General features: G+C 47.1%; 4 protein-coding genes and 2 long non-coding RNA genes across 14 annotated transcripts; 2 read left to right on the top strand and 4 right to left on the bottom strand.

Moving 5' to 3' along the window:
* The first annotated feature begins 22,028 nt into the window (after positions 1–22,028).
* On the top strand, positions 22,029–22,491 carry LOC125506374. The gene is made up of 2 exons (XR_007282645.1): positions 22,029–22,307; positions 22,419–22,491. It is a non-coding gene; the product is annotated as an uncharacterized LOC125506374 (long non-coding RNA).
* Positions 22,492–34,617: 12,126 nt separating this feature from the next.
* LOC125511395 lies at positions 34,618–38,025 on the bottom strand. 4 transcript variants are annotated; one of them, XR_007284983.1, is made up of 6 exons: positions 37,284–38,025; positions 36,961–37,029; positions 36,691–36,859; positions 36,525–36,604; positions 36,296–36,452; positions 34,618–35,571 (listed from the first exon to the last, which is right to left on the bottom strand). It is a non-coding gene; the product is annotated as an uncharacterized LOC125511395 (long non-coding RNA). The 4 variants fall into 4 exon arrangements; XR_007284982.1 differs by having other exon boundaries at positions 36,296–36,405; XR_007284981.1 differs by lacking the exons at positions 36,691–36,859; positions 36,961–37,029.
* Positions 38,026–41,527: 3,502 nt separating this feature from the next.
* Positions 41,528–47,012, bottom strand: LOC125506373. The gene is made up of 2 exons (XM_048671199.1): positions 46,339–47,012; positions 41,528–41,965 (listed from the first exon to the last, which is right to left on the bottom strand). Exon 1 carries the CDS (start codon positions 46,912–46,914, stop codon positions 46,414–46,416), a length of 501 nt encoding a protein of 166 aa, XP_048527156.1. The 5' UTR covers positions 46,915–47,012; the 3' UTR covers positions 41,528–41,965; positions 46,339–46,413.
* Positions 47,013–47,320: 308 nt separating this feature from the next.
* LOC125511393 lies at positions 47,321–53,136 on the top strand. Of its 3 annotated transcripts, XM_048676756.1 has the most exons (4): positions 47,321–48,692; positions 49,205–49,275; positions 51,024–52,685; positions 52,760–53,136. In XM_048676756.1, the coding sequence occupies exons 3-4, from the start codon at positions 51,078–51,080 to the stop codon at positions 52,919–52,921; spliced, it is 1,770 nt and encodes a 589-aa protein (XP_048532713.1). In that variant the 5' UTR covers positions 47,321–48,692; positions 49,205–49,275; positions 51,024–51,077; the 3' UTR covers positions 52,922–53,136. The 3 variants fall into 3 exon arrangements, with proteins under 3 accessions (XP_048532713.1, XP_048532712.1, XP_048532714.1); XM_048676755.1 differs by lacking the exon at positions 49,205–49,275 and having other exon boundaries at positions 47,323–48,692; XM_048676757.1 differs by lacking the exons at positions 47,321–48,692; positions 49,205–49,275 and adding an exon at positions 49,286–49,586.
* Positions 53,137–53,337: 201 nt separating this feature from the next.
* On the bottom strand, positions 53,338–62,349 carry LOC125511392 (thyroid adenoma-associated protein homolog). Of its 2 annotated transcripts, none has more exons than XM_048676754.1 (6): positions 62,149–62,349; positions 61,697–61,804; positions 58,310–61,557; positions 57,691–57,950; positions 56,468–57,061; positions 53,338–55,841 (listed from the first exon to the last, which is right to left on the bottom strand). In XM_048676754.1, exons 3-6 carry the CDS (start codon positions 61,529–61,531, stop codon positions 53,480–53,482), a joined length of 6,438 nt encoding a protein of 2,145 aa, XP_048532711.1. In that variant the 5' UTR covers positions 61,532–61,557; positions 61,697–61,804; positions 62,149–62,349; the 3' UTR covers positions 53,338–53,479. The 2 variants fall into 2 exon arrangements, with proteins under 2 accessions (XP_048532711.1, XP_048532710.1); XM_048676753.1 differs by having other exon boundaries at positions 61,719–61,804.
* A 5,838-nt stretch (positions 62,350–68,187) lies between these two features.
* On the bottom strand, positions 68,188–78,006 carry LOC125511391 (sugar transporter ERD6-like 4). Of its 3 annotated transcripts, none has more exons than XM_048676751.1 (17): positions 77,577–77,995; positions 77,377–77,466; positions 71,365–71,424; positions 71,217–71,282; positions 70,923–70,988; positions 70,770–70,845; positions 70,472–70,536; positions 70,301–70,393; positions 70,104–70,184; positions 69,936–70,020; positions 69,811–69,857; positions 69,674–69,736; positions 69,539–69,598; positions 69,159–69,224; positions 69,006–69,065; positions 68,777–68,891; positions 68,188–68,684 (listed from the first exon to the last, which is right to left on the bottom strand). In XM_048676751.1, the coding sequence occupies exons 1-17, from the start codon at positions 77,988–77,990 to the stop codon at positions 68,572–68,574; spliced, it is 1,620 nt and encodes a 539-aa protein (XP_048532708.1). In that variant the 5' UTR covers positions 77,991–77,995; the 3' UTR covers positions 68,188–68,571. The 3 variants fall into 3 exon arrangements, 2 of the variants coding, with proteins under 2 accessions (XP_048532708.1, XP_048532709.1); XR_007284979.1 differs by having other exon boundaries at positions 68,627–68,684; positions 69,539–69,617; positions 77,577–78,006; XM_048676752.1 differs by lacking the exon at positions 70,923–70,988 and having other exon boundaries at positions 77,577–77,996.
* Between the last annotated feature and the right edge of the window lie 66,173 nt (positions 78,007–144,179).

Genomic DNA, 144,179 nt, shown 5'->3' with positions numbered 1-144,179 from the left:
CCTCTTGATAGTCTCAACTATAAGGCTCATGACATTGAACTTCTGTGGCACATCAAATCTATGTAGCAAGTTAATTGCATGGCCTCTGATCATTCTGTGATCACCAGACTTGGGCAAGAGAGTGTGCCTAAGGATCCAATTGATTGTAGGTAGCCCTGACAGCAAGTGTTTTACTGACCCAAACTGGTGAGTCTCAAGATCATCTTCAGGAATCTCCTTGTACATGTTTTCCATAGAGTTGTGATCCATCTTCTTCTTGGCATAGACATCCAAGTCATCTTCTTCTTCCTTAAGAGCATTGATCAGATTTGCCCATTCCTCAATAGTTGAGTGGTACCTTGTACCTTCAGACATCCATACTATCCTGCCATCTGGATAGAAGTGTGCTGTGGAGTAGAATTGCATTATGAGCTCCTCATTCCACTTTGTGAGCTTCTGCCCAACAAAGTCTGCAACTCCACAAGCACTGAAGCTGTCAAACACACCAGGATAGTGTTTCTCATTTTCCTTGATACACTTCCAGTCGACCCACCTCATTTCACACACTATAGGCTTCTTGTCCAACAACACTGTCTCATAGAAGTCCTGTTGTTCCTTTGTGTGGAACCTGTAATCAACAGCAGTCCTTCTCCTGGTAGCATATGGATCTGTCTCTCTCCATAGCCTCAACCCTGAGTCTCTCCTGATCTTCATGTTCTCAGCCACAGGATGAGCATCATTGTGGTCTGGAATCTTGGGTTTGAGCTTTCTCAGGACTTGTCCTTCATCATCTTCATCAGCAGCAACTTCAGGCACTGGGGCCTTGTTCTTCTCAGCAGCTGGTATACTCCTGGTATTCCTCTTAGGTGCACTCTTGGGCTTGGAGGCTGCTTTGGGTGCTTCTTTGGGCTTTGATGAAGCAGCCCCTGTCCTAATAGCATCACCCATAAGCTTCTGGGCCTTAGGTGCTGGTGCAGCAACCTCTTCTTCCTCTTCCTCTTCAGAATCTCTCATGATTGAGGATCTCCCAAGCACTCTAGTAGTGGTATTTTTGATCCTCTCCTTCCTTTTCTTCCCTTCTGCAGCAGCCTCTTTGGGTTCAGATCCCAAAGGGACTTGAGTAGATGCTCTGGCCTTAGACATTGGAATTCTCTTTGTAGGAACCTTTTGCTTCATGCCTGGCTTGGTGGCAGCAGCAGTGCTATATTCCTTCTTAACCACTTTCTTCTTGGAAGTGGCCTCATCCTCAACTGCCACATAGTCTTCATCCTCAAACTCTGAAGTTTTCTTCTTCCTTGTTCTGGTGGCAGCTTTGGGCAAGTTGCTGGGAGTGCTCCTGCTACCATCATCTGAACTGCTAGAGGGACTAGTGCCCTCACTCAGGTGAACCTGCTCCTCTGACCTGTTCTGGCTATCACTCTAATTAGACATATTGCAAACACTGACAACATACCCTGTGAATAGATATAGATGAGATAGAGTGGATGAGCATCACAAAATGCAGACGTTTTTGCAAAAGAATGAGTCAAAAACTTAGTTTTAGTTTTCCACAGAAAGCAGTTCGGATCAACCGATTTGTAAACTCGGTGATACCGAAGCAGCTGTTGGAACCTAAACTAGTGAACTCGGTCAAACCGAGTCACAGTTCGGTGGCACCGAGACTGCTAGGGTTTCACAAAGTCCTGAACTCGGTCACACCGATTTGCAATTCTCGGTCAGACCGAAAATTACATGTGCAATGGCCTGAGCCAAATCGGTGGTACCGAGTTCCACAACTCGGTGGGTCCGAGATGGTTTCGGCGGAAATCTAACCCTAAATTTTCAATTCAACTCTAATCTACGGAGTGTTTTGACTGGATAGAAGTGTTTCAATCATGGTAAGAATCATAATGAACACAATGTGCTAGGAATCGGACGGGGATAACACTGTGATCGAGTCCATACCCTAGTTCGGCGATGAACTCGCTACGGCGGCAACGGCGGGGAAGATTTCCATTGACGGCGGCGGAGACCAGTGACAGGAGGCGGCTGGCGACGAGGACGACGATCCGGAGACCCAGGAGGCAGAGCGACCTATGCGCGGGCGAAGGGGTTTCGGAGAAATTTCCAAAAAAATTCCCGTGAGTATATATAGCCCGACCCTGTCGGTGTGACCGAGTGGAACAACTCGGTGGCACCGAGATTCATAACTGCAAGCAGTTACTGAAACCCGGTGTGACCGAAAGGTTCAAATCGGTTGCACCAAGATTGAAAACCTAGATCGACTTAGTGATCTCGGTATGGCCGAAATGGATGAATCGGTCAGACCGAAACGCACAAAAAAGTTTTGGAAGTTTAAGTCTATGACGAATCGGGGACTCCGAGTGCTCCTCACACAGAGTGGTTCGAATCTGACTTGATCAAATTTTGTGATGTAGTATGAATAGAGTTTGAGACGAGAAAATCATAGATAGCTAGAGAGGGTTCTTAGGCATTCTTGTCCATCCACTTGGCAAAAGAAAAGAAAAAACAATCAATCAAAACAACAAGTGATGTCCTCGAATGAGTAAAATATGCAATCAACATGCTCACACAATAAAATGGCAATTGAAATATGTGGCAAAGCATGCACAACCAATTCTAGCATCTATCAAACAATTTGCGATGACTAGGTCATCTATATATGAGTATATTGACTTAGGAGTCAACTGAGAACATTTGATCATAGGTCATACTCATCGTTTAAACACAAGTGGGGTTACCACTTTTACATAAAGCATTTGTTGTGTTCACATCATTAGAGTTGCTTTAGCTCAATTCTTAGAGTAAAGCTCCCCCTAGATGTGAGATCCCCCCTAAGAGGGATGAACTAACCTTGGGTTTTGTCGATGATGACTTCATGTAGATGTTGAAGATGTGGATGCTCAATGTTGATGTAGATCATTTGGAGCTATCCATTGGAGTGAGTTGCACTTTCAATACCTACACGGGTTAGTCCCACAAGGAACAAACAAGGATATCCATAGACATAAAGTGATGCACACACAAGATGATGTCTATGAAAGCTTTTAGGTTACCTTGTCCCTTGTCTTACCAACAAGAGGGTTTGTGACTCCTTGAACTAGTGCAAGATGTGGAAGTTGATTGCACTTGTTCTTGCCAAGATGATAAGAGTGAAGTATGTTGGCGGAGTCACCCTCAAGAACTCTCTAGTTCTTCTTCTTCGGGATCCACACCATCTTGATGGGAATCCTCGGTGTTGTAGTTGTACTTGATGAAGTGGAACTTGAAGTAGTCTTGGGAACCCACTTGACCAAGGCCTTAGGAGCTTCTTCAAATGCATCAATTTCCTCTTGAAGCTTGTCCTTGCCTTTTTGCTTGTGGTCTTGTGGTGGAAGATCATCTTGAGCTTGTGTCCCTTTGAGAGAAGTAGGATCATACTTCTCTTGTTGAGGAACAAACTTCGTCTTGGGGTATTGATCTTCTTCCACTCAACTCCATTGGCATTGAACTTTCGTTCAAAACCAACACCTTGATTCTTTCGGTGCCTTCCTTGCTTGCGTACAATTTCCTCGAATTGCTTACTTCCGGCAAGGCTCTTGTAAACACCTTTCTCTATAATTCCCTTCAATAAGCTATTTTCTTGCTCAAGTGTAACTTGGCTAAGAGAATCATTAGTGGAATCAAGAGAACTACTAGAAGCAACAATATTGGATTTAGCATGATTATTGTTACTACTAGAGGAAGAATCTTTCTTGTTCTTGTTTCTAGACTTGACTTGAGGCATGTAAGTGGATAAGAGTAAACGCTTGGCAATGTAAGAAGAACTTTTCTTGCGAAGATCATCATTGATTGCTTTTAAGAACTCATGCTCTTGCTCAAGTTTGAGCTTTTCAAAGCGCAATTTCTCATGAGTCCTTAAAAGTTCTCGATGATCTCCTAAGATAGTTTCATGAGCTAACTTAAGAGTGTTTAGTTCTTTAGTTAGAGACTCAATCTTCTCCTTATCATTGTCATTCGTTTTATCTTGATTAGCATGATTAATTGATGTTTCATCATAGTATTCATCACTAGAGTTGTCAACAAGTAAATCATCATCACCTAACAAGTCATCTTCATCACTATTGAAATCAACATACTCGGGGTGTGATACCTTTGGGCCTTTAGCCATGAAGCATGTTCCAACTCCTTCATTTGGTGAGTCAAATATGTCGTAGGAGTTGGTTGTCACAAGTGCTAGACCGGCAACACCTTCATCTTGAGTATATTCGGAGTCGGAGTGATAGCTTCTCTCGGAGTGGTTGTCGGAGTCGGAGCCGGATACCCATTCACCAACATGAGCTTGATGTCTTTGTTTTGTGTAGCTCCTTGATGACTTGTCCTTTCTTTCCGAATCCTTGCTTCTCCGTGAGGGTCTTTGTTCATAACGATCATCTCTAATCCTTATTTCTCTAGATGGTGATTCTTCTCTTCTACTTCTTCTCTTGGGAGAATCTACTCTTCTCTTGTAGGGGGGCGTACACTCATTGGAATAGTGTCCGGGCCTTCCACAATTGTAGCAATTTCGCTCTCGACTAGAAGATCTTTTGTCATTGTAGGACCTTGACTTGGAGCTTCTCTCTTTGCTTCTACTCTTGTAGAACTTGTTGAAGTTCTTCACCATTAAGCTCAATTCTTCATTGAAGGTTTGTTTCTCACTCGATGATGTGGGGGCTTCACATGAGGCTTTGTAAGCACCACTTGATTTGTTGTGAAGTTCCTCTTTATCCTTGAGTGACATCTCATGAGCAAAAATTCTTCCGATGACTTCCGTTGGCTTGAGATCTTTGTAATTGGGCATCATTTGGATCAATGTGCACACGGTATCATATTTTCCATCCAAGGCTCTTAGGATCTTCTTGATGATGAATCTATCGGTCATCTCTTCACTCCCTAAGCCGGCAATCTCATTTGTGATAAGAGCAAGCCTAGAGTACATTTCAGCGACACCTTCACCATCCTTCATTTTGAACTTGTCAAGTTGACTTTGAAGCACATCCAATTTGGATTCCTTGACGGAGTCGGTACCTTCGTGCATATCAATCAAAGTATCCCAAATTTCCTCTGCATTCTCAAGACGGCTGATTTTGTTGAATTCTTCGGGGCACAATCCGTTGAATAGAATATCACAAGCTTGAGCGTTGTATTGCAGCATTTTCAACTCTTCCGCGGTAGCTTCACGGTTCGGTTCTTTCCCATCAAAGAATTCACCTTGCAAGCCAATACACACATAGCCCAAACGGCGGAGTTATGTCCAAGAATATGCATTTTCATCTTATGCTTCCAACTAGCAAAATTAGTGCCATCAAAGTAAGGACCTCTACGGTGATAATTTCCCTCGCTAGACGCCATACTCTCCTAGGTTGTGAAACCAAGGCTATGACCACCAAAAGCTATGGAAATCAAAGTAAATGGAGACAAAGCTCTGATACCACTTGTAGGATCGAAAGTATGTCAAGAGGGGGGGGGTGATTAGACTACTTGACCAAATAAAAATCTAGCCTTTTCCCAATTTTAGTTCTTGGCATATTTTAGCCATCTTAACACAAGTCAAGCAATCTCCACACAATTCAAGCAAGCATGCAAAAGAGTATATGAGCAGCGGAAAGTAAAGCATGCAACTTGCAAGAATGTAAAGGGAAGGGTTTGGAGGATTCAAATGCAATTGGAGACACGGATGTTTTGTCGTGGTTCTGATAGGTGGTGCTATCGTACATCCACGTTGATGGAGACTTCAACCCACGGAGGGTAATGGTCGCGCGAGTCCACGGAGGGCTCCACCCACGAAGGGTCCACGAAGAAGCAACCTTGTCTATTCCATCACGGCCGACGCCCACGAAGGACTTGCCTCACTAGCGGTAGATCTTCATGAAGTAGGCGATCTCCTTGCCCTTACAAACTCCTTGGTTCAACTCCACAATCTTGTCGGAGGCTCCCAAGTGACACCTAGCCAATCTAGGAGACACCACTCTCCAAGAAGTAACAAATGGTGTGTTGATGATGAACTCCTTGCTCTTGTGCTTCAAATGATAGTCTCCCCAACACTCAACTCTCTCTCACAGGATTTGGATTTGGTGGAAAGAAGATTTGAGTGGAAAGCAACTTGGGGAAGGCTAGAGATCAAGATTCATATGGTTGGAATGGAATATCTTGACCTCAACACAAGTGTAGGTGGTTCTCTCTTAGAAAATGTGTATTGGAAGTGTAGGTATGTTCTGATGGCTTTCTCCATTGTTGGGTAACGTAGCAGAAATTCAAAATTTTCTTACGTGTCACCAAGATCTACCTATGGAGAAACCAGCAACGAGGGGAAGGAGAGTGCATCTACATACCCTTGTAGATCGCTAAGCGGAAGCATTCAAGAGAACGGGGTTGAAGGAGTCGTACTCGTCGTGATCCAAATCAGGAGATCCTAGTGCCGAACGGACGGCACCTCCGCGTTCAACACACGTACAGCCCGGTGACGTCTCCCATGCCTTGATCCAGCAAGGAGAGAGGGAGAGGTTGAGGAAGACTCCATCCAGCAGCAGCACAACGGCGTGGTGGTGGTGGAGGAGATGGTGATCCAGCAGGGCTTCGCCAAGCACCGCGAGATATGAGGAGAAAGAGAGGTAGGGCTGCGCCAGGGAGAGGTCAGAAACTCATGTGTTGGCAGCCCCAAAGACCTCAACTATATATAGGGGAGAGGGAGGGGGCTGCGCCACCTAGGGTTCCACCCTAGGGGCGGCGGCCAGCCCAGATCCCATCTGGTGGGGCGGCCAAGGGGAGGGGGAGAGGGAGGCGCACCAGGCATGGGCCCTAAGGCCCATCTGCCCTTAGGGTTTGCCCCCCTCCTCCCCTTAGGCGCCTTGGGCCCTTGTGGGGGGCGCACCAGCCCACCTGGGGCTGGTCCCCTCCCACACTTGGCCCATGCAGCCCTCCGGGGCTTGTGGCCCCACTTGGTGGACCCCCGGGACCCTCCCGGTGGTCCCGGTACGTTACCGATAAAACCCGAAACCTTTCCGATGACCAAAACAGGACTTCCCATATATAAATCTTTACCTCCGGACCATTCCGGAACTCCTCGTGACATCCGGGATCTCATCCGGGACTCCGAACAACATTCGGTAACCACGTATATCTATTCCTTATAACCCTAGCGTCATCGAACCTTAAGTGTGTAGACCCTACGGGTTCGGGAACCATGCAGACATGACCGAGACGTTCTCCGGTCAATAACCAACAGCGGGATCTGGATACCCATGTTGGCTCCCACATGTTCCACGATGATCTCATCGGATGAACCACGATGTCAAGGACTTAATCAATCCCGTATACAATTCACTTTGTCTATCGGTACGATACTTGCCCGAGATTCGATCGTCGGTATCCCGATACCTTGTTCAATCTCGTTACCGGCAAGTCTCTTTACTCGTTCCGTAACACATCATCTCGTGATCAACTCCTTGGTCACATTGCGCACATTATGATGATGTCCTACCGAGTGGGCCCAGAGATACCTCTCCGCTTACACGGAGTGACAAATCCCAGTCTCGATTCGTGCCAACCCAACAGACACTTTCGGAGATACCTGTAGTGCACCTTTATAGTCACCCAGTTATGTTGTGATGTTTGATACACCCAAAGCACTCCTACGGTATCCGGGAGTTGCACAATCTCATGGTCTAAGGAAATGATACTTGACATTAGAAAGCTTTAGCATACGAACTACACGATCTAGTGCTATGCTTAGGATTAGGTCTTGTCCATCACATCATTCTCCTAATGATGTGATCCCGTTATCAACGACATCCAATGTCCATGGTTAGGAAACCGTAACCATCTATTGATCAACGAGCTAGTCAACTAGAGGCTTACTAGGGACATGGTGTTGTCTATGTATCCACACATGTATCTGAGTTTCCTATCAATACAATTATAGCATGGATAATAAACGATTATCATGAACAAGGAAATATAATAATAACCAATTTATTATTGCCTCTAGGGCATATTTCCAACAGTCTCCCACTTGCACTAGAGTCAATAATCTAGTTCACATCGCCATGTGATTAACACTCACAGGTCACATCGCCATGTGACTAACACCCAAGAGTTTACTAGATTCAGTAGTCTAGTTCACATCACTATGTGATTAACACTCAATGAGTTTTAGGTTTGATCATGTTGCTTGTGAGAGAGGTTTTAGTCAACGGGTCTGAACCTTTCAGATCCGTGTGTGCTTTACAAATCTCTATGTCATCTCCTAGATGTAGCTACCACGTTCCATTTGGAGCTATTCCAAATAACTGTTCTACTTGGAGCTATTCTAAATTGTTGCTCCATTATATGCATCCGGTATCTCTACTTAGAGCTATCCGGATAGGTGTTAAGCTTGCATCGACATAACTCTTTACGACGAACTCTTTTTACCACCTCCACAACCGAGAAACTTCCTTAGTCCACTAGTTACTAAGGATAACTTTGACCGCTGTCCTGTGATCCATTCATGGATCACTCTTGTACCCCTTGACTGACTCATGGCAAGGCACACTTCAGGTGCGGTACACAGCATAGCATACTGTAGAGCCTACGTCTTAAGCATAGGGGACGACCTTCGTCTTTTCTCTCTATTCTGCCGTGGTCGAGCTTTAAGTCTTAACTTCATACCTTATTACTCAGGCAAGAACTCCTTCTTTGACTGATCCATCTTGAACACCTTCAAGATCACGTCAAGGCATGTGCTCATTTGAAAGTACTATTAAGCGTTTTGATCTATCCTTATAGATCTTGATGCTCAATGCTCAAGTAGCTTAATCCAGCCTTTCCATTGAAAAACACATTCCCAATAACCCTATATGCTTTCCAGAAACTCTACATCATTTCTGATCAACAACATATACTCATCAGAAATTCTATAGTGCTCCCACTCACTTCTTTGGAAATACCAGTTTCTCATAAACTTTGTATACACCCAAAATCTTTGATCATCTCATCAAAGCATACATTCCAACTCCGAGATGCTTACTCCAGTCCTCAGAAGGATTGCTGGAGCTTTGCATACTTATTAGCATCTTTCAGGATTGACAAAACCTTCCGGTTGTATCACATACAACCTTTCCTCAAAAACCGTCGAGGAAACAATGTTTTGACATCCTATCTGCAAGATTTCATAAATAATGCAGTAATCGCTAATATAATTCCAACAGACTCTTAGCATCGCTACGAGTGAGAAAGTCTCATCGTAGTCAACTCTTTGAACTTGTCGGAAAACATCTTAACGACAAGTCGAGCTTTCTTAATGGTGACATTTACCATCATTGTCCGTCTTCCTTTTAAAATCCATCTGTACTCAACAGCCTTATGACCATCAAGTAGTTCTTCCAAAGTCTACACTTTGTTTTCATGTATGGATCCTCTCTCGGATTATATGTCCTCGAGCCATTTATCAGAATCCGGGCCCACCATCGCTTCTCCATAGCTCATAGGTTCATTGTTGTCTAGCAACATGACTTCCAAGACAGGATTACGTACCACTCTGAAGCAGTACGCATCCTTGTCATCCTACGAGGTTTGGTAGTGACTTGATCTGAAGTTTCATGATCACTATCATAAGCTTCCACTTCAATTGGTGTAGGTGCCACAGGAACAACTCTTTTGCCCTGCTATACACTAGTTGAAGTGTCGGTTCAATAACCTCATCAAGTCTCCACCATCCTCCCACTCAATTCTTTCGAGAGAAACTTTTCCTCGAGAAAGGACCCGATTCTAGAAACAATCCCTTATTGCTTTCGGATCTGAGACAGGAGGTATACCCAACTGTTTTGGGTGTCCTATGAAGATGCATTTATCCGCTTTGGGTTCGAGCTTATCAGCCTGAATTTTTTTTTTCACATAAGCGTCGCAGCCCCAAACTTTTAAGAAATGACAGCTTAGGTTTCTCTAAACCATAGTTCATACGGTGTCATCTCATCGGAATTACGTGGTACCCTATTTAAAGTGAATGTGGTTGTCTCTAATGCGTAACCCATAAACTATTGTGGTAATTCGATAAGAGACATCATGGTATGCATCATATCCAATAGGGTGCAGTTATGATGTTCGGACACACCATCACACTATGGTGTTCCAGGCTGTATTAGTTGTGAAACAATTTCCACAATGTCTTAATTCTGTGCCAAACTCGTTATTCAGATATTCATCTCTATGATCATATCATAGATATTTTATCCTCTTGTCACGACGATCTTTCAACTTCACACTCAAATTACTTGAACCTTTCAATAATTCAGACTCGTGATTCATCAGGTAAATGTACTCAACATCTACTCAAATCATCTGTGAAGAAAGAACATAACGATATCCACTACTTGCCTCAGCACTCATTGGACTGCACACATCAAAATGTATTACTTCCAACAATTTGCTTTCTAGTTCCATTTTACTGAAACCGAGGTTTTCAGTCATCTTGTCCATGTGGTATGATTTGCATGCCTCAAGTGATTCAAAATCAAGTGAGTCTAAACGGTTCATTTGCATGGAGTTTCTTCATGCATACACACCAATAGACATGGTTCGCATGTCTCAAACTTTTCAAAAATGAGTGAGTCCAAAGATCCATCAACATGGAGCTTCTTCATGCGTTTTATACCGATATGACTTACGTGGCAGTGCCACAAGTGGGTGGTACTATCATTACTATCTTTTGGCATGAACATGTGTATCACTACGATCGAGATTCAATAAACCATTCATTTTAGGTGCAAGACCATTGAAGGTATTATTCAAATAAACAGAGTAACCATTATTCTCCTTAAATGAATAACCGTATTGCGATAGACATAATCCAATCACGTCTATGCTCAACGCAAACACCAAATAACAATTATTTAGGTTTTAATACCAATCTCGATGGTAGAGGGAGCGTGCAATGCTTGATCATATCAACCCTGGAAACACTTCCAACACATATCGTCAGCTCACCTTTAGCTAGTCCCCGTTTATTCCGTAGCTTTTATTTCGAGTTACTAACACTTAGCAACCGAACCGGTATCTAATACCCTGGTGCTACTAGGAGTACTAGTAAAGTACACATCAACACAATGTATATCCAATATACTTCTATCGACCTTGCCAGCCTTCTAATCTACCAAGTATCTAGGGTAATTATGCTCCAGTGGCTGTTCCCCTTATTACAGAAGCACTTAGTCTCGGGTTTGGGTTCAACCTTGGGTTTCTTCACTAGAGCAGCAGCTGAATTGCCGTTTCATGAAGTATCCCTTCTTGCCCTTGCCCTTCTTTGAAACTAGTGGTTTCACCAACCATCAACAATTGATGCTCCTTCTTGATTTCTACTTTCGCGGTGTCAAACATCGCGGATATCTCAAGGATCATCATATATGTCCCTGATATATCATAGTTCATCACGAAGCTCAAGCAGCTTGGTGGTAATGACTTCGGAGAAACATCACTATCTCATCTGGAAGATTAACTCCCACTTGATTCAAGCGATTGTTGTACTCAGACAATCTGAGCACAAGCTCAACAATTGAGCTTTTCTCCTTAGTTTGCAGGTTAAGAAAATTGTCGGAGGTCTTATACCTCTTGACGTGGGCACGAGCCTGAAATCCCAATTTCAGCCCTCAAAACATCTCATATGTTTCGTGACATTTCAAAAAACATCTTAGGTGCCTCAATTCTAAACCATTTAACTGAACTATCACGTAGTTATCAAAACGTGTATGTCAGATATTTGCAACATCCACAGACAACGTTCGAGGTTCAGCACACTGAGCGGTGCATTAAGGACATAAGCCTTCTAAGAAGCAATGAGGACAATCCTCAGTTTACGGACCTAGTCCGCATAATTGCTACTATCAACTTTCAACTAATTTTTCTCTAGGAACATAACTAAACAGTAGAACTATAGCGTGAGCTACGACATAATTTGCAAAATCCTTTTTGACTATGTTCAGGATAATTAAGTTCATCTTATGAACTCCCACTTAGATAGACATCCCTCTAGTCATCTAAGCGATTACATGATCCGAGTGAACTAGGCCGTGTCCGATTAACACGTGAGACGGACTAGTCAACGTCGGTGAACATCTTCATGTTGATCGTATCTTCTATACGACTCATGCTCGACCTTTCGGTCTCTGTGTTCCGAGGCCATGTCTTCACATGCTAGGCTCGTCAAGTTAACCCTAAGTGTTTTTTGCATGTGTAAATCTTGCTTACACCCGTTGTATGTGAACGAAAGGATCTATCACACCCGATTAACACGTGATGCTTCGAAGCGACGAACTGTAGCAACGGTGCACAGTTAGGGGAGAACACTTCTTGAAATTTTAATGAGGGATCATCTTATTTACTACCGTCGTACTAAGTAAACAAGATGCATAACATGATAAACATCATATGCAATCAAATAGTGACATGATATGGCCAATATCATGTAGCTCCTTTGATCTCCATCTTGGGGCTCCATGATCATCTATTACAAGAACATGATCAATCTCATACATTACATATATCATTCATCACGTCCTTTTGTCCATATCACATCACATAGCATACCCTGCAAAAACAAGTTAGACGTCCTCTAATTGTTGTTTGCATGTTTTACGTGGCTGCTATGGGTTTCTAGCAAGAACGTTTCTTACCTACGCAAAGACCACAACGTGATATGCCAATTGCTATTTACCCTTCATAAGGACCCTTTTCATCGAATCCGATCCGACTAAAGTAGGAGAGACAGACACCCGCCAGCCACCTTATGCATCTAGTGCATGTTTGTCGGTGGAACCGGTCTCACGTAAGAGTACGTGTAAGGTTGGTCCAGGCCGCTTCATCCCACGATGCCGCCGAATCAAGATAAGACTAGTAACGGCAAGCATATTGAACAAAATCAACGCCCACAACTACTTTGTGTTCTACTCGTGCATAGAATCTACGCAATAGACCTAGCTCATGATGCCACTGTTGGGGACTGTTGGGGAACGTAGCAGAAATTCAAAATTTTCTACGGTCACCAAGATCAATCTATGGAGAATCTAGCAACGAGGGGAAGGAGAGTGCATCTACATACCCTTGTAGATCGCTAAGCGGAAGCGTTCAAGAGACGGGGTTGATGGAGTCGTACTCGTCGTGATCCAAATCACCGATGATCCTAGCGCCGAACGGACGGCACCTCCGCGTTCAACACACGTACGGAAGCGACGACGTCTCTCCTTGATCCAGGAGGAGGGAGAGGTTGATGGAGATCCAGCAGCACGACGGCGTGGTGGAAGTAGCGGGATTCAGCGGGATTCCAACAGGGCTTCGCTAAGCGCTGCGGGAGGAGGGAGATGTGTCATGGGAGGGAGAGGGAGGCGCCAGGCCTTAGATTGGTTTGCTCCTCCTTTTTCCCCACTATATATAGGGCCAAGGGAGAGGGGGAGGCGCATCCCTTGCCCCTTCCTCCAAGGAAGGGTGCGGCCAAGGGTGGGGAGGAGTCCATCCTCCCCAAGGCACCTCGGAGGTGCCTTCCCCCTTTAGGACTCTCCTCTTTTTTTTCTCTCTCTTGGCGCATGGGCCTCTTGGGGCTGGTGCCCTTGGCCCATATAGGCCAAGGCACACCCCCTAAAGCCCATGTGGCCCCCCGGGGCAGGTGGCCCCACCTGGTGGACCCCCGGGATCCTTCCGGTGGTCCCGGTACAATACCGGTGACCCCGAAACTTGTCCCGATGGCCGAAATAGCACTTCCTATATATAATTCTTTACCTCCGGACCATTCCGGAACTCCTCGTGATGTCCGGGATCTCATCCGGGACTCCGAACAACTTTCGGGTTACCGCATACTAATATCTCTATAACCCTAGCGTCACCGAACCTTAAGTGTGTAGACCCTACGGGTTCGGGAGACATGCAGACATGACCGAGATGACTCTCCGGTCAATAACCAACAGCGGGATCTGGATACCCATGATGTCTCCCACATGTTCCACGATGATCTCATCGGATGAACCACGATGTCAAGGACTTAATCAATCCCGTATACAATTCCCTTTGTCTATCGGTATGTTACTTGCCCGAGATTCGATCGTCGGTATCCATATACCTTGTTCAATCTCGTTACCGGCAAGTCTCTTTACTCGTTCCGTAACACATCATCCCGTGATCAACTCTTTGGTCACATTGCGCATATGATGATGTCCTACCGAGTGGGCCCAGAGATACCTCTCCGCTTACACGGAGTGACAAATCCCAGTCTCGATTCGTGCCAACCCAACAGACACTTTCGGAGATACCTGTAATGCACCTTTATAGTCACCCAGTTACGTTGTGACGTTTGATACACCCAAAGCACTCCTACGGTATCCGGGAGTTGCACAATCTCATGGTCTAAGGAAATGATACTTGACATTAGAAAAGCTTTAGCATACGAACTATACGATCTTTGTGCTAGGCTTAGGATTAGGTCTTGTCCATCACATCATTCTCCTAATGATGTGATCCCGTTATCAACGACATCCAATGTCCATGGTTAGGAAACTGTAACCATCTATTGATCAACGAGCTAGTCAACTAGAGGCTTACTAGGGACATGGTGTTGTCTATGTATCCACACATGTATCTGAGTTTCCTATCAATACAATTATAGCATGGATAATAAACGATTATCATGAACAAGGAAATATAATAATAACCAATTTATTATTGCCTCTAGGGCATATTTCCAACAGTCTCCCACTTGCACTAGAGTCAATAATCTAGTTCACATCGCCATGTGATTAACACTCACAGGTCACATCGCCATGTGACTAACACCCAAGAGTTTACTAGATTCAGTAGTCTAGTTCACATCACTATGTGATTAACACTCAACTGGAGAAGCTTGTTGTTCGTGATCGTTACATCGGCATGGAACAAATCCACACGGCGAGTGGTCAAGGTATGGATGTTGCACATATTGGTCATTCAGTTCTTACTACCTGTCGGGGATATACCCCGCAGTATGACCCGGCTGGATGTATGACCCGGCCGGACTTGGCGACTCACTGGTGACCCGCCTGGATCTCTCCACTCACTGATGAGCCGGCCAAGCCAGGTGACTCATTGATGACCCGGCCAGCGGGTTAGAGGAGCAACAAGACCCAGAGGCCTAGTAGGCGGTTCAAGGAAGGCTGGCTTACGTTATGGTAGGCCGACTTAAGAGGAAAGCATAAGGAATATTCCCTTACAAAGGAAGCAAGATTAGGATTCCACTTGTAATAGAGTAATCCTAATCCTAATGGGACTAGTCATGTAAGCCTCCCCTTCAACATATATAAGGAGGGGCAGGGCACCCCAAGAGGGACAGGTTCCACAGGTGAGACAAGTTAGGTTTAGACAGACCACTCAAAGAGCTCTCGAGATAGAGCGCCTTTGTAATCATGATCATCAATATCAATGAAGCAGGATGTAGGCTTTTACCTCCACTGTGAGGGGCCGAACCTGGGTAAAACCTTGCGTCTCTTGATTCTGACCAACCCCTTCAAGCTACTGCATAGATGCGTTGGTCTCACGACTAAGTCCTCACACTAGGACATCTGCCATGACAATTCCATGACAGTTGGTGCCCACCGTGGGGCTCCAACATTCTTCATGCTCCACAAGCCGACCAGAATTTACTTTCCGCTCATCGTCTTATGAAAGACAATCATGCTTTTCTTGAGATTTACCCTGAAATTTTCTTTGTCAAGGATTGGGTCACTCGGAGCACCATTCTTCAAAACAAGAGTAGAGATGGCCTATTTCCCGTATCCGGTCGTCAGGGTGTACCTCATCGTCAAGTGCTAGGCGTTGCAAAACCATCCACTTCATGATGGCACAAACGCTTAGGGCATCCTTCGCTACCGGTGGTCCAAATTTTTTTGCGTGATTTTAGTCTTCCAGTGTCGAATAAACAAGATCATCATCTAGTTTGTGATGCATGTTAAATGACCAGGAGCCATCAACTTCCTTATTCTAGGTCTACTAGTGAGTCAAAAGCTCCTTTAGAGCTTGTTTTTTCAGATGTGTGGGGTCTTGGACCAATTTCTGTAGGCAGGCAAAAATATTATGTGAGCTTCATTGATGATTTCAGTAAATTTAGCTGGGTTTATTTACTCAAGAATAAGTCTGATGTGTTTGAGAAATTCCATCTCTTTCAAAAACATGTTGAACGACTCTTTGATCACAAAATTCTTGCTATGCAAACCGATTGGGGGTGAATACCAAACTTCACTCATTCTTTGAACACATTGGTATAACCCATCATGTCTCTTGCCCCCATGCCCATCAGCAGAATGGCTCTGCTGAGAGAAAGCACAGACACACTGTAGAGGTTGGCCTCTCCCTTCTTGCTCATGCCTTCATGCCTTTGAAGTTTTGGGATGAGGCCTTCCTCACTGCAGTTTACCTCATAAATCGTGTTCCTAGTAGAGTTATCTCCAACCAAACACCACTTGAGCGTCTCTTTGGCACCAAACCAAATTACTCATTCCTTCGTATTTTTGGTTGTGCGGTGTGGCCAAATCTATGTCCCTTCAACAAACACAAACTTGAATTTCGGTCCAAACAATGTGTGTTTTTTGGGGTACAGTAACCTTCACAAAGGGTACAAGTGCTTAGATGTCTCTACTGGATGGGTTTATGTGTCTCGTGATGTGGTGTTTGACGAGCATGTTTTTCCATTTGCACAACTTCATCCAAATGCCGGCGGACAACTTCGCAAGGAACTTGTCCTTCTTCCATCTCATCTTCTTCCTCTGTCAGCCTTTGTTCCCCGGGTTGTAGTAGGTCCTGATGATCATGTCAATGTCTAATACTCATGCACAAAACTCTGCTGAAAGCATGTAGGAAGCTGGCGAAGGAATAGGCGAAAATTCCTTTGATTTTATGCAGGAAATAGGTTACACGGACGAAACTGGCACAGATGATCCGTGCAGCGATCCCGACGCTGATCTTGGCGGGAGTATCGCCTCGGGATCGCGCGCCGCAGGCTCGACAGGCAGATCCCCGATGGGATCTACGCCAGCGTCAGGCGAATCAGGCGGGTCCCCACATGGGCCTGATCGCCCCCCTCAGCCCATCAGTGGGCGGAGCCAGGTGCGACACCCGCACGTGGGTCTGACACCGCGACAAGGCTGGACGGTGGTGCGCTGCAGCCCAGCCAGGACTTGCCACCTGGCGCCTCTGGAGAGGAGGTGGATCCTGCGCTCGATGGATCGCTGCATGCAGGATCGGATCCGCTACAAGAGTTGCATGGGTGATCCTCTGCGGCTGGTTCCTCCCCTGTGTCTTCTTCATCCAATCGTCTTCAGCAACACATGGCTCAGCCTCCTCCTATGCGAGCACACACCAAGTCACAGAGTGGTATTTCTCAACCTAAAAAGTATAGGGATGGTTGCATTCGTTGGGCATCCTTTTGTGCTACAGGTGAACCGAAAAATCTAGGAGAAGCACTCGATGACTCAAAGTGGAAGGATGCTATGGACGAAGAATATGCTGCTCCCATGAAAAACAAAACCTGGCACTTGGTTCCTCCTGCCAAGGGTAGGAATGTGATTGACTGCAAGTGGGTATTTAAGGTAAAAAGAAAGTCAGATGGCAGTATTGACAGGTATAAGGCGTGTCTGGTTGCCAAGGGATTTAAACAGAGGTATGGAATTGACTACGAGGACACTTTTAGTCCTGTAGTGAAAGCTGCCGCCATTAGATTAATTCTCTCAGTTGCAGTATCTCAAAATTGGTGTATGCGACAACTAGATGTAAAGAACGCGTTCTTGCATGGTGTTCTGGAAGAGGAAGTCTTTATGAAGCAACCTCCTGGGTATGAACATCCGCGGTTAAGGTAGCATGTTTGCAAACTTGACAAGGCTTTGTATGGGCTAAAGCAAGCACCTAGAGCTTGGTACTCTCGGCTATCCTCAAAGTTACAATCTCTTGGCTTTGTTCCTTCAAGGGGGGACACCTCATTGTTCTTTTATCATCACAATGGCATCACTATTTTTATACTTATCTATGTTGATGATATTGTTGTCACAAGTTCATCATCCACAGTAGTTGAAGCTCTTCTCAAGGTTCTGCGCATGGACTTTGCACTCAAGGATTTAGGCAACCTTCACTATTTCCTTGGGATTGAGGTAAAAAGTGTACCAAATGGAATTTTGTTGTCACGGGAAAAATATATTCAGGATATACTTCAGAGGGTAGGCATGAAAGGATGTAAGCCATCGTCTACACCTATATCTACCTCTGAAAAATTGTCTCTTCATGATGGAGAGGTGCTTGGCGCAGAGGACTGATACGTCCATTTTGCATCATGCTTTTATATCGATATTTATTGCATTATGGGCTGTTATTACACATTATGTCACAATACTTATGCCTATTCTCTCTTATTTTACAAGGTTTACATAAAGAGGGAGAATGCCGGTAGCTGGGATTCTGGACTGGAAAAGGAGCAAATATTAGAGACCTATTCTGCACAGCTCCAAAAGTCCTGAAACTTCACAAAAGTAATTTTCAGAATATATAATAAATAATGAGTGCAAGAAGTTCCAGAGGGGGTCCACACCCTGCCCACGAGGGTGGGGTCGCACCCTACCCCCTGGGCGCGCCCCCTACCTCATGGGTCCCCTGGTGGCCCTCTGATGCCCATCTTCTGCTATATGGAGTCTTTCGATGAGGAAAAATCATAAGCCATCTTTCCGAACGAGACTCCGCCGCCACGAGGCGGAACCAGTCTAGGGCTCCGGCGGAGCTGTTCTGCCAGGGAAACTTCCCTCTAGGAGGGGGAAATCATCGCCAACGTCATCACCAACGATCCTCTCATCGGGAGGGGGTCAATCTCCATCAACATCTTCACCAGCACCATCTCCTCTCAAACCCTAGTTCATCTCTAGTATCCAATTCTTGTCTCTAAGTCCGGGATTGGTACCTGTGGGCTGCTAGTAGTGTTGATTACTCTTTGTAGTTGATGCTAGGTGGTTTATTTGGTGGAAGATCATATGTTCAGATCCTACATGCACATTACTACCCCTCTGATTATGAACATGAATATGTTTTGTGAGTAGTTACGTTTGTTCCTGAGGACATAGGAGAAGTCTTGCTATTAGTAGTCATGTGAATTTGGTATTCGTTCGATATTTTGATGAGATGTATGTTGTCTCTCCTCTAGTGGTGTTATGTGAATGTCGACTACATGACACTTCACCATTATTTGGGCCTAGAGGAAGGCATTGGGAAGTAATAAGTAGATGATGGGTTGCTAGAGTGACAGAAACTTAAACCCTAGTTTATGCGTTGCTTCGTAAGGGGCTGATTTGGATCCATATGTTTCATGCTATGGTTAGGTTTACCTTAATACTTTTGTTGTAGTTGTGGATTCTTGCAATAGAGGTTAATCATAAGTGGGATGCTTGTCCAAGTAAGGACAGTACCCAAGCACCGGTCCACCCACATACCAAATTATCAAAGTACCGAACGTGAATCATATGATCGTGATGAAACCTAGCTTGACGATAATTCCCATGTGTCTTCGGGAGCGCTTTACATCATATAAGAGTTTGTCCAGGCTTGTCCTTTGCTACAAAAAGGATTGGGCCACCTTGCTGCACTTTATTTACTTTTGTTACTTGTTGCTCGTTACCAATTATCTTATCACAAAACTATTTGTTACCTATAATTTCAGTGCTTGCAGAGAATACCTTGCTGAAAACCGCTTATCATTTCCTTCTGCTCCTCGTTGGGTTCGACACTCTTACTTATCGAAAGGACTGCGATAGATCCCCTATACTTGTGGGTCATCAAGGACTCCACCGAGTACAGAAGCATTGTAGGGGCTTTGTAGTATTTGACACTGAGTAGGCCCGATGTTTCATACTCTGTTAACAAAGTTTGTCAGTTCTTGCATGCTCCTACTAGTGTGCACTTTACAGCGGTATAAAGAATACTTAGATATCTCCAAGCAACACGCAGTCATGGACCAAAACTTGGGAAGTCAGACTCCATGCTTGTAAGTGCTTTTTCAGATGCAGACTAGACAGGATGTCCTGATGATAGGAGATCAACATGAGGATTTGTAGTTTTTCTGGGTAGTAACTTAATCTCATGGAGTGCTCGCAAGAAAGCTACTGTGTCTAGATCCAGCACAGAAGCAGAATATAAAGCCCTAGCAAATGCTACTGCAGAAGTTATCTGGGTACAAAATATGCTTACTGAACTGGGTATTCAGCATCCTCAGGCAGCATAATTTTGGTGTGATAATCTTGGTGCTACGTACTTGTCAGCTAATCCTATCTTTCATGCAAGGACCAAGCATATCGAGATTGACTATCACTTTGTTCGAGAGAGGGTAGCCAACAAGCTGCTAAATATTAGGTTTATACCTACTGGTGATCAAGTTGCAGACGGTTTTACCAAGCCTCTTTCTTTGCGACAACTTGAATGCTTTAGACACAATCTCAACTTGGCTAGTTGTGATTGAGGAAGAGTGTTAAACATGTAAACATGCGGTGGTGTATAAACCGCATGATAGATTGTATAGGCTGTTAGTTAGGTTGTCGAGATTGAGCCTTGGAGATCAATCCACGCCGTCATGCAAATCTTCTCTTCTCTGTAACTACCAGGCTTCGGCCCTATATATCAACATGTAATGCGTCTCCGCTAGGTATGCGCTTAACCTACTTTCACATATAAGAGTGTTTACATTACTAAAATAGTAATCTAAACGCTCTTATATTTGTTTACGGAGAGAGTAGTAACTAAGTACGTCGAATGAAAAACAGACGCGGATGACAGTAGAATGAACCACCAAGCGCACTAGCAGCAGCAGCACCTGGTGAAAAAGACTTGATAACTCGCACCACCACCACAGCCGTATATCTGTATTTTATTACTCTCTCCGTTTTTATTTACTCCGCATATTAGAGTTGACTGAAGTCAAACTTCGTAAAGTTTGACCAAGTTTATAAAAAATGATATAAACATTTACCATAACAAATTTATACAATGTGAAAGTACATTCAATAATAAATCTAATGATGTTGGTTTGTTATCGTATATGTTAATATTTTTATTTATAAAATTGATCAAAATTTATAAAGCTTGACTTTGACCAAAGCTAATACGCGAACTAAATAAAAACAGAGGGAGTACGTCCTTTGGTGATGGTGGTAAAGTAAATACTAGTCGAAATCCCTGGTCGTATGTCACGTCGGGCCTCGGCTGCCACTCGGTGAAGAAGATGTGTCCGTCCGGCCGGGATTTCCCACTCAATTGACGGTGATCATCGGTTGCCATGCCACGGACTTCTTGACAGGTGGTCGACTTGGAGCGCAACTAATTACCGCGCTCTTGAAAAGGGGAAGACTTTGACCTTGGAGCTCATCGTCTCATCACATCCTTATCATCGTCCCATCCCGTCCCTACTAGTCCCTGCTATCAATCTGCCACCGCAAGGACGCACGCGCTGCCTGCCTTTGGTCACGCACGCACTGCAGCCCGTCAGTGAACGTTGGGACTTTTGAAGAATCAAGATAGACATCAAGAGAGCAATGGCATATCCCCTGTTTGACAAGGAGACGCACGATGAAAGGAAGGAAAATGGGATGATGCACTCCTCGCTGTTTTAGCTAGCTAGCCAGACTCCACTGCATGCGCTACGTTTTGACTTTTGAGGCAAACTTTGGCGCCTTTCGCCTTCACAATAAATCATAGGGAGCGCCTAGCTGAGTTATAGTATGGTCTCAATCCCCTGATGTTTTTTTTTTTGAGGTGCAATCACCTGATGTCAGATGATGTCATTGTGTAGTTGTCTCAGCCCGTTTTCTTTTCTCTATATGTGTGGCGGAAGCCCGTTTTGTTGTTTTGTCGGCCCGTTTCCTTTTTTTGACTTGAAGAAGCCTGGAGGCCCAAGTTGTTATCCCGGTTGGTTGTTCCAGGTGTGTTGATGGTTTTCTTCCGCTCAAAAAAAAAAGGTGTGTTGATGGTTTGCCTCCAGGGCACCTGAGGTCACGTGCCGTCGTGCCCCCACGGAAAAAGAATCCAACGCCCCCAGCTGTTTGCGCCCTTCTCCCCCATCCTCTGTTCTTCCCCCTGGCATCCACAACTCCCCACCCCATAACTCCGCCGCCAGCAAACCCCAGAACCCCTAGATCTATCCCCTTGAATCAACCAACAATGGAGAGGGAAAAAGTGAACCTGCTGTAGCAAAATTCAGAGTTTCAGACTTCTCCATAGAGCAGAGGAAGGGGAATCAGTTTTGTAAAAAGAAAAAAAGATGGATGCGGGTGCTGGTAAAGGGGCGCACAGGACTCACCACGGTATGTTTTTGATTGCCTATTTTTTGTTCTTTGAGTCCTTGTTCAATCAGTTGTAACCTTGACAGCAAAAAAGAGAAAATCTGTCAGGTTTCTTACTCCTCTCTTGGTCAGAGTGTTAGAAAACTGGAACAAAGAACCAAAAAGCTTGTCTGATCTTTATCGAGGAGCAGCTACATGGAATGCTCACGCCATCGCGAACGGGAATCTATGTTTCTTGGAAGGAGTGATATAAACAAGTGAAATCTGGGCGACCCATGTTCTTCCAGATTTGGATTTGGGCTAGATATGAGGGCTGCCGATTAGTTCAGACGTTTAAGGTTCGTTTAAGGAGCCAGTCTACGTCGATTTTTTGCAACTAATTACTGACTGAACCGTTCGCCCGGACGTTTGATACGGGTTTGAGATACTTGGTTGTAGATGTTATAAGTTACTCTTCACAATGGCTAGTCTAAGCCAGCGGTACGAAAATGCTGTTCGGACACCATCGGGAAACAACGCTTCACCGGCAAATTCAGGAACCCTATAGGATTATATTATATAAATAAAATAAGTCAGGCCGGCGCCAAGAGAAAGAAAAGATGATGATATGATGGATTACCGGCGTACTCTGTCTGACAAACCAAACGGAGATGCCCATCTACATATCCAGAGCATATATAACATGGATACGCTTGGTTGAATCTGCCCGCATACTCATACTCACTCCCTTGACAATTTCTCACGACAGTCTCTGCCGGGAATCACGGAATCACGCACGAGCTCGTTGACGGCCGAGCATGCGAAGCTTCTCCAGGCCGGCGCCGGTGCCTGGTTTGTTCACTTGCTTTGACCCCACCGGCCAGGAGATCGACGAGCTAGGGAAGCTAATAAGTGGGCATATTGATTAGGCCGAAAATGCTAAACCTACAAATAGCCTACGTAAGGTTTACGAAACTTGCCAAACTAATCTAAACATCCCCTAATTTTCAAGGATGGGCCCCATCCTCTCCTAAAAGCCAATCCTAATCGTCCACGTTAGCTATTACGCAAAAATACGTAGATTCCTTAAGTAAGTCTAGCATTGCTCCGATTAGGCGGGCGACCTGCCGAAGCTGCCACGAGTTTACTTAACTAGTACTAGGTCACGCACAGCACAGGACATCAATTGAGAACACAGACACGGCTGACACCAGAATTCCCATTTTTCAACGAGGAAGTGCATGCGATGCGATTAACCACCGACCACACCAGCACCCAGCACCCAGCACCAGCACCAGGTAAAAAGGACTCGGTAACTCGCAGCACCACCGCTGCACTTCTTCAATAGCTTGTTTATATGCATGTCTATACTCGTTTTCTATAACGTGAGCCCAAAATAAACATCCAACAGCTTATCTATATGGTCGTTCAAATATACACATCCTTTAAATCGATCTCGATAATGTCCACGCCTGAATAATGTGAAGGCGTTATCTAAACTCAGCTGTAGTCATGATTTCTTTTTTTCCCCAGCGACGGCTCAGATGTCATGGTTCTTATATATAGACGTTCTGATGCAAAACTGAACGTGTATATGAGAAAATCTTTTTAGACTATTGTCTATATAAATATATAAACATCCAAATATACACATGCTATTGAACATGCTTTTACACCTGTTCTTCTTGGTGGTGGTGCGGTGGTAAATAAAAGGAAATGGTCGAAATCCCTTGGTCGGCACGTCGGTAATGCATGTCACCTTCCTCGCGCTCTCCTAATATGATGGCGAACATGTGTCCGTGCGTCTGGGATAGTAGGATTTCCCACCCAGTCGATCGAACGTGGTTGCCGCAGTCATGGAGATTTCGGCGGTCAATTTGGAGCGTAATTAATTGATTAATTACCCCCGCCTTCTCCAATCGAAGGGGGGAAACACCTTGGACACCACCATCACATCCCCTTCATCCATGTCCATGCGATGCGATGCTAGTCCCTATCTATCTATCTATCTATCTATCTATCTATCGGCCACCACGAGGACGCGTTACCACCACCTTTCATCCCGCACACACCGCAGTCGAGTCAATCAGTGAACGTTGGGAGGGCCGGCCAACCAGAGCTTCTCCATTTCTGAATCTTAGGCCAACTTCACCGCGCGACCTCAAACGGACGTCCGGTTTGGCCGGATTTTGTCCCTTTAGGGCGGTGATGCGTTCGCCCATGTTCGTGTTTGTCCATTGGGTCATGGGTGCGCCCAGCGCACGGCCACACCCCAAATCATGTCCGGAGTGAACGTGATTAAAAAAACGAAAAACTTAAATAAAATGCCTAAAAAGTTAAATAAACGCACTTAAAAAAACTTAAAACATATATAAAGGAATAAACTGTAGAGGTCGACGTAGTCCGGCGGCGTCCAGAGATGGGCCGGCGGTCCATAGTGCACGGGGGCGGCGGGCTGGAAGGTGGTCGGTGCCTGCACCACCTCCTCCCGAGGCGAGGCGTCGCGCTCCGACGACCGCGGCGGCGTGGGGCACCAGTTACCCCCACGGCGGCCGCCATCTGCTCCGCTGTGCAGGACCAGCTCCACCCCTGGCCAACCAGGTCCGGGTGGAAGGCGGCCACCGGCGGCTCCTCCGTCACCTTCTCCTTCGGCAGCATCTGCAGCTCGGGGATGGCGGCGTCGCCGGCCGCAGACAGGGCCATCGTCTCCTCGAAGCCCGGCCATTGGCGCTCATCGTGTGTGTGCATGGAGTCCTTTATGACACGCGCCATGAGCCGGGCCTCCTCCTCCGCTGTCATGCGAGGAGGTGGAGGTGGCGACGGAGATGGGGAAGGCGACGGCGTGGGCGTCAGCCCGCGCACCTCCCGACGTGGCCACCGCTGCCCCGACACCGTGCCGGCGAAGTAGGACGCGCACCGCACGTCGTGCTCGTCCTGGAGCCAAGTGTCCTAAAGGACGGAGTCGGGGGCGTACCTCTCGTCGTCGAATACGTTGTCAGGGCGGAGGCGACGGCGGCGCTCGATCTCATCGCGCCGGGCACGGTCGCTCGCTGGCACCGGCGGGATGGGGACCCGGTCCGCAGAGAGGTGCCAATTGTTGGGGAGGTGCACGTCGCTCCACGGGACCGGCGTCCTCGTCTCCCAGTACCGCCAGCACACATCCACGGCCAGGTACCGCCGGTCGCGCTCGCCGGCGGCCCTAGGAGCGATAGTGAAGGGGCAGGCGCGGTGGCTCGAATGGAAGAGCGTGGCGGTGATGTGGGCTCCTCCTTCTTGACAGAGCCGTGACGGCATCCCGAGGAGGAGCCGGCCTCGCGGTCGTGCTTCCAAAGGCCCATGGTTGCGGCCGGCCGGCGAGATCTACGACGGGGAGCGGCTAGGGTTTCGAGGGTGTCGGGTTTCGAGGGGGCAGAGAGGGGCCGGAGTGGGAACTGTGGACGATGACCGGTCCACGGCTTTCCATTTAAGAAGGACGGCGACCCTTCGCCATGTGGATGACAGGTGGGGCCACCCGCCCGTGCACATTTATGTTGGCGGGTGGGAGGTAGGTGGCCGCGGCCCCGATGCGGACGTTCGAAGCGTTCGTTCGCTGTCCGCCGCGACCCAAATCCAGCGCAAGTTTACACTCAAAATGGGTCGGCACGGACACAAAACGAATCAGATGGATCCCGGGCCGTCGTGCACTGGGCCGTCTCGTTTGTCCATTTTGTTCCAAACAAACGGGACCGGATAAAATAGGGTCATGCGATGAAGTTGGCCTTATCCGGGCCAAGATGTTTGAAGAGGGCGACGACGCACGACGAGGGGAAGAAGAGGGCTATGCATGCACTGTTGAGCTGGCTACGTACACTCCACTACACTGCATGCATGCGCGACCTACGACCGTTCGTTCACCTCGCCACGTCTCGAGGAAACCTTTTTGTTGTTTTCTTTTCTTTTCCATCGTAAATAAACAATCAGATTCACCCTTGTTTTTTCACAAGGAACCAGTACAGTGCAGTGCAGAGCACAGTACAGCATTTGCATGCATCCCCATCTTCCAAACGAGACGAGATCGAGGTGCACGGCACGGCACAGATGAAGGGTTGCTTCCTGCACATGGCCGTACCAGTACATGCTAAGCACTGCATCATCGGTGCGTCACCCAGTGTTACCGTCGTGCCCGTCATCGACAAGGAAACAGCAGAACAAAAAAGGATCCAGGTACCTACTCTGTGTGCCATCGTCTCGCGACCAAGACACGGGCTGGCAGTGACCGTGTGCGGCCATACTGCAGCTACAGAACAGAACAGGGCTCTGAGCGGCCGTTTGCGTCGCGTCGGTCGTGCAGGCGTCTGTCCGGTCTGGAACGCGACGGGAATATATATTCGACAATTAATTCATGAATCCAACATTGGTGTATCATCACTGTCGCAACTATCCATCCCCACGCTTTGTATATATTTGAGTTTTTTTTGTAAGGATTTGATTCTTTAGGATTATTTTTCTCTACGTTGGTGTTTGATTCGTATGATTGAATCCTATAAAACTTTTTTGATGAATAATTTGTACCCCAACCCTATGGGAAAAAAAACTTTATGTTTTCCTATGATGTAAACTTAAATCCACAGGCGGCCAGCCCAAAGCTAGAAACCCTCCCAAACTCCACACTCCGATAAAACAAATACAAGAGTGTTTAGTTCACAATTATATTTATTTACAGAGGAAGTAGCAGTAAAGAATAAAGCATTCCGAACCAGAACATGCGAGTACTACTAATATTTGGTCACGGTGCGGCTCCATCTTATCCTTGCACAACTGGCGGCACGCAACGAGGAGTCAACACGCACGTAACTAAAATATAATCAAATTAAGCACTCCTGCCACTCCCACTGCTGGTACAGTACAGTACGGTAGCCTTTGACGGGCCTGCAAGCAAGTGAATGACCTCCACTTCCCTCAGCAGTAAGAACCCGCAGCAACGGGTTGAATCTCCCTCTTGATTAACTCTCGTTAACAATATATCGATCACTACCATCCACTTCATGCCAACCGTAGTTGTACAGGAAGAGCAGTGCTGAGTGTGTGTCGTCACTGCGAGTCCTCGATCAGGCCTGTGTCCCCGGAGCTAGCTAAGTTATAGGATTATTATAATAATTACTCTTTCCATTTCATAATATAAGAGCGTTTTTGACGCTACAGAAAGTAAATGACATGATCACGCCAAGAGATAACGATGAAGGATTACCGAGGTGCAGTACGGCACGCTTGTTTCACGGAGACGAACAAAATTGCTACTATTCGGTGCGTTGCACCCGCACAGCTCCTCCCGTCCGTCGCCGTTGCCGGGAATCACGCACGCACGACGCCGTCGCGCGCGGGTATCCACCGGCGGACGGCGATGACACTGACAGAGCATGCAAAGCCCCTCCGGGCGCCTGGTTAAACTAGTCAGTTGCTTTGGCCGGAGATCGACGAGGCTGCATGCATGCATGCGCAGCCTGCCGGGCTGAAAATTCTCCCATCCAGCAACATTACAAACGGTCACGTCCCGTTTGGATTCGGTCGCTGAACCCCGGATTTGGAATCGTACATATACCTACGTATGCAACCATGATTAGGTGCTCACCTAACGCAAGCTGCCATATACTAGTAGCTAGCTAGGGATAATCTACTGAAGCTTACAAATAGGGCATGGCAGATACGTTAGGCAGGCAGGCCGGCGAACGGCCCAAGCTGCCAAGGTTTTTTCTTTACGCCATGATGAATAGTAGAAATATATGTACATGAAGAGATAGCGGATCGATATTTTTGTTTGTCAGAAAATGAGCACGTCCATGGAGAAGAGACGTGGATGACAGCAGAAAGAATATTTTTTTTAGGGAAACAGCAGGACTCTGCTGCGTATTTTTATTGATTTTTAAAAAGTATAGTACAAAAAATAAGGTCTGAAAAATAAAATAAAAAAATAACCAGCAGAAAAAATTAACCAACAACCGCACCCGGTGAAAGGGACTCGGTAAGGCCAACTCCACCGTGTGACCCATTTCTATCTCAAATTGTCCGTTTGTATTCGTTTAGGGTAAAACAGACAAACCGAACGACCCAACGCATGGGAGCATACAGACGTTTCGTCCGGTCTGTATCCGCTTTTGCCCCATTTTCAGACCAAAGTTGCTCTCGATTTGGGACCAAAGCGGACAGAAAGCGGACGTCTTCGCGTCCTCGTCGTCCTTCTGTGTCCGCCTCGACCCCACCTGTCACTCTCTCATTTTCCGTACCTGGCCCACCATACGGACAAAATCCGGACAAAATGGGTATAGATTTAGGATAGCAGCGTTGGGCGCAGCGAGTTTATGCGGCCTCTGTCCGGCGTTTGTTCTCTCTATTTCTACCCCATACAAACAAAATCCGGACAAAATAGGTATAGATTTAGGGTCGTGCGGTGGAGTTGGCCTAACTCGCACCACCACCACACACAGCTTCGTGGTCGAAAACTCGAAATCCCTTGGTCCTCACGTCGATAATGCTCACTGACCACGATACGATCCTCCACTCGTGAAGAAGATGTGTCCGTCCGTCCGGGATTCCCACTCGGATGAAGGTGATTGCCACGGAGATCTTGATCAGTGGACAGTGGTCAACTTGGAGCTTAATTAATTAATTAATTACCACGGCTTTGCAAAACCTTGGAAGCTCATCGCCTCATCACATCCCAATCCATGCATGCCAGTCCCTATCAATCTGCCACCGCAGCCGCAGGGACGTGCGCACACACACACCCCGCAGTCAGCCAGTCAGTGAACGTTGGGAGCTTCTCCATTTTTGAATCCTTGCAGGTCAAGATGGCATCCCCTCCCCTGTTTTGAAAGGATGACGCGGGACGAGGAGAAGAAAAAGTGGGTGCATGCGCTACTTCACCTCACCACGTTTTGAGGCGAATTTTAGAGCATATATAGCCGGACTTGTCAAATCCGACTCTTCAAATGTCCGCGGACAATGACTGGTCAACCCTTAAAAAACGTATTTCACATCCGGATATCTCAAATTAGAAACCTCAACTCCATATTATTACATGCAAAGGGATAGCAGTGTGAGGTGGTCCTCCTCCCCCTCCCCGCGGGGCGACTCGGGCGGTGACTAGGGTTTCCCCGTCGCGCCGCCGCTCCCTCACCCTCCCTCCCTCGCCGTCACCTGAGAAAACCGCCGGATCCTCTCGCGCGGCCGCCCGTGATGGTGGCGGCGAGGCCTCGGCCGCTCCTTTCCTCAAGGAGGACCTTGGATCTGGGGCGGCGGCCCTTCTTGGCGAGGCGGCGGCGCCTTTCGGCCGGCGTCGTTCGCGGGGTGCTCTGGCCGGCGGCCTCGACCACGCGGGTGGTGAGACAACGGCGGGTGGCGGCGGTGGCGCGGAGGGCTTCCCCTCCTCGTCAGATCTGAGGGTGGCTCCTTTCCCCTGTCTCCCTCGCCCCCGCCGCTTCTCGCCAGCCTCCTCCCGAGCGCCGGTATGATGTGGGTGGGTGTTCGGTGGTCTGGTTTTGGGCCGCGGGAAACCGTTGGCCGGCTTGGCCGGCCTGGCAGCATCGACGTCCCCGACGCCGTCTCCTCCTTGGAGGTGCTGTAGAGGTCCTTCCTCTTTCCACTCCTGTTCCTCCTCCCGGGTGAAAGCCCAAAATCCGGCTTGGATTGGGCGGCGACGGCGCGCTGTGCGTCGTGTCTTCCTTGGGGGCGCCGCCTGGGGAGGGTTGCGCTCAGGTGAGGGGTTCAAGGTCGGAGCTTGGGTGGTCCGGTGACGGCGGTGTCACGAGATTCTCCTCGTTGGCCTGCCGGTTTACTTGATACCTCTGCTGCCTTTCTTCAGTAGCTGCACTTGGTGGTTTTCCTGCAGCTCTCCGGCGTTCTAGGTTGTGGCGATGCGGCAGTTGCGGAGTGCTCGAATGTTCAAGTGGTGGTGTGCTGCGACTGCTCCAGGTCCCGAAGCTGGCACGTCCCCTGCTCTAGGGTGAGCATCTCTCAAGTCCGCCGGGTATGGCGCCTTGCGAGCCATGGCGAGAGGGAAGGGTCCCTCTGCGGCGAGAGAGACGGCGGATGTGTGATGTCTTTCTACTTGGGCGTTGGTCGGGCTCACTTGCCACACTCTGTTGCAAGCAGGTCCTCGTCGTGCTCGTGTGTGCCTCACCCCTAGATGGCTGTTTGGCTGTAGTCTTCGGCTAGGACAAGCTTCGAGCTTTGTTTTCTTGTATTCTTTTTGAGCTTGTGCGACCCGTTGAGTTGTAAGCCTCCTAGAGTGTCCCCTTGTATCGTTTGGTCGTGGGGTTTGTGTGTGTTTGTATTTCCTGGCCGGTTGATGGCTTTGTTAATTCAAAGCCGGGCTCTTCGCGAGCCTTTGTTCTAAAAAAAATATTATTACATGCAACATGAAACCTAATCTACGTGGAGCTCGTCCGGTTCCGCTCCCCGCTCGCTCGGGTCCGCCCTGGCCATGTCTGGCGGCCAGCTGCGCTCCTCGGATTGTTGGGCCGGTCGCCGGCAAGGTAGGATAGGGCATGGGATACGAGCTGGCTCACGGGACTCAAGGCCTCGCCGTCTCCCATGCCCTACTCTTCCTCGTCGGAGACCGGAACCCGAACGATGTCGGTGGACGTCAGATCGATGATGGGTCCATCCGGAGACGATCCACCGACGTCCACCGCGATTCAGTTGCGATGCCCGGATTGATACGCCATACGGGGTGACGGAGAATGCGACCATACGGGGCCCCCGGACTGATTCTCTCTTACTTTACTGAATCACAGCCAATCCAACGGGCTAGAGCTCACGGCGTGTTGCTCATCTTGTTTTTTCTTTTGCCTTGCTCTCTCTTGCATTTCCTTCTTCCTTGCTTTTCTGCAAGAGAGAAAGGAGGCAGTCTCCTTTGCAAGCATCCGTTTTCCTTTGCAAACAGCATATTAAGCGGTCCCTGGACCATCCGAACCTACGTGGAGGCTAGGTCAGCAGTCCAACTTGTAGCGTTGACCATGCCCTCATGCAGACGCCAAGGAAACGGTCGGGCTAGTACTACTCACATCGAGTCGACGTGGAGGGAGAAAGGGACGTCGAGGAATGCACTCCCTCCGCTTTTATTTACTTCATATATTAGCATCGTCTCAAGTAAAACTTTGTAAATTTTGACCACATTTACACACAAAAAATGAACTTCCGTAATACCAAATCAATACAATTAGAACCATCGTTCAATATATATTCTTACTATATATATTTGTAATTGCGAAAGTTTAGATTGTTTTCCATAATGAACTTAATCAAACTTTATAACGTTTGACTAATACGGGAAGTAAATAAAGAGGGAGGAGTATACGTTCTGCCAGCTGCAGGCACCACGGTAGGCCAATTGAAGATGACAGGGCGCAGTATCAAGAAGACAAATGGTTCGTGGTTCTTGCTTCGTGGTTCAGGAACCCGAATGGCAATGCATCGTGTCAACTTGCAGCGACGCGGTTGCATGGCTCGACCGGACAAGCTAGCCCAGAAATTGAGGTCGGTCGTCCATCGATCGGGTGCCGACGTTTCTTTCCGAAACCAGCCATACGTACGTAGCGTACGCTACACCAACACGAGCATGCACCTACAGAAATCCCCGGTGAACACGCAAAGCTCGAGCATCTCGATCAATTGTTGCGCCTATCATAGATGACACTCAGGAGAAATCGTTATTTTTTTAGTTCCTTTTCAATTAAGCATGTTCCTAGGGAGGGAATAGTGCAGTTGATCTATGTGCTAAGCAGGCTCGTTCCTTGTTGGTTTCAGATTGCTGGCTCGAGGAATGCCCATCTTTCCTCATTATATTCCTTAGGGCAGATTGTAATCGCATAGTTTTTCTTTTGGCGATGGGTAATCGAATAGTTATTGAAGCAATAAAAATCACTCCTCATATTCATGGCAAAAAAAAAAAACCTTCCATGCACGTACTCAAAGACCGGCCAAGATAACGATTGTGTCGTCCAGGTAGGGGAGAAAACCCGCATTAACTAGTGTGCAATCCATTCGTACGTGAAGCTCCTCTGGGACAAGTTGCATGATCATCAATCAATCAGACCTGCGGTTGCGGATAGTGATGGATGGATGGATGGATGGATGGATGCCAACTGAACTGATTAATGGCATATGTTAAGGCCTAGTACAATGCAATATGCACAATGCAATATGCCTAGGAGAGGTGCTTGAAGAAATAAACCAGGTTTTTCTTTAAGCATCGGTGTTTATTTGTACAGATAAACGCTTAACTAAGCGTCTCTTCTATAAAAATAGACACTTATGCTTCAGAAAAATCCGATTTATTTTTCTAAGCACCTCCCTAAACATGTAATAAAGCATTCTTCATCATCATCAATAAAGCATTCCTAACAAGAACACGCGAGTACTATTTGGTCGCCGGGCTGCACCTGCCATCTAATCTATCATAGTACAACCGTTGGCACGCACGCAACGCAACTAGGAGTCAACACGCACGTAAGCGAAACGCAAATTTAAGCACCCCTTTCCCGGTACAATGCAGTCGCCTGCTTGGTTTCCGCCCCATGGGGATTGTGTCGGCCGCTTCTGCTCTAGGGTGAGCGACTCTCTCGGTCGACGGTGTTGTGTCCTTCGAGCCAGGGCGAGAGGGCAGGTGGGTCCTCTTCGGCGCAAAGACGAAAGTTAGTGTGTCATATTTCGTCCATCCTGGGGTAGACGATGGCACGTGCTCCCTCATGCGTTTTGATCGCTTCATAGTTGTATTCATCCGACGTTTCGTTGGATTCCTATGACGGTGGATGTGTACCTCGATGATCAAGCCGCGTCCCTTGTTTTTCTTTCTTATGTTTGCTGGATTGTTTAATGTCTTGTAAGCTTCCAAAAGTGGTATTCTAGACGAATCTTCACTGGATGGGATAATTAGTGTCACAAATGCACAACTACAGAGAAGAGGAAAGCAACAGATGATGTGGGGCGTGGGATGTGGGGCGTGGCGGCGATCCTAACTGAGGTGGCGGATGGTTTCTTCAACAAGAATAGAGGCTGGGCGCCGACGACGAAAAGACTTGGGGCCGGTTAATTTTTAGCTCTTGTTGCATCTGTTTTAGAGTTCCCGAGTTAGTAAAGGACACGCTGCTGGGAGACATTTTCCTGTAGTTTTGTGGCAAACTGCAGGGCCCCTGCGTGGTGTGGTGTCCCTCTCTTTGCGAGTTGGTTGATGCATGAAGCATGTCTTTGTCTTTGTCTTTGTACTTGGGCATCTAGGTTCCCTCGAAAACATCTTTGTTTCAGAAGACTCTGTTTATGGGTCTCCTTTCATTTGATGGAATGAAATCGGGGACATGTTCCTCAATTCAAAAAAGAAAGAGTTACAACTACAGCGTAAAATAGTGAAATTCACTCTTAATAATTCAACGCCGGGCCTAGGCCCTTTTAAACGAAAAGCAAGCCAAGTCCACTTCCTAAAATTGCTTTCTTTACCGCGAGTTCATGGTCATGCATGCATGGCCTGTGCTCCCTAGTAGGATTAAATTTTCTTTTGCTAGGCCCGCGCCAAGAGAAAAAGATGGCGATGGATTACCGGCGTGCTACTCTGTTGACAGAGATGCGGTGCACATCTATAAATCCAGAGCATATATAACGTGGATACGCTTGGTTGAATCTGCACGTATACCCACTCCCTTGACAGTTCCGCATGGCCTTATCTCGTCTCTGCCGGCCGGGAATCACGCAATCACGCACGAGCTTGTCGCGGGTACCCATTGTCTGGCAATGCTACACATATAAACAGTTTACAGACTTTTATAGATGGGTTAGTTTTTATTGGTTAATAAGTGAGCGGGACGGCCCATCCTCCTGAAAATCAGTAAGGAAGAGGTTTGTGATTGGTTGTTAGATGAAAAAAGCTTATAAAAACTTGTAAATCTTTATATGTCTAGCATTTTTGCCCATTGCCATTGATCGACGGCGATGGCTGAGCAGGCGAAGCTTCTCCATTACCATTAGGCGGGCGACCTGCCGAAGCTTCCACGAGTTTAACCATATCACGCACCAGGTGAAAAAAGGACGCGGTAACAACTGGCACCACCACCGCTGTATTCTTCTTGGTGATGGTAAATAAAATGGTCGAAATCCCTTGGTGGTCACGTCACGTCGGTAATGCCTGTCACCGTCCTCGCCCCTCCTAATCCTAATCTAATCCGACCCATCCATCCACTCGCCAAGACGTGTCCGTCCGCCCGAGATTTCCTACTAAGACGTGGGCTGATACTATTCATAATGGAAGTAATATAAGTAGTAACATTACACTTATCTAGTCAAAATAAATGATGTGACATGTAATTAATGAAGAAAGAGAGGCATGTAGTAACATAGCTAGTTACTGTAACATCACATATATCAAAAAAGATGAGTCTATAGGCTAATAAATAAAGTGATGTATAACTGTTAATACACACTGTGACTACTCTAAGTTATTCCCCACTGTGACTAGTCTCATGGAGATTTCCGTTCGGTCACTCAGCCGTCAACTTGGAGTGTAACTAGTAAGCTTGCACGTGCAATGCACGTCTTGACCAATACAAAAAATATATAATGAGAAAATGAAATGATAAGACAATCAATATTATTTTCCAAGAAGCACCTACTCCCAATCATGCACACATAGTAAACTATGAAAAACATGCATTCAAGATCACTAATATGTAATACTGATTGAAGATTAACACCGTCCCATCTCCGTTGCGATGCCTTCACCAAGATTATGTTCTCTGCTTTGTCATCTTTATCCAGAGTCATTACTTAAAATTATTAAGTTGTTCAATGATCAACACACAATATCAGAGATAAATAGTACATACTTTCATGGGGAAATAGTTAAAAGCAAAGATGCTTTTCTAGCAGTCTCAGAGTACCTTATACATAGTCGTACTGCCAGGGTAAGAAAATGACAACATAAAAAATTTAATATTACATGAGTACATGGGTACCTCATCGGCACACATGAATGCATCCAGAAATGACCCTGGATTGCCATCACAAGCCATTAAAACAGCATCCCAGTGTTGCAAAAAGGGTTGCTTGACAACCATTCTATTACTGGAGCTATAAACCATTTCAAAACACTGAGCAAATCATGTACTTCTAGAGATAAAAATAGACATGTAAGAGCCTCGATATGTCTGTTATCTGATTATCTTACAGTGAAGAAAGCAATATATCTGACTGCGAGGGTAAGTGAAATCTGTATGATTGTATCATCGAAAATATAGCCCATCCATAGTAGAGATGCAATTCCAATACAAGGCCCAGAGCAACACTGGTCAAAGAAGATAGAGATTAGCATTGGTAGCATGGTTTTGTATCATCTAGTTTGGACCTATAAAATATTCACATACGCTCCAAGTGAAACTTCTGACAAAAACTTTATTACGGGCCCTGCATCAAAAGTTTTTCTGAGCACTATTCAATAAAATAACTCAATAGCAGCCCAGTAGAATGCAAGGTTATTTAGTAAGAATACAGTCCAACATAATCTTATAATTGTACATGGCGCAATTTGGTAACTATGCAATAACCCAGTGGTGGGTGCGTTGGCTATGTTTCAAAGTTCAGTTGTGGGCAGAATTATCATTGTTGGTTACTTTTTCCCGGATCAAATTAACATGAGTTGCCCATTGCTTCTTCTTAAGAATATGCAAAGTAGGTTCATCCACACGCATTCCACCCTGCCCCATCCCCAAATCCCTCTGGTCTCTTTTTTCCTACATGGTGTGATTTTTTTAAAATGAAGTGAAAATACCCTTGTGTTAAATTTCACATACAACTGTACCAATATAATGTATACTTTTACATTTTAGTGTGAAGCATACATTCTAAAGCCCAAATAGACTTGTAATCTATATACTGAGTCAATCATTCCATTTTGATTCTCATGAATGGAACTGCTCCCAATAAAACACAGGAATGGGCATGCAGACAGGGGAAAAACACGCATTCTAAAAAATCAAAAGATGAACAATTTGGGAGTCAAAGTAGCATACCCGTCGTTCATTAAGGATTCTCCTTTGATTATCATACTGAAATTGTTGCTTGCGCCTAGGTCTTTCAGAAGAGCAATGATAGTAACATCACCGGTTGCACTAAGCGTCCACTGAACAACAACAATGTTTTCCAGTTCCAGGCATATGGAAAAGTAAGCTACGGCAAATTAAGCATCAGAACATTAAATTGAATGGCCTATGTTCGTTATAAATCCAGGCACATACATACCTTATAGCAGCGTCAAGCAAAAATGTTGAGATCACCACACCTAGAATAGCAAGTAACACCATCTGCACCATGCATTTCTTCTGCAAAGTAAACACTTTAGTATACACTGAATAATAATATATGCATCTGCGGTGCTACATATAACAATTCAACACTGGAAGCTGACCATGTAGGTAAATCTGATGGCAACAAGCCAACAATTAATCACAACACCATCCCAACTTAGAGAACCATTTCTTTCCTATGGGCTGCTGAGTGCCATGTTGCGCCCAACCCACCGAATAATTAGTGCCACATGCCCCGGAATTGCAAAGCTTAGCAACCTGCTCGATCACCTAGCTTGGTGAGAGCCAGAGCAACTTACTTAGTGCTATCTCTCATTCTCTTTTCAACTTTTAGAAATGTAATATTGCCACAATGACATTGGTTTGCAGACCTTGTTGCACCTAGCTTCTTCATTCTTGTACCGTTTATTTGCTTGAGTTGCACCTCACTTTTCTTTTTCCTATTCAATTACCCAGCGGTGAATCAAATCAGTATTTAGGTGAGCCAGACATACAGATATTAACTCTGAAACCGAGTATTCCTTTGACGCTACGGGGTACGTGTGCTCATAAGCTACCATGTCAAACGGAGATCTGACCGATTAGCACCAAAAAAACGGAAACGTGAGGATCCCTCCAACGTTACTACTTCCCATGGAAGCTGATTGATAACACACCAAAAAAGTCACCAGATTGATTTGATTTAAAGGTTCACCTGATTGATTTGTGATACATGATCGGTGTTCCTACGGAGAACTGCAGGAGATCCTCGATGGTCCAGCCAGATGACAACATGGACGGCGACGGCAGCACCTCCTGCGCCGCGGCCGAGACCGGCGCCGCCTTAGGGACGACGGCGGCGCTATCTGGGGAGGTGGTCTGGATACGCAGTGCGGCTAGGCAAGGCAGAAACGAATGGCGGCGGGGCAGACCTGGGCATCGCCGTTGTTGTCTAGAGGAAGGCCGACAGTCGCGAGGGAAGGTCTGGCGGAGCTTGGTCTATGGCCATGGTGTCCTGCAGCACGGGAATGGAGAGAGGAAGAGAGATTAGTGAGGAGAGGGAGAGAGAAGGGAGGAGGAGGGCTCTGGCACGGCTAACCGGAGGAGGAACATCCGTAGATCCGAGCCAGCGGATCCCGACCCGGCATCGAAGGAGCGAGGCGATGGTTCCTCTCGCCCAGATCGGGCCTCTGGTGGCATGCCAACGACGCCTATTGCGGACGGCTCCGGCGGCGACTACCGCAGCGAAGGGCGCGACAGGCGGCTCCCGCAGCGGCTCCCGAGAATACTCCCGCAATGACCTGCGGCGGCTCCCGCGGAAAAGGGCGCGATGGGTGGCTCCGGCGGCAGCTACCGCGGCGAAGGGCGCGGCGGGCGGCTCCGCGGGAGGAACAGTGGGGCGGAGAACGGCGCGGGAGGAGGAGGGGGCGAGAGGTCGTGCGGGCGGTTATTTTTGAACGACGGGAGCGATCGATGGATTCTTAGTGGGTTAATGGCATGGTGGGTAATTAATTAACGTAATGGCATGGTGGGTAATTAAAACATAAAACGCGTTTAGTATGCTGGAGGGATGTAGACCATCAGATTGAAGGTTTCGATGGATAGAATGTTTTGGTTCTCCGCTCTCTCGTACTTTTATAGGGGTAGTAGATTAATGAGTATTACCCTCCGTTTTCAAAGGAAAAAAAAGTACACCTTGGAGCTCATCGTCTCATCACGTCCCCATCATCCATGCTAGGGATGCGATGCGATGTTACTCCCTATCTATCTATCCATTATCAATCTGGCACCGCGAGGACGCACCACCCCCTTTCGTCACGCACACACTGCAGTTAAATCAGTGAACGTTGTACTCTATGGGCCGGAGCTTCTCCATTTCCGAATCTTATCCGGGCCAAGATGTTTGAAGAGGGTGACGCACACGCACGACGAGGGGACAGAAGAAAGTGATGCACTGCACTGCACTGCACTACATGCGTTGCCCGCCGTTCACCTCGTCATGTCGATCTCAAAAAGAAAAAAACTCTTCACGCTTTGAGGATTTTTGTTGTTGTTGTTGTTGTTGTTTTCCACCTTATATAAATAAGTAAACAATCATACCCACAAGAACAGAAGGCCAATTATCTGCACGGAAAACCAGTGCAGCTGCACAACACTTGCATGTACCTCCATTTTCCAAGGGAGACGAGATCGAGATGCACGGCACGGCACAGACCAAGGATGTCTGGACTGCATGCATGTGGTCGTACCAGCACAGACCAAAGATTTTAAGTTTCAACGATGCATTTAATACTGCCAAGTTTCAATCGGTTACAGATATGGCATTTTTTTCATCAGCAGTAGGCACAAAATAATTGATTTTTATCGGACGTACATGCCACTTTTTTTTTGTGGGAGTGTTCATATTATGTTTCGACGTTGAAACTTGACATTTTTTAGGAGTCGTTAAACTATATTCAAAATGGCTCTTATTTGCAAGCGCTGCAAATTGATTGTGACCCACCGGTGAGTCACAATCCGCTTCCTGGCCCAGTTAGCCACTCCACTTCCCTTCCTTTCACTCGACTCCGTCACCCAAGCTCCCGTTCGGCAATCCCCGGCCTTCTCTGATATGGCGGGCAGCGGATACGAATCCTACACCTCTTGATCCGTCTACTTCGAGTTTATCCAACGCGGCCCCAAGGAGGAGATGACCGTCTGACTTGTGCTCCGCCTCTCCCTTGAGGAGGCCGCCCGACGACAGCGCTCAGAGTCCTTCCGTTGAGAATCCATTGCGTCCGCCCAAATGACGCATGGATCCGTCGCGAGGTATATCACCGCTGCCTCACTGGAGGTGTTGCGGTCTGTCTGGCGTGTGAACGCGGTGGCTGACGCGCACCCCCCTCCGTTGGCGCGCCGAGCAAGAGGTGAACGCATGGGCGCCGTCTGACGCAAGCATGGCGCGGCATGCCTGTCGTGCGAGCCATCGGGAGCGGGAGACGGCGGCAGCCCTCATGGCGGTTTACGTTGGCGAGGCGGAGTTGTATTTTCGGGCGCCCCTATGGTGCACCAATGCGGGCACCGCAACCGCGTCGTCGTGGATGTCGTTGACTCCTCTCAGGACGGATCCATCAGCGATATCATGTTCACGGCCATCGTCAGGATTCTGGGTTCGGACAAGGAAGAGCAGGGCATGGAAGACGGCGACGCCTTGACTCCCGTGAGCCGGCCAGTGTTCCATGTCCTACACTACCTCACCCGCGACAATACCAACACTCTGGCGAACGCAGCCGGTCACCGGACATGGACACGGTGGAGCCGGACGAGGTCCACTTAAAATTAGTTTTACGTCTCATGTAGTAGTATGGATTTGAGATTTATAATTTGAAATATATGGTCGTGGAATCGATTATTTGAGACGTCATCGGTCACTATACTAGTGTGGCCGTCCGAGGGATTTGATATGTTGTATCCGGCGTAGATGCTCTAACGTGGATACGCTTGGTTGAATCTGCACGTATACTCTCTCCCTTGACAATTCCTCACGACCTTATGTCATCCTTGCCGGGAATTACGGAATCATGCACAAGCTCGTCCCGGGTACCCGTTTGATCGACGGCGATGGCCGAGCATGCGAAGCTTCTCCATCTCCATTAGGCGGGCGGGCGACCTGCCGAAGCCGCCACGAGCCCACGAGTTTATTTAACCACGTCACGCACAAACGCACATGCGCGGGTGACAGCAGAACTCCCAAGGAGGAAGTGCATGCGATCAACCACCAACCACAGCAGCAGCAGGTGAAAAGGACTCCGGTAACTCGTCTCGCACCACCACCGCCATGCATATATCTGCTCTGATCTTCGTGGGTTAAAAGTAAATGGTCGAAACCCCTGCTTGGTCGCCACGTCACGTCGGTAATGCTTGTCACCGTCCTCACTCAGCATGGTCTACTCCAGCGTGAAGAAGATGTGTCCGTCGGTCCGTTCTGAATCTTATTATCCGGGCTCCCCGAGATGTTTACCAAGGGCGACGCACGACGAGGGGAAGAAAAAGGTGACGCACTGCGTTAGCTAGACTGCACTGCATGCGCTAGCTACCTACCGTTCACCTCGTTGGGAGCTTCTACATTTTGTTGTTTTCCCACCTTAAATAAACAATCACATCCACCGTTTGTTTCCACAAGAAAGCAGTGCAGTGCACATCACTTGCATGCATCACCATCTTCCAAACGAGACGATGTCGAGATGCACGGCACGGCACAGGCCAAGGATGTCTGCATGCATGCATATGGTCGTACCAGTAGTAGTACTACCACTACTACTACAGTCTAGCACCGCATCGGTGCATCACCCACGACGGTGGTCTATTGTTACCGTCGTGCCCGAGCAGAAGGACAAAAGGATCCAGGTACCTACTCTGTGTGCCATCGTCTCGCGACCAAGACACGGGCTGGCAGTGACCGTGTGCGGCCATACTGCAGCTACAGAACAGAACAGGGCTCTGAGCGGCCGTTTGCGTCGCGTCGGTCCCCGCGCCGCGCCGCGCCGAGCGAGTGAGCAGTGAGCAGACCCACCGTGCAACCGCGCCACGCCTCGCTCTGTCTCTCCCTTCTCCACCACATTCCCTGCGTGGACCCTGCACTCGTGAGGAACGTGATCCACTCAATTCAAAAGGGAAGAAAAAGAAACCGAATGTGATACACGTCGTGCAGGCGTCTGTCCCGTTTGAAATGTGACGGGCATATATTTGACAATTGGAAAACTTTCCCCTCCCCCCTCGTCGCACCCGTAGGCGACGGGGAGGGTTCCTCCGCCGGTTCATTTCTCCCCCGCCCCCTCCCTCGCCGCCGCCTATTCAGGGGTGCAGCTTCGGGGCCACATTTCTTAATTCCGTTTAGTTGAGACATCTACTGTGTGACTCCGTCAATCTTAATTCTTTCTCATCACTACATTTCTTTCCACAAGTTTTTTTTCTAGCGAACGGGGTTTTCCCCAGTTTCCGTTAAAAAAAACATAGTTGTTCTTACACCACCAAAATGCACCCATCAACGAAGCTTCATTAGTGAAGGGGGGCAATATCCCATCACTAACTAAGATCCATAGACCCAACCGACTAGCAACAACACAAAAGAAAGAGACATTGTTAAACATCATAGAGAGTCTATTACAGGCAACAACCAACACCGTCTTGCTCCCAAAAGAGAAGAAAAGTGCATGTAGAAACATAAACAAAGTAAAAGCAGGATTAAAGCTAGAGCAAGACAATAGTAGAAATGACACCATCTTCAAGAGCAAGATGTGCACCAGTAAGTCTCATCACTCTCGGGTTCCATCTTCTTGAAGTGCTATAATTTTCACTTGATACTCGCTCTAGAAGCCTTACTCCCCACTTCAACTCCCTTTGATTTTCCCTGTTTATCTGTAAGATGGACCACGAGTCAATAAGATGACAATTTTATATAGAATCCCAAAAGGATCAGCAACCCTTTTGCGATCAACTCAAATATCATTTCCGCAAGTCCAAAATGACCATAGTAATGCAGAGATCCTAATGCATATCTTCTTTTTTCCTAAGTTTGTCGAAAGAAGATAGCCATGTAGTAAAATGGCTCTTAACATCCAAGGGAACAAAATTAAAACAAAAAATGCACCGCAGTACGCTCCATAGAAATTTAGCAACAGAGTAATGTAAAACGGATGATCAATATATTCATCAGCCCCATGAAATATACATTTAGAGTCTCCATCCACCCTCTTTTGTGCAAATTATCTTTAGTAAGCACACTATTTCCAACCACAAACCATTAGAAAACCTTGATCTTTGGGGGAATCTTCCAAGCGAACTTATAGGAAGATTTAAACCATTAATTACCGACTTGTTATACAAATATTTAACACATTATTTACCATCAAATTCTAAAGACCAGATAAGTGTGTCTTTTTCATCTTTCTATATATCAACACAACAAGCTTTAATTGGATTCCATTGTATCAAAGTACCCCCCCCATAAAGTTCTCCTAGATTTAAATTCTTCCCACCAATTATTCAACACATCAAATAATTTGATATTTTTAGTGAAACACAAATCATATAGCATGGAATAAGACTGCTTTAGTGGTTTATCATCCAACCACCAATCTCCCCAAAATCTAATGTTCTCCTGATTACTCACTCTGTTCTTCACATAGCTGAATAACAAGCCTCCAACAAATAGTAAGCCAACCCAGAATTGGGATCTCCCACTTTCAGTTTTACGCGAGAGAGGCACACATTTCTAACATATTTATTTCTAAAGGATATCCTACCAAAGCCCCTCTTCTATTTCCAACTTCCACGACCATTTAGCTAAGAGGGTCTTCTTCATCGGTTCAAAATTATGGGTACCCAAACCTCCTTATTTCTTGGGCTAACAAACTTCGGATTTTTTGCACTATCAATGCCATCAAGAAGAAGGAAAATTGTGCCATTGGCATATTGTAGCATGTTCACACACCCTCCCTAGATTCAGTTAACACCCCTTTCACATAACTATGTTCCCTAGCATTCTTCATAATCCAGTGCGAAAGGAATCTCCCTGCATGTAGGAGAGGGATTAAGGAATCTCCCTGCCTAAGACCTTTGAAAGGAGGAAAGTAAGGTCCAATCTTATCATTCACTTTAACACTCGTAGATCCACCTCTCATGGTTTCCACAATCTAGTCATTCCATTTATCAAGGAAACCCTTCAAACTTAATATTTTTCATACAAAAGGTCACTTAATTTTATCATTTTTTTCAAAATCTACTTTAAAGAGCACACGACACTTCGTTTCTTAGAATTGATAGAATTAACAACTTCATGTAATACCATCACTTCCTCCATAATATACCTTTGTTTAACTAGAGCAGTTTGTACAGGAGAAATCAACTTTCCAACTATTTCACATAATCTATTCATATGAATTTTAGCAAAATAAATAAATAAACATTTAGTAGGCAAATAGGCTTAAACTTCTGAATTTCTTTAGCATCATTAGTTTTGGGAACTAAAGTGATGATTCCATACTTTAATCTGGAAATATTTAAATTACCTTGTGGAAATCATCAAACATTGTCGTCAGATCCCACTTAACCATATGCCAATATATCCGATGAATTCAATGGGAAAACCATCAGGACGAGGGCTTTAATCTAGAGAATTCAAGTTAATTCCAACCAGACTACCACCACATCTTCCTCTAGGAGGAGTCCAATGCCATTTGACCCTCCACAAAAATTGTGAAGTTCATTCTAAGAGTAAGTATTTTTCATGGTTTCTTGTAATATGAGGAAATCCATATTAAATCAAAAATACAATCTCTAATAAACCTCCTCTTAACATCACCTCCCACACCCATAGCATTTGAAAACATATCTTCCACTTTTGTTTAATTTTTATCAGTACAAGTTTCTTTACAGGAATTCATTTTCTGATCCTAGCAACGCTAGGTGAATAGTTATTGTTTGTTTTCTTGGAGGAGAAAACTTGCTTTAAGTTATCAAGATACTTCTCCTCAAGATCAACATCAAAGTGGTCCCCGTTAGAACAAAGCTCATTTAAATCTGCATCACCGGTGTCAATAGGACCTAGTGAGCCAAAATTATCATCAGATTTCCTTTTTTGGGTGTTATTAATATGAATATCAAGACTGGCATTTTCAAGTTTCCTCATAATCCCCCAATAAGTATCAATCATGTCTAAAATACAACCCAAATGAATTCCAATGCAAGAAGTCATTGATAGAAGATATGTGTTATTAATATCCATAAGATCAAGAATAGAAGAGTCACCATAGTTATCTTTAGCAGGTGCTCTCTCCTTAGGCTTGTCTTCCACCCTAAGGTCATCCCTGTCTTTCAGCCTATCATGTCTGCTAGGTACAACACCCAACTAACAGTCAACATCCCTTTGACTACCAGGAATTTTGTCATGACCAATAATATTCCCCATAGCAGTACCAAAGGAACGAGACTCCTGGATAACAGTAAAATTCATATGTTATTGGTATTTGTACTCATCAATGTTATTATCTTCCCCGTCTGCATCTTGGGTAATTGCACTTTCTTCAGATATATTCATATTGTCTTCGGAAGCATTCTCAACCTCCTTTTTATCCATCACTTACTGCAACAGTGTCTCAAGTATCTGTGTTTTGTTTTTGCATCTCCAAATGTTGTTTCCTCAGATGTAAATCCTTCCTCTCTCCTTCACTCTCGATCTTTTTTCATCCATTACTATCTTAGCAGCTTGCCTAGCATTATTCTCCTCCAACAACTTAATCTGTATAGCCAGATCCTTATCGATCCCATTATCCTCAGTCCTCATAGCAACATTGTTGTCTTGTGTGCCCATATGCATCACCAAGTGTATCATTTGTACACCTAGCTCCATGTCTAGCTTCATATTCTGCAAAAGATAGGCTCCCTAAATCAATGATATCTCTGTTAGCCTCATCTTCCTTGTTCCTTTTAGCATTTCTAAGGGTATCCACATCAGTCTCACCTGCACTGAATTATTAATCTGACCACTTCCTCTTTTTCCACTACAAGAGTACCATTGTTGTTCCACTACCTCAACAACCTAAAAAAACACCCTAAAAATAAGAATATCTTTTGTAGTAAATTCAGTTGAGGCAGGAACTTTGTGAATATCTCGCAGCCCAACCTTGCATCTCGCAAATTCAATATTAATGGAATCCAAGTTAACTTCAAACACCGGAGTCTACATACTTTGCAACTGCTTTGATCTGTTTGAACCAAGTACAATCTTCAGTCAAGTGTGACTTTTTTCCATAAACATAGCAGTGAACATATTTCCTGCAATCTTTATTAATATGTCCAACTTCCTTACACTTAGAGCATAACAATCTCTGTCCACCAGCACCTCCTTCACTTCCATTATTTCTCATCTTCCTTGACCTATCCATCTGACTGAAGAATTGGGGCCCACTCATAAGCACATACTGAGAATTTCCACTATTACCAATACCACCATCACCACACCCTTCTCTCACACCTTAATTAGTCATCATGTTAACTCCAACCCCAAAGTAAGGCACAAAGTTTGGCATAGCCGCCACTCCCATAAGATGGTGGTGTTGTGAAGAGATCCCTTGACTGGATCCTTCTCTCCAACATGAGTAATTTGGGGAAATCACAGTTGTTGCATTCCCATATTAGGGATCTGCACAGGTAAATTCCCAATTGGTGACATCCACTGGGTAGTGTTATGGATCTAACCTGTTGGGTATCTCCACTCTGGATTCTATTCAGATCAACCAGAAGTGGACCTTGTGTGGTGCTCGGGGCAGCCTAGGTTTTCTGTCCCTGAATCACTCCACTTGCCCCATAATTCAGAACCTTCCCAGCCACCTCCCCATCAAGATCAATACCATTTTCCATCGAGTTGTTCCTAGATTTTTTTCCCATTATAGCTTCCACGACCTCCACCACCATACCCCTTCAGTTATTGGTAGCTAAGATTGTCTCTTCCTCGTTCCTGTCAGCCCCCTCTCCCCTCAGCTCCAGCCATATCCTCCTCTACCGCCTCTCTCTCTCCCACACACTCTCTCTCTCCCTCTCTCCCTCTCTCTCTCAAACCCTAGCTCGGGGGAACGAGGTTCCTCTTCCCAATCAATTATGGATCTCCACATTCGTCTATCACGAACGACAGGAGTATCAAATGAGCCATCTTGACCTAAATCCCTCGATGGGGTAATGATACATTTATCCATAGCAACATGAACTTGAATTGGGGGTTTGATTATACATACCGCACACTGCAGAAGATTCCTCATCGGAATCTACTCCGGCTAGCACCCATAAGTGGGTACCGTCCGGAGTGACTCCTACTGCCCGCCAGACCCGCGAGCAAGTGCACGAATCCTCGCCGAGCGCCGAGGGAAGCGAGGCGAGCGGCGCGACATCTGAATTGGGCGCACACCTCTCCCCCTCCTTGGTGTAGGCACGGCGATTCCTCCCATCCCCGGCATCTGCTGCTCCACCAGCCCCGGTACAAGGATCACCATGACCGCCCCCACCACAAACTCCGCTAGATTTGGGGGAGACGACACACGAGATCTATATGCAGCCCATCTCCTCCTCTGCCGCAGATCCGGCGACTCCGCCTCCATCATAGCCCAGTGGAGGATCTTTATAGGAGGAGCCCCATCTCCAAGCATCCTCGCCCGCTCCGCCTCCGTCGCCAAGACCGTGATCCCAATCGCCGCGTCGTGGAGCGTGTCCATGTCGGGGAACCACCCGCAGATCTCTCTGAAGCGGGCCATCTTCGCCGCATCCCCCGCCGCCATGTGCCCTATCCACTCCTCCAGGGCCGCCGTGATGATCATCTCCGCTCCGCCCCCCTTCTCCGCCCCCCTTCTCCGTCCTCCCTCGAGCTTCGTCTCTTCGCCCAGATGTGGTCGCCTGGACTAGATAAGAAAGAGGGATCCCCTCTCCGCGAGTAACATGTGAGATGTGTATGTATGCCCATTTCTCGGAAGAATTACAAGTAGTAACAAATAAATAATTAAATAAATAAAAAGATGGAAAGTAAAAAAGGTGTAAAACCACGAGAAGGTGAAAACGCTATTTTGAGTGAAAAAAAATTCCATCAAACATCAGACGTGGGCCCACTCTCTAGTAGCCGTTTTTTTCTACCAACCAGCCGTCGCTCGCTCGTGACCCCGGCCGGCCCCTCGTCCCCGCCCTGTCGTGGTCCTGTCCACTCCCCTCCCCTCCCTCCACTCCGCCCAAGTCCATGCCGTAACGTTCGGCCAGTGCCACGACCACGATGGTGGGCTGGTGAAGAACGAGGAGCGCACAACAACCCAGCCGACCGGAGTGCGGAATAAATCCCAGCCCCATTCCCAGCACAAGCAGACCTCCACATCTCCATGGAATTTACAACCCGTCCTCCTCCTCCTCCTAGATAGCCAGCCCAACCCCCAAGGAATTTCGTGCCCAGAACCGCCCGCTCCTAATCTAACCTCGGGAGCTGCGATCCGGTCTGCTTCGCGCTCGTAGGAGCAGCATATCTCCATCGTCATCACCAGTTTAGTCGTCGTCCTCGCAGGGAGTTCACATGGTCTGCCGGTCTGACTCTGACTGTGGGGAGCAGCAGGCGTAAATCTTCTTTGCCACCGCGACCGACCCCGGGTCCCGGCCCCGGCAAAAGTCCTCCTGCCTGCCGTTGCATCTTCTCCGGCCGTTTCGGCTTTTCTCCCCCGCTGCCGCCGCAGAAAGCTCTCGAGCTCGCAATCAAATCTTCTTGCACTTTTCGCCCAGCCTTCCCCCCTCCTCTCTCCGGCTCTCCGCAGGCACTAGTAACTGCCCTGCTTCCTTGGCTCTTCTTGAAGAGCCTTCCTTAAAACCGGAGGGCAGTTACTCTGCCGCCATTAAGCCCTGCTCCGGACCTCCGGTTTCCACTCTCTCGCCTCCGGCGGTCACAATCCTCGCCTGCCCATCCAGCGTTGAGCACCGAAGAAGAAAGATAGCAGGGAAGGAGGAGGAGGAGGAGGAGTAAAAGGGGACAGCTCTCTCCTTGACGCCTCCCCCTCTGCCCCTCCCCGTTCGGGAAACCTACCACCGATTGCTCTCGCTCGCTCAGGTCCCGTCCCCATCCGTCCACCCATCCATCGTCGTCTTCCTCCTCCCGATTTCTCTTTCGAGGTCGGGTGAAAAGCTGCTTCCTCTTGTCTCTTCCTCCACAGGGTAGCGAGCGGAGCTTCTTGCGTCTTGGCTTTGATTCTTTCCTGGCCCCTCTCATCTGATGGCTCCGGTTTAGGTCCCGGGTCCTCCTCACCTAATCTTGTTTCTACTCCCGGTTGGTACCGCCAGCAGCCCCGCCCGCCTGCCTTGCCGGTCCAAGCAATCCATCGATCTACCCTCCCTCCCTCCCTACCTACATAGCCAGCCAGCCTCCACGCACACCTCCTCAGGCTTCTCCACAGTCACTTCAGACATCAGACTTCAGACCAGTCCATCTCACTGCTCTTTCCCAGAGCCTTCCTTCTCCGTGTGCTGGTTGCTGGGAGGTTAGGAGGCAGTGCTTGCTTGCTCGCTCGCTCGCTCGCTACCTTCAGGGGAGGGAGGCTTCGGATGCTGCGCGTGCTGATCGGCCCCTGAGGTGAGCAATTCTCGTCTGAATTTCTGATGCATGTTGCTACAGTTCTACACTTCTACTACTCCTTGTGGCCAAATAAAAATCAATTTTGCCTTTTCAGCTTTCATACAGACTTTGAAAACGAGCATATGTTCTCTTCTTCTACTTCTTCTTTTTCTGAAATTAGAGAAGATTTGGCGGCTGCTGCTGCAAAGCAAGTCAAGCCTTTGTGTGCTTGCGTGAGAAAAAGATAGCCAGCAGCGCCACCTTTGTAGCCTCCTTTGTGTCATTGCGCATGGGCTTCATCCTCATTCCTCCCTCCTTTAACCGCCGTGTCAAAAGGCAGGCGCATCAAAGCGATGATGATACACTCTTTAAGCCGCCGGTGATGAATGCAATTAACTTCTTCCTTTTTTGGCTGCCCATTATTCCCTAGCTAGTGCTTGCTTTTCTGCAGGGCTGCTGCTGCTGCTTTAGTTTTCATGCCCAATCAACCAATTCTCCTTTTATCCAGTTGACACCTATTATAATTGCAGAGGATAAGAAGAACTTGCTCTGTTCTTGCTTGGACACCAATCTCTGCTTCAACTGCTGCATTTACTTTCATGTAACAGTCTTGTACCCAATGCTTCAGTGACAGTGCATCTTAAGCAATGGACTCCACTTGGTAGTGGTACAGTTAGTATTAGTACTAGCATGTTCTCTACAGAGAAGGAAGGAAGGACTTCAGAGTTCAGATAGCACTATTGTTCTCATGGGTAGGGTGTACGCGACGATCTTACGGAGAGAAAGCATTCATTTTTTGCCCAGTTTGTGCTGCTGAGATGGTACTTGTTGGGAATTTATTACCATGTTCTCTGAGTTGGTTCATACTGATTTCTGGACAGTTTGTGTGTAGGCACTTGTGCAGTACTACAGGTACAGGTTTCTTCAGTAGCTTTGTTTTGGGCATAGGGTGTTTCATACAAAATACCCAACACATGGTCTTATCTCTTCTTCTTTTTTTGTGATAACTCACATGGACCTCTCCTGGTCCATTCGTATTTTTTGTAAGGCTTTTATCGGTTTGGTTAATTGTAAAATCTTATGAGTGTTTGCTCCATGATCTACGCGCAAAGTATTTTTAGATTCTCGGTGCAGTTATTTAGGGGGGGGTTATTTGCTTGCTATATATATAGGGAAAGTCATTGCTCTGTTTTCAGTATTTTCTGATCCAGCACCTTTACACGGAAACTGAAACTGCTTCACTGTCATCTTATCAATATTTAAGCCGCCGGTGATGAATGCAATTAAGTTCTTCCTTTTTTTGGTTGGCCATTATTCCCTGCTGGTGCTTGCTTTTCTGCAGGCTTCTGCTGCTTTAGTTTTCATGCCTAACTAAGAACCATAAAAAAAAAACACTCATCTTTTAGTCCAGTTGACTCCTCTCGATGAAATAATTGCAGAGGATAAGAAATTGCTCTCTTCTTGCTTGTACATCAATCTCTTCTTCAAGTGCTGCATTTACTTTTCCACAGTCTTATGCCCAATGCTTCAGTGATAGTGCATTCTAAGCAATGGACTCCACTTGGTAGTAGTACAGTTAGTAGTACTAGCATGTTCTCTTGCTTCTACTGAGATGAAAGGAAGGACTTCAGAATTTAGATGGTACCGTTTTCATGGATAGAGTGTGCGACGATCTTACGGAGAGAAAGCATTCATTTTTTGCCCAATTGGTGCCGCTGAGATGGTACTTGTGGGGGAATTTATAATCTTGTGCTATGGTTCAGTCATTTCAATTGGGAAAAAGAGAGGCTCTCTCTCTGGGTTGGTTCATCATAATGATTTCTGGGCAGTTGGTTCATCATAAGCACTACAGGTACAGGTTTCTTCAGTAGCCTTATATTGGGCATAGGATGTTTCATAGAAAATGGCCAACACATGGTCTTCTCTCTTCTTCTTTTTTTGTGATAACTCACATGGACCTCTCCTGGCAACTGTTGTCCATTCATATTGTTTTAAGGCTTTGATTGACTAGTTAATTATAAAATCTTATGAATTTTTTGCTCCATGATCTATGCGCAAAATATTTTTAGATTCTCGGTACAGTTGTTTACGGGGGGATTTATTTGCTTACTATTTAGGGAAAGTCATTGCTCCCTTTTCAGTACTTTCTGATCCGGCGCCGATATACGGAAACTGCTTGACAGTCATCTTACCAATATTTTCGGATCCGGCACCGATATACCGGAAACTGCTTAGCTGTCATCATAGACAACATAGGCATGATTTTGGCAGTTGTTAATTTCCTGTCTGTCAGATCAGATTTGGGTTTTCTGCCATCTTTAACATGCCGGTGATGTTGCTGCTGTGCAGGTAATCAATATCAGATTTTCCAGCATTAACTAGATTTTTGGTTCTTTGGCGAAGATGGAGCTCGTCTATTTGGAAAGGAGAAATGGATTACGCGGCGACAGCGCCGCTCCAGAGTTCAGTGGAAGGTCAGAAGATGACCATCATCAACACCTGCCGGTTGTTGCACCTGAGGTTCAGTCTGATCTGGCTCTGGTAAACTACAGGCAGACATTTCCATTAGATGAGAGGAAGAGCAGGAGCTGCCAGTCATGCCACAGGTCACCATGCTGCTGCGGTGGCGACGCGCCTCGCCTGGACTTGTGCCCGACGCTTCCTGCCAAGATGATGATCTTGGAGTTCCTGATAAGAAGCCTGAGGCACCCAACAAGAACCCACAACGTGACTGATCTCGACGACTTGATCAGCGGCGGAGCCGGCACCGGGGATGTCACTCTGGGTCCTTCGGACAAGATGATGCTGGACTCCTTACATGCGCTAGTGAACGCCAAGACAAGACCGCCAAAGAGTCCCTCTTTCTTCCTTCCGGGGGCCAAGATGAGGAAAACCAGGTCAAGATCACACACCATTACACAGTCAGAGATACTGAAGCTGATTTCCCCGGAGACATGGGAGATGTCCTCCCCCGGGGCATCGTCGCCGTCGAAGAGAAGCGCGGCGGAGCTCGCCGCGCATGAGGGCACGGCGCCTTCTTGCTCCGGCACGGCATGTCTGAGGTCAAGTCAGCCTGGTCTGTCCTCATACCCACCACCATCATCATCTCTTAGTGCAGGCCTTCTGCAATGTATATGGAAAGATGGGCTCCCTCACTTTGAACTGTCACTGGACAATCCTATGGCGATGTACACTGCAAGCCCTGTCAAGAAGCCACATGGCGATGGCAAAGCCTCCGCCACCGACTACGTCTACCTGTTCCATTCAGACGAACAAGGGAAGAAGGACTGGATGGGGAACTACTCGAGCGGCGTGTCGAAACTCGTCGGCAAGATGAAGGTGTCAAGCTCTCTGGTGCTGGGCTCAGACGGGTCAGGCTGTGTGGAGACTGAGTTTGTCATGTATGGCTCCCCTGATGACTACCTGAGGCAGATGCAGAGCGCCTACAGTGCTGCAAAAGGCAAGGGGCTGGTGAAGAGGGTGGCAGAGATCATGAGGTCGCCCAATGCTTCCTCCAGCCCGAAACATGCTGCATGGGGAAGGTTTGGCAGGCCTTCTTCCCCGCTGCGGTTCGACGATGATGTGCGCGAAATGCTCGACGCCGAACCGGGCGGCGCTGGAAAGGCGACAGGGTTGGTGAGCCTCGCCGCCGACGATCTGCCGGCCAACCAGGAGGTGGCGGCGATCGTGGTGAGGGAGCGGCGGGAAGAGCCGACCGTCGTCGGCGGCTGGGGCCTCAAGTTCCTTGAGAAGGCCGGAGGAGCCGCTCAATCAGAGAGCAGGAATAAGAAGGCAAGGTGGTGCATAAGCGCCATTGTCCCAAGAGGCTACCACGGCGGCGTGGCTTCCGGGACTGGCGGCCCGTCGGGGCTCGTCGAGCGGTGGCGGAACGGTGGCCGCTGCGAGTGCGGCGGGTGGGACCTCGGCTGCCCCATCAGAGTGCTGAGCAACGACGGCCGCGTGTCGTCGTCGCCTGAGGACGGTGCCAAATCGGTGGAGCTGTCACCAACGGTAAGCACAATTCAGACAGGATTTTATGTTTCAGAAGTGGCATATTGTTCATCTCCGTTTCTATCTAATTCCAGGGGGCGAGGAGCGGCGGCGAGCCGGCGGTGAGGCTGGTGAGCGTCACTGAGGGCCTCTACATCCTCTACTTCGACGCCGGCGTGGTCTCGCCGCTGCAGTGCTTCACTGCCGGCGTAGCAGCGGTCCACAGCCAGGCGCCCCAGCTCCACCCAAAACTGTGAACCGTTTGTAGTTGGGTTGAAGAAACTGACCTTCTTGTAAGATTGTTGACTTTCTCCTGAGAGATATGGCAGGCAAGTGCCCTAGAGCTCGGGCTGTTAATTCATCAGCTTTTCTGGATGAAGGCTGAAAGCCTGAAACTGTAGGAATCACAGCCCATGTAAAAAAAATGGTGCCGATATAAAGTGCACAGATTTATTCACAGCTTTTTATTTAACTGACAGATTGTCTAACTTGATCGACGAGGCAGAGAATTCAATGGGCCAATGTGCTGATTTTCGGCCGCAGTTTTCACCGCGATGGCATTCACATTAGCCACTCAAGCTGCTGTTGATTTATCAGCTACTCAAAACAAAAATTATGAAGTATTCCTGATGCACAAAAGTTTCACCCCCAACAAAACAAAATTATGGTGGCTGCAAAACTTAGCTGTAGAAAGAAACACGGTTTACAGATACTCATCACATGTACCAAAAACAATTTGCAAATTGGTTCCAGACCAAGTAACCGCTATCTCGCTCGAAAGGAGCTACTTAATTGTTGTATATGAGAAAGAAAAATCATCTGAGGAGAAAATACGGATCAAAACTTTCCGAGGCGGCGGAGCCTCCCGCCTGGTCCTCCCGCTCATGCGACCGCTTCACCAGCAAGTAAAGGTTGGAGATCAAAGGGTTCTTCAGGAAGGGCGTGATGAACCCCTCCAGATCTGAAAATTCTTGCAGATACGATTTGTGCCTGTCCTCCAATTCCGCTTGTTCTGATAACCACCTTGATTCAGTGAGAGCGTACAGGCCGAGCAGATTTGCGTATACTGACGCGAACACATCCTTGTGGTTGCCGATGCCGCCAATCCAATCGGTTTTCCCCTCTTTCTCAAGATAGCCACTCGTCAACGACGTAAGCTGGTGCAGGAAACGGTCCCTCCAGTTCTGCAACAACGCTTCACTTCTCCCTGATGTTGCCAGCTGATGCCCAGACCGCACGAGCTTCTGAATGTTTGAGCAGCTGATTTGACATATCAGCAGCTTCTCCTCATGGTGGTTATCGATTTCTTTGTCAAATATCTGACGGACCAAGTCACCATCCGAGTCCAACGTGTTAGCAGTGTCCAAAACCATCCTTAGCAAGTACTCGACGTATTTCAGCCAGTGACCAAACAAGCAGGTTATGAATTCGAAGCTCAACGCAATCACTCTGTCCACTTGCAGTGGTGTGGAATCATCACATAGCTTATTGCCTGACCCATTTCCAATTATCTTCTGGACATCGTTGGCAAGTTTCTGCCGAAGATGGACATCCTCATCCTCCAGCAACTGGATGCATATGAACCATAAGTCAAGTATCTTGCATGCATAGAGACTGACAAATTCACCCGCGCTAGCTTTCAAGCATTTCTCCTCGAGATGGCATTCATTGTCTTGTTCCGAAGGAATGTATGCGTTGGACACACATGCTTTGACATAATTTGCCTCTTCAAGAAGACCTGAAGCGATAATTGCTTCAGCGGCAGCCCTACGAGAATTCACAGTTTCAGATGGTGCACTTTGCTTCTTAACAAGACTGACAAAAAGGTCTGTGCTGATAATGGCTGCAGATAATCTATTCCCTTTGTGGATACTCCCAAAGGAAGTAGAGAGCTCACTCGTTTTAAAGCCTTCCGGTAACACGCCATCCCTCATCAATTTAGCAAACTGCTTCATGCACATACCCATGCAACATAGAATTATTTCTCTGGTTTTCGCATGTGACACAGTGCTGTTCAAATGAACTAATCTGTCCCAGATGGATAAAAATGTATTGCAATCTTCTCCATTGTTGAACTGGCATTCCACGTTCCATGAAAATATGATCCTTAGACTATAATAAAGGCATTTGGGGTGTTCTTCCACAGATAACCGTTCCATAATCACAGAGTGCAGACTGGCCCTAGCCCATTGATGCAAAATGTTCTTACTATCACCAGACCTGATTGATTTCACAAGCTGCAGAATCCTCTTCAGCGCTGTGATTCTAACATCATATATAGGATCGGCAAGGCAAGACATTATCTCCTTGTGCAGCTCAGTGAGGGAGACCGCACAAGGCGTCTCTGACATGCTTGAAGTCGACTGATCAAGTATTTGCGATCGAACATCTTCCTCGGCGGTTTCATCATGTCCCTTGGGAATACCAACACAGCTGAAATATGATGCAACTGTTTGCTGCTGAAATTCAATCTGGGTAGGATCATGGAAAGCATGGTGGGTTGATGTTACATTGTTCAGACTCTGGGAACTCAATTGTAACAGCAGTGTCCGGATAACATCAGTATGCTTGCTTTTCCCTGCCCTTGCAGCATCAAGCATCTGATCCAGAACACGTAAGTATGATGTACTTACAACAGGGCATGCACATAATTTATGGCAGCCAAGCCAAGAGCACTTTGAGAGAACCTCGATTAGTTGGCCAAGAATCTGATCCTTCTTGTTACTGTCTGTCAAACCTCTGAAGTTGCTATCGAGAAGGGAAAACAGCTGCAGAAGAAGGCCATGAATTGTATTGAATGAAAAAGACTGAGAATTATTAGTTGACACTTTACGACCTCCACAAGGTAAATCATCCAGTATATCACCAACAACATGCTGCAGCCTCTCGTTAGATACCAGACCAATTAAAGCCCTTGATGCAAGGACACGAACCCGGTAGTTACTCTGGGTAGCACATTTCTGGATAAAAGGTAAAAGCAAAAATGGATCTAAAGGATCATCGGTTGCACAGCTAATGGGCGACGGCTTAAGCCTTGATAAAAGAATAAGAATAGGGCACAGGCTGGGGTGTATGGCTTTTGCGATATGTGACTCTAAATTGCCGGAAACCCCATCAGCTAATAGTTCTGTTGCAACTTTCAGTTCACTAGATAGGAATGGATGAAGTGCCGGGTACCTATACATAATAAAACAAGGCACAACTCAGTCAATAAAATAGTCAATCCCACCAACTGAATATTAGTTTGGGAAAATATTGGATATAATGTTTCACCATAAACAAACACAAGAACAAAAGGTTTACACAAGAATGGCAATCCTACATCAGGACTATAATAAATAAACTAGTACTACCTCTCTCTCAGTTTACAGGGCGTGCGCGTGCCCCTAGGTCGTCAATTTGACCAACCTAATACAAGTTATATATTACAAAAAATATATCAATATAAACTTTAGATGTTCTATTTTCAAATCGTATAATTTTTGTGTTATATAGTTTATATTAAGGTGATAAAACTGGCAACCTAGGTATACGCGTAGGACTTGTAAACTGAAACGGAGGTAGTATTATTTTTGGAAGTAATGCCGCTCTTTTATCATATCGACAACACTGAGGTGCTGAACCAAAAAAATGATTATCAACATTATACTTGCACTAAACTAATGCTACTCCATTTTTCTCATGATATTAATGTGTAAGAACAGCATGCTAATATAAGATCACAAGACCAATGTTACCAGAATGCAAACTATATACTAAACTTGTAAGAACAGCATGGCAATATAAGACCACAATGAACTTGCCTGTGGAAGAATTCAAGGCCAGATATTGACCGTCGTGCAGATTCGCGTTTCTGCACATTCAAAAACCCAACCATGCGGCGAACCAGTGCAGTATATGCCAGACAAGCTGCATTACGCACTTCCCAGTAAGGAGATGAAAATGCATGTACTGCAACTATTGTTGCCTCAGCACAAAAACCCGAAGTGTCAGCTGCTAAATTTGCATCATTAAAGGCAGCTCTAAGCACATTGAATGCATGCACTGTAGGAACAACACCCTCATCTCGGCTTTTTGACAAATTTCCATTAGAATGAACACTTGTGGTGATTCCTGATTGCGACTCGCACGAATCTACAATGCAGTCTTTCATTGCTTCAGATTTCTGGTTGTGATCTTTCTGAAAATTAGATAAAGACGTTTTAGCAAATTCTATCAGCCATTGTAACGCCCTTGGAAGTAGCTTCTTTGGAGTTCCTTCTGGCTCTGCCAGGAACAGTGCCATAAAAGAAGCAGGGATTCCTGCGCTCCTTCTTAGCAAATCATCCACAGTTTGCCCTTTAGCAACTGCCCTATCCATCAGTAACACCATCCACGATTCCGTCATTTTGCAGAGCCTGTGAATGATAAAAGAAATTAAAGATCCTCAGGAACTAGGATATAATCCATTAAAAATTTCTACTGGACATGATACACAACTGTTGACATGAATCTGGCTTAACTGAAAGTAAGTTTCAACTCCACATACACATAAATCCAGAATCAGGTTTCAACAAAAAATCACTACATACTACTGTACTTATGATGTCGAGACCATAATGGCGAAGAATGATGATAACGAAGAATGATGATGACAAACATCTATTAACAAGGAAAACTTGCACAGTTTTGAATTTCACCCCTCAGAATATCACAAATGTGCAGGTGTCTACAATTGCAGTATAGATGCATCACTGCATTACTCAATATATTCATGTTGAATATCATTGTACTTCTACAAGGACAAAACATTTTTTAGCAGGAGGCTGGATTTTATTACACCTCCACAAGGATGAAACTGATTAAAAAATTGGAGGATGGTGTTGTGTGATATGATATCTCACAAATTCAAGGAATGAAATGTTACCTATTGCTGAATTTTTCATACATACGTTTCAAATGTAAACAAGAATTGCAGCACCAAGTTATCATAAACAATGTTTCCCTTGGTTTCCAAAGAGGCCCTACATGGGCAAATGGAACATACCTTGAATCATTTGAGCAAAGAAGACGGTTGCAGAGGGCAGTAAGTCCAGCCCTTGTCTTATCAATTGCACCATTATGCTTCATTTTAAGAAGAACTTGCAAAAAATGATCACCCATCATCTCTAACTGTTCCACATCTAGAACCTCCCCAGACATGTTTGTCTGCTCGGTATTGTCAGACAAACTATTCTGAGATGAATTTGAGTGAGAACAGACAGGCAATGGAATTTTCCTGACGATGGTTCCAAATAGAAGGCTAACCTGAAATATAAATGGAAAACTTACACCATAGAAAGACCATTAAAAAACTATACCCGGATAACTGCATTGGTACAATAATATTGGTAATGGATCTGAGACGCAACGTATGAACTTCCCAGAAATAATAACCTTTTCTCAACCTAACAAATTTACCAAAATTATGCTCTCAAACAGGACAGAAAGTGTTACATAAATAAGTGGACAAACATGTATTTCAGAAGAAAAAAATACTGACAACAAAGTTGGTCCATGCCATATGATCAATATGTTTTAGGCAATTGCTTAAGTTCAAAACTAAAGCTAGTGAAAAGCAACTTCGAAACTTAGGTGAGTAAAGTAATAAGGAACTAATCCATTACCTCCTTCATAGCAAGCCAACAACCAACCATAATAACATGTTCAGCCGGTTTGCCATTATTCCCTGATTTGGCATTCTTCTCTGTCGTTGCTAAAGCAGTATCAGGTTGATCCTCATCAATTATATCCAAGAGAAAGGAGCCATCATCAATCATGTCATCCATATCATATGGCATATACCATGCATCAGAAGAAACTACCCACAGGGCTAGCGATGTTATACGCATTATGAGTTGAAGAAGCTTTCCAACCAAACTCCTCATCTCTGAGAGACACGATTGGATAGCTGCAGAGTTCCAATGCAGCTCATCAAATGTGTAGCGCAAGGTAAGAAGAACTCCATGAACAAAGCTTCTCTTACATGCTTCACAAAGATCCCTCTCACCCTCTTCTACAACAGTACACAGCCACTGAATGAGTGATGAAATGTACTGTGCAACTGGGTTTTGACTGGCAATTACTTCTGTATCTCCATCTGTAGATTTCGTGTAACACTGAAGGCAATCATTTTCTTCAGAGAAAACAATAACACATCCAAGCTCCAAAACATACTTCCGAAATATAAGTCGGAAGGTTAATGCGCCAGCGTCACTTTCCCGAACTCGCGGGCTTAGCACGAGTTCTTTTGCCCATCTGATAACATCATTTATGGATGCACTCTGGGAAATTCCAGGAAGAGGTGTTGGAAACTGCAACAGAATGCGGAAAGAATTTTCCCTTAGCTTGTCCCAGCTATCAATTATAGACCCTACAAATGAAATTGTTGAATCTGGCAATGTTATGCTGTCATTATAAGGATGAACATCAGTCTTCCCTTCAGAGCGACGAATAGGCCATACATCTACCATTATAAGAATAAGCTCCATTGCAATTGTTTTCCTTTCATAAGGGGCAGAAGGGTAACAAGAATTAAATAGGAAGGAGCCCAACCACTTCATGAACTGGAAGAGATCTTCCGCCCTCTGCACAGTAGTGTCCATAACAGTGTCAACAGGGCGAGCTTCTTTTACAATAGAGTTTGGTGATGGCAGCCATGATCCCTGCTTTAGCTGTCTGTCCAGTGCTGTGCGCACCCTAGCAAAAAACTTTCTAAATAAACCTGCCCATTTCATTTGAAATGCTGTTGAGCTACAACGCATATTCAATGGGACTGCTAGTTTAAGCAAGCTCAGTTCCAAGGAGGATGGAAGACTTGATGTCTTGGGATTTAGGAAGAGAGATTCAGCAGCATCTATACGCAGAGTTTCATCACTATGTGTCAGTGCCAAAACAAACCAATTAGCAGGTACTCTAACAGCAATCCCTTTAACAGATATGATTACAGCACCCTTATTATCCTCCTGCTCAAGCAATTCATCAGAATCCATATGAATGTCCCCTTCCACAAGTGCGAGATTTCGAGAGACCTTTAGCAGTGAAACCAGTGCGGCTATACATTGGTCACTTTTCAATGGCACATCCAATTTATTTGCATCTGCACTTGGGCCTACAGAGATGAATCCAAGCATTGCAAATATACTGTCTGTGTCAACTTCGATGACAGTGGGTACTGCATAAGTATTTAAATTGGATCGTAGCTTCGAATTACCAGATACTAATCCCCGCATCAAAGGAGGCAAGCACAACCCTCTAAAGGCATCATATCCTTGCTCAACACCATCCTCATTCCAGCATTCATCCCTTAAATTCTCAAGGAAGCATTTTAAAAACGATGTTGCAGCACAACAAACATCATCATCTATGTAAGCATAGGCTGTTTCTAAAAGGAGGTTTGATTTCAAGCTTAGAAGAGATTTGGCACCCAGTCGCCTCGTCAAAGAAGCTAAAGGGATATATCTCCCTTTGCATCGCGGACCTAGGCGAAGTAAATCATTTGCAATGTCGCACAGAACCAATTTGACGCTTTGGTCTTCTGATGGAAGACACGATTCAATATCCAATAGGAGATCAAAGATGAGGTGCACTTGTTTTACAGTCTGACTCAAAGGATCTTCCAGGTTGCTCCATATGATTTTTAATACACGGTTGACAACATCCCTGGAGAAAGGCTTATAGTCACCAGAGAAGTCAGTGAAATCAGCCAAAACAGATGTCTTAATCTGCTGCAGACATATCTGAGTCACTGTCAGAGCATGGAAATTGAAGTGCCTATCAATGGGGTTCTCACAGTGCATGCAAAGCTCAGGTAAAATCCCATCATACAATACAGTCCATAAAGATCCATTTGAATGAAGCTGACGCACGTTGAGTGCTTTCCTTGGAATAGCCGTCAAAATCCCTCTGAGTAAACAAAGTCTACTCAAAACCGAGAGATCTCTGATTTCTTCACTCAGATGAAAATCAGAAAGTGCATCATGCGCAGCTAGATCCTCTTCATGGTCAGGAAAGATACCAAAGAGCCCTTGAGAAATAAACCAGGAAATCTGCTCGGGACTCATGAAAACCTGAATTGCAGCACAGAAGCTGACTCCAGAGGCCACCAGACAATCCCTCGAAAAGGCAGATGACTTTAGAACAGTCAGTATCGTCCTAACAGCACTCTTGAAGACAGCTGATGCCTTATCAAGTCCAGTAAACTTAGAAGGGTAACGCTGCAGCAAGTAGTACATGCAAGACATGGCCTCTTGGCACTGCTCCATCACAACTGGAGATGGCCGGGACCCATCATCTATGTCCCTAATAACTCCGTCAAGCCCGGCCACCACATCCCATGCCATGATCTCTACACCCTTCTCAACTGCCTCATTGAGAAAACCCAACTTGGGGTAGCCAATCAGTGACAACGCAGCTCGAGATACCAAAAATCTCTTCTTTGCCTTGACACCAGAGGCACCATACTCTTCACATAGCAAAGTAAAGCAGGCACTAATGAGTGCAGAGAACTTGTTGCACTTGGCAAGCACAGATATTAGCACCCGATGGAGAGGGAGCGAGTTCTCAAAGAAGAGGATCTCCAAATAAAGCTTGGCGGCAGCAAGCACGGCATCATCAGATATCGCTGGAGCAGAAAGAAACAGCACAAACGCCGAGGCGAAGTCCTTGACAACAACAATCTGCGCGTAGGTGGACGGCAGGGATATCAGATTGTTCAACTGGGCGAAGAAATTGGACGCAGAGACCTGGGCCGGCACAAGGGGTAGTGCTTCCAGGTAGTGCTTGGGGAAGACGACCGATGTGTAGGTGTAGCGATGCCGGTGCTGCAGTGACCGCCAATTGGACGACATTATGCACCAATACCAACCAATTCAACCTGACAGACAGAGAGATAAATAAATAAATTCGTCAGTTCCAGCACGATATTCTGCTCAGCAACAAGAATGGATCATAATTGGGAAACTTAGAGCTCTTGTGATTCAGATGAGTAAATAGGTATTAAACGAAGAACTAATCAAACCACGCGCTGCTCCCCACCTTCGCGTGATGCCGCCTCTTGCTGCTGTCTTCACCGCCCCGTTCTGCTCCTGGCCTCTGCTCTCTGCATAACCCGCAAGTCTGGCCTGCACCAAATTCAGTGATGCACGGTTAGCTGCGAGCAAGCAGCAGCAAGCAATTTGAATCCCTCTACCAAAGCCGGCAGCAAACAAGCATCAACAAGCAGTGGCGGTTTGATTACACTAGTAGTAGTAGATCTTCAACAGGTTTGGTCAGTGTACTGCGCAAACCTATTGGAAAAAGTCATCAGCTAATGACTGAAAGCAGACAAGCAGACCTAGGCGCGGCGGCGGCGGCAGGAAGAACAGAACAACTCCACGGCGGCCAGCAGGTGCACGGCGCCGCGGCGAGCTCCTAAACCTAGGTCGCCGCCGGGGATAAGGGGTGAGCGCGAGAGCAGGAAACTCACCGCCGGGTGGTTGCCTCTGCTGCTGTCCGTCGCCGGGAGGTATCCGCCGGCGTCTAAGGCCACCGGAGCTTCGCCGTCGACTGCAACCTGAGCGCCGCCGCAGCTCGCCGCCACGGGGAAGAGGAGAGGAGGGGAGGGGAGGAGGGGTTCAGGGTTTCCTCTTTTTTTTTTATTCCAAACTTTTCCCCTCTAAACCTTGTTTTTTCTCCGAGGCCACTCTGACCAGAGTACCCTTTTCTTTAAGCCCTACGGCATACTTTATTCAGTTTTGCTAAAGCACATCTAGATGTGTCATAAGTATTGCACATCTAAGTTATATGGCATTGATCTTACATTGAGATTCGTGTGAATATTTTCTTCTTCTTTTTTCTTTTTCTCTTTATGCTTGATTCACTCATTTAGATGTGCAATAAGGGCATCTCCAGCCGTTGGCCCCTCAGGAGGGGCAAAAAATCGCCCCCTGGGGGCGCACCGGCGCTAAACTGCGCACTGGGGACGTGATGCCCCCCAGTCGCGGCCCCCCACGGGTTTTTAAAATGTTTAAATTCGGCGCAAACACAATGCAAACACGTTCGAGTTCGTTCAAATTTAAACATATTTTACAAAAAAAGAAAAAACTACCGCGGGCTACCCCCGCCGTCTCCCTCCCGCCCGCCTCGCCGCCCGCCCACGCGGTTCTACATGCCGAGGAGGCTGTAGAACCGCGTGTAGTCACCGTCGTCGTCGTCATCGTCGTCGCCCCCGCCGACGCCTCCGCCGTCCCTGCTGCATCCCTTCCCCGGTTGGCGCGGCGGGTTGGACGGTCCGGGGGCGTCGTCGTCATCGTCGCTGTCGAGGACCACAACGCCGTGCTCGTCCTCGCGCCCACGCTTGCGGGCGGCGATCTCCTCCAGGGCCCGGCGCTGCCGGACCATCTCGTCGCACTGGCTATCTCCTCAGGGCGTCCTCGTCGGAGAAGCCATGCCGGGCTATCTCCTTGTACTCCGCGGGGAGGCCGGGCTCCGGCTTGGGCTCGACGAGGACGAAGCGGCCGGTGGGGGAGGCGTTGTCGTCGATGCGGACGCCGGAGCGGCGGGTGCGCGCGCTGACAGGCGTGCCCTGGGGCTCCGGCTTGACGGGGCGGAGGTGGAGGCAGGGGGAGCCGCCGGACGAGGAGGAGGACCCCCCGGTCTCCATGCGCCTCGGGGTCCAGGAGCTTCCCCGGCGGCGTGGGAAGGACGGGGGAGCGGGATACTCGAGGCGCGGCGTGTTGCCGCCCTCGATGTACTCGAGGACGGCCTCCAGCGTGCGCCTGGGCACGCCCCACCACTGACGCCGGCCGACGGCGTTGAGCCTGCCGGAGGGCTCGACGCCGTTGGTGGCCTCGAGCTGCTCGGCGTGACGGCGACGAAAATAAGGCTCCCAGAGCGGGCTGTTGGGGACGTACCGTGGCCCCTCCCTCGCCGCACGCGGCAGGGACGAGCGGATGCGTGCGATCTCCGCACGCCGCACCGCGTCGGTGGTTACCGGAGGCACCGGCACGCCGCCGACGCTGATCTTCCACGCCCCGGGCACCCGCATGTCCGGCGGGACCGGGTACTCGGCCTCGAAAAGGAGGCGAGCCTCGTTCTCGTGTAGATGGCGGCGGCCGAAGCCGTTCGCCGCCGCGCCGTCGCCTGGGAAGCGCTCGGCCATGGGTGTGACGAATTGGAGACGGCGAGAGAGAGGAGAGGGAGGAACGACGACGGCGAGAGAGTGCGAGTCGCCGAGTGCGCTGGGCGCGTCTTATATGGGCCGAGGCGCCGCCCGTGCGCTAGCCCCCGTGAGTACGCATGGCGGGCGCGGGAGGGCGAGGGACGCGCGTCATCCGGTCTTCACTGCGCCGCCCGTGAGGCATCAATGGCGCAGGCTGACCGGCGCGGCAGCACGGCAGCTTTGGCATTGATTCGCCGCGGGAAACGAGGCGATGAGGACGACGAAGGGGCGAGAAGAGAGCCGTGTCCCTGACGCGGCGGGCCCGCGGCTGTTTCGCACCAAAACAGTTCGCCCCGGCGCCCCCGGGCGCCCCCAGCGCGCCGGGTTCGGCCTGGATCCGCCGGCGCTGTTTTCGGCTCAAGCCGACGAAAATCGGGCTCTTGAGACGCGACTGGGCCGATTTTTCTGACGCCGGCGCAAAAAAAACGCCTGGGAAGGCCTTCTGGGGACGCGGCTGGAGATGCCCTAACTAGAGCACATCTAGATGTGCTCTAGACACACCCTACTTTATTCATCTTTTTTTGGATGCACAATTTCTATCAAGCCTACCAATGCATTTTCTCACATACTTGCAGTAATTGAAGCACAGTTTGATTAAACTTTCTTTTCCTCCTACTAATAATTTTATTTTTTTATAATTTCAGGCAATTGACGACACTTTTCAAAAGACGAACAAAACTGTCGCTTCTATCTACTCCCATCATAATGGGGAGACCAATGTATTTATCAGACATAGTTCATAGTATCTGTCATAATATTTAATACAGAGCAAACATGCGCCTTCAAATCGACATTAACACCGGGGCTAAAAAATGTTGCATTTCCTTTAACTCGCCATTTGTTTGGAGCTAGTGCGATCTTACTCAAGAACTTGTCTCAACAGGATTGCATTAACAACATTTAATTTATCTTCATAAGGACTAGAGAATCATCAACAAAAAATAAAATGTGTAACTATGGTGCATTTTTGCACACCCTCAACCCTTTAATGTCATGAATCTCCACTTTATGAGCCAAAAGACTTGATCCCCTCTACACAAATAAAAAATAGATATGGAAACAAAGAATCTCCCTCATGGAGACCTCAGGTTGGTACAAATTGACCAGTTTGATCATTGAATCTAACATTATACTTTACTTACTTCACACATGCCATTAATAGATCAACCAACTACCTCTAAAACCACCAACTGAATCATCGTGTACTCCAAAAAAAGAAATCCAGTCAACACGAGTATATGCTTTGTGCCTATCAAGTTTCATTGCACGATACCCCTCCTTTCAATGTTTTCCATTTTTATCGTATCCATACACTCATAAGCCGCTATTATCGGTAAGGAGACGTCTGAGCACAAGAGTACTCTCAGTAGGAAAAATGATTTTATCTAACACTCTATTTAATCACATGGCTGTCATTTTTTTTATAACTTTGTAAAGCACATTACATAAGCTAATAAGATGGTATTAGGTAACTCTATCCGGATCTTCGGTTCTAAGGATAGGAAAAATAACAGTACCATTCCACCAATCAAGTGTGACTTTATCATTCATCGCACATAACACTTCATTGCATAGAGAATCCCCAATAATATGACAACATTTAAAAAAATATTTCATGCAAACTATCATACCTGGAGCCTTCATGTCGCCAATTGAAAAAATAGCCTTTTTCACATCCTCCGTCGATAGGGCCTCTTAAGCTTCTTGTACATGTCGGAAGTCACTTAAGGTATAACTTTCTCTAAGAATTTCAGATCAACATCATCCACCTCCGTGGTAAACAATCCAGAAAAGTAACTAGAGATCATCGGGTTAAGGTATGCAGTACATTGCCAATGAATCCCTGATCATCCTTTAGAGGGTTTTTTTGTTGCATGCCCTCCTCGCACTAGCAGAACACTGAAGAAAAGATGTGTATCGGTCTTCAAACTTGAGCCAATCCACTCTACTCCTTGTGCATAGTACAGTTCTTGCTCAATAAACTTATATTTCTATCATTAACTATTTTGCGTAGCTAGCCAGGTTTTCATCCGTCAGCGCATCTCATGTTACTTTCTCTGAGCATTATGTAACCTTTTTCCTCTTTCCTTGTAGGACATTTTTATCCCAGTGATAAGACTTTGGTGGATAGCAGCAAGTTTTCCCGCTAGATCATGAGCAGGCGCTGCAGAATCTGACGCAGTCTCCACCACTTCCCTGAACTGAGCCTCACATAACCAGTGAGCTTTGAATTACAACACCGTTGGTTCACTATAATCAAACTGTCGGCCTTCATCCCAATGCATCAAAGTTGCTCTGTGATCTGACCGACTGTACTCTAGGTTTTCTAGCATGGCATCAACAAATTTGACATCCCTTCCAAGAGTGTGGATTTTGTACCCCCATATGAGTGTACCCTCCATCTAAACCATTCAGTTTGCATCATGATTCGTGCTATCCTTTTATATAGATATTCCTCTTTTTTGTTTCTTCCAAACAGGAGAAAATTTGACCTTGAAACTTTGCAGATCAACTATACACAATGAATGTACCCCCTCTGCTCGCAAGCTCATATGCACCCTTATGAATAGTAAAAAAACATTTGAAAAAAATCTGATTTTTTGTGGGGAGTAAACTTTGACGAATTGTCAACATGTGTGCAAATTTTCTTGAAGAACACATAATCCAAAATTCTTCCTAAAAAACCAAAATTGATGCTTCAAGAAACAGACTTTTGGAGCATGAATTTTTTTTCTCAGGAAATCATTTTTGGAATGTTGTTTCTTCATGAAGATTTGCACGCATGTTCAGAATTTGTCAATGTTTCATTCCAAAAGGTTCCATTAAAAAAATTATTTACATTTTTTTTAAAAATTTACTGTTCATGAGGGTGCATATGAGCTCGCGAGCAGAAACTTCATGTCCTATACACAAGTGTCACTCATTGTATATAATGTTTCTGATTTTTTTATGAAACATAAATTTGTCAAAATTCAAACGAATTGTATCATTTTTAAAAATTTATGTTGTGCCCAAAAATCTGAAAACTTTTCTGCACATGGTAGTACTTGTGTGATGTTGATCCGCAAAGTTTCGAGTTCAAATATTCTTTTATTTTTTTAGAGCAAATATTCTTTTATTTTGGAGAAACAGAAAAGAGAAGTCTTATTGTATGAATTTTAATGCAAGAATGGACGGTGAGGATAGAGGGTACACTGATATACGGGTACAACCAGAACTTTCCTTCCAACCATCATTCCTAAGAGGCCAGTCAAGCTGTTTCCGGACATTACCCTAAAAAATCCGAAAACATTTCTACACATCGTAGTACTTGTGTGATGTTGATCCGCAAAGTTTCAAGTTCAAATGTTCTTTTATTTGGGAGAAACAGAAAAGAGAAGTTTTTTTGCACGAATTTTAATGCTAGAATGGATGGCGATGATAGAGGGTACACTGATATAGGGGTACACTGATAGAGGGTACACTGATAAGAGCCCGATCAAGCCGTTCCCGGACCTTACCCCGGTGTCAAGTAAACTGTTCTCTTGAGTAACCAAAGTCCGTCAGATTACATTCCTGAATCAGATATCTAAACTCCTGCATGTACTATTCTGGATGTGGATTTCCCCCAAAGAATACATAATATCATCAAGATCGAAAAAAGCATCCATGGCATATCACAAACATCATGTAATTCTCTAATCCGTTGCCAAGTCAAATGTTTGTTCCTCCATTTCGTTGCCAAGTCAAATGTTTGTTCCTCATTTAGTACCCCCATACATGCCTCTGAGCCTCCATATATATTATCCTGCCCACTCCCCACAAACACATGGATATAATTGTCCGTTTCGTGTCGTAGGGAGATTGCCACTTCTTTTTTCTAGAACAATAACAAGGCCCCACTTTTGCCATCACTCTGAACAACTTCCTTATGGTCCATCCCTAACCTTCGCCTAAGACATTCAGCCGGCCTATTGTGAAGGTGTGTCTGTGATAAGAAAATAATGCTCCCCGCCCCCCTTGTGTTTCTGGACTTCCAAATGCGCACGAACTGTCAGACTTTTTAAGGGCACGACAGTTTCATCCTAAGATTTTCATTGCCGACGGCCCCTGGGGTCGCCGATGGATCCATTTATATTTTCTCCCAAGAGATTACTTCCTCCATATGGTTTGGGCATCTCCCAGCAAAAACGCCTTTGTTTTCACACGAGTACTATCAAAGGAATCTGATTTGCAGCTTCAACAATCAAAAGGACGCGGAAGTACAGTCAAGTTTTAAACACACAAGCCGGACAAAAAAAAATCAAGCAGAGGATATCAGGGCAATTTCCCCTTTGCAGATAAGGTGTATGTCACAATGGCACAAATATTCACGACGTTCACGAACACTTTGAGCTAGTAGCAAAAGCTTGAGAACAGAGCACGACAATCACAGTGGAAGTTTTTCTTCATTTTTTCTCTCGCGGGGTATCACAGTGGGAGCTGACGACCAGCTGCACCAGCACGGAACCCATAGAAGATAACAGAGCAGGACAATGACATGTCCCCTCCATACAAAGTCATCTGAAACAATGCTGTACAGGAATATACTTGTATACACACAATAACCGTTGTATGATTGGCCTCCATCGAGCAATCAGACTAGTAAAAAGAAGACGATGCCCGACTTGAAGAATAATTCCGACATACATTCGACGGGAACTACCAAGCTCACCGGAACGACCATTGTATCTCCTCTAGAGTTCTTCCCTTGGTCTCCGGCACCCAGAGGACGATGAACACGAGTGTGAACGCGCTCACGAGCGTGTAGCACACAAAGGTACCTGCCGAGATCGTAAACGAACAGAAATGATCTCCGTCAGGTCCGTGCCGCGGGTCCATAATTCTACTTGAGGGAAGAGGGAAGAGTGTGAACCTCCAGCACTCCAGCTGAGCAGCAAGTTTGCTGTCATTGTTATCCCAAAGGAGGTCAGCCAGTTGGCGAGCGTCGCGAAGCTTCCCGCCAGGCTCTTGATGCTAACCGGCAGGATCTACAAACACATAAAAAGTCCAGCAATATGGCTATGTGAATGCTCCAGTGACATGCCTAAACCACATTACTTATGAGCTATGGTGCTGGTATACAGTGTGAAGATTCACTATACCTCGGACATTATGACCCATGGAATGGCGCCCATACCGAAGGAGAAGGTGATTACACAAGCCTGCACAAGTGTCAGGTTAGTATTTCGGGCAGAGCTCGTGGATCTGCGATGTAAATTTTCAGACCAAACAATCTAGTTGGTGGATGGACATACCACAATAGCCAGCAAGGAGACCATGCTTAATATGTAATACATGTCAGAATCTTGTGGAACGTTGTCCTGGAACAAATTAATCATGGTAATATAAGAAGGTCATTCAGCACAAGAGGCCCTGCGATAATATCACCAATAAAAAAAAAATCCCCATCCACGTAATAGACTATTATAAGGGTGTTGGTATATCCGTATACTAAACAAGAACAACAATAACAATAACAAAGCCTTTAGTCCCAAACAAGTTGAGGTAGGCTACAGCTGAAACCCATAAGATCTCAAAACAAACTCATGGTTCTGGCACATGGATAGCTAACTTCCACGCACCTCTGTCCACGGCTAGTTCTTTGGAACCATATAGTAAAGAAACCTGAAAATACCTTGAGAAAAAATATGACGGCAACCGCAAGAAGGCTTAGAGTCATCCCGGCAGAAGAGATCTGGAAGTTGAAGCGAGAGCTAAATTATAGTTAGAGACAAGTAACAATCTGGTTTCACAGAGAGGAGGAAGTTACAATAAGTAGGATCCGTCTGCCAGCTCTGTCTAGTAACCAGGTTGTAATTCCAGTGGCAAGAACCTGATGATAAATGATGTCAGCAGCTTAATGTGAACTACTAAGAAACAAGAAATGATCTATATGAAGTTGCACACCATAATAGCTCCAAGTCCACATGCGGCCAAGTTGCTGTTTGTAAGACCTGAAGAGCTTCTCATGTTAAATATAACACTACAATATTGCACTGAAGGAAATTTAATGACCAAATTGTACAACTTGCCTGCAGCTTTGAAGATGCTGCCTGCATAAGACAGTATAGCGCTGATCCCACTTAGCTGTTGCAGTACAAGCAGACCAATTCCTAGCTGCCAGGTTGTACCACAATCATGATTACAAAATGCAATTGTGAATTTTGGTATGAAATAAACCAGCAAATCAAGGAAGTTACTGTCAGGGGCATGCGGAATTTCTTTTGGTTTAACTCTTGGAAACGGATTGCCGTCCTTTTGTTTGCTGATGCTACCGCTATCTGCGTAATTTGCAGAATATTAAAGCAAGCGAACATTGGTGACTAAGCTGAAAGTACGTCACATAGATAGATTTGTAGTTGGTCAGACTAGAAGAACGAAAAAGGAAGGTGCTTGCCTTTATATCATTCACTTCTGAGGTGATGTCGGTCTTAGATCCTCTCAAAACTTGTAGAGAGGCTTCGAAATCATCCATCTTGTTCATCTTTGCCTAGAGATTGATGCACAAGAGTGGTTAATGGAAATTTCAGAATGATGCGGCACTTTGTATACACTTGCGTATACAAACCAGCCATCTTGGAGATTCTGGAATGAAGAACATGCCAGGTATCAATATTGTGCATGGCAAGGTTCCTAGAAGAATAGAGATTTGAATCAGAAATAGTCAGGGTGCAGAAACTAAAAGCATACACATTCGCTTAAGCTCATAAAGTACTAGCGAAATCAGCATATAGATTACTAACACGGCAACTTTTCCTTCAAAAGCTTAAACAGAAATATTTGCCTAGTCATATTTGTGAACTTAAATATCAGAGGTTAAGTGAAAACAGCAAAGTTCAGTAACGAGTCGGCACTTAGTCATGTACCTATCAACGCAAGCATCCTCCAAGAAACAAACATGCCTAGCACATAGGCCAACATCATCCCCGTTGTTACAGACAACTGCAGAATGAACAATTGCACAAGCTATTAGGTCTTTGCTTGACAAGAAGACAAGATGCATGGGAGGATAGGCCTACTGGGTTCACAGAGCCCAGAGCGCCCCTCTTGTTCCGAGGAGAAATCTCTGCTATGTATACAGGCACCTGTTATCACATAACTCACAGATCAAGACCACGTATTTTAACTAGTCCAAGATTCTTTTGACAACAAATAAACTTCACAATGGGATGGTCTACTTTGTTCCAACAAGCCACAATACTGACATCCTGTTGATCTTTTTCTTTCTTTTCTCTGAACAACTTAACCAGATAGATGTGTGCATAGATCTTCCATGGCAAAAATAAGTAAACACAGAGTGTTCTTAAACTAACCGTGTAGGATATGATACCAACACCAAATCCTTCAAGCAACCGCCCCATATACAGAAACGTAGTGTCCTGTAAAACAAACGCCGACAAGCGTCAGGTTCAGAAGCAGCAAATGGTGAAACTAAGCTTCGGAAAAAAGGTATCATCGTACCTTTGCCAAGGAGATGGCAAGCCAACCGATGATGTTAGGAATAGCAGCAATCATCAACGCCTGGAAAATCAATTCACAAGCTTGTTAGAGCTCAAGAGAAGATCATCAGTGCAGTTAGGTACCGAAACACTGCAAAGATACGACCAACATACAGAAGTTTGACACTGCAATAATAAACCACCACAATTGGGGTCGACTTTGCAGTTTTCGCCAAAAAAGACACCGGCCCGCCGTAAGCAGTGATGACTTGCTTAACGGACTGTGAAGCTCTTTCTGAAGCGTGGGGCCGGACCTCCAGGCGGGGCGACGACGGCCGAGACCAAATAGCTGTTAGACATTTTCACGAACACCTCGCGTGCGCGCCAGTGCCTCCCTCTGGCTCGCGCGCTCCAGCTGTTGAGGCTCGGCTGTCGGCTCCAGTGCGTACCTGCGACGACCCTGGCTAGCTCCCGGGGAGGGACACCGGCTGGAACCCGGCGCGGCGCAGCTTGTCCGTCCGCGGCGGCGAGCTCATCCTGGCAACGTCCCACAGTCTCACTCCTGGTTTGGTTCATTCTCGCAAAGATTTCTTTACAGTATCGTACTCTCACAGTCTCACTCCAGTTTTACATACAAGTTCACTGTCAAAAATATACTAATTTGTAGTTATGCGAGACCATGAACACTAACCGAGGCAAATCGATGATGTTCGCCTCGTAAGACACTCTGCTCGGTAATAATATAGAAACACTGATGGACGTTATGGTCTTCTCCCATGTGTGTGTGTTGAGCTTACCAACTAGACTTTGCAAAGCACATGTGTTTAGCTTCTTGTTGCTAAGTTTTCTCATTAATTAGTTGTAGGTTGTAAATTATGTTTTCACTTAGCACGCGCATGGTTTTTTGTGGAGTCATCAAACTCTCCTCTCTCGAATTAATTATCTTGTCACATCAGATTTTCTTGGCAGTTTTAGGGCATCTTCAAAACGGACCCTCAAACCACCCGCACTCATCTAGATCAAGCAGTCCGGACGCACTTTGGCATCCAATGTCGTCCCGCATCTATCCGTGAACCAATTTGGTTGTTCGTTTTCCCACAATCGGAAGCAAACTAGGGGGGCTTTGCGGGAGTCCGAAGCTCCGCCACGCAGAATTCTGACACCCCAGGCCACCTGAAACTACATCTAGAACCCGTGTCTCCATCCCTTCTCCCTTCCTCTGCATATGCTTCCTCCCTCGTCAATGTTACCGCTATACCACTCGGCCGCCCGCCAAGCTGGACCTCCGCTCCAACTGGCCTTCACGCGCGCTTTGCCTATGTCATCGTTCCACACTTCCCAACCGTTCGTCGCGCAGGTATCATCCGCCTCGGCGGATGCTGTTCGGGGGGGGGGGGGTGACCAAGCCCAACAACTGTTCAATGCAACGCTCGTGCTAAATTTTTGACAATTTTCCTTCTTTCTTTGAAGCACTGGGTTCGGACATGGAATACATCTACGAGCACTTCGTTGAGTGCTCCACCGACAATGATGCAGACGGTCGTTATCGATGTGGAGCGTGCGGAAGAGCATGTTCTCAATTTCAAGGGATGGATTAAGGGCATGTTTGGTTTCAATAAGTCACCCGACTTATAAGTCAGGTGACTTAAAACTAGTGACTTATAAGTCACGCCTGTTTGGTTGTCACCTGACTTATAAGTCACTTGACACACCTTTCCACACCAATCAACATCATGCAGGTGGTGGGACCCACGCAAAAGGGGGTGACTTATAAGTTTTAAGTTGGGGTGGAGCAACTTATGACTTATAAGTTGGGGTGACTTATAAGTCGGGTCTGTTTGGCAAAATAAGTCATTTTTTCACTTTTCGACTTATAAGTTGGTGACTTATTTAGAACCAAACAGGCCCTAAGAGTAACAGGAGGTGAGGGCGCATAAATATTTTTTGATGTAAAATAGGGCATCCAAAACAACCAAACTACCTTGATCACTACATACTTCGATCCAAACATCCAAAGTTTTAAACACGCAAACTTTAAAATAGCACGATCGATTCCTACGGGCACTACAGGCAGCTACTCCTCATCATTAAGGTTGTCCCAGTCTTGTTATCCTCGTCGTCCCGCTGGACCTCGTTGGGCTGAACCTCGTCGTCCAAATCGCCCTTGATCACCCTTGAGGGCCCAGCCTCGTCCCCATTATTGATCGCCCTGTTGCACCGCATGTCCCTACTGCCAAACAAATCATACTCCGCTTGCACGAGGTGCGGATTTCCTGCGCCATAGCCACCACGTTTGTCTCAGGAGTGTTGCACTGCTCCAGGACGATACTATCTTCCATCTTCTCCTTGCGGGTCACATTATGCACTTCGGGACCAATGAACTCCGCCACCTCCCGGGATTAAACGTCGGGAAAGTTCAGCTCGCGCTTCGGCAGGCCGAACCTCCAACACGCAATGTCAGAGGCCCTGAGCCAATGTCGCTCCCCGTTGCACAACAAGTCGACGACGTAGTGGTTGGAATCAAATGCCGGGGAAGCCCGCCTTTCATATCGGCTCAGGGCGTGGCAACATCCTCGGCTCGGTGGTGGTGGTGGGGCGGCGGCCGGGGGGGCATAGGGTGGCGGTGGATCTAGTGACGAGGCAATGTGGAGGTGGCAGGAATCGCTTTGCGTCTGCATTTTTGGTTTGCGGCAGCCGCACAAGTGATGTGTATTTGCATCTCTTTGATGCAACATTTTTTTTGAGTCCTAATGGTCTGAAAATTGTTTTTTAGGCAGCTACCCTATTTTACACCATGTGAAGCTTCGGTCTAAAAACAATTTTTTAGGCAGCTACCCTATTTTACATCATGCGAAGATGCTCTAGTAGTCTACTACTCCAGTTCATTGAAAGCTGCAGCAGCAGAGCAGCCCATCTACCAACTCTACTGTAGCACACCACACTGTCACTGTGTAGGACCAATTGTGAGTAGCACAGTTAACGTGCTGCAGCTGTAGTACGTGTGGGGGCGTGTGTGGCGCGCATGCGTGTGCCTCATGGAGCCAGCTTGGGCACTAGTCTGACGGTGATCGATGGCGACAAGACCCACCGCGTCTCATATAGAGTACAACCTCCAATCATTTTTTTGAGATGCTAACGTAAATAAGTTTCGACCGAGCAATCTTATCCACGTGTTTTTTTTTGTTGATTTAAATGGTGAAATGGATAGATTGCTCACAAGATTGCACTGCTGTTTGTGTTGGAGTTGTGTCGAATATAGTATACGAGGTAGGTTACAGTTGGACTTGTAGTTGTATTGTGTTTACTCCCTCCTTTCATCTATATAGGGTCTAATGCGTTTTTCGAGGCTAAGTTTGACCAAATGTTAGAGCAATAATATATGACATGCAACTTATACAAAGCACATCATCAAATTCGTATGTTAAAGGAGCTTTCAATGATATAATTTTTACATTATGCATGTCATGAAGTATTAATTTTATTAATAGTCAAAGACGGTCTTGAAAAAACGCATTAGGCCCTATATAGATGGAGGAGGGAGTAGATAGGATATGGAGTCGTGTCCTAATAGGACACTTGTATCCTAGGCCTCTCATATATAGCAGGGCTAGACACACGATGTAACCTATGCCAACATAATAGCACAGGCGCGCAAGGGGGAGCAGGCGGCATGTGCCAGCGCCCGGGTGGCTGGTGTGCGGTATTGTGATGGTGTCACGGGGAGGAGCGCCCGTAGTCAGGCCCTGGGGATGTAGCCATATCGGTGAACCTCGTTAACAAATCTCGGTGTCGTGCTCGTGTGATTGCTTGGTCCTCGAATGATTGACGGTATGCCTTGAATTTATTCTAACAAGTGGTATTATAACAAGGTTCGAGAAGGTCACAATTCGTCGATGGAAAGCGGTGCAGAAGCATGCGGTGGCAGATTGTTTTCAATGGATCGAGAGTGTTCGATCGTATTCGACGAGATCGAAGCTGAGAAGATGTCATGGAACACGTGCAAGCGGTTGCGTCGTCACAGCAGGATTGCAGAATACTTTGGCTATTTGGGCAAGGCGTGGTGTGCATAGGAGGTGTACTGGATCGAATTGGATCGGTGGCGACGACGCGCATCGACATGGACTTGTTTGTAGTCGGATTCGATCGGACGCGCGCGCACGGGCGCTGGAAGCCTAATGTCGGGCGAAGGTGGCCCAAGGCCCTTCACGCGGCCCATAGGTAAGTGCAGGGCGAGGCCACAGACTTGAGTTGTTTGCTGAATTTGCTGTGACGAGAACAGATGCATACGTATGACCACTACGGGATTTGTTTGTTGAAAAAAAAGGAGTGGCCAGGGTCACGTGTGTGCACAGGGGCAGTTTTCTGCTAAGGTGCATGGAGAAGCTACAACAACAAATAGAGACAAGAAAAATTGTGCAGGTTGCATGGAAGTTTTTTGGGGTCAATTCGCTGAGAAGGCTTGGAACACGTGGAGAGGCTATGGAGGCGCGTGGACAAGCGCGTCTTAGGGATCATGTTTAACAGGGCGTCGAGTAATGCATGGTATGTGCCGGAAACATGATGCAGGGTGAAACATGGTCGCAGTCAGACAAGTTTGGCTGGGTTGGACCGAACAGTCTGACGGGATTGACGCAGGTCGGTTGGTACAGAAGACGGTGGTTGAGATCGGCAACGACGACATAGGAGCGTGATGCTGATGGTGACCGACTTCTGGGCGTGGAAACACGTGACGCTGACCTGAAGGCTTGTGTGACTTCGACAAGACTATGGTGCGGGGTTGATTCAAGATGGTGCACATGAGAGCTTGAAGTCGACGGGGCACGAGGGTGCATTGATCATCTACCATGGAGTCATGTTGAAGGTGGAGCTGGATTGAGGGGCTACGGTGTAAGGATCCAGAGAATCGAAGCCTATTCAGCTGGGAAAAGCGAGTGACATGCAGTTTGGACTGGAGCCCAGTGGTCTGATGGAAGCATGAAACTCGTCATCGGTCGGTGATGATCGGTGGTACTCTGTAGTGGGGGTTGAGTGGTACGGGTCGCGACCCTTTGAGACTCAACCGGGACAGCGAAGGCTCGACGCGGTAATAGCAGCGAGGCGTGCGGTATGCACGGGACATGAAGACGCGCCAGAGCTCTGGTGGTCATACATGTGGTGAGACAACTGCGAATTTGACTCGGGATGACTACAAGCAATGATGAAATTCCTTCAAGTTTCAGACAGGCGGTCAAGAAAGGAGCGGTGATGTTGAGTTCAAGTAACTCTTATGTGTGACACCCAATATGTGAGTTGTTCACTTTCACGCAGATCAGTGATCGGTGTATGATGATGTTGAATGGATACTCTGGAAGTTGGGAGCGCAAACTAGAGTAATGTGGAACTTAATTTTGCTCGAGTGTTGACTGTGGTCAAGAAAAGAAGGGCTACAAGTTGCAGGTGGAGTCACATGGAGTCTTTGAAGTAGTAGCGGTGCTCATGGGATAAGCTCAAGTCCAATGTACATGGAAGTTTGACGCATGAACAAATCCAGGATGGTGTAGAATATTCGCCAAGGTGGAGTTTGTTGGAGTTGTGTCGAATATAATGTACGGGGTAGGTTACAGTTGGACTTGTAGTTGTACTGTGTTTAGATAGGATATGGAGTCGTGTCCTAATAGAACACTTGTATTCTAAACCTCTCATATATAGCGGAGCTAGACACACGATGTAACCTATGCCAACATAATAGCACAGGCGCGCAAGGGGAGCAGGCGGCGTGCGCCGGCGCCCGGATAGCCGGTATACGGTATTGTGACGGTGTCACGAAAGGAGCGTCCGTAGTCAGGCCCCGGGATGTAACCATATCGGTAAACCTCGTTAACAAATTTTGGTGTCGTGCTTGTGTGATTGCTTGATCCTCGGATGATCGACGATATGCCTCAGATTTATTCTAACAGTTTGTGACAGTTACTACTTATAGTATACGGACGGAGTAGCTAGGAGCAGTAACTGCGCATGGAAAAAGAAGACGGACAGGCTACTGAGAAAATCTCACCCCTTTGTGCCCAACGTGCTCCACCATCTGGCCGCTGGCGACGGCCCCCGCCATGGCGCCGATGTTGGAGAGCGAGCCGAACACCGAGAACTGCAAGTAGCCAGCGTCGTCGGTCAGTCACTAGGATTCCGGGCATTGCCAGGCCAGCGAGTCCGGCAACAGCAGTAAACAAAGACGGCGGGCGATGGAAGGATGGTGACCTCGGAGATGGAGAGGTTGAGGTCGCGGGTGATGGCGTCCTGCGTCGGCGAGGAGAAGCCGCCGGTGAAGCCGAACTGGATGGGGCCGAGCGCCACGACGAGCGTGCAGAGCAAGGCGGAGACGTGGGACTCGCGTGTGCCGTACCACCAGCTCCCCGTGTTCGCCAGCAGCGGCTTCCGCGTGTCCATGTCGTCGTGGTCGCTCCCGCCGCTCTCGTGCCCTCCGCCGTCGCCGTTCATGGCGCCTGCAATGCCCTCGGCTCGCCCGCTTGCTGATGGACGAGATAGAGGGGTAGGAAGAACCCGAAGAAGAGGCGTTGAGATGGGGAGAGGTAGTTGGATGGGCTCCGGCTCGTCTATTATCAGGCCGGCAATCACGTCGGGTTTAATTGGGTCAACCTCTCTCAGACCCATGCCCGACACTCTGATCAGATCATTTCCCTACACACCCGTCCGAGCCCCGGTGTCTGCTCGCCACAGTTTATTAGTAGATTTTATTATCGGCCAGCACAAATGATGGGCACACCAGCACCGAAAGCTGTGTGGCACTCCAATACTTGTGCCTGGGATGGTCCATTTTGAAATATACACAAGTATTTATTTTTTGTGGATAATATACACAAATATGTGTGCCTCGAATTGTCCACTTTCACACATACTCTTTTTTTTGCGAGGGTAAAAGAGATTTTATTCCAGAATCACAGGGTTACAATCAAGAGGCAATAGTTCCTCCACGCAAGGTGGACCTCTACCTAGCCATACAGCAGTGATACTCTACGTATGACTATATAAAGCCAATCGATCTGCTATCCTGTTTTGTTCACGTTTAATTTTTGACGGAATAAACTCTCTTACACCCATGTGCCGCTGAATCTCAGCCACCAAATGTCCATAAGCAGAGAAATGAAGACCGTCCCCTTTCAATGCCATGAAAGCTTCTGACGAATCGGTCTGGACAATAATAGGCCCCTCAACGTGCTCAATAACAAGTGCCACCCCTTGCATTAAAGCATGCAGTTCAGCTTCTAGGGCGTCATTGCAGTTGAAAATACACCGATACGCCGCAAAGATGACGCTACCGTCACTTCGTCTCAGCACCATCCCGCTGCTGCTGAACTGTCTGCTTCCGAGAACGCACCGTCGACCGACAGTGCGGTTTGACCAGGGGAGGGTTTTGGCCAAGGTAGCACCGGTGCATGATTTCATGCCTTAGCTGGCTCTGTGACGAACGTAGACATCTTACCTTTGATTATATCTTCTATAGTATACCTTCTGGCCAGTTGTAGTGAGGACATGTAGCTCTGGAGATAATCTGCCGTCGCAGCGGTCGTTGGAATAGACTTAGCGGTGAGATCATTGCGTAGCGACCAAATTCTCCACAAGAGCATGATTGTGCAGTCCCTCATAGCATCATCACAGTTCATCAATATGTTCAGAAGTCAATCCTTCCCGGTGTCTTTCAGCAGCTGATTGTCTGGCAAAGGCCAAACCTGGCGCATATGGGTCCACAGCAATTGCGCGTGATCACATGTGATGAGAGCATGGAAACTTGATTCCTTCTCTGAACCACACAACGGGCAAGTGTCCCTAGTAGCTATGTGTCTGTATTTCTTGCATGCGTTGGTAGCTAAAGCCCTGGCCACCACTTTCCAGGCTAGTATTCGCATCTTCAGGGGCAACTTAGCGTTCCAAATACGTCTCCAAATCACCCGATGTCCTCCCGGAGCCGCACTAGACGACCCCAGACCTGCTTGCCCAACAGATGTAGCGAGCCGGTAAGCACTTCTCACCGTAAAACAGCCACTTCTTTCCGGAAACCATGCCAGAAAATCTTGCTCTCCTCTGGGTGATGTCCGGATCTTCAGAATTTCACCGACGTCCATCTCCCAAAAGTACTGCCTTAACCTGTTTACATTCCATGCTCCTGAATCCTCCAAAAAATCAGCCACCCAATTGTATCTGCAATTTCTTTTTGGGGTTATTGGTTTGGAGTCGTGCCTCCTGGGGATCCACGGATCCCTCCAAGTTCTGATCATAGTGCCATTTCCAACTCTCCAAATCAAGCCTTTCTTCAACAGTTCGAGGCCATGAGTGATACCTTTCCACACCGCAGAAGAGCTGGACGGGAACACCTTATCCAAAAGATTACCATTTGGGTAGTATTTTGCCCGAAGCAAGCGAGCACATAGGCTGTCTGGGGTATGTAATAATCTCCAAGCTTGTTTCGCAAGCAACGCTTGGTTGAAGGTGCACATGTCCCTAAACCCCATGCCCCCCATATCCTTGGGCAAGATCATCTTCTCCCAGCTTAGCCAGGCCATCTTCCTCTTGCCATTCTCCACTCCCCACCAATACTGCCTCATCAACCTTGTTAGGTCATCACACACGGACACCGGCAGGCGGAAGACACTCATAACGTAGGTTGGTATTGCTTGTGCCACCGCCTTAATTAGTATCTCCTTATTTCCGGTTGACACATACTGTTCACTCCAATCCACTAATCTTTTCCTTAGTCTGTCTTGCACGGTCTCAAATTGCCCTTTATGTACTCTTCCTTCTGGTACAGGTAAGCCCAGGTATTTAGGTTCAAAAACCTGTTGTGTCACTTTCAAAATACCCTTCATCTCTACCGCCACCGCCTCAGGACAGTTGTCCGAAAAAAGGATGGAACACTTTTCAGGGTTGAAGTTGACCCGTCGCTCTAGCATAAGTGTTCAACAAACCTTTCACAATGGTAGCTTGGTGGTTCGATGCTTCAAATAGTAACATAGTATCATCGGAGAACAATAGATGTGAGATAACTGGAGCACCACGGCAGATTGAAACCCCCTTAAACTCTCCCTCATGCACTGACTTGGATAACAAGGAGGACAGAGCATCAACTATAAACAGGAAGAGGAAGGGAGACAGGGGGTCACCTTGCCTTAGTCCCCGAGAAGGAGAAAACGACTCCAGTAGCTTGCCGTTAAACTTAACCGAGTATTTCACAGACTTCACACAGGCCATAATCCATGTAATCCACTCCAACGAAAACCCCCATTTTATTAGGGCTTGCTCCAAAAACTCCCAATCTACACGATCATATGCTTTCGAGAGATCCAACTTGTAAGCACAAGCAGCAGGACTGTTTGGTTTCATAGTTTGTATATGATGGATGCACTCGAAAGCAATTATTGAGTTATCTGAGATAAGCCTCCCAAGGATGAATGCGCTTTGATTCTCCGATATCAGCTCACCCAACAACGGTCGCAACCGATTGACCAAGCACTTAGACACGATCTTGTACAGCACGTTACAAAGACTTATCGGTCTGAAATCCTTTAGTTCCTTAGGGTGAGGAACTTTAGGAATAAGGACGATGGCCGTATCATTCACTCCCTCTGGCATATTTCCTATTTTAAAGAAATCCAAAACAGCAGCAACAATTTCCGTCTTCAGCACAACCCAATTGCGTTGGAAGAACCTTGCCGGCAAGCCATCCATTCCCGACGCTTTGATCGGCCCAATCTGAAACAGGGCATTAGACACCTCCACCTCTGAAAACGGCGCACACAGCAAATCATTCATACCCTGTGTCACTTTAGGAGTTATACCTTCAAGCACCTCCATAGGTGTAAGTGTCGGATCTTTGGTGAACACTTCCTAAAAATAAGAGCTTGCCATGCGTTCCATGTCTGACGGTACGGTGCACCAAGACCCATCTGTTTTGCGTAGGCGTTGGATATAGTTCCGGCGCGCACGCCACACCGCCCGTTGGTGCAAATATGCAGTATTCCGCTCTCCCTCTTTAAGCCACGTGATCCGTGACCGTTGTAACCATAACATCTCTTCTCTATGGAGCAATTCATCCAATTGGTACATTTTCTGCCTTATCAATGACCTGTCCGCATCTTGGAGTTGCAAGTCAGCTAGCTGCCGCCGTAGTTTCTCGATTTCAGATGTGACATGACCGAAGTTCTCCCTACTCCACGCACGCAAGTTCGCCATCATCTCCTTCAGCGCATCCTGAACAGCACCAAGAGTTCCGCTCGGCTTGCTTTGCCCCCACCGGTTCGCAATGACTGAGGCCAGTGCCGGGTGCCTCTCCCACATGATCTCGTACCTGGTCGCGGCTCTGTTTTTAGGTGGCTCCGCATGCGATAACCGAACCATCAACAGACAATGGTCCGAGCAAGACGACGCTAGATGATCCACCTGCGTAAAGGGAAACATATCCTTCCATGCTTCATCAGCACAAGCTCTATCCAACTGCACCCGGACGGTTCTATTCCCAGCTTGCCCATTATCATATGTATACGGGATCCCGGAGAACCCCAAGTCCATTAATTCACAAGCCAGTAGGCAATCCCTGAACTGCTGCATTTGACCCTCAGATCGTTGCGTTTGAGAAACATGTTCATGTTGCCACATGGCTTCATTAAAATCCCCACACACTAGCCACGGCTCCGAGGATATGGCACGTAAATTTGACAGCGCACTCCACATACGGTGCCTGTTCTCCACCCGTGGCTCTCCGTACACATAGGTCGTCCTCCATGTTTTATCATTTGCTGCATCTACAATACGCACGTCTATATACCGTGCACACGAGTCCAAAACTGTCACTTGTAAATTTTCATCCCAATAGAGGGCCAGGCCCCCACTCAACCCATCACCGGAAACACCTGCAAAACCTCTCATCTGTAGTCTAAACTTGATCTTCTCCATCTTGCTTGAGGCTTGTCTAGTTTCAGAAAGAAATACCAGCCCCGGGGAATTGGCTTTGCAGAGGGCCAACACCTCGCGAACTGTCCGGCGGTTCCCCCCGGCAGTTCCAAACTAGAGAACTCATTGTACCCGGCGGTCCTCCTCGAGGGAGGCCGCCGATCGAACATCCGAAGCATCTTCAGAGACAGTTTTTGCACGCTTGCTGCCGGAGCTGCTAGTTGGTGATTGTACATCATCACCCTCTTCCCCCTTCCCAAGGGCCAGCATGAGGATACCAGGAGGAACCATGGAACCTCCAGACCTGTCACCTATCCCCTCCTCATCCATCGCCAGTCGCTTCCGCACAGATGGATCGACTTGCATAAGTGTGTGTGTGGCCTTCGACGGGCTTGTAGCTGTATCCAACGTTTCAGGATCCACCTGCTTAGGTAGCTTGTTCACACGGCTTGGGGTATAGTCAGGCTTCTGCTCGCTCCCCCGATTACCACTTTCCGGCCGTGGCTTATTAGGGCCATCAACATATAGCCACGCGCCAAACTTCTTGTTTTTCTCCTCATGGATCCCGTTCCCACACTCCTTGAACTCATGGCCTATGATGCCACATACACTGCAGAAACGAGCAAGCTTCCCATAACGCACTAGGAAAACCTGACGCTCTTTACCTCTTACAATACTGACGAACTTGGTGAGAGGCTGACGCACATCATGGCGTACCCTGATTCTCACATAGTCCCCGCGTGTGTTCCTGTTTAACCTCATCCCCAAAATCTTCCCAGAGTTCCTAAGCGGATGTTCCACAATGCCCTTCTTACAGAAACCTTCTGGAAGTTTATGAATTTGGAGCCAAACAGGCATATACACCATAGGCACCTCCTCTGCCTTCGTAAAACCATCATAGGGGCACATCAGCACCAAGAAGTTCCTAAATAGCCATGGGCCTTGTTCGATCATCCGTTCCTAATCGCGGAGGCACGCGGCCTGAACAACGAACAAGTTCGGGCCAACCGGGCGAAAATTCACATGTTGTGCTGGATTCCATGCCGCCCGCATCTCCTTATAGAAGGCCGTCGGGCTGAAGGTTTTGTCCGTATGAACCCTAGCTAGGGCTAGCCATCTGACGCTCTCATTGATCTCCTGGTCGTTCTCATCGATTACCAGATCATCAAAGACTTCATCCTCTAGATTCAACTGCTCCATGGATTCATCAAGATCCGATCTCATGGCGGCACCGCTGCCGCCGCTCGTACCTGACCGTGCGTCCGCCACCGGTTCCATCGCAGCAAGCCTGGGGGAGACTTCCTTCGATGCGTAAGGGGAACCCTACGTAGGGGAGGCGAGAATATTGGGTAGAAACTCTCTCGCGATTAGATCGCCAGGGAGGACATGAAAACCCTAGCCGCCGCTAGGGGAAAACTTCACTTTCACACATACTCAACTACTCCGTCCGTTTCTAAATATAAGCCATTTTAGATATTTTAATATGAACTACATATGAAATAAAATAGGTGAATCTATACTCTAAAACACGTCTAAAGATCAATTTTATTAATAAAGGACAATAGGGACAGATTTTTTCCATTCCTCTGTGTAAATAGCCTAATATGGGTTCACAATCAATAACATCCTCACCATCGAGAGTAACGATCAGTCGAAGAACACCATGCATTGATGCCCCATGCGTCGTCTCGGCTGAGGCGACATGGGTGGAAACCTAGCCGCATCGCCCTCCCTTCCTCCCCTCGTTGTCGCCGGAGGAGGCCGCCGGGCTAAGCCCGGGCGGCGGCGGGGGCGATTTCCTCTCGTTAGGCCGTGGGAACTCTAGGTGGGGAGGCTCGATCCTCTTCTGCGTCGCATGATGGATTTGGTCGGGGGCTTTGGCTGCGTCGCCGGTGGGCCCCTGGGCCTCCTTCTCCGGCGGGACAGCTCCCTGGCAGTGGCTCTCACGGGTGGCACCCGCGTAGCTCCGTTGATGGGCGCCTGGTCTTCAGCCTGGCTGCTCCTTTCCGACGCATCGGGGCAGGTGCGGCCCCCTTCCTACTCCTTCCGACGCGTCGGGGCGGGTGCGGCCCCCCTGCCTGCCTTGTGGGGCGTGGTCCCTGGTCGGGCCGATGGCGGGCCGGCCTCTGGTGGTGGGATGCTAGATCGGCCGGATCTGCCCCGTCAGCGTCTTCTTGTCCGGCGGGGAGGTGAGGTGCTCGGTGGCTCTCCGGTGCTGCTGACACAGTGGCTCTACGAGAGGTGAGCGGGTCAGCGGAGGTGTAGTGCGTGAGGGTGCTGGCGGTGTTGGCTATGCTCTGGGCGAAAGCTTGCCTGGTTTTGCCGGCTAGCGGCATCGGCGTCTGTGGGCGTCGTTTAACCACCTTGGAGGCGTCATTGTGGAGTGCCACACCGTCTTACACCCTCGGATTCTAATATTCGGGTGAAAGCCTAAGGCCCTGTTGGGTCGGGCGACGGCGTCGACATCGTCGCTTCCCTCTTTGGGGTGTCGCCTTAAAGAGCTTCGGATCCTGTTTGCACGCTTCATGGGATGGACGCTCGCGGCATTGCAGTCGGCTGGTGCCTGTCCGACAATGCAGATGTTTTTGCGGCTTCCTGTTGAAAGATCGTGGATGTCTCCTAGAGGGGGGGGGGTGAATAGGCGCTTTAAAATAATTACGGTTTAGGCTTGAACAAATGCGGAATAAACCTAGCGGTTAATTTGACAAGCACAAAACCTACAACAACTAGGCTCACCTATGTGCACCAACAACTTATGCTAAGCAAGATAAACAACTAAGTGATAGCAAGATATATGACAAACAAAACAATATGGCTATCACAAAGTAAAATGCATAAGTAAAGGGCTCGGGTAAGAAATAACCGAGGCACGCGGAGACGACGATGTATCCCGAAGTTCACACCCTTGCGGATGCTAATCTCCGTTTGGAGAGGTGTGGAGGCACAATGCTCCCCAAGAAGCCACTAGGGCCACCGTAATCTCCTCACGCCCTCACACAATGCAAGGTGCGGTGATTCCACTAAGGGACCCTTGAGGGCGGTCACCGAACCCATACAAATGGCAACCCTTGGGGGCGGTCACCGAACCCGTACACTTTGGCAACCCTTGGGGGCGGTCACCGGTACCCATGAAATTGCTCGGGGCGATCTCCACAACCTAATTGGAGACCCCGACGCTTTCCCGGAGCTTTACACCACAATGATTGAGCTCCGAACACCACCTGTCGGTGTCAAAACCGGCGGATCTCGGGTAGGGGGTCCCGAACTGTGCGTCTAGGCCGGATGGTAACAGGAGACTGTGGACACTTTGTTTTACCCAGGTTCGGGCCCTCTCGATGGAGGTAATACCCTACTCCTGCTTGATTAATATTGATGATATGGGTAGTACAAGAGTGGATCTACCACGAGATCAAGGAGGCTAAACCCTAGAAGCTAGCCTATGGTATGATTGTTGTGTATGGAGTTGATTGCCTACGGACTACAACCCTCCGGTTTATATAGACACCGGATAGGGTTAGGGTTACACCGAGTCGGTTACAATGGTAGGAGATCTTGAATATCCGCATCGCCAAGCTTGCCTTCCACGCCAAGGAAAGTCCCATCCGGACACGGGACGAAGTCTTCAATCTTGTATCTTCATAGTCCAGGAGTCCGGCCGAAGGTATAGTCCGGCTACCCGAACACCCCCTAATCCAGGACTCCCTCAGTAGCCCCCGAACCAGGCTTCAATGACGATGAGTCCGGCGCGCAGATTGTTCAGCATTGCAAGGCGGGTTCCTCTCCAAATCTTGTGTACCTGTAGGAATAATGTCCGATTTTTGCAATGTAGTCCTCCTCGGCTTCCATGCCCAATAATGGCCGTCTTCCACGTGTTCAAACAAATGCGAAAAGCCGGGGCGTTTTTATATCCACACCCCTAGCCGTATAAACGAGCCGCCTATTTAACGGGATGGGGATTTAGGTCCGAACCACATCTTCTCCTTTCCGCGAGTTATCATCAGAGCGCTTCCAGCAAAGGTCCATTCCAACATGACCAGCCGTCGCAGCTCCTCCCCTCGCCCCTTCGGTCCCAAACCCGGGGACTGGGAGAGTTGCACCATCCCGCACAGCAAGTTAGCGTCACTTCAGGCCCAGGGACTCCTCCCCCAGGCATGCATGGTCCCGGTCTGAGCCGGTCTCGCCACCTATAATGGCGGAAAACAAGCGGAGAACACCCCCAATCCTTCTAAAGGAGAGCGGGTGTGCCTCGTCCCCTATCTAATAAGGGGACTGTGATTTCCAATTCACCCATTTCTCCGCGGGCTTCTGGAGTTCTACGGCCTCCAGCTGCACAATCTCACACCCGCCTCCGTATTGCACATTGCGGGTTTCGTCGCCCTCTGCGAGCTATTTTTAGGCGTTGAGGCTCATTTCGCGCTGTGGAAGAGGTTGTTCTGCCTGGTGCCCCGTTCTGAAAAGGGGTCTATATATCAAGTGGGCGGAGCCGAAGTATGGCGCATCACCGGGACCGGATACCTATCCGGAACCCCAAAGAAGGCGTCCGAGGACCGGCTTTCGGAATGGTTTTACATAGACGATGTCCCGCTACCGGACCCTATCCGGGTCGGTCTCCCTGAGTTCAACAGTGCTCCATTGAAGAAACGCTTGAGCTAGCGTCCGCGGAGCTCTCAGAGAGAAAGTGACAGAGACGTCCTTTACCTGATGGGCCGGATAAGACTGTTGGCTCATTCCGGACTAACCATGATTGGAGTCATGGCCGCATGCATTATGCGGGGGGTGCAGCTGCTTCAATATAGAGGCCACCCCATGTGGGATTTCAACGGGGAGGATGACGCCACACGTTACGGCCGTAAGGGGCCAGACTCAGCCGCGGCCTTAGTAAAGATCTTATCCTCTTTGTATAAGGGAGAAAAGGAGGAATTCCTCCACGTCAATCCGCAGGCCGGATTCAGTATGTACGATCCTCCAAGTTGGGTAAGTGAACAATTGCACTTGCCCGTTTGTTTTATACTCCCACGGTTAGATAGGTAGTCTAACGACGTCAATGCAGGAACTGCGATAGGAGGTAAAGGACATAAGCAACCGCCCTCCACAGCCCGAGGACCCAGAACGGTCCCTCAATCCGGACTCCGAAGAGGATCCGGACATATCGGTGGATCTTATCGACGGGGTGTTCCATCAGCTAAGCAAGGACAATACCTTGGTAGCCATCATGGCTGATTACCCAGGGTTAATTCCGGCCTCCCAGGTGCAGAAACCGGAGTCTCATTCCCTTGAGAGAGATTGCACTCTCGCGTATTCCGGTGTTTCTGACGACAACCGTGTTTTGCAGGGGAGTTTTCCGAGGCAGGACGCCGAACCTGCGGCGGCTAGCCAACGAGGGGCCGCGGGGCCCCGTGGGGAAAAAAGGAATGAAGTCCGGACTGAGATGCCGGCGCAAAGGTATAGTGTACCCTCTGTTTCCCTGGTGTTATTCTGTCAGGGCATATTTAATGTTCGTGCTATCTTCAGAACGAAGAGACCTCGCCGGACTACATCCGGAGAGGTTGCCCATCGCGCCTCCACCAGCCAGGCTCCAACGGCTGGCCAGGAAGCGGAGGCGAGCACAAGGCGCGTACCGGACGCTCCTTCGACAGAGGATGAGGACAGGCTGTCTGTCACAAATTCTGAAGTGGAGAGTGCCATGAACCACAGGCGTCGCCGGACAGTTCTACGCGACGCTTGTTTCTCCCAAGAGGCTTTAGATGCCTTTAATTCGGGAGATGCGTACCTCCGTGCCGCTCAAAATGGTTTAGCCAGAGCCACGGAGCAGTATGTAAAAGACATACGGGTAAGAAAATTTTGGTCAAATATATATATACCAGTAGCCCCCGAGACTTGAAACAGTTAGAGAAACTGATTTAAGGATCTTTTAATATGTAGGTTCTTACGGAGAAGAATACCATACTGTCCCAGGAGCTGGAAAAGTGCAAGGCCCAACTAGAGGCCGCACTAGCCGCAGCAGGGGAGTCCAAAGAGACCCCCTCAGGTAAGATACACTTCGAAAGATTAGTATTGTGCGGTGTGGGTGTAAATCTGACAAATCATATTGCAGATGGCGCCGGACTCGATCCGGACAAACAACAACTCTTACGCCAGCTAAAGGCCGGTGAGAGTATGTTGACAAGGGTGAGGCGAGAGAAGAATGATCTTCAGGATGCCAACACCAAGCTGGACGTCGAACTTAAAGATGTTCGTGGCCAGCTGTCGGACTCCACGAAGGAGAATCAGCAGCTTCGACGCGGCATTTTTAGTAAGTGCTTGAACGAACTTTGAAAAAAGAGTTCGGCGAGGAAGTCGATTAACAGAGTGATGTCTGTAGGTATGCTCACAGGTCGTCCTGCAGAGGAGATGCCCGGTTCTATGGGTGACCTTCTTCCCGAACTCATGCAACTGCACGAGCGAATGCGGCAGGCGATGCGAGGTGTTGCCCAAGCCTTATGGCCTGCCCACTCCATGCCCGAGGGCCTTGGAGAGCTTGCGGAGAAGCTGAAGGGAGCTCGGCGGCGCTTCCGGTTGTGGAAGATATCGGCCTGCTGACAAGGCGCTAGGGAAGCCTGGGCCATGGTGAAGACCCGTTTTACGACGTCTGACCCAAACCACATGGTCGAGGTCGGACCAGTGGGGCCTGACGGGAAGGAGATCCCTGTGAGCTTAGTATACGGCCAAGTAGAGTTGGCCGCGAAGTATTCCCAGCAGGACTGTAAATTAGACAGCCTGTTGGATGGTATAGAAGAGGAATACAATCAGTCAGAATGACTATGTAATTTTGAATTGACATGTGTAATGCCTTCTAGCCGGATTGTAGATCGTTTGTCGTTGCCGACCTTTTCGCTTCAACCTCGGGACCTGACGGTCCGGAGTGTGTCCGAATACCATAGCGGTTATATAAGAACTGTGGTATGCGTGGAGACCAGGCGTAGGGGTCATTAGTGCTTTATCAGACAAGTGCCCAACTAGTTATGTTATATTACATGGTTAGTAAGAAACATCTTCCAGAGAGAATAGTTCCGTTAGGGGTTCCTTTCGCTGGGAGGCATGCCCTAAAGTGCATGTCCGGACTGCGTAACAAGACGCAGAAAAAAGCATCTGGGGGCGCATAAAATGAGTAAAAAGATCATCTTTTATCTCACCGACCGAATATTCCCTGAAGAACGCTAGCTTTCGGCTTCACCCAGTCTGAGGTTACACATCCGGCTGACCCGGCAGTAACAATCGCAGAGGTGCTCCCTTTACCGCCTAGCCGAACAATCGGGAACGTAGGGGTAAGCACAGGAGCCAGGCAACCCAGCTTGGCCAAAACTTAAGTCATATCGATGCATATAATGGTGAAGAAAAAGGTACATGCGGAAGTTTGACGCATGTATTGGGCATGAAGCCCGTATAAATAAGCTTCTGTTAAAGAAGCCCCCAGGTTTAATGAGCGCGAGTGGCGCGTCACTAGATAAGCCTTTAGGGGCTATAAAAGAAAAGAGGGGAAGGAGAGAAATGTAAGACAGAAAAATGCAAAAAATGGACAGAGGAAGGAGACGAACACAGAGTCCGGCGCTAGGCGTAGAATCTTCGGAGACGGGTGGCGTTTCACGGGTTCGGCTCGAGTCGGTTATCCGACGCATCTCGCAGGCGGTACGCCCCGCCAGTCAGGACTTGGTCGATTATGAATGGACCTTCCCACTTGGGCTTGAGTTTGTCCTTTTTCTTATCCGGCAGGCATAGAACTAGTTCGCCAACATTGTAATTTTTGGCCCGTACTTCTCTGCTTTGATATCTTCGGGCCTGCTGTTGATAAAATACGGAACGGGCTTTTGCCACGTCACGCTCCTCCTCCAGGGCGTCCAAGTTTTCCTGCCGATCGAGTTCGGCTTCTCTTTCTTCGTACATGCGCACTCTAGGTGAGTCATGAATTATGTCGCAGGGCAGGACTGCCTCTGCGCCGTACACCATAAAAAATGGTGTGTATCCGGTGGTGCGATTTGGCGTGGTCCGCAACCCCCATAGCACGGAGTCGAGCTCCTCTATCCAGTGCGTGTTGGATTCCTTGAGGGACCACACCAGTCTGGGTTTAATGCCGCTCATGATAAGACCATTTGCACGTTCGACCTGGCCGTTGGTTTGTGGGTGATAGACGGAAGCATAATCGAGCTTGATGCCCATGTTTTTGCACCAGAGTTTTACCTCGTCGGCGGTAAAGTTTGTACCGTTGTCGGTTATGATGTTGTGGGGGACGCCATAATGGTGTACAACCCCGGATATGAAGTCTATCACAGGTCCGGATTCGGCCGTTTTAACAGGCTTGGCTTCTATCCATTTGGTGAATTTATCCACCATGACCAGTAAGTATTTTTTCCTATCGGTCCCACCTTTAAGGGGTCCGACCATGTCAAGCCCCCAGACCGCAAAAGGCCAGGTGATGGGTATAGTTTGGAGTGCGGTGGGTGGCATATGGCTTTGGTTGGCAAAAAGTTGGCAACCAGCGCATCGTTGGACTAAGTCCTGAGCGTCTGCCCGGGCCGTCGGCCAATAAAAGCCTGTACAGAAAGCCTTGCTAACAAGCGACCGAGCAGCGGCGTGGTGACCACCGAGTCCGGCATGAATTTCAGCCAGAAGGTTCCGCCCTTCCTCTTCGGAGATGCACCTTTGAAGGACTCCGGTAGTGCTTTTCTTATAAAGCTCTCCCTCATGGACTCTATAGGCTTTAGATCGCCGCACTATGCAGCGGGCCTCGTTTTGGTCCTTCGGGAGTTCCTGCCTAGTGAGGTAGGCTAGGAATGGTTCTGTCCATGGGGCGATGACCGCCATTATTACGTGGGCTGAAGGTGTAATTTCATTGGCAGAGCCTCCAATTGTGTCAGATTGTTCGACGTCGAGTGGTGCGGCTGGGTCCGGGCTGTTATTTGCGGGTTCCCCCTCCCATGTTACGGATGGCTTGAACAATCTTTCCAAAAAGATGTTGGGGGGGGGACTGCATCGCGTTTTGCTCCAACGCGTGCCAGGACGTCCGCTGCTTGATTGTTTTCTCGGGCTATATGGTGAAACTCCAGCCCTTCGAATCGAGCTGACATTTTTAGGATGGCGTTGCGGTAAGCTGCCATTTTTGGGTCCTTGGCGTCGAAGTCTCCATTTATTTGGGATATCGCGAGGTTTGAATCCCCGCGTACCTCTAGGCGCTGGATACCCATGGATACTGCTATCCGGAGACCATGTAGGAGGGCCTCATATTCGGCTGCATTGTTGGAATCCATGTACATGATCCGGAGCACATATTGGACTGTGTTTCCTGTGGGGGACATCAGGACGACGCCAGCCCCCAGTCTGGCCAACATTTTGGAGCCGTCGAAATGCATAATCCAGTTTGAATATGTGCAGTACTCTTTAGGGAGCTCGGCCTCCGTCCATTCTGCGACGAAGTCGGCCAAAACTTGCGATTTAATAGCTCGCCGTGGCTTATAGGTTATATCGAACGGGAGGAGCTCGATGGCCCATTTTGCAATCCGGCCCGTTGCGTCGCGGTTGTTGATAATATCGTTGAGTGGTACTTCCGAGGCTACTGTTATGGAACACTCTTGAAAGTAGTGTCGTAGCTTCCGGGATGCCATGAATACCGCGTATGCAATATTTTGATAATGCGGGTACCGTGATTTGCATGGAGTGAGGACAGTGGATACGTAGTAGACCGGCCTTTGAAGGGGGAATTTGTGTCCGTCCGTTTCCCGCTCGACAACTAGCACTGCGCTGACAACTTGATGTGTTGCTGCAATGTACAGTAACATTGGTTCGCCGGTGTTCGGCATGGCCAGGACTGGGTTTGTTGCCAATATGGCTTTTATTTCATCAAGTCCGGCCGTGGCGGCCTCCGTCCACTCGAAGTGTTCGGTGCGCCGAAGGAGGCGATAGAGGGGTAGTGCCTTTTCTCCCAAGCGGGAGATGAAGCGGCTTAAAGCCGCCATGCATCCGGTTAATTTTTGTATTTGTTTGAGGTTCTTTGGGATATCCAATTGTGACAGAGCTCGGATCTTGGCTGGATTAGCTTCAATTCCTCTACCGGATACAATGAAGCCCAAGAGCTTTCCGGCTGGAACGCGAAGATGCATTTTTCTGGGTTGAGCTTGATGTCGTATTTTCAGAGGTTATCGAATGTAAGCCTCAAGTCGTCTATTAGAGATTCTACATGTCTTGATTTGACGACCACATCATCCACATACGCCTCCACTGTTTTGCCGATCTGATTTGCCAGACATGTCTGGATCATCCGCTGATATGTTGCGCCGGCGTTTTTCAGCCCGAAGGGCATTGTGTTGAAGCAGAATGGGCCGTATGGTGTGATGAATGCTGTTGCAGCTTGGTCTGATTCTGCCATCTTGATTTGATGGTAACCGGAGTATGCGTCGAGGAAACACAATGAGTCGTGTCCTGCGGTGGCATCGATAATTTGATCGATGCAGGGGAGGGGGAAGGGATCCTTTGGGCAAGCCTTGTTAAGGTCTTTAAAATCGACACATAGGCGCCAGGATTTGTCCTTCTTTGGTACCATCACCAAGTTTGCTAGCCAGTCCGGATGTTTTATGTCTCTAATGAATCCGGCCTCCAATAGCTTGGCTAGCTCCTCTCCCATAGCCTGTCTCTTGGGTTCGGAAAAACGCCGAAGGGCTTGTTTGACAGGTTTGAATCCTTTTAGGATATTTAAGCTGTGTTCGGCCAGCCTGCGTGGGATCCCTGGCATGTCTGAAGGGTGCCAGGCGAAAATGTCCCAGTTCTCTCGTAGGAACTCTCGCAGTGCGGCGTTTACATCAGGGTTCAGTCGTGCCCCGATGGAAGCTGTTTTATTGGGGTCCGTTGGATGGACCTGGAATTTGACTATTTCGTCAGCTGGCTTGAAGGATGTGGATTTGGATCTCTTATCGAGTATCACATCATCCCTGTTAACCGTGGAGCGCAGCGCAGTCAGTTCCTCGGCCGCTAGGGCTTCGGATAGTGCCTCAAGGGCTAACGCAGCCGTCTTGTTTTCGGCGCGGAGTGCAATGTCCGGATCACTAGATAGAGTGATAATTCCGTTCGGCCCGGGCATCTTAAGCTTCATGTACCCGTAATGGGGTATTGCTTGGAAGATTTTGAATGCTTCTCGTCCCAGTAAAGCGTGATGTCCGCTCTTAAACGCGACCACCTGAAACGTGACTTCTTTGGACCTGTAATTATCCGGCGTGCCGAACACCACATCTAGTGTGATTTTTCCTGTGCAGCGCGCTTCCCGACTGGGGATTATTCCTCTAAAGGTTGTGCTGCTTCGCTCGACGCGGTTCCAGTCTATTTCCATTTTTTGAAGGGTTTCCTCATAAATGAGGTTCAGTCCGCTGCCTCCACCCATGAGCACCTTGGTGAGGCGAAAGCCGTCCACTATGGGACTGAGGACCAATGCGGCTGGTGCTCGGGCTGTCCGGAATTTAGGTTCATCACTTGCGTTGAAGGTAATAGCAGTGTCGCTCCATGGATTTATTGTTGAAACTTGGTAGACTTTGGCAAGGCTGCGGAGTGTTCTTTTTCGCACATTATTTGATGCGAAAGTCTCGAAGACTGTGAGAACGGTACTGGTGTCCTCGGGCTGGTTTTCTGCGGCCTCAAGAATTAGGAGGTCCTCGCCAATTTTGGCCACCTGCCGGAGTATCCAACATGCTCTAAGGCTGTGAGTTGGTGTGGCGTCCTCTGTACTGTGAATTCTACAGGGTCCATTAAGCCACCTTTCCAGTACGGTTCCATGCCCTGTAGAGGGTTTTGGCTTTTTGGTGTTTATCCCGGGTGTCCTATGATGATGCACCCTCTTAGTTCGGACGAGATTACTATTCAAGGCCGGATTATCCCAAAATTTTATTTCGGTTTTCCAGGCGCTTTCCATCGCACAATATTTTTGTACTATGGATGCCAAGTCAGCGAAGCATGTAATATCACGACGACTTACGGCGTTAAGGATTCCCTCGTCCGTGCAATTACTGCAGAAAATTGAGATTGCGTCTTCCTCGCGGCAATCCTTTACCCTGTTCATAACCAGGAGGAATCTGGCCCAGTAATGATGTACTGTTTCCTCGGGCCTCTGCCTGATTTGGGAGAGATCGCTTATGTTCGGGTGGGCGGGTGTTGTTGAATCTGAAACCTCACCCAATCCAAGATTCGGAGGCCGAAGAGTTTCCGAACTCTGAAGTTCGGATTCTTGGATGTTGTCCAACGAATCTAGCCCGTTGCCTGATCCTAAGCTCAGGTCTTGAGTTATATCCTCCCCTCCGCGGGTATCCGGCTTGGAGGAGTCGGGAATTCAGACGTAGCTAGTTCTTAAAATAGATGAAGGGTCACCGCACTGCGCCTCTACCACGGCAACGTGGTGGGTGACTTGGGGAGAGTTAATTTCTCTTAGATCGGGTTTAAGCCCAACCTGGTCGTAATCTGTAGCGACCCCCAGGGCGGCGATGCGATCCAAGAGCTCGTTTACGGAAGAGAGCTCCATTGGATCTAGCTGCTCGGCGAGCTCCGAGCTGACGTGTAGGTTGCTTTTGATGACCCAAGAGGTCACCGTCGGCGCAACAGCCGAACAGGTGGTCATGAGGAAACCACCTAGCCGGAGGGTCTGGCCAACATCCAAGGCTCCCTTATCAACGACACTGTCTTTAAAGACGGGAAGAGGCATCCTTCCTGATTGTGACGGCACAGAAGAACTCTCAATGAAAGCACCAATGTCGGTGTCAAAACCGGCGGATCTCGGGTAGGGGGTCCCGAACTGTGCGTCTAGGCCGGATGGTAACAGGAGACTGGGGACACTTTGTTTTACCCAGGTTCGGGCCCTCTCGATGGAGGTAATACCCTACTCCTGCTTGATTAATATTGATGATATGGGTAGTACAAGAGTGGATCTACCACGGGATCAAGGAGGCTAAACCCTAGAAGCTAGCCTATGGTATGATTGTTGTGTATGGAGTTGATTGCCTACGGACTACAACCCTCCGGTTTATATAGACACCTGATAGGGTTAGGGTTACACCGAGTCGGTTACAATGGTAGGAGATCTTGAATATCCGCATCGCCAAGCTTGCCTTCCACGCCAAGGAAAGTCCCATCCGGACACGGGACGAAGTCTTCAATCTTGTATCTTCATAGTCCAGGAGTCCGGCCGAAGGTATAGTCCGGCTACCCGAACACCCCCTAATCCAGGACTCCCTCACCACCAAGGTTGGGGTTAACTCCCCAACGACACCACGAAGCTTCATCACAATTGAATATGGCTCCGAGGTGACCTCAACCGTCTAGGGCGCCCAAGCACCCAAGAGGAACAAGCTCAAGGGTACTAAGCACCCAAGAGTAATAAGCTTCTCAACTTGTAACTTCCACGTATCACCGTGAAGAACTCAAACCGATGCACCAAATGCAATGGCAAGGGCACACGGAGTGCCCAAGTCCTTCTCTCCCAAATCTCACCGAAGCAACAAATGCTAGGGAGGAAAATGAGAGGAAGAACGAAGAAGAGAACACGAAGAACTCCAATATCTAGATCCAAGGGGTTCCCCTCACATAGAGGAGAAAGTGATTGGTGGAAATGTGGATCTAGATCTCCTCTCTCTTTTCCCTCAAAAACTAGTAAGAATCCATGGAGGGATTGAGAGTTAGCAAGCTCGAAGAAGGTCAACAATGGGGGAAGAACATGAGCTCAAAGGATTAGGTTCATTGGGGAAGAAGACCCCCTTTTATAGGAGGGGGAAAATCCAACCGTTATGTGCTCAGCCCGCACACGAGCGGTACTACCGCTCCACGAGCAGTACTACCACTCGGGCGGAAGAAGCAGGGAAAAGGAGCAACAAAACATGAACCTGGGGCGGTAGTACCGCATGAAGCGGTACTACCGCTCACCCCAGCGGTACTACCGCTGGAGGAGCAGAACACGGGACCAAAAGAGGCAGGGCAGAGCAGAGTACGGCGGTAGTAATGCAGTAGTGGTACTACCGCCCGACCGGAGCGGTACTACCGCTTGTAGGCAGTACTACCGTGCCTTACTGCCGTGCAACTACTGCTAAACCCGACACAAAAAGTGCAGGACCCAAAATCGAGGCGGAAGTAGAGCGGTACTGCAGCGGTACTACGGCTGAGAGCTCCAAGCGGCACTACCGCTTGGGCTCGTGGTACTACCGCTGGGACCAAACAAAAGCCACTTCCAAGAAAACAAGAACTGCCATAACTTCTGCATATGAGCTCCGAATTGAGCAAACTCAAGCTTGTTGGAAACAAGACGACGAGTAGCATCAAAACAACGACTGGTTATAGTAAGAAGAGGAAGGGGAGGTATGCCAACAAATAGAGGAGTGAAACCTCCAACCGAGAACAACCGGCATAACCTCCAACATCAAAAACATCATAGAAGATGCATGTGAACTCCGTTTTCGATGAACTCGAGCTTGTCACCAAGATGACCATAAGCTCTAAGACTCACAAAGAGAACCAAACAAGAACCAAGAAAGATGATGCAAACATGCAATGGTTTGAGCTCTCTACGAACGATACGATCAAGCTACTCATCGAGAGCCCTTGATAGTACGACAATCGATCCTATAACCCGGTCTCCCAACCACCACTATGAGACCGGTAAAATAGAAAACCTATCAAGGGCAAACCTTTGTCTTGCACATAGTCCACTTGAGCTAGATGATGATGATCATGACTTCCTCAATTTGGACCACCTTTCTTGATTGTGTTCGCTCGATGAGGACTAGTTGATTGCTCCCCCATACTCCACTATGGGTGAGCCACTCTTCCGCACATCTTCACAAGTCCATTGTCACCACAATGGATGGCAAGATTCAAGCATTTGATCTCTTCATGATGCTCCACTTGAACTTGCACACCGCAACCTAACCCCACAAAGAACATGGGTTAGTACACAAAGTGTAATTGACAATGCTTACCATACCATGGGATCACTTGATCCCTCTCGGTACATCTTCTATGCTTTGCGGGTTGATCAACTTGATTCATTCTTGACTTAATCTTGATCAACCTTGAATCTTTCCAATTCTCTTCATTTGGATGATGTCTTGAAGGTAGACATGAATGATCACACAATCTTCTTCTTCAAGACATGCTTGCAATAAGCTCAACACTCACATGACCAATCTTTGGATAATTCCTTGAATAACACCTTGGTCGACACAAACTCTCCTTGAAACCAACACATGTACTCCAAGAAAAGCCCATGGACAAAACCTTCAAATATAACTCAAGGCAACCATTAGTCCATAGAGCTTGTCATCAATTACCAAAACCAAACATGGGGGCACCGCACGTTCTTTCACCTGTTTGTGGCAACGATGGCGGCTTCGGGCGGAGTCAGGTTTGCTGATGGTTCGTGGTAGTCGGTCTCTTCCGGCGTGTTCGAGGAGTCGTCGTGCCTCGCTTTGTCTTCCTGAAGTCAGAGCTGCTAAGGAGAGGCCCTTGCGGTGACGATGACACAAGACGGGTGGTCGGCTATGGCGCTGGCTCGACGCAAGCCCAATGCTTTTCTCCTGCAATGCTCGTCGACAGAGTTGGAGTTGCCTGGTCGCCGGTGCGTGTGGCTAACTGTTTGGCATCGACCGGCACAAGCCTCAACGCTTGTTTGCGGTGAAGGCTTCTTCGGTGGTTGTCGATGGTGGAGTCAGAGTCGCCCTCACCGAGACGTGATGACGATGACGCCAGGCTGCAACCTCGATGACGCTTTTCTCCTCGGTGGCGTGTGTGAGTTCTTGTGTGGCTTGCTAGGTCGCCATGTGTGCCTTGTTTTTGCAGGTCAGTTGTGGCGGTTTTCGCCCGGTTTTCTGTTTATTAACCGGGCAATTCTCTTCGAGCTATTTTAATGAATCAGGCCCTAAGAGACCGTGTTTCAAAAAAAACACACGTCTATATACATCCGTATGTAGTTCACAATGAAATCACTATATTTAGAAACGAAGGGAGTACGCATTTGTTTGTGGCTGTAATGGCCCAGTTTGCCGCACATTTGTTTGTGGCTGTAATGGCCCAGTTTGTCGAGAGCAACTAGTTAACGAGCGCTCCTTCGGGAGCCACGCAACGATCAGCCCACTTGGCGCGCTCTTAGCCATTCGCCATGTGTTGCGCTCTGGGCACTCTCTCCGGATTTTTTTTATTTTTCCGCACGCGTTTTCGGCTTTTAAACAGGTTTTTCAGGTTTTTTCTACGTTTTGGTTTTCCACCGGTCCTCCTGTTGGGTTTCATAGTAATTTCAAAATTTTTCCTACGCACACGCAAGATCATGATGATGCATAGCAACGAGAGGGGAGAGTGTTGTCTACGTACCCTTGTAGACCGCAATGGAAGCGTTGACGCAACGTAGAGGAAGTAGTCGTACGTCTTCCGATCCAACCGATCCAAGCACCGTTACTCCGGCACCTCCGAGTTCTTGGCACACGTACAGCTCGATGACGCTCCCCGGGCTCCGATCCAGCAAAGCTTCGGGGATGAGTTACGTCAGCACAACGGCGTGGTGACGATGATGATGTTCTACCGACGCAGGGCTTCGCCTAAGCACTACAACGATATGACCGAGGTGGAATATGGTGGAAGGGGGCACCGCACACGGCTAAGGAACGATCACGAAGATCAACTTCTGTGTTCTAGGGTGCCCCCTGCCTCCGTATATAAAGGATCCAAGGGGGGGTGCGGCCGGCCTAGAGGAGGCGCGCAGGAGGAGTCCTGTCCAACTAGGAGAGGTGGAGGGAGAGAAGGAAAGGGGGGCGCCGCCCCTCCCTCCTTGTCCAATTCGGACTAGGGGGAGAGGGGGCGCGCGGCCTGCCCTGGCAGCCCCTTCCTCTTCTCCACATTAGGCCCATAAGGCCCATTAACCCCCCCGGGGGGTTCCGGTAACCCCCCGGTGCTCTGGTTTTATCCGAAACTTCCCCGGAACCCTTCCGGTGTCTGAATATAGTCGTCCAATATATCAATCTTTATGTCTCGACCATTTTGAGACTCCTCGTCATGTCCATGATCACATCCGGGACTCCGAACCAACTTCGGTACATCAAAATGCATAAACTCATAATAACTGTCATCGTAACGTTAAGCGTGCGGACCCTACGGTTCGAGAACAATGTAGACATGACTGAGACAAATCTCCGGTCAATAACCAATAGCGGGACCTGGATGCCCATATTGGCTCCTACATATTCTACGAAGATCTTTATCGGTCAGATCGCATAACAACATACGTTGTTCCCTTTGTCGGTATCTTAATACCTAGTTCAATCTCGTTACTGGCAAGTCTCTTTACTCGTTCCGTAATACATCATCTCACAACTAACTCATTAGTTGCAATGCTTGCAAGGCTTATGTGATGTGCATTACCGAGAGGGCCCAGAGATACCTCTCCGACAATCGGAGTGACAAATCCTAATCTCGAAATACGCCAACCCAACATGTACCTTTGGAGACACCTGTAGAGCTCCTTTATAATCACCCAGTTACGTTATGACGTTTGGTAGCACACAAAGTGTTCCTCCGGCAAACGGGAGTTGCATAATCTCATAGTCATAGGAACATGTATAAGTCATGAAGAAAGCAATAGCAACATACTAAACGATCGGGTGCTAAGCTAATGGAATGGGTCATGTCAATCACATCATTCTCCTAATGATGTGATCCCGTTAATCAAATAACAACTCTTTTGTTTATGGTTAGGAAACATAACCATCTTCGATTAACGAGCTAGTCAAGTAGAGGCATACTAGTGACACTTTGTTTGTCTATGTATTCACACAAGTATTATGTTTCCGGTTAATACAATTCTAGCATGAATAATAAACATTTATCATGATATAAGGAAATAAATAATAACTTTATTATTGCCTCTAGGGCATATTTCCTTCACCTCCTTAGTTTTTCAATAAAAAAATGAAAAAAAATATTTTTGCATGAAAAAACGCGTTTTTTTCCTTTCATGAGAGTCACGGTTTGCTTCCGCGAGAGGCACGGTTTAACTTTCGCTTAGAGTCACTATGACTCTCGAAAACAAAAAATGTGTTTTCTGTTTTTTTCCGCGAGAGTCACGGTTTTGCTTCCACGATAGGCACGGGTGTGCTTTCGCGAAAGTCACGACCGTGCCTCTCGGAAACTAAAAAAACACGTTTTCTGTTTTTTTCTTTCGCGAGAGTCATGGTTTTACTTCTGCGAGAAGTATGGTTGTGCTTTCGCGAGAGTCACGGCCATGCCTCTCGGAAAGGGAAAAAACACGTTTTCTATTTTTTTCCTTTCGTGAGAGTCACGACCATGCCTCTCGGAAAGGAAAAAAACACGTTGTCTGTTTTTTTCCTTTCGCGAGATCACGGTTTTGCTTCCGCAAGAGTCACGGTTGTGCTTTCACGAGAGTCATGGCCGTGCCTCCTTAGAAACAAAAAAACACGTTTTCTCTTTTTTTTCCGCGAGAGGCACGGTTGTGATTTTTTGAGAGGCACGGGCGTGCCTCTTTCGGAAAGGGAAAAAATCCATGCTCCCGGTTCGGTTTTTCATCCTTTTTTATGAAAAAAAGTTCGTCAAAACCTATCAACATGGCATCTAGTTTTGCAGATCTCGATGCGAGGAATCTAATGGTGAAAGCGGTTCGACATTTGGACGCACGGTTTGAGAGATAAAACATTTTGAATAAACAGATCTACGAAAAAAGGGAAAACTCCCAGGTTGCGACTTGTCGCAACTAGGGAAATTGGAGTGATCTTTGCAACGAGTACTCCTTAATTAGTGATTTCGCAGTTTGCCTTCCACTTGAAGAGGCTGGCTTAATTTTGTCGTGTGCTCAAATACATGCGGTACATACGTGCAAAGAGGGGACAATGAAGATTTGAAAGTAGTCTAATCTACCGAGTACAAAACGTCTGGATATAAAGAAAGTTGAGGTGGAAAGTTCAACAATCCAACTAGTAGCAGGGCATTTCCACTAGAATAGTTTGGTCATCGCAAGTCCCCTACGACGACAACCTAGGGTTTTGACGTACTCCGGCGCCACCGCCGGTTTTACCTACTTCTCCCCGGTAGATCTTTGCTGGTGAACCCTCGGACTCGGGCTGATCAAGGGAGGTCCCCTGCGACCTTACCTGGCCTTGGCTCGTGTGGTTCTTCTGGCAGATCAACCTAGGGTTTGGCGGTGACGGCTACATCGGTTTTCTCATGGCGGCTGGATCAAGTTCGCAGGGGTGGAAGGGCAAGGAGACGATGGAGGAACTACTGGCCAAGTTGAATCTGCAGGAGGAGGAAGATGATGATTTTGTGTGGGAGGAGGAATTGTCGGATCTGGGGGCGCCGGCAAAGTGGCTTGCCATAGCCAGGGTGCACACCTCAAGGACCTTCAGCCCTAATGCTCTTTACGGGGACATGCGTGCCGCATGGAACCCTACGAAAACGGTGGTTTGGAGGAAGATTAAGGACAACTTGTTTACATCTCAATTTGGATGCCTTGGGGATTGGAACAAGGCCATGGTCGAGGGGCCGTGGCTTTTTAGAGATCAGGCAGTGATCATGGTGGAGTACGATGGTTTCAAAAACCCTGATAGCATCAAGTTGGATAAACTGCCAGTGTGGGAACAGATCCATCGGTTACCTGACAACTTTTTAATCAAGCCCGCAGTCAGGGGGATGGCATCACGCATTGGTGAGGTGGAGGAAGTTCAGCTGAAGCTACCAGCAGGCTTTTTTGGTGAATTTGTCCGGGTTAGGGTGAAGATAGACATCAATGCAAAAATTAAGAGGTTTGTCACTGGTAAGATGGGAGATGAATGTGTTAGATACCAAGTAAAGTATGAGAAATTACCAGTTTTTTGCTTTAACTGTGGTGAATGCGGGCATTGGCATGAGGAGTGTGGCGATGGTGTTCATGATGAAACTAAGTTTGAGTGGGGTGACTTTGTTTTGGCAGACAATGTTCGCTTCAGGCAATCGGGTAGAGGTGGTTTTGGTACTCAGAGGGGTCGAGGAGGCCCAAGGAATGCCGGAGGAAGAGGCAGGGGGCGAGAGAAATACAACCCCAATCAGAGCTGGCGCTTCAACGCATATCAGAACGAATCCCGCAGTGAGGTAGGGCGGCAGGATGCAAGGGCAAGTACTGCACCGACACCTGATGAATCAGGGCTAGGTGAGCCCCATGTGATGATCGACGCGCTGGGCTCCACATCACTGGGGGTAGCGGTGGGAAGTAACAAGAGACAGTCATTTCATAACCTACATCCAGGGACAGCTTAGTCCACCGATGGGAGAGATGATGTTGTGGTTCTAGTGAGCTCTACAGCTCTTGTACTTTCTGAAAAGCCTGCTGGGGTTCCCCCGCTGCCGCCTGTCTATGTCTCTCCTAGGAAAGAGGTGAAACGGACTAAGAAGGATGTTGGTAATAAAGGAGCTCTGTTCAAGGAACTATCTGCTGCAGATGGGACGTCGAGCATGGGGACAGAAGGAGTGAAAAATGGCAAAGACCAAGATGCAGAATCGGCGGGCTCCTTCGAGGAGTGCCACCGGGCACAATGAGTTCACTTTGTTGGAACTGTTGCGGTGCAGGTAAAGCCGCGATAGTTCGTGAACTTTGTGACCTTGTGAAGAAATTTACCCCTACCGTGCTATGTATCATTGAAACACAAATAAAGGGTGCGCGTGTAGAAGCTTTAGCTAATACTTTGGGCTATGACAATGCCTATGCTATAGACAATCAAGGTAGAAGTGGAGGAATAGGAATTTTTTGGAATAATACAATAATCCTTGGGATTTTGGGTGATTCTGTTTATCATATTGATGGAAAGGTTGTAGAGGATGGGAAAGACCCATGGAGGTTGACATGCGTGTATGGCAAGGCTCAGACACAACTTAGACACCAAACATGGGATATTTTAAAGGGGTTAGCAACTTTCAATAACCTCCCTTGGCCGTGCATGGGGGATTTCAACGAAGTGTTATGTCCAGATGAACACGAGGGAGTTGCTAATCGGAGTAATGCACAAATACAAGGATTTCGTGATGCAGTTGATGTTTGCATGTTGATGGACTTGGGCTATCAGGGCAGATTTTGGACGTTCGAGAAGAAGGTGACCGGGGGATCTTACACCCGCGTGAGGCTAGACAGGGCGTTGGCCACAGCAGATTGGATGACGCGATACCCTATGGCCAATGTTACACACTTTACATCGGCCTCTTTGGATCATGGACCGATACTTGTGCAATTTGAAGAGTTCACTAGTAGAAAAAGGGCCATTTCTCTTGGTTCGTAAGGGCCTTCTGTCCCGGTTTTGGAACCGGGACTAAAAGGTTGTTACTAATGCCTTTGGCCTTTAGTCCCGGTTCTTACACGAACCGGGACAGATGGGCCACCATGTGGCCGCTGCGGCCAGCCCAGACAGGGGGGACTTTGGTCCCGGTTGGTGACACCAACCAGGACCAAAAGGCGAGCTGAGGTTTGTTTTTTTGAAAGGGGCTGGTTTAGGGGTTTTGAGGGTTAATTTAGGTTGTTATTAGCTAGCTAATAGAGAGAAGTGTCCTCTCTTATATCTCCGTGCTTGGTTTACCAACGCTACTGCTATGCCTAAACATGGCTTAGATTGAAGTGAAGGCAACATGTGGTGCATGTCGAAAGTAATACTAATCCTAACTTGAACAAGTTTAGATTGTACTACTTTCGACATGCACCACATGCATGTTGCCTTCACTTCAATCCAATCCATGTTCATTTCACCACTGACATATAATAACTCTTCATGCTCGCATCATGCATCATCATATATAATAACAAGTCCTACTAATCATCATCATACAACTTCTACTCGTTATTAATAACAAGTCCTACGATCATCATCCTCACAGTCATCGAACCAACCCTACTTAATTATTCTTAGCACATGATCATCAGTATTAGGTAGGACCTAAATACCCTCTTTAAGGTAAAATAGCATAAAACAATATAGACCCTGACTCTCCATTATGGAGAATGGAGATCATCCTGTCTCCAATTCTTGCGCTTTGCTTCCTTTTGCTTCCAAGAACCTCCTTATGATTGTCCATACATTTTTTGTTGGGGATCGTTGCAAAATTAAAAAAAATTCTACGCATCACCAAGATCAATCTATGGAGAGACTAGCAACGAGAGAGAGAGAGGAGTGTATCTTCATACCCTTGAAGATCGCGAAACAGAAGCGTTACAAGAACGCGGATGAAGGAGTCGTACACGAAGCGATTCAGATCGCGGCCCAATCCGATCTAAGCACCGAACAACGGTGCCTCCGCGTTCAACACACGTGCAGCCCGGTGACGTCTCCCGCGCCTTGATCCAGCAAGGGGAGAGGGAGAGGTTGGGGAAGACTCCGTCCAGCAGTAGCACGACGGTGTGGTGGTGGTGGAGGAGCGTGGCACTCCAGCAGGGCGTCGCCAAGCACTGCGAGAGACGAGGAGGGAGAGGGGTAGGGCTGCGCCAAGAGAGAGGGAGAGTCGTGTCTCTGGCAGCCCCAAAAACCCCACTATATATAGGGGGAGGGGAGGGGCTGCGCCCCCATCTAGGGTTCCCCCCTAGGGGCGGCGGCCAGCCCTAGATGCATCTAGGGGGCGGCCAGAGGGGGAGAGGGGGGGGGGCGCACCCTAGGTGGGCCTTAGGCCCATCTGAGCCTAGGGTTTCCCCTTTCTCCCCTTCCCCGCGCCTTGGGCCTCTTGTGGGAGGCGCACCAGCCCACCTAGGGGCTGGTCCCTTCCCACACTTGGCCCTCGCAGGCCTCCGGGGCTGGTGGCCCCTCCCGGTGGACCCCCGAACCCTTCCGGTGGTCCCGGTACGTTACCGATAATGCCCAGAACACTTCCGGTGTCCAAAACGGGACTTCCCATATATAAATCTTTACCTCCGGACCATTCTGAAACTCCTCGTGATGTCCGGGATCTCATCTGGGACTCCGAAAAACATTCGGTAACCACGTACATCTATTCCCTATAACCCTAGCATCATCGAACCTTAAGTGTGTAGACCCTATGTGTTCGGGAACTATGCAGACATGACCGAGACATCTCTCCGGCCAATAACCTACAACGGGAACTGGATACCCATGTTGTCTCCCACATGTTCCACGATGATCTCATCGGATGAACCACGATGTCAAAGATTCAATCAATCCCGTATACGATTCGCTTTGTCTACCGGTATAGTACTTGCCCGAGATTCGATCGTCGGTATACCGATACCTTGTTCAATCTTGTTATGGCAAGTCTCTTTACTCGTTCCGTAACACATCATCCCGTGACCAACCCCTTAGTCACATTGAGCTCATTATGATGTCTTACCGAGGGGGCCTAGAGATACCTCTCCGTCATATGGAGTGACAAATCCCAGTCTCGATTCGTGCCAACCCAACAAATACTTTCGGAGATACCCGCAGTGTACCTTTATAGCCACCCAGTTACGTTGTGACGTTTGGCACACCCAAAGCATTCCTACGGTATCCGAGAGTTTCACAATCTCATGGTCTAAGGGAAAGATACTTGACATTAGAAAAGCTTTAGCAGACGAACTACACGATCTTGTGCTATGCTTAGGATTGGGTCTTGTCCATCGCATCATTCTTCTAATGATGTGATCCCGTTATCAACGACATCCAATGTCCATGGTCAGGAAACCATAACCATCTATTGATCAACAAGCTAGTCAACTAGAGGCTCACTAGGGACATGTTGTGGTCTATGTATTCACACATGTATTACGATTTTCGGATAACACAATTATAGCATGAACAATAGACAATTATCATGAACAAGGAAATATAATAATAACTATTTTATTATTGCATCTAGGGCATATTTCCAACAGTCTCCCACTTGCACTAGAGTCAATAATCTAGTTACATTGTGATGAATCGAACACCCATAGCGTTCTGGTGTTGATCATGTTTTGCTCGTGGAAGGGGTTTAGTCAACGGATCTGCGACATTCAGGTCCGTGTGCACTTTACAAATATCTATGTCTCCATTTTGAACATTTTCACGAATGGAGTTGAAGCGACGCTTGATATGCCTGGTCTTCTTGTGAAACCTGGGCTCCTTGGTAAGGGCAATGGTTCCAGTGTTGTCACAGAAGAGAGTCATCGGGACCGACACATTGGGAATAACTCCTAGGTCGGCAATGAACTCCTTCATCCAGATTGCTTCATGTGCTGCCTCCGAGGCTGCCATGTACTCCGCTTCACATGTAGATCCCGCCACGACGCTTTGCTTGCAACTGCACCAGCTGACCGCCCCACCATTCAAAATATACACGTATCCGGTTTGTGACTTGGAGTCATCTAGATCTGTGTCGAAGCTAGCATCGACGTAACCCTTTACGACGAGCTCTTTGTCACCTCCATAAACTAGAAACATGTCCTTAGTCCTTTTCAGGTACTTCAGGATATTCTTGACCGCTGTCCAGTGTTCCATGCCGGGATTACTTTGGTACCTTCCTACCAAACTTACGGCAAGGTTAACATCAGGTCTGGTACACAACATGGCATACATGATAGACCCTATGGCCGAGGCATAGGGGATGCCACTCATCTTTTCTCAATCTTCTGCCGTGGTCGGGCATTGAGCCGTGCTCAATCTCACACCTTGCAATACAGGCAAGAACACCTTCTTGGACTGATCCATATTGAACTTTATCAATATCTTGTCAAGGTACGTGCTTTGTGAAAGACCAATGAGGCGTCTCGATCTATCTCTATAGATCTTGATGCCTAATATATAAACAGCCTCTCCAAGGTCCTTCATTGAAAAACATTTATTCAAGTAGGCCTTTATGCTTTCCAAGAGTTCTATATCATTTCCCATCAATAGTATGTCATCCACATATAATATGAGAAATGCCACAGAGCTCCCACTCACTTTCTTGTAAACACAGGCTTCTCCATAAATCTGTGTAAACCCAAACGCTTTGATCATCTCATCAAAGTGAATGTTCCAACTCCGAGATGCTTGCACCAGTCCATAGATTGAGCGCTGTTGCTTGCATACCTTGTCAGCATTCTTAGGATCGACAAAACCTTCTGGCTGCATCATATACAATTCTTCCTTAAGGAAACCATTAAGGAATGCCATTTTGACGTCCATTTCCCATATTTCATAATCATAGAATCCGGCACTTGCTAACATGATTCGGATGGACTTCAGCTTCGCTACGGGTGAGAAAGTCTCTGAAGGAAATATGCCCTAGAGGCAATAATAAAGTTATTATTTATTTCCTTATTTCATGATAAATGTTTATTATTCATGCTAGAATTGTATTAACCGGAAACATAATACATGTGTGAATACATAGACAAACATAGTGTCACTAGTATGCCTCTACTTGACTAGCTCATTGATCAAAGATGGTTAAGTTTCCTAACCATAGACATGAGTTGTTATTTGATAAATGGGATCACATCATTAGGAGAATGATGTGATTGACTTGACCCATTCTGTTAGCTTAGCACTTGATCGTTTGTTTACCGCTATTGCTTTCTTCATGACTTATACATGTTCTTATGACTATAAGATTATGCAACTCCCGAATACCGGAGGAACACTTTGTGTGCTACCAAACGTCACAACATAACTGGGTGATCATAAAGGTGCTCTATAGGTGTCTCCGATGGTACTTGTTGAGTTGGCATAGATCAAGATTATGATTTTTCACTCCTATTGTCGGAGAGGTATCTCTGGGCCCTCTCGGTAATACACATCACTATAAGCCTTGCAAGCTTGATGAACTATCATTATGGTTTTGATGAGTAGGTAAGAACGGTTCTTGCTCAGCCCGTAGCAGCCATGTAAAACTTGCAACAACAAAGTAGAGGACGCCTAACTTGTTTTTGCAGGGCATGTTGTGATGTGATATGGTCAAGACATGATGCTATATTTATTGTATGAGATGATCATGTTTTGTAACGTAGTTATCGGCAACTGGCAGGAGCCATATGGTTGTCGCTTTATTGTATGCAATGCAATCGCCCTGTAATTGCTTTACTTTATCACTAAGCGGTAGTGATAGTCGTAGAAGAAATAGTTGGTGAGACGACAACGATGCTACGATGGAGATCAAGGTGTCGCGCCGGTGACGATGGTGATCATGACGGTGCTTCAGAGATGGAGATCACAAGCACAAGATGATGATGGCCATATCATATCACTTATATTGATTGCATGCGATGTTTATGCTTTATGCATCTTATTCTGCTTTGTTTGACGGTAGCATTATAAGATGATCTCTCACTAAATTTCAAGATAAAACTCCCTGAGTATGCACCGTTGCCAAAGATCGTCGTGCCGAGACACCACGTGATGATCGGGTGTGATAAGCTCTACGTCCATCTACAACGGGTGCAAGCCAGTTTTGCACACGCAGAATACTCGGGTTAAACTTGACGAGCCTAGCATATGCAGATATGGCCTTGGAACACTGAGACCGAAAGGTCGAGCGTGAATCATATAGTAGATATGATCAATGAGGGAGTCCTGGATTAGGGGGTCTCCGGACAGCCGGACTATATCCTTTGGCCGGACTGTTGGACCATGAAGATACAAGGTTGAAGACTTCGTCCAGTGTCCGGATGGGACTCTACTTGGCGTGGAAGGCAAGCTAGGCAATACGGATATGGATATCTCCTCTTTTGTAACCGACCTGATGTAACCCTAGCCCTCTCTGGTGTCTATATAAACTGGAGGGTTTTAGTCCGTAGGATAAGATACAATCATACCATAGGCTAGCTTCTAGGGTTTAGCCTCTCTGATCTCATGGTAGATCTACTCTTGTAATACTCATATCATCAAGAACAATCAAGCATGACGTAGGGTTTTACCTCTATCAAGAGGTCCCGAACCTAGGTAAAACATCGTGTCCCCTGCCTCCTGTTACCATCCGCCTTAGACGCACAGTTCGGGACCCCCTACCCGAGATCCGCCGGTTTTGACACCGACATTGGTGCTTTCATTGAGAGTTCCACTATCTCGCCACCATAAGGCTTGATGGATCCTTCGATCATCGCTAGCGATGCGGTCAAGGGTGAGGCTTTCCTCCCCGGACAGATCTTCATATCTGGCGGCTTTGCACTGTGGGCCAATTCGCTTGGCCATCTGGAGTAGATTGAGAGCCACGCCCCTGGCCATCAGGTCAGATTTGGAAACTTGAACTATACGGCCGACATCCGCGGAGACTTGATCTTCGACGGATTCGAGCCCATGTCGGACGCGCCGTACAGTCTTGACGAGCATGACTTAACTCTGCCGTCGGACAGTATTCGAAAGATTGCGTCCGCAGCTACTCCGTCCATCAATCCGGAGCAAGTCACGCCATCCAAGAGCGGAGGGATGGACCCCGCCATGGAGCCCGCACTCTCAGCGGCGATAGAGCCGGATACTGACTTCACCCCTTACAAGAGCCGTGTCGCCAAACCACTGGATTCATCTACGACCACGGACTCCGAGCCGCTCATATCTGTGCCCGTCGAGTCCGACTAGGCGCCGATCATGGAGTTCACCTCCGCGGACATCTTTCAGCACTCACCCTTCGGGGATGTGCTAAATTCATTAAGGTCTCTCTCCCTGTCGGGAGAACCTTGGCCGAACTATGTCCGGCTAGAGTGGGATGCGGACGACGAAGAAATTCGCTGCCCACCCACCACCCACTTAGTAGCCACTGTCGACGACTTAACCGACATGATCAACTTCGGCTCTGAAGACTTCGACAGTATGAACGACGAAGCCGGAGACGAACAGGATCCACCACCCTCAGGGCACTGGACCACCACCTCATCATATGATATATACATGATGGACACCCCAAACAAGCCAATGGCGATGAGAAGACGGAGGATGACCCCTCCAAGAAGCAACCCAAGCGCCGACGTCATCGGCGCTGCCCTAAGCCCCACCATAGCAAGAACAACAATAATAATAGTCCACGCGACTCTGGAATAGACGACAACTGCACCACCCCAGTGGCAGAAAACGATCAAGATGCAAACTGCAAACATAGTGTGGATCCGACATTCGAACACGATAACGCCAAAGATAAGCCTCATCAATCCCCGTCTAGGGAAGAAAGCAGTCCGGACGAAGATGCACCCATCATCCCGGAAACACACTTGGAGTAAGAGAACCTCCGCAGAAGGCTTACTGCCACAGCGAGAAGCCTGAAGAAACAGAAGCAAAAGCTCAAGGTCGCACAAGATACGCTCAACAGCAAGTGGAACAAAATAACAAAGTATGGTGGAAGTTACCATCCAAAAAGCTACCCAAAGCGCAAGCTATTACCGGAATTCGACGATGAGGCCTTAGAGCCCATACAGCCGAAAAGTGATATGGTCAACCGGCCGGATCCACTACCCTGTGAATGTGATAGAGCGGCTAACAAAGTCCCGCATAAGTCAACACACGATCTACGTGAAAACTTGCGTAAAAAATCCGGCGCGACCAGATCTATCTACGGATCCAGGAAGCGCGCTACGGTACACAACCAACACCGAATACTACAACCGTCTGAACACCATGGTGCATTCCAATACAGGGGTGCCGCACACCCCTTATGTTTCACTGATGAGGTGCTGGATCATGAATTCCCAGAGGGATTCAAACCAGTGAACATAGAGGCTTACGACAGAACCATAGACCCTGGAGTCTGGATAGAGGACTTCATCCTCCACATCCATATGGCTCGTGGAGACGACCTCCATGCCATTAAATACATGCCCCTCAAGCTTAAAGGGCCAGCTAGGCACTGGTTGAAAAGCCTCCCCGAAAACTCAATCGAAAGTTGGGAGGAGCCCGAGGACGCTTTCCGGGCCAATTTTCAAGGGACTTGTGTTCGACCTCCGGATGCAGACGATTTAAGTCATATAATCCAACAGTCCAGAGAGTCTGCCCGAAAGCTTTGGAACAGGTTCCTCACTAAGAAGAACCAAATTGTGGACTGTCCGGACGCCGAAGCCTTAGCAGCTTTCAAACACAGCGTTCGAGACAAATGGCTAGCCAGACACCTTGGTCAAGAAAAACCGAGAACAATGGCCGCCTTAACAAGCCTCATGACCTGCTTTTGTGCGGGTGAGGACAGCTGGTTGGCCTGTAGCGGCACCAGCGACCCAAGCACATCCGAAGTCAGGGATGGCAATGGTAAACCATGACGCAACAAAAACAAGCGTCAAAATAAAGAAGGTAGCCCAGATAACACGGTGGTAAACGCCGGATTCAGGGGCTCTCGACCAGGTCAGCGGAAAAAGCCTTTCAAAGGCAGTAGAGAAGGAAAGTCTGGCCTAAACAAAATTCTTGACAAACTCTGTCAGATTCACGGCACCCAGACAAACCTGCAAATCATATCCACAGAGAATGTTGGGTCTTCAAGCAGGCCAGTAAGCTAAACGCCAAACACAAAGGGGAAGAGACACCAAGCGAAGACGAGGATGAACCTCGCCAGCAAAGCGCCGGAGGACAGAAAAAGTTCCCACCAGAGGTTAAAACAGTAAATGTGATCTAGGTGACAAAGGGGAGAAGCAATCACGCACCCCGATGCACACACGCCATAAAGCCCGTCACCCCTAGGCTCAACCCATGGTTGGCCTGCCCGATCACTTTTGATCGTAGGGATCACAATACAAATATCCGGCGCGAAGGACTGACGGCCTTGGTGTTAGACCCAATAATAAACGGGTACCATTTCACAAGGGTCCTAATGGACGGTGGCAGTGATCTAAACCTGATATATCAGGACACAGTCCGCAAAATGGGGATAGACCCGACACAAATAAGCCGCAGTAATACTACCTTCAAGGGAGTAATACCAGGCCAAGAGGCCCGCTGTACGGGCTCTCTACCACTAGAGGTGGTATTTGGTTCTCCCGATAACTTCTGAAGCGAAACGTTAACTTTTCACATCGCTCCACTCCGAAGTGATTATCAAGCACTGCTCGGAAGAGCGGCTTTCGCTCGTTTTAATGCAATACCGCATTATGCTTTTCTCAAGCTCAAGATGCCCGGTCCACGAGGCGGCATTACAGTTAGCGGAAATACCAACCGTTCTTCACGTACGGAAGAGGACACCGCGGCTCTAATAGCCGCACACTAGACGACCTCACCAACCAGAAAAATGGCAGGTCGTCAAGACCACGCACACAGTTAGACGAGTCCGGCGTTCCATCATACATGTATAATATTGGTTTTCAAACCCTCATAAAGCGACACCAGGGGCTTCCCGCGTGTAATCAGGGCCAGCCCGGCTCAACTAGGCTTCTCTGGAATTCTGATAACTCATTCTTATTTTCGGCACGACAACTTTCATCTAAGTTCTTTCCTTTTTGCAGGTTACAATCATGCTACACCTGTCCAGGACACGGCACAATGGAGACACAGGCGCAGACGTGCAGCAGGGACCCGCCAAAAGGTTTCTTTTTAGATTAAGGCCTTGCGTAAACCTTTTTTACCGTCTCTTGTTGCTCACATCCTTCGGATACTCCACACAATCGAGAAGGATGCCGATGTTATTGGCATGTGGCCACGCCAGGATTTTGCATGTACCTGGACACATGGGGTTTCTTATAAAGGGCATTGTTTAGCCTGGTATATTTTATAAAGACCAAACACCTTAGGGAGTGTTCGGCGTCGCGAGTTAGGCCCTATATGCATCAGCTCCGAATCATGTCTTTGGTCAAATGTTGGGTTTGCCCGGCTCCCACGTTTTGGTACCTTACGTTCCGTTATATCGGCTAAGGTAGCACTGGGAGAACTACTGCGATTGTGCCCTGGTTCATCCGGATGAGCACCTCCGTAGAGAAAGCCGAAAACTGACTGTCATGATATAGCGAGAGACTGGTCAACCACTCAATGACTAATCAGAATCTTCGGGATTCCTCCGCATCAACGAAGGGCCATTTCCCGGTCATGTACGTACGTGCACCGTATTTGGACGAGCGCAGAAGTACCAGGGGCTATATAGTAGCCCCACTGTCAAACTTCTATCGCTAAGTGAAAGTGGTAAAGCAATATAGTCCGATTGCCTCGTTCACTACGCTATCACCTCCTTAACGGACCAAGACGTTGGATCAAGTGTGGATATGCATTTTTTGCAAACACCCCCGCATTATATGCGTGGGGGCGGAAGCCGACGACTGCAAACTTTCAGGTTATATACATATATACATAAACGGCCGCACAGGAGGCATCATAATACTTCCGGGCAAAAGTATAAATACAGCCTTGATTAATTCATAAAAACATTGTTTGTACAATGGGACTACATGTCACTGGAAAATAATATTCTTCGAGCACTGAGCCTCTATCGAACGAGCGCCTTCAAGGACTTCTTCAAAGTAGTGCTCGGCAGCAACTCGGCCTATGGCTGAACCCGGTGCCGCAACAGTGGTGGCCTCCATCTCCGCCCAGTATGTTTTGACACGGGCAAGGGCCATCCGCGCACCTTCTATGCATGTTGATCTCTTTACAACATCAATGCGTGGCACAACTTCAAGGAATTGTTGCACTAAGCTAAAGTAGCTACTCGGCCTTGGCCCTCCCGGCCACAGGTGATCCACAACGGACCTCATGGCAAGGCCGGACAACCTATGGAGCTCGGCCCAACCGGTCAATCGCTCATTCAGTAGCAGCGGACGGACTGGAGCGTGAAACTGTGACCAGAACAGCTTTTCCACTTCGGGACCTTTCTGATCCTTGAAGTACTCGGTTGCGTCAGCAGCACTTGCAGCCAAATCCATGTACGCGTCCGCAGAACTCCATAGCCGGTCCAGAGGAGCATATTTCGGATCTCTGAACTTAGTCCGCAACAAGAAGGGCTTCCCAGACACGATATCTGCAGCCTGATTCAGCTCCTCCTTCGTTGCTCTAATTTTGGAGCGGCCTTCCTTGGCGGCCACCCGGGCCTTCTCCAGGCCCGTCGCCTTCGCCCAGTCTTCTTCTTCAAGAAGCCGGTAACGGTCAGCAGCATCTTTTAACTCTACAACCATCTTGGCTACCTTTTCCTTGCTCTCGCAATGCGCGGCCTGTTTGGCCCTTAACTCTTCGACCGCCTTTAAAGCGGCCGCATTGCTACTCCTTGCTTGCTCCTTGGCTCAGGCAAGCTCCGCCCAAAGGGTCTCCACGGTGGCAGCTCCATCTGCAGTCACAACACATTAACGATACTGGCATCATGGTGCTCTTATTACATGACGATCACCAGAAAAATCACTCACCCTGCACCTCGTCAAGCCGCTTGTTGACAAGCACGATGTCGGCATCCGCCGCATCCAGTTACCGCTTTAGTTCGGCAAAACCATCAGTCCGGCTAACCACCGGAGCTTCAACCACCTGCACATAAAGGCGATCTGGTTATTACCTGGGACTATGATCCTCTGTTTGCCGCCATTCCCGACGACAACCAGAGTCTCAAAGGCTACTATCTGCATGGGCATACCTAACGTATGCGGTACTGTTAAAGGCATACATTGTTTCACATACCTCAAAGCCTTTCAGCAGACTCATAAAAGCTTCATGCAAACCGCTTTCAGCGGATGAAATCCTTTCAATCACCGTACCCATTAGCATACCATGCGCTTCCGAGATGATAGCTTGCCCCAGAAGATCCTTCAGCACGTCCGACCGCATGCCGTACGGACCCTTGCCGTCGCTCCCCTCAGGAGCCGGATACTGGGGATGCCGGGCAGCCAAAGGGTTATTCTCTGGCCCTAGTGGATCCGGAGATACCCTTCATGACGACCCTTCAAGGTCGCCCGCTTCTGGAGTTGGGGAGTTCGGGGGAGGCGTTTCGCTCTCCATCATCTCTGGAAGAAGATCCCCCGAGGATGAACTCTGGCGAGAAGGGTTGCGATCCGGACTACAATTTATAAGCATCCATTATTGTCTTCGGAAGTAAGATATGATATCTTTACTATTAAGTACTTTTTGATTACTTACAGCTCGGTAGAGGCTGATTCCCACGCGGACATTGTGCGGCCAGAATACCCTCCGAGGCAGGACCCTCTAGCGGAGACTTCTTCTCCCGTTTGGAAACCTTAGCTTCCGGATTTTCAGAGGTAGTCCTCTTCCTTCCCCGGGGAGAGAGAATTTTTGATTCTTCCCCTTGGCTATCCTCCCTCGCGGAGGCGCTCATTCCCTTGATTGGAATAGATAGCCATGGAGGCCCGCTTTCGCCCTCTTTATTCCCCCTTCATCTTCCTTTGAGGGCGCCAGACAAGGTGCTGGCTCGAGCATCTTTTCTAGCACCGGATTGTCCAACCCCTCAGGAAGGGGAGCCGAACACTGGATCAGCTTCGCCTTTGTTATCCAGTCTTGGTCAAAGAGCGATTCTTCAAAATGATGTCATGATAAATAAAAGGACGGTGTGTTTGGCCATGGGATTACTTACTTGGGAAGCGGGGCGGTTGCAGCTTAGGCCCACGTCCTTGGTGGTGTCCGGACACTCTATTTGGGGTCTGAAGAATGATTTATACATCTCCTCGTGCGTCATGCCGAGGAAATGCTGAATAGCGCACGGTCCTTCTGGGTTGAATTCCCACATACGGAGGGGTCGGCGTTTGCAAGGCTGGACTCGACGAACCATCATAACTTGCATTACCATAACCAGACTGAAATCTCCCTCGAAGAGATCTCGGATACGGCTCTGCAGTATTGGCACGTCCTTGGTTGGACCCCATCTCAGCCCCCTGCTGATCCATGACATCAGTTGTGGTGGGGGGCCCGAGCGAAAGGCGGGGGCAGCTACCCATTTGGCACTTCGGGGAGCTGTGATGTAGAACCACTCCCGCTGCCACAATCCGGACACCTCTGGAAAGGAACCCTTTGGCCATGGAGCGTCAGCAATTTTGCTTATTAAAGCACCTCCACACGCTGCGTACTGCCCCTCGACCATCTTCGGCTTCACATCAAAGGTTTTGAGCCACATGCCGAAGTAAGGGGTAATGCGGAGGAAGGCCTCACATACAACTATAAATGACGAGATGTGAAGAAGGGAATCCGGGGCCAGATCGTGAAAATCTAGCCTGTAATAGAACATAATACCCCTGACAAAGGGATCCAGAGCAAGGCCTAGTCCTCGGAGAAAGTGGGAGACGAACACGACGCTCTCGGTGGGCTCGGGAGTAGGGACGACCTGCCCTCGGGCAGGCAGCCTATGCGAAAATTGAACGGTCAGATATCTGGCCTCCCTCAACTTCTTGATGTCCTCCTCTGAGATAGAGGAAGGCATCCACCGGCCTTGAAGGCTGGATCTGGACATGATTGAAGGTCCGAAGCGCCTGACCTGAGCTTTGGGTGTTAGAACTCAAGGCGGGGAAAGGATTCGATTGAGCGCGGGAGGGGAGAAAGAAAAGGCCCTGTCCCTTTATAAAGAAGGTGAATATCAGGTGTCCCCCTCGTGGCTGTTTGAGACTTACCTAAGATCTAGGAGTCATACCAACAGGCACGGTTGGGTTACCCACGTTTGTATTGATGAGAATCCCGTGATAAGGGGAACACAATCTCTGCTTTGACAAGACGTGTCAAGAAACCACCTCACGTTGTGCAGGGCTGGTTAAAGAAAAAGGTTCAAATAATGACCAGGCTGTGGCGTGATGTCATGCTATCAAAACGTGTCAGCAGATTAGATTTGTGGAAATATTATTCTCTCTACGGTGGTGTGTGAAACTTATTTTGCAGGGTCGGACACTATCCTTGTATTCAAACTCTTCCGTGGTGTATTCGGAGGAGGAACCCGCCTTGCAATGCCGAAGACAACTCTGCGCGCCGGACTCATCGTCATTGAAGCCTGGTTCAGGGGCTACTTAGGGAGTCCTGGATTAGGGGGTCTCCGGACAGCCGGACTATATCCTTTGGCCAGACTGTTGGACCATGAAGATACAAGGTTGAAGACTTCGTCCCGTGTCCGGATGGGACTCTACTTGGCGTGGAAGGCAAGCTAGGCAATACGAATATTGATATCTCCTCTTTTGTAACCGACCTTGTGTAACCCTAGACCTCTCCGGTGTCTATATAAACCGGAGGGTTTTAGTCCGTAGGACAAGATACAATCATACCATAGGCTAGCTTCTAGGGTTTAGCCTCTCTGATCTCGTGGTAGATCTACTCTTGTAATACTCATATCATCAAGAACAATCAAGCAGGACGTAGGGTTTTACCTCTATCAAGAGGGCCCGAACCTGGGTAAAACATCGTGTCCCCTGCCTCCTATTACCATCCGCCTTAGACGCACAGTTCGGGACCCCCTACCCGAGATCCACCGGTTTTGACACCGACAATCAACATAGTGATGTTCACCATTGAAAACTACTCCATTTCATGTGATGATCGGTTATGGTTTAGTTGATATGGATCACGTGATCACTTAGATGATTAGAGGGATGTCTATCTAAGTGGGAGTTCTTAAGTAATATGATTAATTGAACTTAAATTTATCATGAACTTAGTACCTGATAGTATTTTCCTTATCTATGTTGTTGTAGATAGATGGCCCGTGCTATTGTTCCGTTAAATTTTAATGCGTTCCTTGAGAAAGCAAAGTTGAAAGACGATGGTAGCAATTACACGGACTGGGTCCATAACTTGAGGATTATCCTCATTGTTGCACAGAAGAATTACGTCCTGGAAGCACCGCTGGGTGCCAGGCCTGCTGCATATGCTGCTGACAACGTTAAGAACGTTTGGCAGAGTAAAGCTGATGACTACTGGATAGTTCAGTGTGCCATGCTTTACGGCTTATAATCGGGACTTCAACGACGTTTTGAACGTCATGGAGCATATGAGATGTTCCAGGAGTTGAAGTTAATATTTCAAGCAAATGCCCGGATTGAGAGATATGAAGTCTCCAATAAGTTCTATAGCTGCAAGATGGAGGAGAATAGTTCTGTCAGTGAGCATATACTCAAATGTCTGGGTATCATAATCACTTGACTCAACTGGGAGTTAATCTTCTTGTTGATAGTGTCATTGAAAGAGTTCTTCAATCACTGCCACCAAGCTATAAAAGCTTCATGATGAACTATAATATGCAAGGGATGAAGAAGACTATTCCCGAGCTCTTCGCGATGCTAAAGGCTGTGGAGGTAGAAATCAAGAAGGAGCATCAAGTGTTGATGGTCAATAATACCACCAGTTTCGAGAAAAAGGGCAATGGGAAGAATAAGGGGAACTTCAAGAAGAACGGCAAACAAGTTGCTGCTCAGGAGAAGAAACCCAAGTCTGGACCTAAGCCTGAGACTAAGTGCTTCTACTGCAAACAGACTGATCACTGGAAGCGGAACTGCCCCAAGTTTTTGGCGGATAAGAAGGATGGCAAAGTGAACAAAGGTATATGTGATATAGATGTTATTGATGTGTACCTTACCAGAGCTCGCAGTAGCACCTGGGTATTTGGTACTGGTTCTGTTGCTAATATTTGCAACTTGAAACAGGAACTACGGATTAAGCGAAGACTGGCTAAGGACGAGGTGACGATGCATGTGGGAAATGGTTCCAAAGTCGATGTGATCGCCGTCGGCACGCTACCTCTACATCTACCTTCGGGATTAGTTTTAGACCTAAATAATTGTTATTTGGTGCCACGTTAAGCATGAACATTATATCTGGATCTTGTTTGATGCGAGACGGTTATTCATTTAAATTTGAGAATAGTGGTTGTTCTATTTATATGAGTAATATCTTTTATGGTCATGCACCCTTAAAGAGTGGTCTATTCTTGTTGAATCTCGATAGTAGTGATACACATATTCATAATGTTGAAGCCAAAAGATGCAGAGTTGATAACGATAGTGCAACTTATTTGTGGCACTGCCGTTTGGGTCATGTTGGTATAAAGCGCATGAAGAAACTCCATACTGATGGACTTTTGGGATCACTTGATTATGAATCACTTGGTACTTGCGAACCATGCCTTATGGGCAAGATGACCAAAACGTCGTTCTCCGGAACTATGGAGCGAGCAACAGATTTGTTGAAAATCATACATACTGATGTGTGTGGTCCGATGAATATTGAGGCTCGCGGCGGGTATCGTTATTTTCTCACCTCCACAGATGATTTGAGCAGATATGGGTATATCTACTTAATGAAACATAGTCTGAAACATTTGAAAAGTTCAAAGAATTTCAGAGTGAAGTGGAAAATCATCGTAACAAGAAAATAAAGTTTCTGCGATCTGATCGTGGAGGAGAATATTTGAGTTACGAGTTTGGCCTACATTTGAAACAATGCATAATAGTTTCCCAACTCACGCCACCGGGAACACCACAGCGTAATGGTGTGTCCGAACGTCGTAATCGTACTTCACTAGATATGGCACTAGTAGAAAAGAAAGCTTTGGTTCAGGCCAGGTCAGCCCATTAGTCCCGGTTCAGTCCAGAACTGGGACCCATGGGGGCATTGGTCCCGGTTCGTGAGGCCAGGGGCCTGCCGGGCCTCGTGGGGGCATTGGTCCCGGTTCGTCTGGCCCCTTTGGTCCTGGTTGGTGGGACAAACTGGGACCAATGGGCCTCGCTCCTGGCCCACCACCATTGGTCCCGGTTGGTGGCTTGAACCGGGACCACAGGCTGCCCTTTAGTCCCGGTTCATGCCACGAACCGGGACCAATGAGGTGCCTATATATACCCCTCGCCCGCGAGCAGAGCACTCCAATGCTCTGTTTTTCTCTGGCCGGCGAGGGGAGGGCTTTGTGGTGCTCTAGCTCACCTCCTATGCACCTGAGGTGTTCGATGAAATGCCCGAGCCACACTAGTTAATCTTTCTCATCTCGAAGCTCGACCTCAAAGCTCCATTTTCCTCGAGATTTGTCTAGGTTTAGCGGCCCGTCACGTCCCATTCCCGTCTTCACCGTCGTCGATCGCCCGCACCGATCTCGTCGCCAGCACCACCGTGGTAAGCCTCTTGTTCTTATCTTCTTTCTGAAAGAAAGAAAATTCTTACTTTAGATAGATACTTGTTTAATTTTCTTACTATTTTATTGCTTGTTATTATATAGTGCGATGGTTTTGGTATCCGCCCCCGTCGGCCCTCGTCCTGTCTATGATTCGGATGTGGTATATATTATCTTTTTATAACTATTTGGTTCATTTATTGTTTATGACAATTATGCCGACCAACGTAACATAGATTTTATTTATGTAGGAGGTAGTTAAACCGGAAATTCCAACCGACCCTATTGTCGAGAGGTTAAATTTAGTTGAATAAGAAAACAATTACTTGAAGGAAAAAATAAAAAAAAATTGAGGAGGAGAAGATGATATTGGAGTTGCATGTTGCGGATGTCGTCGATGATCACAAGATCAAGATGGATGCAATGCGCTTGAAGATTAGAAAGATTAGAAAATATGCCATTCATATCGAGGCTTGGTATCATTATGCCGTTGGATCAATTGTTACCTTGGTTGCGATTATGATCGCATTTGTTTTTGCATTGAAATGTTTTAGATAGTTTCAATGTATGGTTTAATTAATTAGATGCTCTGGAGAGCTATATGTTGTTAGATGAGGACTATGTATGTACTTTGGTTTTAATGTGATGATGAACTTCTATTAATTTGGTCACTTAATTATCTAGTTCTGTAATGGTTTTTGACACACTTAATTATATATAATGCATGCAGATGAACCGGCAATGGATGTACGGTGACAGACACACCTCCGAGTACATTAAGGGCGTGCATGATTTTCTCGAAGTGGCTGAGGCAAACAAGCAGAATGGTTTTATGTGTTGTCCATGCCCTAAATGTGGGAATACGAAGTCTTACTCTGACCGGAAAATCCTTCACACCCACCTGCTTTATAATGGTTTCATGCCACACTATAATGTTTGGACGAGGCATGGAGAAATAAGGGTTATGATGGAAGACGGCAAAGAAGAAGAGGACGATGACAACTATGTGCCCCCTGAATATGGTGATGCTGCAACAGGGGAAGCTGCTGAAGATCAAGAGGAACCAGACGATGTGCCCGAGGATGATGATCTCCGCCGGGTCATTGTCGATGCAAGGATGCAATGCGAAAGTCAAAAGGAGAAGCTGAAGTTCGATTGCATGTTAGTGGATCAAAAAAAGGGTTGTACCCCAATTGCGAAGATGGCAACACAAAGCTCGGTACCATACTGGAATTGCTGCAGTGGAAGGCAGAGAATGCTGTGCCTGACAAAGGATTTGATAAGCTACTGAAAATATTGAAGAAGCTTCCAAAGGATAACGAATTGCCCGACAGTACATACGCAGCAAAGAAGGTCGTATGCCCTCTAGGATTGGAGGTGCAGAAGATACATGCATGCCCTAATGACTGCATCCTCTACCGTGGTGCGTACAAGGATCTGAACGCATGCCCGGTATGCAGTGCATTGCGGTATAAGATCAGACGAGATGACCCTGGTGATGTTGACGACCAGCCCCGTAGGAAGAGGGTTCCTGTGAAGGTGATGTGATATGCTCCTATAATACCACGGTTGAAACGTCTGTTTAGAAACGAAGAGCATGCCAAGTTGATGCGATGGCACAGTGAGGACCGTAAGAAAGACGGGAAGTTGAGAGCACCCGCTGACGGGTCGCAGTGGAGAAAAATCGAGAGAAAGTACTGGCCTGAGTTTGCAAGTGACCCAAAGAACGTATGGTTTGGTTTAAGCGTGGATGGCATTAAGGCTTTCGGGGAGCAGAGCAGCAATCACAGCACCTGGCCCGTGACTCTATGTATGTATAACATTCCTCCTTGGATGTGCATGAAGCGGAAGTTCATTATGATGCCAGTTCTCATCCAAGGCCCTAAGCAACCCGACAATGACATTGATGTGTTCCTAAGGCCATTAGTTGAAGAACTTTTACAGCTGTGGAATGGAAACGGTGTACATACGTGGGATGAGCACAAACAAGAGGAATTTAACCTGCACGTGTTGCTGTTTGTAACCATCAACGATTGGCCTTCTCTCAGTAACCTTTCAGGACAGACAAATAAGGGATATCACGCATGCACGCACTGTTTAGATGAAACTGAAAGTATATACCTGGACAAATGCAGGAAGAATGTGTACCTGGGCCATCATTGATTTCTTCCGACCAACCATCAATGTCGAAAGAAAGGCAACCATTTCAAAGGCGAGGAAGATCACCGGAAGAAGCCCGCCATGCGTACCGGTGATCACATACTTGCTATGGTCAATGATTTACACATAATCTTTGGAAAGGGTCCCGGTGGACTAGCTATTCCGAATGACGCTGAGGGACACGCACCCATGTGGAAGAAGAAATCTATATTTTGGGACCTACCCTACTGGAAAGACCTAGAGGTCCGCTCTTCAATTGACGTGATGCATGTGACGAAGAACCTTTGCGTGAACCTGCTAGGCTTCTTGGGCGTGTATGGGAAGACAAAAGATACACCCGAGTTACAGGAGGACCTGCAATGTTTGCACGAAAAAGACGACATGCTTCCGAAGTAGTATGAAGGTCCTGCCAGCTACGCTCTTACGAAAGAAGAGAAAGAAATCTTCTTTGAATGCCTGCTCAGTATGAAGGTACCGACTGGCTTCTCGTAGAATATAAAGGGAATAATAAATATGCCAGAGAAAAAGTTCCAGAACCTAAAGTCTCATGATTGCCACGTGATTATGATGCAACTGTTTCTGGTTGCATTGAGGGGGCTTCTACCGGAAAACGTCCGATTAGCCATTGTGAAGCTATGTGCATTCCTCAATGCAATCTCTCAGAAGGTGATCGATCCAGAAATCGTACCAAGGCTAAGGAGTGATGTGGCGCAATGTCTTGTCAGTTTCGAGCTGGTGTTCCCACCATCCTTCTTCAATATCATGACGCACGTCCTAGTTCATCTAGTCGACGAGATTGTCATTCTGGGACCAATATTTCTACACAATATGTTCCCCTTTGAGAGGTTCATGGGAGTCCTAAAGAAATATGTCTGTAACCGCGCTAGGACAGAAGGAAGCATCTCCATGGGCCATCAAACAGAGGATGTCATTGGGTTTTGTGTTGACTTCATTCCTGGCCTTAAGAAGATAGGTCTCCCTAAAACGCGGTATGAGGGGAGACTGACTGGAAAAGGCACGCTTGGAGGGGACTCAATAATATGCAGGGATGAATATTCTTGGTTACCCCGTTTGTCGATGAACACAAGAACAGTCTGCGCTCCAAACACCCGGAGTAGTGCGACGACTGGATTACATGTGAACACATCAGGACTTTCAGCAGTTGGTTGGAAACACGTCTCAGAGGTGACAACACTTTTCTTGATGATCTGTACTTGTTGTCCAGGGGACCATCTTTGACTGTATTGACCTACAAAGGATACGAGATAAATGGGAATACATTTTACACGATCGCCCAAGATCAAAAGAGCACCAACAGAAACAGCGGTGTCCGCTTTGATGCAGCAACCGAGAGGGGAAATGACACAAGTTATGGTTACATAGTGGACATATGGGAACTTGACTACGGACATGATTTTAAGGTCCCTTTGTTTAAGTGCCAATGGGTCAATCTGTCAGGAGGCGGGGTACAGGTAGACCCATAGTACGGAATGACAACAGTGGATCTGAAAAATCTTGGGTACACTAACGAACCATTCGTCCTAGCCAATGATGTGGCACAGGTTATCTATGTGAAGGACATGTCTACCAAACCGAGAAAAAGAAAAGATAAGGAAGCGAATACATCATACGATGAGCCAAAGCGCCACATAGTTCTTTCAGGAAAAAGGGACATCGTGGGAGTGGAGAGCAAGACAAACTTGTCTGAAGATTATGAAAAGTTTCATGAAACTGCTCCCTTCAAAGTCAAGGCTGACCCAAGCATCCTGATAAACGATGAAGATTATCCATGGTTACAGCGCAATAAGCAAATGACACAAGCGAAGAAAAAGTGAAGACATTCTCCCGCAACTATTATGATGATACCATGCCAACTTTGTAACAGACGAGTATGATACCATTGTCCGTTTTGTACATGCACATGCTATGTGGGTGAAATTATGATACCATGCCAACTTTCAACTTTTCCAGAGTTAATTTGAAATGCTTTAATGTCTTATGGTTCGGCCCTCATAATACCATTATTCAAATTTGAAAAGTAATGGCACTAACAGAAAGTTTATAATTTTTCTAAAACTAATGGCACTAACAGAAAGTTTATAATTTTTCTGACCTAAAATCAAAAAGAATTAACAAATAAAGCAAAAAATAGAAGAAAATAAATAATGCAAAAAACAAAACAAAAAAAGTGGAAAAAAACTATTTTTATAGTGAAGTTAATCACAAACTTGTGATTCACACAAATTTCGAAGAATTCAAATTTTAACTACTCAAATTTGAAAACTAATCGCACTAACAGAAAGTTTATAATTTTTCTAAAACTAATGGCACTAACAGAAAGTTTATAATTTTTCTGACCTAAAAGCAAAAAGAATTAAAAAATAAAACAAAAAATAAAAGAAAATAAATAATGCAAACAACAAAACAAAAAACTGGAAAAAACTATTTTTATAGTAAAGTTAATCACAAACTTGTGATTCACACAAATATCAAAGAATTCAAATTTTAACTATTCAAATTTTCATTAATGGCACTAACAGAAAGTTTATAATATTTGTGACCTAAAAGAAAAATAATTAAAAATAAACTTTAATAAAATAAATAAAAATAGCAACAATAAGTATTTTGTTATAAGTAGAAACAAAATAAAATAAATAAAGCAACAACAAAAACAAAAAAGTGCCACCTACTGGGCCCCCACGGCCAGGATTCAGGCCCGCAGGTGGCCCAGTAGGCCCACAGGCACACAACGTATGGTTAGGCCCAAAAGCCTACAATTGAGAGGAGCTCGAGAGGGTGGGCGCAGCAGCGCTTATAAACCACTCTTGAGTTCTCTCAGCTAGCGAGGTGGTACTAAACTTTTGACGCGGCGCAGCACAAGGCCTTTGGTCCCGGTTGGTACCACCAACCGGGACTAAAGGGGGCATTGGTCCCGGTTCGTGGCACCAACTGGGACCAATGCGCCTCGCCCCTGGCCCATGACCATTAGTCCCGGTTTGTGCCACAAACCGGGACTAAAGGGTTGGTCCTCGTTGCGGCCAGAGTTTAGTCCCACCTCGCCAACCGAAGGGCGCTCACACCAGTTTATAAGCCCTTCCCTCTCTGCCTTGTTGACCTCCTCTCAAAGTGAAAATAGATGCCCTTATACAGGAAATTTGACCTAAATTCAGAGTGAATTTCTCTGAAATTCATAGAAATTTACTATGAATTTAGGTTGAATTTTCTCTATAAGCGCATCTATGGTCATTTTTTTAGTAAAGTTAATCATAAACTTGTGATTCACACAAATTTCAAAGAATTCAAATTTTAACTATTCAAATTTGAAAACTAATGGCACTATCAGAAAGTTTATAATTTTTTCTTAAACTAATGGCACTAACAGAAAATTTATAATTTTTCTGACCTAAAAGCAAAAATAAATAAAAAATAAAGCAAAAAATAATAATAAAATAATGCAAAAAACAAAACAAAAAATGGAAAAAAACTATTTTTTATAGTAAAGTTAATCACAAACTTGTGATTCACACAAATTTCAAAGAATTCAAATTTTAACTATTCAAATTTGAAAACTAATGGCACTAATAGAAAGTTTATAATTTTTCCGACCTAAAAGCAAAAAGAATTAAAAATAAACTTTAACAAAATAAATAAAAATAGCAAAAATAAGTATTTTATTGTAAGTAGAAACAAAATAAAATAAATAAAGCAACAAAGAAAACAAAAAAACAAATTTGAAACTAATGGCACTAACAGAAAGTTTATAATTTATGTGACCTAAAAGAAAAATAATAAAAAATAAACTTTAATAAAGTAAATAAAAATAGCAACAATAAGTATTCTTTTGTAAGTAGAAACAAAATAAAATAAATAAAGCAACAAAGAAAAAAACTAATTTGAAAACTAATGGCACTAAAGAAAGTTTATAATTTTTGTGACCTAAAAGAAAAATAAATAAAAATAAACTTTAATAAAATAAATAAAATAGCAACAATAAGTATTTTGTTGTAAGTACAAACAAAATAAAATAAATAAAGCAACAAATAAAACAAATTTGAAAACTAATGGCACTAACAGAAAGTTTATAATTTTTGTGACCTAAAAGAAAAATAATTAAAAATAAAATTTAATAAAATAAATAAAAATAGCAACAATAAGTATTTTGTTGTAAGTAGAAACAAAATAAAATAAATAAAGCAACAAAGAAAACAAAAAAAGTGCCACCTACTGGGCCCCCACGGCCTGAATACGACTAGAAACCCTACCATGGGCCAGGATTCAGGCCCGCAGGAGGCCTAGTAGGCCCACAGGCACACAACGTACGGTTATGCCCGAAAGCTTACAATTGAGAGGAGCTCGAGAGGGTGGGCGCAACAGTGCTTATAAACCACTCTCGAGCTCTCTCAGCTAGCGAGGTGGTACTAAACTTTTGACGTGGGGCAGCACAAGCCCTTTGGTCCTGGTTGGTGCCACCAACCGCCCCTGCCCTGCCCTGACGCGTGCCGCCCCGGCCCGCCCCGTCGTCGCCATCGCCCTGCCCCGCCCCCTTCGTCGCCGTCGCCCCTGCCCCGAGCGTGCGCCCCCTTGCCCCATCGACGTCATCGCCGTCACCATCCTCGCCGCAGACCCCGCGCCCCTACCCCTCCTCACCTTGGTCCGGCCGGCGCCCTCCCTGTCCTTGTTTTTTCATATATATGATGATATATATGCTTGTTTTTTTCATGTATATGCTTATTTTTTTCTTCTTATATATGATGATGTATATGCTTGTTATCATAATTGTATTTGTTCATATATATGATGATTTTTATATAGAATATGATGTTTTTTTGTTCATAGATGATCATATATATGATGTATGCATGGATGTGGATGAAATGAGATGAGATGAGATGTGTTTTGTGTTGGAGAAGAAAACATTTTTTCCATGTATATATGCAAAAGTTACATTTTTAGAAAACATTTTTCTTCTTTTTTTCTTCAATCTTCTCCTCTATTAATATCTTCTTCTCCTCTCTTTATTTCTTCTTCGTCTTCTTATTTTTTATCGGATATGTCGTTGTCGATATACCCCGTGTCTCGATAACTTCAACACGAGGGGGGGTTCGACCTACCCCCTCCCCGATAACATTATTTTCCCATGTATGTATGCAAAAGTTACATTTTTAGAAAAGTTTTATATATCTAGCTTGGAAAGGAAGAAGAAGAAAAAGAATGAGAGGAAAAAGGAAAATAAGAAGAGGAAGAAAGAAGAAGAGGAGGAGAGGAAGAAGAGGAGAAATAAATAAGAAGAAGAAAAAAGAAGAAAAAGAAGAGGAGAAGAAGAAAGGAATAGAGGAGAAGAAGAGAAAATAGAAAAAAAATCTATTTTCTCTTCTTCTCCTCTATTCCTTTCTTCTTCTCCTCTTTTTTATTCTTATTTTTTTCTTCAATCTTCTCCTCTATTAATATCTTCTTCTCCTCTTTTTATTTCTTCTTCGTCTTCTTATTTTTTATCGGATATGTCATTGTTGATATACCCCGTGTCCCGATAACTTCAACACGAGAGGGGGGGTTCGACCTACCCCCTCCCTGATAACATTATTTTCCCTGTATGTATGTTGTCGTTGTCGATATAACCCCCTCCTGGATAACTTCGACTGTGATAACTTATACAACGGGAGCACCCCCCGGCCCTCTCGCTCGACCAAAACTCTCGAGGACACCCAAACCCTAGAAAAAAACAATGTCGGTCTCCTAGCCCCTCCCGCCGCGCCCCTACCCTTGAAGCGTTGCCGAGGCCACCCCAAACCCGGAATAAGCTAGGTCTACGTTTGCCACTAATATATCCACCTGCTGTCATGTTTGTGTAATAGTTGCCATGTTGTAATATTTGTAGAAACAATGGAGCACGGACGAGACAAGGAAGCAGAAGAGGTGTTGGGGGACATAATCTTAGCCGGAGGTGATGTCTTGTCGTATCTTAACGACAATGATGGTTTGGAAGAACAGGGTGAAGAAGAAGCAGGCTACGGTGATCGAAGAATGGAGGAGGAAAGACATGATTATGATGGCTCCGGTGACCCAATGTTGGTGCAAGAAGGAGCCCGTGGTGACGGCTTCGGTGACCGAACAGAGTCCGACCAGGTAAATATATTTGTTAAGCCTGTGATGACTAGCTAATTGATGCATTCATTGTTTTGGTATGTACACATATTAATTAACTCTCGTCTTTCTTCTTTTTTCTAGCCCTCCGGATCGAGCACAACTTCGGTAAAGAGACGAGGCCCGATGAAAAAGTTGCGCTCGGATGAAAGGTTTGAGATCACAGCAATCGCGCGCGATGGCATGCCAATTGAACCCATCCGAACAAAGGAAGCATTTGCTGCTCAGTGCGGGGTTCTTGTTAGGGACAAGATCCCGACCAGCATCCAGCAATGGTATAAGCCTAAGAACGAAGACCCTGAGGTGTCTTATGTCAATGATATGCAGAAAGATGATCTTTGGACTGAGCTGAAGGCAAATTTCACCCTACCGCCAGAGGAGGATCCGGAGAAGCCAGTTAAAGAGCAATTAATCAAGTCTCGTGCTCTTAAGAAGATGGTAGAGCTATTCAGGAGGTGGAAGAATGAGATAAAAACGTTTGTCGACAAAGAAGAGACACCAGAATTCATCGGCAGATATGAGAAGATCAGAGATCACTGGCCCGCATTTGTGGCCTACAAGACATCGGAAAAGAGTAAGAAGATGTCGGCGACAAACAAGAAAAATGCTGTGAAGAAGAAGCTTCACCATCGCACGGGGTCAGGTGGCGACCTCAAAGCTCGGCCTAAGTGGGCCAAGGCTGAGAATGATCTGCTTGATAAAGGGATCGAACCAGAGACAATGAACTGGCCAGACCGTTGCCGGACTTGGTTCTTCGGGGCTGGCGGAACCTTGGACCCTATATCAGGGAAATGCGTTTGGACGGACGAGCAAATGAACATACCAGTCAAGAGGCTTAAGCAGTATATCGATGCAGCGCAGCAAGGGACGTTCGTTCCAGACAGAGAGAACGATGAGCTCACAATGGCCCTCGGGAATCCTGAGCACCCTGGACGGACACGAGGCACGCCAGGCTCCGTTCCGTGGAAGGCTGGTTTTTCGGACGCAGGCGGTTACAAATGCCAGGAGAGGAGGAAAAAAGTGGAGCATGCCCAAATTCAGACGCTGCACGAAAGGTTTCAAGCGCTAGAGGAACGAGAAGTAGCTCGCAGCAAGCGACCTGCCGAAACTACCCCCGAAGCTACCCCGCCATCTCAGCGGAGGAGCAGTGTGGCTTCCACCGAGCTCCTTCAGCCGGAGCATGTCTTGACGGCTCCTGCTAGCTACCCCGTGGATGCTATCACGGAGTCTCAACATAGTCACCTTATGACGCAATGGCAGAACTTCAAAGTCAAGGCAGCTGTCGGCTCTGTTCGACCTCCTGAACCCGGCGCAACTTTTCACTGTTGTCCGATTCCAGAAGGATATGCCAGGGTGACGGTGGACGAAATAACAGAGGGATTTGAGGACCTCCAGCTTGACTACCCTACCGGTGAAGGGGAGACTCGGCTGGGTTCTTGTCTATTGACTCCATGCCTATGGCGGAAGGAGCTCATCAACCTTCTAAACTGGACGCCTCCGCCTCCTCCTCCTCCGGCGAGTCAGGGCACTCCGCCTCCTCCTCCGCCTCCTCCTCCGGCGAGTGATCAGGGCACTCAGCCTCTATCTCCGGTGCGTGGCGGCACTCCGCCTCCTTCTCCGCCTGCGCCGGCGCGCTCGAGGAGCCAGCCTCCTCCTTCTCCGCCTCGTCAGCAAGGGCGGAAGAGATCCGCCACCGCTCCGGCGCGTCGTAGTCCTTCTCCTCCGCCTCGTAAGCAAGGAAAGAAGATAGCCGCAGCCGCTCCGTCTGCTCTGCCGGCGTCTAGCAGTACAGCCAGAGGCGGGAGGAAATACAGATTCGGTCCTTCTCTGAAGACTCCAGAGAAGTTACCATACGAGAGGACCCCGGAGGAGAAAGTGAAGATCGTGCGAGCCGAAGTGACGAACTTCTTTGAAGGGGTGAAAGCAAAGAAACATCCACCTCCGGAGGAGACAGTAGATCCGGTGAAAGCGAAGCGCACTCTGGCTTCCCTGAAAAAACCAGCAAAGTCTCCGCCGAAAGGCAACTATGAGCGCATTATTGCAAAGTCATTTGTCGAAGCAGAGCGGTCGGGAAGTACTGTCAGTGATCAAAGGATAAAAGAACGATGAGCTGGGAAAAAAATTGCCCAGCTCGGCGAACAAGCGAACCAATCGTGGCCCCCGCTCAAGGTGTCTAGCGACATCATCGCTAATGATCCGAAGATGGTGGCCGGTTATAGCAATCTTGGAGATTACCTGCCCGACGATGTACATTATGATTTCTTGGAGGTGGAGGAACACAAATACGATAATGGGAAGCCTCTCATAAAAGATGAAAGATCTCTAACAACGATGATGCGAAGATTCCATGATTGGTACATGAAAACCTGGAGAGAGTCTGGGGGGAGGAATACTTTGACGCTGAGAGTTAGAGAGGAGCATGACCTCGCTGGAATTGAACGGTTGAATGTTCCATTTGAGGAGTTCTTCCAGTTTCTCAATCAAAAGGCCCTCGATAAAGCAACGGCCACTTGCTACTGTCTGTAAGTAGTACTACTTCTGTCATTAAGTCTCTCCATATAGGTCAGCTCTTTCATTGCATGTATTTATAATTATCCTCACTATATTATGCAGATTGAAGATCGCCAATTGAAGAAAAGACAAATCGGTGATATTGGGTTCATTAACACAAATCTCATAAATGCAACTGAGGTTAAATATCGTGCCGAAGATACCGAGGCCAACTTGCTACGATCGTTGGTAATAAATGAAAACAAAGATATAATACTATTTCCTTACAACTTCAAGTCAGTGTTACTGTCTTGTGCATATTCAGTTTCCCTTATTAGACCAGGTTATAGTAATGTAATTGATGAGTTATGCATGCGTGCACAGGTTCCACTATATTCTCCTAGAGATTAAGCTTGAGCAGGGACTAGTAACCTTCTTAGACTCGAGACAAAAAGATCCCCAGGACTATGCGGACATGACTCAAATGCTCGAGAAGTAAGTTAAATCGATCATTATCCACCATATCAGCAACTTTGTTCATTTCCTGATATCAAGTAATTGTTTTCTTTGTCAGGCAGGGTTTGGAGAAAATTCACCAAAAAAGCTCCGGGACTGCCGAAGAAGCTGCAATTTAGACACCCGAAAGTAAGTACTATAGTAACATGTTCCGCGCATCTCCTAGTGATTCAAGCGCTAGTTTCATCAATACCATTTGTCATGCTTGCTTATCAGTTTGATTGACCTCTATTTCTTGTAAAGTGGTTATGGAAGGAATAAGGGAATGATTTCTGTGGATACTACGTTTGCGAGTCCATCCGCCACACGACCTGTGAACGGGGGTACTCTGATGATCAATATGAAGTGCGTAACCAATAATATTCACAATTTTATTTTATTACCATCATTTGTGTTGAGTTTCATTTATTCATATATATATGTATTGACCCCCTTGTTCAAATTAGATGTTTCGGATGCGGGATGAACTCCTAGCACCAGATCGTATGCGAGCAATTCAAGAGGAATTGGTGGCATTCTTCCTTGACCACGTGATCGCTGAAGACGGAGAATACTATGTGGACCCTGCATTCATATATAATTAGGAGATTATATTGTAAGAGATAATTATTGTATATATGTAGTTGGTAGTGTCGGATAAATATACGAGAACTTGTTGTTTGACCAATCTCTCGGAGAAGGAGAGGTGGTCGATATCACTTCTCTCTGTATGCATATGTTCATGACGATCTTATGTTTCCTTCATTTGCTTACTAGCTACCGTGTCTAGTCCTCTCTATATATACGTATATATAGCGTCAACCAAGCACGGACATAAGAGAGGACACTTCTCTCTATTAATTAGCTGGCTAACACAATATATGAAACACCTAAATTAAACCCCCAAAACGCCCAACCCCCCCCCCCTAAAAAAAACAAAAACCCCAGCCCCTCAAATGCTGACGCGTGGATGCCTATTGGTCCCGGTTGGTGCCACCAACCGGGACCAAAGGCCCTCCTGCCTGGGCTCGGCGCACCGGCCACCTGGAGGCCCATCTGTCCCGGTTCGTGTAAGAACCGGGACTAAAGGGCTATGGCATTAGTAACGACCCTTTAGTCTCGGTTCACAAACCGGGACAAAAGGCCCTTACCAACCGGGACGAATGGGGGTTTTTCTACTAGTGTGGTGCGATCTATGATGTCTCTTACTAATTTACTGCTATCATTTTGGGGTTATGCTTTAGAGACGGCTACATTCATGTTAAATAGGGCACCGTCAAAATCCGTTGAGACGACGCCTTATGAACTATGGTTTGGCAAGAAACCAAAGTTGTTGTTTCTTAAAGTTTGGGGCTGCGATGCTTATGTGAAAAAGCTTCAACCTGATAAGCTCGAACCCAAATCGGAGAAATGTGTCTTCATAGGATACCCAAAGGAAACTATTGGGTACACCTTCTATCACAGATCCGAAGGCAAAATATTCGTTGCTAAGAATAGATCCTTTCTAGAGAAGGAGTTTCTCTCGAAAGAAGTGAGTGGGAGGAAAGTAGAACTTGATGAGGTAACTATACCTGCTCCCTTATTGGAAAATAGTTCATCAGAGAAACCGGTTCCTATGACATCTACACCAATTAGTGAGGAAGCTAATGATCATGAAACTTCAGATTAAGTTACTACCGAACCTCGTAGGTCAACCAGAGCAAGATCCGCGCATGAGTGGTATGGTAATCCAGTTCTGGAGGTCATGTTACTTGACCATGATGAAACTACGAACTATGAAGAAGCGATGATGAGCCCAGATTCTGCAAAATGGCTTGAGGCCATGAAGTCTGAGATGGGATCCATGTATGAGAACAAAGTGTGGACTTTGGTTGACTTGCCCGATGATTGACAAGCCATCGAGAACAAATGGATCTTCAAGAAGAAGACAGACGCTGATGGTAATGTTACTATCTACAAAGCTCGACTTGTTGCAAAAGGTTTTCGACAGGTTCAAGGAGTTGACTACGAAGAGACCTTCTCACCCGTAGCGATGCTTAAGTCCGTCTGAATCATGTTAGCAATTACCGCATTTTACGATTATGAAATTTGGCAAATGGATGTAAAGACTGCATTCCTGAATGGATTTCTGGAAGAAGAGTTGTATATGATGCAACCTGAAGGTTTTGTCGATCCAAAGGGAGCTAACAAAGTGTGCAAGCTCCAGCGATCCATTTATGGACTAGTGTAAGCATCTCGGAGTTGGAATAAACGTTTTGATAGTATGATCAAAGCATATGGTTTTATAAAGACTTTTGGAGAAGCCTATATTTACAAGAAAGTGAGTGGGAGCTCTGTAGCATTTCTGATATTATTTGTGGATGACATATTGTTGATTGGAAATGATATAGAATTTCTGGATAGCATAAAACGATACTTGAATAAAAGTTTTTCAATGAAAGACCTCGGTGAAGTTTCTTATATATTGGGCATCAAGATCTATAGAGATAGATCAAGACGCTTAATTGGACTTTCACAAAGCACATACCTTGATAAAGTTTTGAAGAAGTTCAAAATGGATCAAGCTAAGAAAGGGTTCTTGCCTGTATTACAAGGTGTGAAATTGAGTAAGACTCAATTCCCGACCACTTCAGAAGATAGAGAGAAAATGAAACGTGTTCCCTATGCTTCAGCCATAGGCTCTATCATGTATGCAATGCTGTGTACCAGACCTGATGTGTGCCTTGCTATTAGCCTAGCAGGGAGGTACCAAAGTAATCCAGGAGTGGATCACTGGACAACGGTCAAGAACATCCTGAAGTACCTGAAAAGGACCAAGGATATGTTTCTCATTTATGGAGGTGACAAAGAGCTCATCGTAAATGGTTACTGTAACACCCCGGATGTAACATACCTTAATTGTACTCCAACTCTTGCCATTTTCAGCTCTAAGTTATGATATTCCCTCGTGGTTGGGTTTTGTCTTTGTCTTTGCATTTTGTTCATGTCATGCATTTCATATCATGTCATCATGTGCACCGCATTCACATACGTGTTCGTCTCATGCATCCGAGCATTTTCCCTGTTGTCCGTTTTGCGATCCGACACTCCTACGTCCTCCGGCGCCCCCTTTTGCCTCTTTTCGTGTGCAGGTGTTAAACGTTCTCGGATTGGACCGATACTTGCCAAGTGGCCTTGGTACACCACCGGTAGACCGCCTGTCAAGTTTCATGCCATTTGGAGTTCGTTTGATACTCCAACAGTTAACCGGGGAACCATAAAGGCCTTGTGTGTGTTGCAGCCCAACACCCCTCCAAAGTGGCCCAAAACCCATCCAAACCCCCTCCATCCTCTCGGCCGTTCGATCACGATCACGTGGCCGAAAACCGCACTCCATTTGGACTCTCCTAGCTCCCTCTACCTATAAAAAGGTGCTCCCCTCCGAAATCCTCGCGCACATAAACCCTAGCCCCGCTCCTCCGCGCCGCCGGACACGTCCGCCACCGGCCGGACGCATCCGCCGCCCCCCTCAACCAACCAGACGCCGCCACCTGTCGCCTCCGCCGCCGTTCCCACCGCGCGCCGCCGCGGGGCCCGAGTCGCCGCCGCCCCGACCGCGGGAGCCCCGCGCCCGGTCGCCTCCACGCCGCTCGCCGCCAACGCCGGCCGCTTCCTCCGCCCGACCGCCTCCTCCTCCCGGCCACCGACGCCGGCCGCTTCCTCGCCGCCCGCGCCGACTCCGCGTCCTCTCCAACTCCGGCAAGTCCCCACTCCGGCGAGCCCCCCCCCAGCTCCGGCGCCCACTGTCTTCCTCCTGTTCCGGCGAGCCTTCTCCGACCATCCTCGGTTCCCGCGTCGCCCAGATCTGGATCGGTTCAAACCCTAGGTTGACCCCGAAATATCCCTAAGTCTTTTTATTTTACTTTTTCAAGCACTTTTCATTGCATCATAACTCCGCATCCGTAGCTCCGTTCTGCGCGTGTGATATATCAAAATGTTCATCATGATGTCCTCTTCATTTTGTTCCATTACACCATGCTTTTTTGAGTCCATCTTGATTCCCTAATGACTGTTGCAAGAGTGCTATAAAATGTTAGTTCCTGATTCTTATCAGTTTATGAGCATTTGTCATTTTTGCCATGATTATTGTGTGCTGCATAGGAACTCGAGCCCTACATGTGTTTTGGGCTATGCCATTCCATCTTTACAGGGGTGTATGCCATGTATTTTTGTGATCAATGTGGTGACTGGCACAAGCATGCAAAGTGGCTCTCGTGATGTTGCTGATTTCAGGGACTTAGAATTTCACTAAGTCATTTCCCTGTTGTTATTTTTATGCCATGTTTTCATGTTGCTACAGAGAGATTGAAAGTGCAACTATCCCTGGGTGGTTTTGGTAATTCATAACAACATATAGCTCATTGAGCTAACATTATTCCAAGATTAATATTTCAGGAAAAGCTCAATGAATGGCATGGCATGGATGAGGAAAGTGGATCCCTCAAAATTCGAAGGACAAAAGGTTTGGCTCAAGCTTGAAGCTCAAGACTCTACATTTTATATTTTAGTGATCCAAGATCACATTGAGTCTATAGGAAAAGCCAATACTATCAAGGAGGGATGAGGTGTTGCTTAATGGCTTGCTTGCTCAAAATGCTTAGTGATACGCTCCAAAACCCTCAACTACCTTCCCACACCCACATATGACCTAAACCAAAAGTCAAACTAGGCCCCACCGATTCTTTCTATCCGGCGCCACCGAGTTTCAAATGTCATAGCCACTACCACAAACCCTAGGCAAATCGGTCTCACCGATAGGGATCTCGGTCTCACCGAGATAGGATTGTAATCTCTCTGTTTCCCTTCATAACGTTTCGGTCTTATCGAGATGAGCGATCGGTCCCACCAAGATTGCAATGTAAACTCTCTGTTTCCCTTTTGTAACATTTCGGTCTCACCGAGATGAGCGAATCGGTCCCATCGAGTTTACCTGACCAACTCTCTGGTTAGCTTATTACCAAAATTGGTCCCGCCGAGTTTGTGTAATCAGTCACACCGAGAATACGTTATGCCCTAACCCTAACTATATCGGTCCTACCGAGTTGCATCTCAGTCCCACCGAAAATCCTAACAGTCACTAGGTTTGCTGAATCGGTCCGACCGAGTTTAACCATTCGGTCCCACCGAGTTTGGCAAATTGTGTGTAACGGTTAGATTTTGTGTGGAGGCTATATATACCCCTCCACCCACTCTTCATTCATGGAGAAAGCCATCAGAACATACCTACACTTCCAATACACATTTTCTAAGAGAGAACCACCTACACTTGTGTTGAGGTCAAGATATTCCATTCCAACCATATGAATCTTGATCTCTAGCCTTCCCCAAGTTGCTTTCCACTCAAATCTTCTTTCCACCAAATCCAAATCCTGTGAGAGAGAGTTGAGTGTTGGGGAGACTATCATTTGAAGCACAAGAGCAAGGAGTTCATCATCAACACACCATTTGTTACTTCTTGGAGAGTGGTGTCTCCTAGATTGGCTAAGTGTCACTTGGGAGCCTCCGACAAGATTGTGGAGTTGAACCAAGGAGTTTGTAAGGGCAAGGAGATCGCCTACTTCGTGAAGATCTACCGCTAGTGAGGCAAGTCCTTCGTGGGCGTCGGCCGTGATGGAATAGACAAGGTTGCTTCTTCGTGGACCCTTCGTGGGTGGAGCCCTCCGTGGACTCGCGCGACCATTACCCTCCGTGGGTTGAAGCTTCCATCAACGTGGATGTACGATAGCACCACCTATCGGAACCACGACAAAACATCTGTGTCTCCAATTGCGTTTGAATCCTCCAAACCGTTCCCTTTACATTCTTGCAAGTTGCATGCTTTACTTTCCGCTGCTCATATACTCTTTTGCATGCTTGCTTGAATTGTGTGGAGATTGCTTGACTTGTGTTAAGATGGCTAAAATATGCCAAGAACTAAAATTGGGAAAGGCTAGATTTTTTTTGGTCAATTAGTCTAATCACCCCCCCTCTAGACATACTTTCGATCCTACAGAGATCCATGCCTCTTTTGAGTATGTTATGTAAGAATGATTTGGGCATATGGTTGTGCTTTATTGATCCTTGTCCTAGTTTGCATTTATGGAGTACCTAGCATGACTCAATCTTGCTCTACTTTCGTTATAAAATGTTCCTGGCAAATTGTTTACGTGTTAATCAATTTTGCCAAGGTTGTTGTAGTTGATCCATGCATGCTATGAGATTGTTCTTGCCATGTTTAGCTTCTTGATCATGTCTTCTTGCTGGATGTATGCTTAGTTTGTCATGCAACGCCTTGTGTTGAGTGCATCGAGCTCGCAAACATGCCTTCATAACTCTGTTTTTGCCATGTCCAGTTTTCTGCAGTCTGAATCTGTTAACGAAACTTGCTATGTTTACATGGATGCCATCATGTTTTCTGTGCCCTTTTGGCTTATGGTCAGTAAGGGGCTTTTGTTGCATGATTTGAGTAGATTCATGACATGCCTTGTATTGCTATGATCTGATCCTGTAGCATGTTGTTATCTTGCTCTAAACATTGCTTCCTGATGTTAAATCCTGACATGTTATTTTCACTAAGTCTGTGATGCTGTTATCTTTTGCACTTTTGCCATGCTTGTTTGAACCTGCTCTTGTGTGATTTAGCCATAGCTCAGTGTTCATCATTTGTCAAGCATCTTGAGTAGATCACCTCCATGTGCTTTGTTGCTATGTTGGAGTGCAGTAGCTTAGTTTCTTGTTGCATTCTACATGGCATCGTGCTGTTAATCGCAGAATTGTGCCATTATTGTTTTGCTTGCCATTTGCAAACCGTGCATCCGATTCCGGTGATCCTTATATCGATTTCGACCGAAATCAACTCATCTTTCCAGCGGCACGCTTGGTTTGCCAAGTTGAGGCCTGGTTCGATATTTTCCTTCCGGAGCATGCATATGCATTGCATATCACATCCCGCATATCATGCCATGTTTTGCATCATGTTGCTTGCGCATTGCACCGTGATTGATTATTGGTCCTTTGCTTATGTTCTTGCTTTGGGTAGAGCCGGGAGACGAGTACATGATCGAGGAACCCGTTGAGTACGTTTACGAGGATCAAGTTTTCGTCAACTCGGAGAACTTTGCAGGCAAGATGACCATACCCTCGAAATCACTTCTATCTTTGCTTGCCAGTTGCTCGCTCTATTGCTGTGCCACGATACCTACCACTTGCTATATCATGCCTCCCATATTGCCATGTCAAACCTCTAACCACCTTGTCCTAGCAAACCGTTGTTTGGCTATGTTACCGCTTTGCTCAGCCCCTCTTATAGCGTTCTAGTTGCAGGTGAAGATGGAGTTTGTTCCTTGTTGGAACATGGTTATCTTTGGGATATCATTATTATATCTTGTTTACTTTAATGCATCTATATACTTGGTAAAGGGTGGAAGGCTCGGCCTTATGCCTGGTGTTTTGTTCCACTCTTGCCACCCTAGTTTCTGTCATACCGGTGTTATGTTCCTTGATTTTGTGTTCCTTATGCGGTTGGGTTATAATGGGAACCCCTTGACAGTTCGCCTTGAATAAAACCCCTCCAGCAAGGCCCAACCTTGGTTTTACCATTTGCCACCTAAGCCTTTTCCCCTTGGGTTCCGCGGACTCAAGGGACATCTTTATTTTAAACCCCCCGGGCCAGTGCTCCTCTAAGTGTTGGTCCGAAATGAGTAGACTGCGGGGCCACCTCGGGGCAACTTGAGGGTTGGTTTTACTCATAGGATGTCTCATCCGGTGTGCCCTGAGAACGAGATACGTGCGACTCCTATCGGGATTTGTCGGCACATCGGGCGGCTTTGCTGGTCTTGTTTTACCATTGTCGAAATGTCTTGTAACCGGGATTCCGAGTCTGATCGGATCGTCCTAGGAGAAGGAATATCCTTCGTTGACCGTGAGAGCTTGTGATGGGCTAAGTTGGGACACCCTTGCAGGGTTTTGAACTTTCGAAAGCCATGCCCACGGTTATGGGCAGATGGGAATTTGTTAATATCCGGTTGTAGAAAACTTGACACTAAACTTAATTAAAATGAATCAACAGCGTGTGTAGCTGTGATGGTCTCTTTTCGGTGGAGTCCGGGAAGAGAACACAGTCTCGTGTTAGGCTTGAACGTAAGTAGTTTTAGGAACACTTTTGGATCTTTATAGCTGATCGACCGTGCTTTGCTTTCTCTTCTCGCTCTCATTTGCGTAAGTTAGCCACCATATATGCTAGTGCTTGCTGCAGCTCCACATCACTACCTTTTCCCTACCCATAAGCTTAAATAGTCTTGATCGCGAGGGTGAGAGATTGCCGAGTCCCCGTGACTCACAGGTTACTTCCAAAACCAGATGCAGGTGCCGATGATGCCATTCCAGGGGATGCGACCGAACTCAAGTGGGAGTTCGACGAGGATTCAGGATGTTACTATGTGTCTTTCCCGGACGATCAGTAGTGGAGCCCATTTGGGGCGATCGGGGATCTATTGCATTAGGGGTTGTCTTTCTTTATTTTGGTTCTGTGGTCGGACCTTGATTGTATTCTGGATGATGTAATGCTATATTTATGTATATCTGAAGTGGCGATTGTAAGCCAACTCTTTATCTCTTTCTTATTCAGTACATGGGATGTGTAAAGATTACCCCTCTTGCGACATGCCTACTATGCGGCTATGCTTCTAAGTCGTGCTCCGACACGTGGGAGATATAGCCGCATCGTGGGTGTTACAGTTACGTTGATGCAAGCTTTGAGACTGATCTGGACGATTCTAAATTGCAAACCGGATACGTGTTTATATTAAACGGTGGAGCTGTCAGTTGGAGCAGTTCTAAACAGAGCGTCGTGGCGGGATCTACATGTGAAGCGGAGCACATTGCTACTTCGGAAGCAGCGAATGAAGGAGTCTGGATGAAGGAGTTCATATCCGATCTAGGTGTCATACCTAGTGCATCGGGTCCAATGAGAATCTTTTGTGACAATACTGGTGCAATTGCTTTGGCAAAGGAATCCAGATTTCACAAGAAAACCAAGCACATCAAGAGACGCTTCAACGTCATTCAGGATCAAGTCCAAGTGGGAGACATAGAGATTTGCAAGATACATATGGATCTAAATGTTGCAGACCCGTTGACTAAGCCTCCTCCATGAGCAAAACATGATCAGCACCAAGGCTCCATGGGTGTTAAAATCATTACTGTGTAATCTAGATTATTGACTCCAGTGCAAGTGGGAGACTGAAGGAAATATGCCCTAGAGGCAATAATAAAGTTATTATTTATTTCCTTATATCATGATAAATGTTTATTATTCATGCTAGAATTGTATTAACCGGAAACATAATACATGTGTGAATACATAGACAAACATAGTGTCACTAGTATGCCTCTACTTGACTAGCTCATTGATCAAAGATGGTTAAGTTTCCTAACCATAGACATGAGTTGTTGTTTGATCAATGGGATCACATCATTAGGAGAATGATGTGACTGACTTGACTCATTCCGTTAGCTTAGCACTTGATCGTTTGTTTACCGCTATTACTTTCTTCATGACTTATACATGTTCTTATGACTATGAGATTATGCAACTCCCGAATACCGGAGGAGCACTTTGTGTGCTACCAAACGTCACAACGTAGCTGGGTGATCATAAAGGTGCTCTACATGTGTCTCCGATGGTACTTGTTGAGTTGGTATAGATCAAGATTAGGATTTTTCACTCCGATTGTCGGAGAGGTATCTCTGGGCCCTCTCGGTAATACACATCACTATAAGCCTTGCAAGCATGATAACTAATGAGTTAGTTACGGGGTGATGTATTACGGAACGAGTAAAGAGACTTGCCGGTAACGAGATTGAACTAGGTATTGGATACCGACGATCGAATCTTGGGCAAGTAACATACCGATGACAAAGAGAACAATGTATAGTGTTGTGCGGTTTGACCGATAAAGATCTTCCTAGAATATGTAGGAAACAATATGAGCATCCAGGTTCCGCTATTGGTTATTGACCGGAGACATGTCTCGGTCATGTCTACATAGTTCTCGAACCCATAGGGTCCGCACGCTTAAAGTTCGATGACGGTTATATTATGAGTTTATGTGTTTTGATGTACCGAAGGAAGTTCGGAGTCCCGGATGTGATCACGGACATGACGAGGAGTCTCGAAATGGCCGAGACATAAAGATTGATATATTGGAAGCCTATATTTGGATATCGGAAGTGTTCCGGGTGGAATCGGGATTTTACCGGAGTACCGGGGGTTACCGGAACCCCCCGGGGGTTTAATGGGCCAAGATGGGCCTTAGTTGAGAAGAGGAGGGGCGGACAGGGCATGGACGCGTGCCCCTCTCCCTCTAGTCTGAATTGGACAAGGAGGGGGGTGGCACCCCCCCTTTCCTTCCTCTCTCCCTCTTCCTTCCCCCTTCTCCTACTCCAACTAGGAAAGGAGGGAGTCCTACTCCCGGTGGGAGTAGGACTCCTCCCCGGCGTGCCTCCTCCTGGACGGCCGCCTATCCCCCTTGCTCCTTTATATACGGGGGCAGGGGGCACCTCTAGACACACAAGTTGATCGTAAAGATCTCTCCCAGCCGTGTGCGGTGCCCCCCTCCACCATAATCCACCTTGGTCATACTGTAGCGGTGTTTAGGCGAAGCCCTGCTACGGTAGCTTCATCAACATCATCACCACGCCGTCGTGCTGACGAGACTCTTCCCCGAGCTCTACTGGATCGTGAGTTCGCGGGATGTCACCGGGCTGAACGTGTGCTGAATGCGGAGGTGCCGTACGTTCAGTACTAAGGATCGGTCGATCATGAAGACGTACGACTACATCAACCGCGTTGTCATAACGCTTTCGCTTAACGGTCTACGAGGGTACGTGGACGACACTCTCCCCTCTCGTTGATATGCATCACCATGATCCTGTGTGTGCATAGGATTTTTTTTTGAAATTACTACGTTCCTCAACAGTCTCATCATAGTCAACCCCTTGAACTTGTCGATAACCCTTAGCGACAAGCCGAGCTTTATAGATGGTCACATTGCCATCCACGTTTGTCTTCTTCTTAAAGATCCATTTATTTTCTATGGCTCGCCGATCATCGGGCAAGTCAGTCAAAGTCCATACTTCGTTTCCATACATGGATCCTATCTCGGATTTCATGGCTTCAAGCCATTTGTTGGAATCCGGGCCCGCCATCGCTTCTTCATAGCTCGAAGGTTCACCATTGTCTAACAACATGATTTCTAGGACAGGGTTGCCGTACCACTCTGGTGCGGAACATGTCCTTGTGGACCTACGAAGTTCAGCAGCAACTTGATCCGAAGTTTCATGATCATCATCATTAACTTCCTCTCTAGTCGGTGCAGGCACCGCATAAACATTTTCTTGAGCTACGCTACTTTCCGGTTCAAGAGGCAGTACTTCATCAAGTTCTAATTTCCTCCCACTTAATTCTTTTGAGAGAAACTCTTTCTCTAGAAAGGATCCATTCTTGGCAACAAAGATCTTGCCTTCGGATCTAAGGTAGAAGGTATACCCAATAGTTTCCTTAGGGTATCCTATGAAGACACATTTTTCTCACTTGGGTTCGAGCTTTTTAGGTTGAAGTTTCTTGACATAAGCATCGCATCCCCAAGCTTTCAGAAACGACAGCTTAGGTTTCTTCCCGAACCATAATTCATACGGTGTCGTCTCAACGGATTTCGACGGAGCCCTATTTAAAGTGAATGCGGCAGTCTCTAAAGCATAACCCCAAAATGATAGTGGTAGATCAGCAAGAGACATCATAGATCGCACCATATCTAATAGAGTGCAATTACGACGTTCGGACACACCATTACGCTGAGGTGTTCCAGGCGGCGTGAGCTGCGAAACAATTCCACATTTCCTTAAGTGCGTGCCAAATTCGTGACTCAAATATTCTCCCCCACGATCTGATCGTAAGAACTTTATTTACATGTCACGTTGATTCTCAACCTCATTCTAAAATTCCTTGAACTTTTCAAAGGTCTCAGACTTGTGTTTCATTAAGTAGACATACCCATATCTACTCAAGTCATCAATGAGGGTGAGAACATACCGATAGCCACTGATACGTCTCCAACGTATCTATAATTTTTTATTGTTCCATGCTATTATATTATCAACCTTGGATGTTTTATATGCATTTATATGCTATTTTATATGATTTTTGGGACTAACCTATTAAGTTAGAGCCGAGTGCCAGTTTATGTTTTTCTCCTTGTTTTAGAGTATCGCAGAAAAGGGAAATCAAACAGAGTCCAATTGACCTGAAACTTCACGGAACTTATTTTTGGACCATAAGAAGCCCACGGAGTATCGGAGTTGGACCAAGAGAGTCCCGCGCTGCCCACGAGGGGGGGCGCCCACCCCCCTAGGCGCACCCCCTGCCTCGTGGACAACCCGGAGGTCCACCGGCGTACTTCTTCCTCCCATATATACCCATATACCCTAAAAACTTCGGGGAGCACCTTAGAACGGGAGTTCCGCTGCCAGAAGCCTCCGTAGCCACCGAAAACCAATCTAGACCCGTTCCGGCACCCTGCCGGAGGGGGCAATCCATGTCTGGTGGCTATCTTCATCATCCCGGTGCTCTCCATGACGAGGAGGGAGTAGTTCTCCCTCGGGGCTGAGGGTATGTACCAGTAG

Source organism: Triticum urartu, chromosome 5, assembly GCF_003073215.2.
Source record: "Triticum urartu cultivar G1812 chromosome 5, Tu2.1, whole genome shotgun sequence".
Lineage (NCBI taxonomy): Eukaryota > Viridiplantae > Streptophyta > Magnoliopsida > Poales > Poaceae > Triticum > Triticum urartu.
Note: the sequence above shows the minus strand (reverse complement) of the source record. Positions and strands in the feature narration are given on the sequence as shown.

What these genes read in the sequence shown, in the direction of transcription:
- LOC125511392 (XM_048676754.1), bottom strand. Translation starts at nt 61,531, where the DNA reads ATGTCGTCCAATTGGCGGTCACTGCAGCACCGGCATCGCTACACCTAC. An exon ending in GTTGGCTTGCTATGAAGGAG is followed by an intron (nt 57,951 to 58,309) that starts GTAATGGATTAG and finishes TTTATATTTCAG; the next exon opens with GTTAGCCTTCTATTTGGAAC. An exon ending in GGCCTTGAATTCTTCCACAG is followed by an intron (nt 55,842 to 56,467) that starts GCAAGTTCATTG and finishes TATTATGTATAG; the next exon opens with GTACCCGGCACTTCATCCAT.
- LOC125506373 (XM_048671199.1), bottom strand. Translation starts at nt 46,914, where the DNA reads ATGATCATCACGGCGGCCCTGGAGGAGTGGATAGGGCACATGGCGGCG.
- LOC125511391 (XM_048676751.1), bottom strand. Translation starts at nt 77,990, where the DNA reads ATGGGTCTGAGAGAGGTTGACCCAATTAAACCCGACGTGATTGCCGGC. An exon ending in CAGCATCTTCAAAGCTGCAG is followed by an intron (nt 69,858 to 69,935) that starts GCAAGTTGTACA and finishes GAAGCTCTTCAG; the next exon opens with GTCTTACAAACAGCAACTTG. An exon ending in GCTCAGCTGGAGTGCTGGAG is followed by an intron (nt 68,685 to 68,776) that starts GTTCACACTCTT and finishes CGATCTCGGCAG; the next exon opens with GTACCTTTGTGTGCTACACG.
- LOC125511393 (XM_048676756.1), top strand. Translation starts at nt 51,078, where the DNA reads ATGGAGCTCGTCTATTTGGAAAGGAGAAATGGATTACGCGGCGACAGC. An exon ending in CGGTGGAGCTGTCACCAACG is followed by an intron (nt 52,686 to 52,759) that starts GTAAGCACAATT and finishes ATCTAATTCCAG; the next exon opens with GGGGCGAGGAGCGGCGGCGA.